The sequence below is a fragment of the Canis lupus genome, chromosome 4 (assembly GCF_048164855.1).
Source record: "Canis lupus baileyi chromosome 4, mCanLup2.hap1, whole genome shotgun sequence".
NCBI lineage: Eukaryota > Metazoa > Chordata > Mammalia > Carnivora > Canidae > Canis > Canis lupus.
In genome coordinates this window covers 75776036-75910937 of record NC_132841.1, presented here as the reverse complement: position 1 = coordinate 75910937, position 134902 = coordinate 75776036, and the positions used below count along the sequence as shown (strand labels likewise).

At 39.1% G+C, this 134902-nt stretch overlaps 1 protein-coding gene across 5 annotated transcripts; it reads right to left on the bottom strand.

Annotated features, from left to right (window-relative positions):
• Positions 1 to 17599: 17599 nt before the first annotated feature.
• Positions 17600 to 115859, bottom strand: ZFR (zinc finger RNA binding protein). Of its 5 annotated transcripts, none has more exons than XM_072824989.1 (21): positions 115649 to 115859; positions 112153 to 112308; positions 85419 to 85442; positions 83656 to 83938; positions 80934 to 81078; positions 78727 to 78945; positions 70932 to 71179; positions 68023 to 68214; positions 67045 to 67336; positions 64552 to 64745; positions 62996 to 63115; positions 61213 to 61358; positions 55048 to 55210; positions 53787 to 53992; positions 52692 to 52842; positions 49062 to 49203; positions 44107 to 44204; positions 43144 to 43239; positions 24240 to 24351; positions 23816 to 23913; positions 17600 to 19133 (listed from the first exon to the last, which is right to left on the bottom strand). In XM_072824989.1, exons 2-21 carry the CDS (start codon positions 112182 to 112184, stop codon positions 18954 to 18956), a joined length of 3141 nt encoding a protein of 1046 aa, XP_072681090.1. In that variant the 5' UTR covers positions 112185 to 112308; positions 115649 to 115859; the 3' UTR covers positions 17600 to 18953. The 5 variants fall into 5 exon arrangements, 4 of the variants coding, with proteins under 4 accessions (XP_072681090.1, XP_072681088.1, XP_072681089.1 ...); XM_072824987.1 differs by lacking the exons at positions 112153 to 112308; positions 115649 to 115859 and adding exons at positions 103757 to 103856; positions 104159 to 104315; XM_072824988.1 differs by lacking the exons at positions 85419 to 85442; positions 112153 to 112308; positions 115649 to 115859 and adding exons at positions 103757 to 103856; positions 104159 to 104315.
• Positions 115860 to 134902: the final 19043 nt, after the last annotated feature.

The following is a 134902-nucleotide window of genomic DNA, read 5'->3' as shown; positions in this document are numbered from 1 at the left end:
TGAGACACAGAGAGAGAGAGAGAGGCAGAGACACAGGCAGAGGGAGAAGCAGGCTCCGTGCAGGGAGCTGATGTGGGATCCCGGGACTCCAGGATCACACCTGGGCCGAAGGCAGAGGCTCAACCGCTGAGCCACCCAGGTGACCCGCATGCCCATGTTATTTAATGACCACTTGCCAAACTTCACTTTTAGCAAATGGTCTGGATCTGAAGACTTACTCTTCTTTCACTGAAAATAGAGCGTTCCTTAGCCTCTTGCTGCTGCCAGGGCTCTTTCAACCTTTTTCTTAGGATGGTGAGAAACAGGTCTTGATTAAGAAGCATTTGGAGGGGGATCCCTGGGTGGCGCAGTGGTTTAGCACCTGCCTTTGGCCCAGGGCGCGATCCTGGAGACCCAGGATCAAGTCCCATGTCGGGCTCCCGGTGCATGGAGCCTGCTTCTCCCTCTGCCTATGTGTCTCTGCCCCTCTCTCTCTCTCTCTGTGACTATCATTAAAAAAAAAAAAAATTAAATTAAAACTTAAAAAAAAAAAAAGAAGCATTTGGAGGGATGCCTGAGTGGCTCAGCGGTTGAGCATCTGTCTTTGGCAGATGGTGTGATCCTGGAGAACCGGGATCAAGTCCCACATCAGGTTCCCTGCATGGAGCCTGCTTCTCCCTCTGCCTGTGTCTCTGCCTCTCTCTTTCTCTGTGTCTCTCATGAATAAATAAATAAAATCTTTAAAAAGAAAAAAAAGAATTTGGATTGTTCTCAATCTTGTGGCCCTCTAATATGAAGGCCTGCTGGGGAGACTCCGAAATTGTAAACACTTTCTGGTAACTTTTTCACCCACAAAACATGCAACTTAAGATGGTCCCATGGTAGGGGGGATCTTGATGAGCCTACTCTATGATCTGTATTCTATCTTCTTCAAAACACAAGTTAAGGGCGGAGGCCCGGGGCGTGATCCTGGAGACCCGGGATAGAGTCCCACGTCGGGCTCCCTGCATGGAGCCAGCTTCTCCCTCTGCCTGTGTCTCTGCCTATCTCTCTCTCTCTCTCTCTCTCTCTCTCTCTCTCTCTAGTAAATAAATAAAAAATCTTATAAAAAAAGAAGGAAAAAAACCCACAAGTTAATGGCCCGATTGATTTTTCATTTAATAAAGATTTACTAATGGGTCACTCGGACTTGTCTCTCAGCCTTTCCCAATAAGACTGGAAGTTAAAAAAAAAAAAAAAAAAAAAGATGTGGTGCCTGGGTGGCTCACTCCCAGCATTGGATTCCACACCCCAGGTGGAACCTACTAAAAAAATAAATAAGACTGGAAGTTCCCTAGAGGAGGGATAGTTTCCTTTATAACTAGCACCTAACCATGAATTAGATGCTACAATATTAAGTGAGCCTTTAGTGAGGATTGGAGAAACAAAGATTCTCATCTGTTAATGGCAGGATGGGGAGGCGGAAGATGGCAGTAAATTGATGGGGCAAGACGGAGGGCAACTTTGCAATATCCATCAAAAACTGTATCATGGGATCCCTGGGTGGCGCAGCGGTTTGGCGCCTGCCTTTGGCCCAGGGCGCGATCCTGGAGACCCAGGATCGAGTCCCACATCGGGCTCCCGGTGCATGGAGCCTGCTTCTCCCTCTGCCTGTGTCTCTGCCTCTCTCTCTCTCTCTCTGTGACTATCATAAATAAATAAAAATTAAAAAAAAAAAAAAAAAAAAAAACTGTATCAACAGGGCAGCCCAGGTGGCTCAGCGGTTAAGCGTCCCCTTCAGCCCAGGGCCTGATCCTAGAGACCTGGGATCGAGTCCCAAGTGGAGCTCCCTGCATGGAGCCTGCTTCTCCTTCTGCCTGCAACTCTGCCTCTCTCTCTCGGTGTGTGTCTCTCATGAATAAATAAATAAAACCTTTAAAAAAAAAACAACTGTATCAACAGGGACGCCTGGGTGGCTCAGCGGTTGAGTATCTGCCTTTGGCTCAGGCCGTGATCCTGGGATCCTGGGATCCTGGGATCGAGTCCCACATCAGGCTCCCGGCGAGGTGCCTGCTTCCCCCTCTGTCTCTGCCTTTCTCTGTGTGTCTCTTATGAATAAATAAATAAAAACTTTTTAAAAACAATTTCACTTCTGAAACCTATATAGTTTCATACATACATATCTATTTGTATCCTATAGATAAACACATACATGAGTGATATGCCATGTGTCTAAGCCTACTCATCGTAGCAACTTTGTAACAGCAGAAGTTTAGAAAAGTCTAAATGTTCATCAATAGGGATAGGTTGAATAAATTATGGTACAGCCATACAGTGTGATACTATGCAACTGTAAAAAAGAATGAGAAAGTTTTGAGGTAGAGGCTGTAAAGTTTAGGGGTTAGAAGCAAATATTCTGGAGTCAGGTACTTGGTTTCCAATTATTAGGTGTGTGACCTTTAATTAGGCATTTATCAAAAAAAATAATTAGGCATTTATCTTCTTAGGTCTCAATTTTCTTGCCTACAAAATGAGGGTCATAGGGGAACCTGGCTGGCTCAGTGAGGGGAGGAGCATGTGACTGTTGATCTTGGGGTCATGAGTCTGAGTCCCACATTGGGTGTAGAGATTGCTAAATAAATAAACTTTAAAAATATTTAAACCAAGTTATGAGAATTACAACGGCATCTACCTCATAGGATTGTTGTGAGGATTAAATAAGTTAATGAATATATAGTGTTTAGAGTGTTGGTACCTAAGGTGTGAAAAACACGATATATTCAATGATCAAAGCAAGGGGTATGGGGATCCCTGGGGGGCTCAGCGGTTTAGTGCAGCTTTCAGCCCAGGGCCTGATCCTGGAGACCCGAGATCGAGTCCTGCGTCTGGCTCCCTGTATGGAGCCTGCTTCTCCCTCTGCCTGTGTCTCTGCCTCTCTCTCTGTGTTTCTCATGAATTTTTTTTTAAACTCTTGGCCTTTTTTTTTTTTTTAAGATTTTATTTATTTATTCATGAGAGACACAAAGGCAGAGACACAGGCAGAGGGAGAAGCAGGCTCCATGCAGGGAGCCTGACGTGGAACTCGGTCCCAGGTCTCCAGGATCATGCCCTGGGCTGAAGGCAGTGCTAAACCACTGAGCCACCCAGGCTGTCCGTTTACCATGAATAAAAAAATAAATAAATAAAAAATCTTAAAAAACAAAGCCAGGGGCAGAACAGTAGACAGAGTAGGCTACCATTTGCGTAAAAAAGAGTGGCAATAAAGGCTGCCTATACCTAGGTCTTTATATTTGCATAGAACACCTTTGGATAGATACAGAGGGAATTGTGACATTAGTTGCTTTTAGAGGGGGAACTTGGTGTTTGGAAGAAAGATAGAAAGAACAGTTTTCACTGTATACTCTTTTAAAAAAAGATTTATTTATTTTAGAGAGAGAGAGAAAGCATGAGTCGGGGTGGGGGTAGTGGGAGAGAGAAAGGGAGCATCCTCCAGCAGACCATGTAAGCCTGGAGCCCCACACGGAGCCCGATCCCAGGACCCTGAGATCATGACCTGAGCCAAAATCAAGTCTGCCACTTACCAGACTTAAGGCACCAAGGTGCCCCCTCAGTGTATTCTCTTTTATACCTCTGGATTTTAAAGCATCAGAATTATTACCTCTCTCAACAACAAATTAAAATTACACACAAATTCACACACAGAGTTATCTCCTATAGTTTTTGTTTTAATTGAGATGAAAGTCATATAACATAAAATTAGCCATTTCACAGCGAACAATTAAAATATATTTGATTTTAATTAAAAAGCAAGAGCTTATGCTGAGTGAAATAAGTCAATCAGAGAAGGACATACATTATATGGTCTCATTCATTTGGGGAATATAAAAAATAGTGAAAGAGAATAAAGGGGAAAGGAGAAAAAATGAGTGGGAAATATCAGAAAGGGAGACAGAACATGAGAGACTCCTAACTGGGAAACGAACTAGGGGTGGCAGAAGGGGAGGTGGGTGGGGGGTGGGGGTGACTGGGTGACGGGCACTGAGGTGGGCACTTGACAGGATGAGCACTGGGTGTTATTCTATATGTTGGCAAATTGAACACCAATAAAAAATAAATTTATAAAAACAAAATAAAAAATTAAATTAAACTTAAAAAAAAAAGCAAGAGTCTTTTACAAGACATTACCATTTTCTGGGACGCCTGGGTGGCTCAGCGGTTGAGCATCTGCCTTTGGCTCAGGTTGCGATCCCAGGTCTCGGGATCAAGTCCCCCATGGGGCTCCCTGCGTGGAGCCTGCTTCTCCCTCTGCCTGTGTCTCTGCCTCTGCCTCTGTGTGTCTCTCATGAATAGATGAATAAAATCTTTTTTTTTTTTTAATTTTTATTTATTTATGATAGTCACACACAGAGAGAGAGAGGCAGAGACACAGGCAGAGGGAGAAGCAGGCTCCATGCACCGGGAGCCCGACGTGGGATTCGATCCCGGGTCTCCAGGATCACGCCCCGGGCCAAAGGCAGGCGCCAAACCGCTGCGCCACCCGGGGATCCCAGATGAATAAAATCTTAAGAAAAAATTACCATTTTCTGTCTCTCTTACCTTGGCATCGGTTCCCCAATCAATCCATCCATCAAGGTCTAACCCCAGTGTCCCCACCTCTTTGACATCTTCCTTAGAAACTGTTGGAGCCAGTCGAGGGCTCTTCTGAATCTACCCAGAATCTACACTGCGTTGGCCTAGGAACTTGACCCTGTCTTGGAACCCTGCAAAAGGCCTGGCCGCGCAGCTGCCCCGGAGCTCCTCGCAGTGAGCGCAGGCCCTCCTGGCCCCTGGCTCCTGGGCTCCCCCTGGCCGGTCGGAAAGCCTTCCTTCCTGCCCGAGCACCTGAGCCTCCGGACCCTGGAAGCCTCTGGAAAGGAACCTGTGCCCTCTACAGGACCTCCTAGGAAGTGCTGAGCCAGGAAGTCTCAGGCCTCCCCCCACTCTCCGCTTTACCGAAGACTCACATCAGTACCTGCTTTTGCTAATGAAAAAAAAAATCTGAAGACAATTTTTGCTTTTACGAAATGGGAATTGCTTATTTGCTTACGCCATTTCGGCTTACGACAGGCTTCATAGGAATGCTGACTTGCCCATAGCTGGAGAAACGTGTATTCACAGCACAGGCTGGGTGTTCCCTCAGCTCGGCACCGGATCCAGGAAGGTGATGAAGGAGGAGGAGGCTGGGCTCCTTCCTCCTCTGTCCTCCTAACCAGCTCTCTGCTGGGCGCACTGGCTCCACACACTCAGGCCTCATGCCCTAGGAACTCGGCCTGCGCCAGCTGGGCCACCCCTACCTAAAGGTGGTGGGGGTGTCACAAGCCCAGAGAAGGGAAACCACTTGCCTGAGATCACACTGATCAGTGCCACCCTGGGATTTAGTTCTGTGACACAGTCTTCTTTCTGAGCATGAATTCTCAGCCAGAGGGGTCTAATGCAGGCAACTTAATCTGGTTATTTCTGAGCTTTATCTTTGTCACTTTAAGTCTTCTAAGCCAGTCACAATCGGTTTCAGAGCTCCCTTCTGTGGTTTTTTCTCCTACTTTCTGGGCTAAATTAAAGGCCCCAGGGTGTACAAAGCCCCAGCCAGGCCTGGGGGCAGGGGTGGGGTGGGATGGGCAGGGCAGGTTGCCTATCTCCCAGACTCAGTCCCATTGCATGTCCTGTGTGTTCATGGGCAGGGAAGGTGTCTGCTTCAGAGGGTGCAGACTTGGGCCTGCAATCAGTCTGGCCTGCCCCTGTGCAGCTGGCTGATGTGGCGATTCCTTAGAGATGCAGCTCAGTCCTCATCCCTGGGGTGGTTTGTGCTGTATCTGTAAATGGGCATTTCCCCTGTGAGGCAGCCTCCCAGTGGCACCTTGGCTCTCTTTCTTCTTTCTTTCTTTCTTTCTTTCTTTCTTTCTTTCTTTCTTTCTTTCTTTCTTTCTTTTATTTATTTATTCATGAGAGACACAGAGAGAGGCAGAGACACAGGCAGAGGGAGAAGCAAGCTCCCCATGGGTAGCCTGAGACTCAGTCCCAGGACCCTGGGATCATGCCCTGAGCCAAAGGCATATGCTCAACTGCTGAGGCACTCAGGCATCCCTCTTTTTTTTTTTTTTTTTTTTTGTTTCCTAAGATTTTATTTGTTTATTTGAAAGAGAGAGAGAGAGAGAGAGAGAGCACAAGAAGGGAGAGGGCCAGAGGGAGAAACAAACTCCTTGCTGAGCAGGGAGCCTGATGTGGGCTTGATCCCAGGGCCCGGATATCATGACCTGAGCCAAAGGCAGACGCTTAACTGCCTGAGCCACCCAGGCTCCTCATTAGCTGTTTCCTAATTACTTTCTGGGTCTCATTTGGGGGCCACCGAATACTCTGGATCATTTCCAAAACCACTGGGAGACACAGAAGAGTCAAGAGGGGCTCTTGCAAGGTCTCTAGCATCTGGAAAGTCCAAGCCACAATTTCAACTACTCTATGCCTAGAGGCAGTGGAGGGAGCTTGTCATCAGGGCCACCACACTCTGAAAGTCCCCTATGGGATGCCAGAGTCAGGCTAGCTCTTCCCTTCTCTTGGTTTCCCTGAGCGATGGGGTAACTGTGGGGCAGGGTCCTTGCAGGGATGCTATCTGCTTCTCACTCTGCTCTTTCTCTCCCAGGCTAGCTCTCTCCCCAGCTCAGAGCCCAGCACATGGTGTGTGTGTGTGTGTGTGTGTGTGTGTGTGTGTGTGTGTGTGTAGAGGAGGCAGGAGGAAGCAGCAGGCAGAAAAACCTGTTATTTTGTTTGGCTCCTCCATTTCGGATTTCTCTTGACTCATTCCAGGATGATAGAAGTCAAGAGCTGGCATCTGACTCAAAGATGATCTCCAGGAAAGAGGAATGAAAAAAGCTTGTTGATATCTCAAAGTGTCAAGATGGACATGACTCCATGCTTTCCGTGCTGTCCGATCATGCGGAGGCTGCATATATCACAACATAAAAATAATGTATTATTCCTCCTTCAATTTTAACTGAGACCAGGGCATTATATTTAGATCTTAAAATTTCTGGTACTCTAGCGCTGGTTGGAAAAAATCAAGGGACCTGACAATCCAGGCTGTTATGCTCTAATTTGAAGGAAGACAGCATTGAGAGAACCTTCTCCTCCTTCCCAGTTTTGTTCAGGGCTGCTTCTGGTCTGAAACTGCAAGAAGGGTGGGAGAGCACCTCCTTTCCCACAGAGGAGGGTTACTGGTGCACGGAGCCTAATCATCTTAGAGGGAAGAAGGAAGCTGGTGCTGTCAGAGGGGCCAGGAGAACCTTCTTAAATGCAAACAGGCTGTGCATGCCTCCCTGCTGGGATATTTGATCTCTGTTGAAAGTGCAGTCAAGCCAGTTTTGAGCTTGGCTGACCCATTCCCACTCACTGGGAACCTGAAAGGCTCATTGTTCAGGTGGTTGTAAAAGAACACAGAGGTCGTGAAAGGCCTCACTGTTTTATGTCTGAACTGGTTATCTGTCCCAAGGTGAAAATGTAATCAAAATTGTTTTTTAAAAATCCTTTTTGAAAAAAAAAATCCTTTTTGCCCCCCCCAAAAAAAATCCCCCCCCCCTTTTTTTTTAAATCCTTTTTGTCCAAAGGCAAAAAGAGAATGCAAGGAATAGAAACGTTGAGCTGAAAAGAAACATCTCTGTATTTTTTACAGAGTAACTTTGCCGCTGGAGCCCTGTTAATGGTTGGCCATTTCCCTGTTTCCCTCCCGAACACTGGGGTCTATTCACCATTCATTCACCTGGTCCCTGGAACAGATTCCAGGGGCAGCCAAGTAAAGCAGCAAGCAAGGCAATCTCAGATGTTGCAAATATCTTACGCAGGTTTAAGAAATCTGAAAAGAAGTTTTGTGGCTCAGCTGAAACGGGGATGGGGGGTCCGAAGGAGGGAGGGGAATCCATTTCTTCTCCCACCTCCTGTGAGACAACATGGACTGAAGAGAAAATACTAAGAGAAACTTAATCTGAAGCTACACAAGGTTAGAGAAGCAACTGATTCATTCCCCCCCCCCTTTTATTTCTTTTTTCTTTTTTAAAGCAATCTCTACACCCAACATGGGGCTCAAGCTCATGACCCTGAGATCAAGAGCTACATGCTCCACCAGCTGAGCCAGTCAGGCACCCCCCCTTCACCCCCCTGATTTTTAAAAAGAAGTTTCTTTGCTCTACTTTCCCCGCAGTCTCCTCATGTGCCAGGGCAACACCTTACCCATCCCCAAAGGAAAGGCTCTGTCCCCCTTGATCAGAAGAGGGGCACCCCACATAGGCCTGTGAGGATGACCTCAGAGGGAGCAGGATGTGCAACCAGCAAGAGCCAGGGCTTTGCCCTGGGGTGACACTGCTGGTTCTAGCACAAGCAAGGGTGGGAGATGAGGCTGGCAGGACAGACTGGAGCTAGTTTATGGGCTCCTGGGTGCCAGGCTGAGGACTTTGAAATTTACCCTTAGGTATGTGAAGCTATTGAAGACTTTTTACATCATTTTTTCTTTTTCTTTCTTTTTTTTTTTTCTTTTTCTTTTTTAAAATATTTTATTTATTCATTCACAAGAGACACACACAGAGAGGGAGGCAGACACAGGCAGAAGGAGAAGCAGGCTCCACGCAGGGAGCCTGACGTGGGACTCGATCCCAGGTCTCCAGGATCAGGCCCTGGGCTGAAGGCGGCGCTAAACCGCTGAGCCACCCGGGCTGCCCCCCCCCCTTTTTTTTTTTTTTTTTAAAGATTTTATTTATTTGAGAGAGAGCTTGAGAGAGCACACAAGCAGGGGGAGGGGCAGAGGGAGAAGGAGGCACCCCACTGAGCAGGGAGCCTGGTGCAGCTCCATCTCAGGACCGGGATTATGACCTGAGCCGAAGGCAGCCACTTAACTGACTGAGCCACCCAGGTGCCCTCATTTTTTTCTTTCTTGTTTTAAATTGCTTTTTTTTTTTTTTAAGATTTTTTTTTAAAGATTTTATTTATTCATGAGAGACACAGAGAGGGAGGCAGAGGGACATGAATAAATTAAAAAATAAATACATAAATAATAAATTTTAAAAAAGAGACATTGAAATGTCAACTGAGTGAGTGACCCTTGCCTTTGCTATTTTTGGTATTACTAGCTCAGACTTTATTCTCTCTCTCTTTTTTTTAAGATTTTATTTATTTATTCATGAGAGACAGAGACACAAGCAGAGGGAGAAGCAGGCTCCATGCAGGGAGCCCGATGTGGGACTCGATCCCGTGACTCCAGGATCACACCCTGGGCGGAAGGCGGTGCTAAACCGCTGAGCCACCTGGGCTGCCCTCCACTTTCCTAAATCTATTACCTTTTTAAACATTTGTACTTACTTTATTACTAGTAAGGTTGATATTTTGTTTTCAGGGACTCCTGGGTGGCTCAGCAGTTGAGCATCTGCCTTCGGCTCAGGGCGTGATCCCGGGATCCTGAATCGAGTCCCACATCGGGAGCCTGCTTCTCCCACTGCCTATGTCTCTGCCTCTCTCTGTGTGTGTCTCTCATGAATAAATAAGTAAATCTTTAATAAAAAAATTTTTTTTTGTTTTCATATGGCTATCAGCCATTTATATTTTTTGAGACTTGTCCACTCATGTACATTGCTCATTTACACTTTCAAAGAAATTTATCGGGATCCCTGGGTGGCGCAGCGGCTTGGCGCCTGCCTTTGGCCCAGGGCACGATCCTGGAGACCCGGGATCGAGTCCCACGTCGGGCTCTCGGTGCATGGAGCCTGCTTCTCCCTCTGCCTGTGTCTCTGCCTCTCTCTCTCTCTGTGTGTGTGACTATCATAAATAAATAAAAATTAAAAAAAAAGAAATTTATCTTATTATTTATTACCAAAGTATTCCATGTTCATTGTCAAATCATCTGCATCTGTCAAAAGTCACCGACATCTTATAACAGAGATAACCAATGCTAATAGTTGAGTTAGAACATCGTCTGTATGTGTGGACATATGTAGATGCATGTTTTGCAAAAGTGGACCCTTAACACAGATACTGGTTTTACACAGATTATTTGTGAACATCTCAGCATGCCAGTAAATACCTAACTACGTCATTATATGTAATGATCCACAACATTTGTTCGATTCTTGATCATTTAGGTAATAAATCTTTATGCCTGTGTCCAATTCTTTCCTTAGTGGGATCAGCCCACTTATTTGTCTTTAAATTTTATTCTGGGATATAGTAGTTTTATATTTTTAGTAGTAAAATTTATATGCTGATTTTCATATATTGAACCAGCCTTGCATTCCCAAGATAAACTCCACTTAGTTGTGGAATATTATTCTTACTTTCTTTCTTTCTTTTTTTTTTTATTTATTTATGATAGTCACACAGAGACAGAGAGAGAGAGAGAGAGAGGCAGAGACACAGGCAGAGGGAGAAGCAGGCTCCATGCACCAGGAGCCCGATGTGGGATTCGATCCCAGGTCTCTAGGATCGCGCCCTGGGCCAAAGGCAGGCGCTAAACTGCTGCGCCACCCAGGGATCCCTCTTTTTTTTTTTTTTTTTTAAGTAGGCTCCATACCCAGCATGGACCCCAACATGGGGCTTGAACTCACGACTCTGAGATCAAGACCTGAGCTGAGATCAAAGGTCAGGTGTTTAACCAACTGAGCCACCCAGGTGTCCTTATACCATATATATATATATATATATATATATTGCTGGGTATGATTTGATAAATGTCTTGTTAAGGGTTCTTCACTCTAACTTCATCAGGTATATTGGCTTGAACTTTCTTTTTCTTTCTTCTTTCTTTCTTTCCCTTTCTTTCTTTCTTTCTTTCTTTCTTTCTTTCTTTCTTTCTTTCTTTCTTTCTTCTTTCTCTTTCTTTTTTTTCTTTTTTTTAAAATAAATTCTACATCCAATGTGGAGCTTGAATTCATGACCCTGAGATCAGGAGTCATAGCTCTACTAACTGAGCCAGCCAAAGAGCCAGCCCTGTGTTTTCTTTGAACTATTTTTATTTGATTTTGATATCTTAATGTTGGCCTCCCTCATAAGGTAAGTTGAGGTTGAGACCCAGAAAAAATTATTATAAAGTTATTCATAAATAACTTTATGGGGTTACTACACTAGCTCCTCCGACTCCCCAATCTGCCCAGTATGTTCATTACCCGGGACTCCTCTTTTCAGTCCTTGAGCCAGAAATGTGGGGTTTAGTTACCATTACCTGCTACACACTTCTATGGCTGTACTCGCATCTGTGGCTAAGCAGGGAGTTTACCTCTCGGAGGCAGAAATAGAGCAAATTGTGAAGGGAGAAGCAGACTCCCTGCTGAGCAGAGAGCCCAACATGGGACTCAATCCCAGCGCCCTAGGATCATGACCTGAGCCCAAGGCAGATGCTTAACTGACTGAGCCATTCAGGTGCCCCAAATTCCCTCTTTTTCTACTTTTCTTTAACCACTGACCTTTGAAAAAGATGTAGCTTTGGAAGTTCCTTAGACTGAAGAGGGGACGAGGAGCTGCTGGGTAGGCCTTTGGAATACAGCAAAATTGAGATACTTAAAATCTATTTGTACACCATGTCTTAAGCATTAAAATTCAACAGAAAGAGTCTTAGCTGCAGGACACATCTATGGGATGTACATGGCATAAAGGTTGAATGCTTGGCTTTGAAGTCAACAGAACTCTACAAGTATGTAGCTTTTTTGATGATCTGACCCAATTCAAGAGATTTTATCATTCAAATGATCTTTTATTACAGAAAGAACAAATTACTTAACCTCAAACCCTAGTTTATTCACGTGTAATACTGGACACATAGCAATGTTGTGAGGATGAAATAATGTATGTTCAGCAGTTATGTGGAGTTGTTTGAAGGCGTTTTGAGTAGCAGTGACATAAATAGATGCGTTAGGAGATATAATCAGGGGGCTGTCAGGTGAATAGTGCAGAGACTGGAGGCAAAAAGAAAAAAAGCAAGACTGGAGTTTGGATAAAGGCAGGATTTGGAAATAATTTTGACAAAGGGAGTATCTAAAACTTGGAAGATGGATGAGATCATCAACAGCATGTATATATACAGAACATGCTGATGACAGAACCACGGATGCTACTTAGAAGCAGCAGTACAGGAGTATTTGAAGAGGTAGGAGAAAAAAAACCCCCAAACCACCTAAAAGCAACCAAAATTTCAGTGCCATGGAAAACAAGGGAAACGTTAACGCGTTATATAGCAAAACCAGCATCCCTTTTGCCAAAATCTTATTTATGCCTGCATTTTGGCTGCCATGAAGTAATTATCAACTTTGAGGCAATTGGCTATGTGAATTCTATTCAAAGCATCTTTACTACTAGGTCCATGGGCTAACAACATAAAGGCATAACTCTAATTTTTATTGTACTTTGCTTTATTGCCCTACAGATACTGCATTTATAAATTGGTTTGTGGCAACTCTGCATCAAGCAAATCTATCAGTACCATTTTTCTGACAGCACTTGCTCACTTAGTGTCTCTGTATCACATTTTGGTAATTCTCAAAATATTTAAGATTTCATTTATTTTTTATTTATTCATGAGAGACACAGAGAGAGGCAAAGACACAAGCAGAGGGAGAAGCAGGCTCCATGCAGTGAGCCCGATGTGGGACTCGATCCTGGGACTCCAGGATCACACCCTGGGCCGAAGGCAGATGCTCAGCAGCTGAGCCACCCAGATGTCCCTAATTCTCAAAATTTTTTATTATTAGTTATGGCAATCTGTCATCAGTGATTGTGGCTCTCTGAAAGCTCAGATGTTGGTTAGCATTTTTTAGCTTTAAAAATTTTTACATTTTAAAATTTATTTTAAAAATCTTTTTTTAAAGAGGTATGTACATCATTTTTAAAAGACATAATGGTATTGCACACTTAATAGATGAACGCAACTTTTGTATATGTGGGGAAACCACTTTCTTGTGACACTGTACTGTGGTGCTCTGGAACTGCAACTCCAAGTACCTCTGAGGTATGATGACACCTTAAACTTGGGAAAGATCTGATTATCTTATATATTTTCATATGGAATGCCAGGACCTTTAACCAAAATCTTAAACAGGTGTTCTAATTTTGAACATGGCCAACAACTTCTTTACAAAGGGCTTTTAGTTTACTGTTGCAATTAACATTTTCAAAAAGCTATTTCGATTGTTTTTCTATAGCTATTAATATTTTAAGATACTTATAATCCTTTCTCTCTCCCACATCATCTCTAGTCCCTCCTGCTCTATGGTTGCAATTACACAGCTTAGTTTCAAATTCACTACTTTGGTCACTCCAAGGATCACCTGAAAAATGCCCAAAGGGGCACCTAGCTGGCTTGGTGGATACAGCATGTGACTCTTGATCTCAGGATTGAGTTCAAGCCCTACAATGGGCATAAAGCTTACTAAAAAAAAAAAAAAAAAAAAAAAAAAAGCCTAGAACTGAACACCATAGCTCTAGAGATGGTGTTACCAATGCCAAGGATATGTATCTCTCATTTTGGGTATCAGATAAAGGAGAGAGGGAACTCCCTCTGGGTTACGTTTCAATTCCAGCTCACTAAAATTAGTTGTAATTGGTAATGTAGGTTTGAACTCCCCTCCAAACCCCTACCCTATGCATTAACTTTTTAACTTTTTTAAAAAACTTTTTAATACATTATAAAGCACACTAAATTGCACTGAAATGCAGTGCACTCATTTTAATCAGTTCATAGCAAAGCTGGATGTAAATGACAACACCCCAGAATTTTTCTCATCAGGAACCTGTCGTACTGTATTATCCTCTATTTCTTTAATATAACATTGATCCAAGCCCTAGGTATGTGCTCTTTTCTCTATTTCTGAACTCGTAACAGTGATTAAGATAACGGAGATCAACTTTTCATATATATATTTTTAAAGATTTTATTTATTCATGAGAAAGAGAGAGGCAGAGACACAGGCAGAGGGAGAAGCAGGCTCCATGCAGGGAGCCTGACGTGGGTGGGACTCGATCCCAGGTCTCCAGGATCACGGCCTGGGCTGAAGATGGTGCTAAACCTCTGAGCCACCCGGGCTGCCTGACTTTTCATACTTTGATACAACAGATTGCTTTTTAAGGAAGCATTCACATTGTTACTCAACTAATTAAATAGTCCTTTCCAAACTGAAGACCCTATTTCTCTAGTACCAGGTATTACTTGGGACTATATTAAGAGGTGAATATAGTAGTTTGTATTTAATATACCAGCTTCAGTATTTCTCAAAAATATTATTCAAGTTTTAAGTTGGTGACTGTTTTCTACTTCCACATTTTATTTTACATGTATTATTACACTAAAGATAAAGGAAGACTAAAATTAACAAGACTACAGTTAAGTAAAATTGCTTAGGGAGGGAGGGTGCCTGGGTGGCTCAGGCGACTAAACATCCAGCATCAGGGTGCCTGCTCAGTGGGGAGCCTGCTTCTCCTCCTCCCTGTTCCTGCTGTCTCTCAAAATCTTTAAAAAATAAAATTAATTAGGGAATGAGGATATTATGATTTGCTAAATACCCCATATAACTTACTGGTATGTATATTGTGTGACTGATAATACAGTTATGCAGGGTGCCTGGCTGGCTCAGCCAGTAGAGAATGAGACTCTTGATCTCAGGGTCATGAGTTCAAAGCTGCATGCTGGGCACAGAGCTTACTTTAAAAAAGAAATATATGTAAAAATAATAGTTTTTGGATTCTAGAGGACGTTATGGTCACTGCTATAAAGCATGTTTATTCAACGTACCACTCACATCAGAACCACCTATATTTAAAGAAAAAAAAAATCTAATTGGAATGACCTATAGTACTTGTTAAGATTGCAACTTCCCAAGGCACCTGGGTGGCTCAGTCAGTTGGTGTCCAACTCTTGGTTTTGGCTCAGGTTGAAATCTCAGGGTCATGGTTTCGAGTCCCATGTTGGGCTCTGCGTTTGGTGGAGTCTACTAGAGATTCTCTCTCTCCCTCCCTTCTACCTGCACACTCTTATTTTTTTTTTTTAAATTTTTATTTACTTATGATAGTCACACAGAGAGAGAGAGAGGCAGAGACACAGGCAGAAAGAGAAACAGGCTCCATGCACCGGGAGCCCGATGTGGGATTCGATCCTGGGTCTCCAGGATCGCGCCCTGGGCCAAAGGCAGGCGCCAAACCGCTGCGCCACCCAGGGATCCCCTACCTGCACACTCTTAATAAATAAAATCTAAAAAAACCCAGCCACCCCCCCCCAAAAAAATTTTCCTATGTGCACTGATATGGAACAATCTCCCGAACTCCATGATATTAAATGAAAGAAAGGCAGGTACAAAATATACACAGTACACAGCCTTTTGCAAAAGAGCAACACGGTGTGCACTTTCATGCTATGTGGAAGGACATACAATGGATTAACACTGACTCCTGGGAAGGGGCAGTGTAAGAGGCAGAATACATTTTATGCCATATACTTTTTTTTTTAAAAGATTTTATTTATTTATTCATGAGAGATACAGAGAAAGGTAGACATAGGTAGAAGGCTCCCTCCTGGGAGCCCAATGTGGGGACTCAACCCCAGGACCCTGGGATCACCCCCTGAGCTGAAGGCAGATCCACTGAGCCACCCAGACATCCCTACCATATACTTCTTTACACCTTTAAAATTTTAAACGTGTACAAACCACCTATTCAGATATTCTTAGGCTTATTCTGGCCCTTCTCAATCTTTGGAATTAGGTTTTAAAAATCTTAACTTTTATAATGTTGCCCAGACAACTTTCATGGAACTAATTTGAGACCAATGCTATGAACATTATCTATGATACTTTAAAACTTGCCCTTTATTTGAAAAATCTTTTTTTTAAAGATTTTTATTTATTTATTAATGAGAGACACAGAGAGAGAGAGAGGCAGAGACACAGGCAGAGGGAGAAGCAGGCTCCATTCAAGGCGCCCGACATGGGACTCAATCCGGGGCCTCCAGGACCACACCCTGGGCTGAAGGCGGCGCTGAACCGCTGAGCCACCCAGGCTGCCGTTATTTGAAAAATCTTAAAAATTAAATAGCTCTGTCAGATTCAGTATAAAAAGTAGTGGAGCCATTAACACAACTGTTTATAACTACAATTCATAACATATATTGACAACATAACCACACAAGACAAATTGAGCTTTTTTTTTAAAGCAGGAAAAAATTTGAAATTCTCTTGACTTTAAAAAACCAGAATTCCTTTGCCGTACTGTTCATGCAATTCTGCATTTTTAATTTTAACTGAAGAAAATAGTGGTGAAGAAAAAGAAAATACTAATTTGAAGTGTATTATATAATTGGGAGTGGATGAGAGGAATCAATTTGCTTTATTTGGGCATTATCATTAAATTACTATACCTTAAGAACAGGGAAAGCCAGCCTGAGATGCAGATAATAACTGATAATTAGTTGCCAAAATAACTGGTTCAAGAATATATTGGTAGGACGATGCTGAATACTTCTCTTAACTAGAGTTTATAGTTTTCTTAAAAAAAAAAAAAAAAAAAAAAAAATCAAATAAGGGCTCCCTGGTGGCGCAGTTGGTTAAGCATCTACTGGTTTTGGCTCAGGTTGTGATCTCCGGATTGCGGGACCAAGCCCCCCACACTCAGTGCAGAGTCCGCTAGTAATTCTCTCAGCCCTTCACCCTCTCATGAGCTCATTCTTTCTCAAATAAATCTTTAAAAAAAAAAAAAATAAAGTCAAAGCAGAAGATACTAATGAATACAAGTTATTTCACATAAAATGGTTAATGTGGGTCTAGCCACAACTATGAAAATAATTAAATCATGCAAAAAACTAGTATGGAAACAATTATTTTCATAAAAAATATAAATAGCATCAACTGTGTATCTATATGAAGACACCCAAAACAAATGTAAAAATTTTAAACCAGGCTGAAAACATGTTTAGAACATAACTGTAAGATGAAGGGAGCAGCCTGGAAAGTGATGAACATGAATTTTGAAACTTGACTCAATTTCAATCCTGTCACATAAGTTGATTTGTGATCTTGTTAGTTAGCCACTCTGGGCTTCAATTTTCTCTTCTGAAAAATAAGAAATATAGTAACTATCACTTATTGCTTAAATGGGAAAACATGAAATAACCTAGCATGGTATGCCATTGGTGCACGTTAGTTCTTGCCTTCTCTAAGACAACAGTGAGAAACAAAATCAGAAAATTTTACTGGGCAAAACTAATTTTTCAAGAGAGTAAAATGAGACCTAGAAATATTAAACAAAAACCAGGGGGTGTGGGTGCGAGTGAAGAAGGCTTGGCCGTGTTACATAGCTAGCTAGTATAGGACAAGATTGGGAGAAAAGCCCGTCTCCTGTTCTAGTTCTCCAGTGGTACAGTTACCTGGTCTAGTTGTAAGGGTATAGGGAGAGATTCTAACTTCAGAAAGACACTGAGCCAACATACTACTAAATTATAAATTCTTCTGGAAAATTATGTGCTCAGGCAATAACTATTTGTCAGGAATGACAAGATATAAGTACCCAATAAATTTGAATATGGTTTTACCAAAGCATAAGTCATTTCAAAGCAAAAGTAGTTTATGAATTAATTCTAACATATAATACATTTAAGTCATTATGTGAATTTAAGTTTTTATTTGTGTATTTCACTGTAGTGCTGTGACAACAAAATGACATCTGTGTACCAGAGCATACATACATCAACAGTAAGATGTAACTTTTCATTACACCACTGCTAGAATATTTAGCTTTTCGTAGGACACATAAGCATGTAAGATGGCCACACCAAATAATTTTCTGTTTTTTTTTCCCTTAGATAACCTTAATTTTTTTTATCAGTAATACTTTATCAACCTCACTGTTAAGAGAACTGTAAATTATCTGGGTGATGGGGTGTGAGGGAAGGGGGGAGGAATCATTCAACTGTGTTATACTGTAATAGTTTGCTACAGTAATCTCACACACACCAATAAGGAACTGTCATCATAATTAAGGGCTAGTTACTGTTGTTAGTTGCACAATGATAAAGTTCTTTTGAAAATATTGGTTAGCCCACTTATATATGAAAAATGCCCTTTCCACTTATGCAGAAGAAAAAAATATTCAGAAAGTTATTTTTGGCCTTGCTATGTCAAAAAGTCAACTGTACAAAGATCTACGTGTCAAACCTAAAATTATAATTTTAAAAGTCTATTAAAAACAAAAATGTCATGCATTTTTATTATCAATTATGCAGAGGCTTTAAAACTGTTGCAAGACCATATAGTATATATTAGCTTTTATACTGCTAATGCACAACTAACAGCAAACTTGATTAGATTAACAGAAATCTGTCTTAATTACACCTTTATATATCACACTAGAGACAAATGCCACAAGATCTGCAGAAACATTCAGTTCTGAGCACTTAAATGGCAGGATAACTTTTTGTGTTGTAATCCATCACATACAGAGTAACAAAACAAAAGGAAAAAATTCTGCAGTTTCACGTTACAAAAAAACGTACTGCTGTAAAATATTAAGAAGGGGAGTAAAGGATATCATCTATAACACAAAGTAACAACTAGTGTCAAAGAGCAAACAAAACTCCTAAATAAAAATATCAAAATACACATAGCAACTGAAGCACAAATACTGCATTAAATACAGTAAAGATTTAATAAGACTAGTTAATAAAAGACACAAAAATAGGAGGAGCTAGGGCAACCAGTAAATAAAACCAAAATAATGGGGAAAACATGTGAAGCATTGTTTTTCCCCTAGTTGGAGCACAATTTTTTTGGGTGTCTTTCCATTCATATAATACCTAACACTGTACATTAAGATATTAATGTCACAGAAAAACTTGGTTCTTCCATGAAATTCTTTAAATTCTTGATAAATTTTTCAAAGTAGACATTATTATGAATGAAAAACAACCAACAAATGGGCACCTGTTGTTTTTAACACTGCAGATTTACAGGAACTTTTTAAAAGTTATCATAATCTTTTTTGTCTTTTTTCCCCTCAGCTTCAAATCCATCAACTCCATCGCTATCCCTTCTTCGTTTCCTGTTGTTGTGGATGTTAAAACGTTGGCTCATTTGGGGTAATGGATCCATGCCTAGAACTTTGTGTATCTGGCGGAATGCAAGGAGTCTCAATGCAAACTGCAACAAAAAGGACCAGAATTCAGAGTTAATTTTAAAAACCAAAATATTATTAACTAGGTTTATATTTCCATATAACAATATAAAAAAGCATGTTTAGTGAAATAAACACCTCGAATAATATTAAGTTTCACAACTGAAATATTCTGTATGTTCTAATATTTATACTTTCGGGCTTTTCTGTATGTATGCTGTTTTTCTTTTTAAACAGAAGTTAAGGGGTTCCTGGGTGGCTCAGTCAGTTAAGTGTCTGACCCTACCTAGGTTTTGGCTCAGGTCATGATCTCAGGGTCATGAGACTGAATCAAAAGTTGGGCTTGGTGCTGGGAGTGGAGCCTGAACATTCTCTCCCACTCCTTCTGCCCCTCCCTAACCCGCTCATATGCACTTGCATTCTCTCTCTCTCAAAAAAATTAATGAAGAAAAAAAAGATGTAAGTTAAAAAATAAATCTCTAAAAAATGTAATTTTTACTACACGGTCATGTATGCGCAGGAATGTATTAGGCATCAATATTAGAAAATTTCAAGACATAATCTATCTTCAAATTTCTGGGAATATATACCCCTTAAATTAATTCAAAATATAGTCATTTAATTATATGGCAAATTTCACAATATGGTTATAATTTTCAATGTAAATGTTTAGATTATTTTTTGAGATAATATAATTAACATATCCTAGGAGTCACCTCTTAAAGTGTACAATTCAGTGTTTTTTAGTATACTTACAAAGTTGTTCAACCATAACTATCTCTAATTTCAGAACATTTTCATATCCCCCCGACCCCAAAACCCCATGACCCAATGTTAGTTATTCCTCAACCCCTCCAGCCTTAGTGACAACACTAATCTACTTTTCTATTTCTATGAGATTTGCACACTGTGGACATTTCATATAATATATGGCTTTCTGTGCTGGCTTCTTTTACTTAATGTAAGATTTTTAAGGTTGATCCATGTTGTAGCATGTATCAGTACTTCATTCCTTTCGATGGCCAAATAATATTCCACTGTGCAGATTATTCCCTATTTGTTTATTCATTCATTCATTCACCAATTGATGGGCACTTGGGATGTCTCCACTTTTTAGCAGTTATGCATAATGCTGCTACAAACATTCCTGTACAAGTTTTTTTATGGACACATTTTCAGTTCTTTTGGGCATTTAGCTAAGAATCAAACTGTTATCCAAAGTGGGTGCTATTGAGACAATTTTTAAAAATTTTATCTATTTATTTGAGAGAGAGAGAGAGCGAGCACAGGTGGGGAAGAGAGGGAGAAGCAGGCTCCTCACTGAGCAGGGAGCCAGATATAGGGCTTGATCCCAGGACCCTGAGATCATGACCTGAGCCTAAGGCAGAGAGGCTTAATAGACTGAGCCACCCAGGCACCTCAATTATTGTTTTTTGAAAGCGAGCAAGCAAGAGCAAGAGCACATGTGGGGCATGGGGAGGTAAGGTGGGGAAGCAGGAGGGACAGAGGGCGAGGGAGAGAGCGAATCTTAAACAGCTCCATGCTCAGTGCAGAGCGCAAATGCAGGGCTCAATCTCATACCATGAATCCATGACCTGAGCAGAAATCAAGAGTGAGATGCTTAACTGACTGAGCCACCTGGGTGCCCCAAGACTATTTTTAATACCTATTTATTTTCTTCAGTGGAGATTCAGTTGTTGGTTATAATTATCTGTGTGAGAATTTACTATTCTAGAACTTTCCCTGATTATATAATTCCAATTCCTTAGGACTTTGCCTCATATATTGCCTTTTGAAATCCTGAAAGTCCCCAAATCATCTATGTTAAGGACTGATATAATATACTATTTAGTCTGTAATTCTGGATTTTTGCCAGTACTGGGTGCTTTTCTACCTCATTTAAGCTATAAGGCTGTTAACTTTCTGAAGAACTAGGAATATTTATCATAATAGAATACTAATTCTTTATTGAGAGACTATAAAAGATAAACAGAATGTTTTCTTCTGTATTCACAGAAAATACCCAAAGATATCTGGCATACAATAATGAATATTAGTAGGTTTCTACTGCAGGGATACTACTGCTAATCATCAGCCTATTCAAATACTAGGAGCTTCTAAATACAGGAATACTCCAGTAAGTAAAATTAAGCATCTGAGATTAGAGTGAGCATCCTATAGCCTCTTGTTATGCATGTGGCTTGTATGTATTTCTGACATTAACGAGAGAATTCTGCCACATAGTTGGCAATTATTAGCAGCAAACAAAATTTGAGGATACTGGAATTATTCCCAAAGACATCTTGGAATTTTAAAATAACATTGAGGAAGATTTAAGGTTCACTTTACAATTTCTTTTGAGGGGTGAGGGTTAATACCTCTGGCAAGGGATCTGAATAAATGACCAAGGCTGTATCTCGCAGAAGCAACTTGAAAAGATCACTGAAGAGTAAGACTACAGAAACATTCAAAAATAAAGATAAGCATGGGGGAGGGGGATAGACTTAGAAACAAAAGAAGGAAGAAAATTATTAACATGGGTGCTACAGGTCACCAAGAAATAAACTGAAACCAAAACGGGTACAATTCCTAGAGCTTACTCAGATTTTACCAGTTACATATGCACTCCTGTGTGTTTAGCTCTAATGCAATCTTACCATATGTGTAGCCTTGCACAGCCACATCACAATTAAGATATTAAACTGTACCATCACCACAGGATTCCCTTTATAGCCACTATCAACTATCCTTACTCCCATCCCTAACTCCTAGGAACTACTGCTGTTCTCCATCTCCGTAATTATGTTATTTCGTGAATATTACATAAATGGAATAATGCAGTTAACTCCTTCACTTTCTTTTTTTAACTTCTTCACTTGTATTTCTTATTTATTTAGGAAGACTTTATTCATGGAAGACACAGAGAGAGGCAGAGACATAGGCAGAGTTCTGGAGAAGCAGGCTCCCCGAGGGGAACCTGATTCCTTCACTTTTAATCACTTTTTTTTTTTTATTAAAAGATTTTATCTATTTATTCATGAGAGACACAGACAGAGGCAGAGGCACAGGCAGAGGGAGAAGTAGGCTCCTTGCAGGGAGACCGATGTGGGACCCATCACAGGACCCCGGGATCTCACCCTGAGCCAAAGGCAGACGCTCAAAAATCACTTTTAACAAAGACATTTGTTACTACCTCCTAAACCCAGACCACTTTCTTCACAGTCACATTAAAAAACAAAAAACTGGGCAGCCCGGGTGGGTAAGTGGTTTAGCGCAGCCTTCAGCCCAGGGTGTGATCCTGGAGACCCTGGATAGAGTCCCACGTCAGGCTTCCTGTATGGAGTCTGCTTCTCCCTCTGCCTGTGTCTCTGCCCCTCTCTCTATGAATAAATAAAATCTTAAAAAAAATATTTTTTTTTTACTTTAATCTTGACATCTCCCAAATTCCAAATTATTGCTGCCAGATGAGGTAACAAATCAAGAACTTAAATCCAAAAATTAATGTCTTAGAATGAAATTACTACTGTTCATAACTAGCTGCCTTTTCTCCCCTTAGTACATTTTTGGAATAAAAAAGGAAAGCTATAGTAATTTTAGACTTTTTTTCCTTCCTTCATTAGATTCACGTATTTTTTCTTTTCTATAAATCTTTTCTCAATAAAATTATTAACTGATAGTGATAATAGCTAACATTTATTAGTAAGATCCTTCCCATATATCAGATATTGTTAATACACTTATATACATTAACTCATTTAATTCTCCCAATAATCCTGCCTGACAGGATATACTACTTTTATCCCTGTTTTATGTATCAGATGGCACAGTTAGTATTTAAACCCAGGGAGTCTTCACTCTAGAGCTCACACTCCCTCACACACAAAGATTTATTTAATTGAGAGAGAAAACTTACATGTAAGTAGGCATGGGGTGGAGGGGGTGGGGGGACACACAGGATGCAGAGGGAGAGAAATCAAACACACTCCACGATGAGTGCAAGAGCCCAACATGGGGCTGGATCCCACAACCCATGAGATCATGATCTGAGCCAAAACCATTAGTTGGACACTTAACTCACTGAGCCACTAAGCCACTCCAACCCCACACTTTTAATTAACTACACTAGACAGCCTTTACAGTGGCAAGAGAGGCTAAATTAACAATAATTACCATAAACCACACAGCATTTCATTTACGACCAGAGTCTATGTAAACAGTTCCTATACTGATCATGATACACCCAGATTTAAGAAGACACTGAAAATTCAACTGTATTTTTATATAATACACTTAAACATAAGCATTACAGTTAGAGTAATACAATTTAACTTTTTTTTTTTTTTTTTAAAGATTTTATTCATTTATTCATGATAGTCACACAGAGAGAGAGAGAGGCAGAGACACAGGCAGAGGGAGAAGCAGGCTCCATGAAGGGAGCCCGACATGGGATTTGATCCCAGGTCTCCAGGATCACGCCCTGGGCCAAAGGCAGGCGCCAAACCGCTGAGCCACCCAGGGATCCCTACAATTTAACTTTATATTAGTGATTTAATTTAACTTTAAATTATATCACCTCCAAGGGCTAACTTACTAAAGAACAGAAATAAATATTACACAGCGACTTCTTCTAAAGGACAATTATAAAACACCAAAACCTTAAGGGCAATGACCCAACAACAAAGCTTTGGGATTAGGAACACACTGCTACCTGTGCACTGGATGTGATGTCTTCACGCTGTTGGTCAGTCATTGTTGCCAAGGTATCAAATGGATCCTTCTCACAAGGATCCAGAAGTCCAGGACTACCTATAAGCAATCAACATAGGGAGAAAAACACATTAGCAATATCCATTTGATTCTTTTTTTTTTTTATTTTTATTTTTTTAATTTATGATAGTCACACACAGAGAGAGAGAGAGGCAGAGACACAGGCAGAGGGAGAAGCAGGCTCCATGCACCGGGAGCCCGATGTGGGACTCGATCCCGGGTCTCCAGGATCACACCCTGGGCCAAAGGCAGGCGCCAAGCCAAACCGCTGCGCCACCCAGGGATCCCAGCAATATCCATTTGAAAAGAAAGAGTTCTTATTCAACTATTAAACACACAAACATTACAAATGAAGCAAAACTTACCTTTAAGAATAATCCCTGAAGAAATGCACTCAAAAACTCTTCTCAGTGCATCTCCAGGGCTCTGAGGACTAGAAGCACTACTGATTGCTTTCTCTACTAGTAACTCCATAGCCTACAAACAAAAATATAAAAAAATGTGTTTAACAGCTTATAGACTAAAAAAAAAAAAAAACCAAAAAAAAAACCCACTCATTTTCAAATACCAGAATGACAAATTATTTAAAAGTTGTCATTAAAATTTTTATTTTATTTCTTAAAGATTATTTGACAGAGAGAGAGAACACATGTGCGAGCGCACACAAGCAGGAGTGGCCAAGGGAGAGGGAGAAGTAGGTTTCCCACTGGGCAAGGAATCTGATGTGGGGCTCAATCAGGACCCTGGGATCATGACCCAAATTAAAGACAGATGCTTAACTGACCGGGCCACCCAGGTGCTCTGCCATTAAACCAGAAAATAAATCACATACAAAACAATCAAAATGAAAAAATAAAACAAGTAATGAAAACAAAACTCATGAGGCAATATATATATATATATTTAAAGATTTAATTTATTTATTCATCAGAGAGAGAGAGAGAGAGAGAGAGAGGCAGAGACACAGGCAGGAGAAGGAGGCTCCATGCAGGGAGCCCGATGTGGGACTCGATCCTGGGACTCCAGGATTAGGCAGGCCCTGGGCCGAAGGCAGATGCTCACTGCTGAGCCACCCAGGCGTCCTACTTTCATTTAGATAGATAGATAGATAAATAGATTGATTTATAATATTTTATTTATTTATTTATTCATGAGAGAGAGAGAGAGAGAGAGAGAGAGAGAGAGAGAGAGAGACACGCAGAGAGGCAGCGAGGCAGAGGGAGAAGCAGGCTCCATGCAGGGAGCCCGATATGAGACAATCCCGGGTCTCCAGGATCAGCCCTGGGCCGAAGGCAGGTGCTAAACTGCTGAGCCACCTGAGCCACCCGGGCAGCCCTCATTTAGATTTTAAAACTTGAGTTATAATTCACATAATTACCATCACATAAGATCCATCTTTTAGTGTACAATACAGTGGTTTTTAGTATACTTACAAAGTTGTTCAACCATAATCACTATCTAATTACATAATATTCTCATCACCCCCAAAGAAATTCCATATCCCTAGCAATAATAATTCATCCTCCTTTTCCTCCAACCCCTGGCAACCACTAAACCACTTTCTATTTCTACAGATTTGCCTATTCGGGACATTTCATACAAATAAAACCATATAAAAAGTGGCTTTTGCATTTGGTTTCCTACACCTAGCATAATGTTTAGGTTCACCCACGTCGTAGCTTTAACTGAAATTTTAAATATGACCATCAATATAACACTCAAAGAAACTGAATAGATTGGAACTGTAATAAAACCCTTAAAAAGATAATGAAGCTGAAAATACCTTAGTAAGAATCCATTTTTAGTTGTGTACCTATGAAGCTTATGGATATAATCTGAGGTAAAAACCATATCCACCTATTTGCCCCAAGGCCATCACACAAATCTGTTAAATAGGAATGACTCTAAAAGGTTTAGACATGTAGAGACTGCAGTTCCAAACAAATTAGGAATAAATTATAAGTGACATAAATTTAAAGAGACAGTACACATTAACAACTACAAAACATGACAGCTAGGGGCACGTGGGTGGCTCAGTGGTTGATCGTTTGCCTTTGGCTCAGGCTGTGATCCTGGAGTCCTGGGATCAAGCCCTGAATCAGGTTCCCCGCAGGGGGCCTGCTTCTCTCTCTGCCTATGTCTCTGCCTCTCTCTCGCTCATGAATAAATAAATAAGATCTTAAAAAAACAAAACAACAAAAAAGCAGACAGCTAGCAGCATGAGATTGAAAACAAAAAATGAAAGTGAATGTATAATGATAAATGCAAATCACAACGAAAAAAATTAAGATAGTTCAGTTTACTCAGTAGAAGGATGCAGGGAAATGTTCAAGACTTTTTTTAAAAAAGGGTTTTCACTTAAGAAACTTTTAGTATTTTAAGGAATCAGCTTCAGTTACTCAGACAACTCTATGACTGTATAATGAATATTTCTCCCTTTATAGACAAACCAAGTATTATTTTAAGATGTCAGACTGTGAAATCCTTACGAATAAGATCAGGGTCATTTATTTTGAACTCTTGTGCCTAGCATAAGGGGCCAATATATAGGAAAGACTAATATGTCTAGGAAACAAAATACTTTTGAAAATAATACTGCTCACAAGGGAAGTTAAGGATAATAATTATCAAAATTAATGCTGTGCTTAAAATACAAAATACAGGGCAGCCCGGATGGCTTAGCGGTTTAGTGCCGCCTTCAGCCCAGGGTGTGATCCTGGAGACCTGGGATCAAGTCCTACATCAGGCTCCCTGCATGGAGCCTGCTTCTCCCTCTGCCTGTGTCTCTGCCTGTCTCTGTTGTCTCTCATGAATAAATAAAATCTTAAAAAAAAAATACAATTTTTTAAAAAAAAATTTATTTATGATAGTCACACACACGGGATCGCGCCCTGGGCCAAAGGCAGGCGCCAAACCGCTGTGCCACCCAGGGATCCCCATAAATACAAATTGAGCCATAAAATATGCAACTTTCATAAATAGAGTTGACCCTTGCTTGAATAACATGGGTTTGACCTGTATGGGTCCACTTACATGTGGATTTTTTTCAATAAGTGTTACCAGAGAATTTTTTGGATGCCTATGACAACTTGAAAAGACAGATGAGGGCAGCCTGGGTGGCTCAGCAGTTTAGCGCCGCCTTCAACCCAGGGTCTGATCCTGGAGACCCGGGACTGAGTCCCACGTCAGGCTTCCGGCATGGAGCCTGCTTCTCCCCCTGCCTGTGTCTCTACCCCCACCCCTGTGTCTCTCATGAATGAATAAATAAAATCTTAAAAAAAAAAACAAAAAACAGATGAACCATGTAGCCTTGAAATATCAAAAGAATTTAAGAAAAAGGTATTACTATAATACAGGATACAGAGGTACCTGGGTAGCTCAGTTGGCTAAGCATCCAAATCCTGATTTTGGTTCAGGAAATATCTCAGGGTTGTGAGATAGAGCCACATGTTGATTGGGCTCTGTGGTGGGCAAGGAAACTACTTAAAATTCTCTCTCCCTCTGCCTACCCCTCCCCGTCTTTTAGGAGGAAAAAAAGAATACAGGATATAATACATATTAACATACAAATGTGTTAATTGTGTAATTGTTGGCAAGGCTTCCAGTAAGAGTGGGCTATTAAGTAGTTAACTTTTGGGGGGAGTCAAAAGTTATTCATGAATTTTGAACTGTGTGGGGGTTGGTGCTCCTAACCCCTGCATTATTCAAGGGTCAACTGAATCTCAAACTTTTAATAAGTACTTTTAGAGAATGTTAAGAGGAAAATAAGTATTATAGCTGATTGTTTAATGATATGTGAAGATATGTTCCAAGTAATTCAAAGCTTTATCAAAATCTGCTAACTGATCTTATAAAAAAAAAAAGAAATGAGAATTCATGATTTATACTTGCATATAAAGGTAGAAACTAAAAACCAAGGAAGAAATAAATTATTGAAAACCAAAAGTCAGTATGTATACACCCACAATAAAACTAAGTCCACTATCTGCCTTCTGAGAAGATCATTTGCTATGAAGTGAGCATTAAAAAAAATTTTTTTTAAAAGATTTTATTTATTTATTTATTCACGATAGACAGACACAGAGAGAGAGAGAGGCAGAGACACACCAGAGGAAGAAGCAGGCTCCAAGCAGGATCGACTTGGGACTCGATCCTGGGTCTCCAGGATCAGGCCCTGGGCTGAAGGCGGCCCTAAACCGCTGAGCCACTCGGGCTGCCCCAAAATATTAATTTTCTACAGAATACAGTTGTTTGCTAAGTAAGCAGATTATCTACAGTTAGGAAAGCAACCCAAGTAGAGTACACGTGGCTTATAAACTGAAATATATGTATTCAAGTAAAAGGACAACATCAAAGATGAACACAATTGAATTAGAGAAATAATATTTAGACTATAAGGATCTTGGTACCTTAAGTTATTTAGAGAGAAAAGCTCTCCATATTAAATTTTTTGAAATCTAGGGTTTTAATATTTACTTTATTTATTTTTAAAGATTTTATTTATTCATTCATGAGAGACACAGAGAGAGAGAGAGACAGAGACACAGGCAGAGGAAGAAGCAGGCTCCATCAGGGAGCCTGATGTGGGACTCGATCCTGGGACTCCAGGATCACGCCCCAGGCCGAAGGCAGGTGCTAAACCACTGAGCCACCGAAGGATCCCCTAATATTTACTTTAAAAACCACTCATGGGTTCCTTTCTGGCACTTAGGATTTTTTTTCTCTTTAAGATTTTATTTATTTATTCATGAGACACAGAGAGACCAAGACAGAGACATAGGCAGAGGGAGTGAGAAGCAGGTTCCATGCAAGGAGTCTGATGTGGGACTCGACCCCAGGACTCTGCGATCATGCCCTAATCCAGAGGCAGATGCTCAACCACTGAGCCACATAGGTGTCCCTGGCAATTAGGATGTTGATGTGAGGACATGGTGGGCCCTCTGGTGTAAAATTCCAGATTTCCCTGGGTCTTCTGATAGGAGCCATCGTCAACTGCTGGTAACACACAACCAAAAATTTATATTATCCTCTCTATGAAGGGGACCAAGGGATGACCGAACAGACTTCCTGCCATTGGTTTGAGTGCCATGGTGATGGCTACAGTGAAGAAAGACAAGCCAGAGCTCAGAAAAGAAGATATAGGGCAGCCCCCGTGGCACAGCGGTTTGGCGCTGCCTGCAGCCTGGAGACCCAGGATCAAGTCCCACGTCCTGGAGACCCAGGATCAACTCCCACGTCGGGCTCCCTGTATGGAGCCTGCTTCTCCCTCTGCCTGTGTCTCTGCCCCCCTCTCTCTGTCTGTCTCTATAAATAAATAAATAAAATCTTTAAAAAAAAAAAAAAAAAAAAGAAGATACATCCAGCAGTGGTAATTCAATAATTAGTCATACAGGAGAGGGGCACCTGGGTGGTTCAGTGGTTGAGCATCTGCCTTTGGTTCAGGTTGTGATCCCATGTCCCAGGACAGAGTCTCACATGAGGCTCCCCACAGGATGCCTGCTTCTCCCTCTGCCTATGTCTCTGCCTCTCTGTGTCTCTCATGAATAAATAAAATCCTAAATATAAAAAGTCATACAGGAGAAAAGATGGTGAGTTTCTCTATTCTGAAGATAATGCAAGGGTCATAGTACACAATAAAGGCAAAATGAAAGGTTCTGGTATCACAGGAGCAGCTGCAAAAGAGTGTGCATACTTGTGGCCCAGAATTTCATTCAGTGCTGGCAGGATTGCATAATTCTTTGGTGTATTTGTTTTAAAAAATTGTTCTTAAATATTTGCACCCTCCCTACCTCACTACTTATGAATTCTATTTTCCTTCCCACCTCTAGTAGCAGTAGTAATGCTTACTATGTAGCAAGTACCATGCTAAACACTTTAAATGCACGACTTCATTTAATTCTGGTAACAAGATGCTATTACACCCCAATTTTTAAAAAAACATTTTATTTATTCATGAGACACACACACAGAGAGAGAGAGAGGCAGAGACACAGGCAGAGGTTGAAGCAGGCTCCATGCAGGGAGCCCAATGTGGGACTCAATCCTGGGACTCCAGATCACGCCCTGGGCTGAAGGCAGGCGCTAAACCACTGAATCACCCAGGGATCCCTATACCCCAATCTTAAAGATTGGAGGGGAGGTGGACAACTTAAAAGAGGTCAAGTAACTTGTCCAAGGTTACCAACTAAAATGTCAAGAAATCAGGCTGGGGTTTGAACTCAGGTCTGATTTTTAAAACGTTTTATTTATTTATTTTTTAAAGATTTATTATTTATTAATGAGAGCCACAGAAAGAGGCAGAGACACAGGCAGAGGGAGAATCCTGGGGTCCTGGGACTGAGCCCTGTGTCAGGCTCTCTGCTCCGAAGGGTCTGCTTCTCCCTCTCCCTCTGCCCCAGCTTGTGATAATAGATAAAAACTTAAAAAAAATAAAAAGCACAAAAAATATTTAACACTAGGAAGTTTTTTTAAAGATTTTTTAAAAAAGATTTATTTATTTATTTATTCAGAGAGAGCGAAAGAGTGGCAGAGACACAGGCAGAGAGAGCAGAGACACAGGCAGAGAGAGAAGCAGGCTCCATGCAGGGAGCCCGACGTGGGACTCGATCCCGGGTCCGCAGGATCACACCCCGGGCTGCAGGCGGTGCCAAACCGCTGCGCCACCGGGGCTGCCCCAACACTAGGAAGTTTGATTAAATAATAGAAATAATAGTACTTATTCTCTTCATTATAGCTAATACTAAGTACTTATTATATAACACTTAGCACTGGTCTAAGTTCTCACATTAACCAATCACCTTTTGGGGATAAACAGGACTATTATTCTTTTTTTTTTTTTTTAAAGATTTTATTTATTTATTTATGAGAGATACAGAGAGAGAGGCAGAGACATAGGCAGAGAGAAAAGCAGGCTCCCTGTGGGGAGCCCCATGCGGGACTCGATCCCAGGACCCTGGGATCACAACCTGAGCCAAAGGCAGAGACACTCAACCACCGAGCCACCCAGGTGCACATTATTCTCATTTTACAGATGAAGATGTTTGTATTAATAATATTTTATGAATACCATTACAACAAGCAACTGTATACACAAAAACCATTTCTATATTCCTGTTGACATAGGTTAATATTGGTACATGCATGACATACTTCCATTCCTAAATCCATGTGTAGGATGTTCTATTTTTGTATTATATTTATATATAAATATTTATGCATAGCACCTTATTTCATACTCAACAATTCTTGGTAAAAAGTGTCACCATCGGGATCCCTGGGTGGCGCAGCGGTTTGGCGCCTGCCTTTGGCCCAGGGCGCGATCCTGGAGACCCAGGATCGAATCCCACATCGGGCTCCCGGTGCATGGAGCCTGCTTCTCCCTCTGCCTGTGTCTCTGCCTCTCTCTCTCTCTCTCTGTGACTATCATAAATAAATTAAAAAAAAAAAAAAAAAGTGTCACCATCTTGTGGGAAAAAGATTCAGAGGTACATGTACTTTGAAGCAGACGTTTTCTGTTGGGGGTAGCTCAGTGTTACACTATTGTTTTTAAGCTAAAGTGAGTGAAATGATATACTTCAGGTATAATTTGTGGATTCTTTTCAAGGTAAGACAATAGTTGTTAGTTCTGAATGCCAGTGTCTAATCATTTAAAAACTCTTCACTGGTACTAAAAGCAACAGACAGGGCACCCCTGGCTGGCTCAGTCAGTAGAGCACACAACCCTTCATTCTCAGCATCTTGAGTTTGAGCCCCATGTTGGGGTACACAGATTATTACCACCAACAAAAAAAAGTGACAGATGGGAACTCCTTTACTACAAGCCACCATTAAAATCCAAAATACTTATATTCTTGAAAACAAAAAACCCCAACAAAATACACAGGAATACTGAATCACATTATTTCAACAGCTATTTGAGCACAGGGTAGAATTATGGCAGTTCTCTCAGATACTTCTTTAAAAACTGCCCTTTTACATTTGACAGATCATTCTTTTTTTAAAAAGTGAGGTAAAATTCACATAACATAAAATTAAGTACTTTAAGGTGAATAATTCAGTGGCATTCACTATATTCATTATGTTGTGCAACGACCACCTCTATCTAATTCAAAACACTGCCCTAATTCCAGAGTAAAACCCCTTAACTCATTAGGTAATTTCTCCCATTCCCTCTTTCCCCCAAGCCTCTGGCAATCCACCAATTTGCATTCTGTATGTACGAATTTGTTTATTCTGGATATTTCACACAAGTGTAATCCTATAATGACCTTTTGTGCCTAGCTTTCTTTACTTAATTAAGGTTTTGGAGGTTCATCCATGTTGTGACAGATCATTCTTCTTTGTAAAATATTCCTCACCCTCATCTATACTGTTCAGAAATAAAACATAATAGGGCAGCCCCAGTGGCGCAGTGGTTTAGCGCCGCCTGCAGCCCGGGGTGTGATCCTGGAGACCCGGGATTGAGTCCCGCGTTGGGCTCCTTGCATGGTGCCTGCTTCTCCCTCTCTGCCTGTGTCTCTGCCTCTCTCTGTAGCTGTGTCTCTATGAATAAATAAAAAATCTTTAAAAGAAAAAAAAAAGAAATAAAACAATAAACATTAAAGAAATTAAGTATATGCCCTTTGTAAATTATAGCAGGCATACCATTCCAAAGGAGGTTTAGATACTACATAGCAATTCTGGTGTCAGACCAATCTGACAAGAAATCTACCTGCATTTTTTTACTCAAAGGAAATAATCTGAATGCTAAATAAAACTGAAGATAATAAAGTTCATAAGACTCTCACATTTCTTTTATGAAAATCAAGAAACATTACTTTCTGCTTAATGTGACAGTATAAAGCCAAATTTCATGGTCTCTTGTCCCAACACAGGATCAAGAAAGATGTTACAACACACCTAAAGCAAAAATGTAACCGTTTCAACCAACTGGAGGAAATGGTCAGTGAAAGAACCTTTCCAAGGAATTGAGTGCCTTGAGCAACTCTCCATGCACCTCCTAACCTGGTTCTCCAGAGAGAGATGGGGGTAGAGTTGGCAGCTGAGTGAAACAAATCCAAAAATTTTTAGCAATAACCTCCCAACTAAGAGAGGTAGATAGAATAACTTATATTGAAGGCAGTCCCAGAAATTTTCCTAAATGTAAAAACCCCTTCTACATTCCCTTCCATTTTACCAGAGAAACGAAAAGAACAGAATTCACCATCCTAATAAAGATTTGTAGAAGAGAGAAAGAAAGAACAAAAGAGTCCTAATTATTCACATCTAATTATCTCTAAATAGACATCTGGCTAACATGTAGGTAAAAGAAAAATAAGTAAGGTAAAATATGCCAAAGGAGGAAGTGGTAGGGAAAATATATTATCACGGAGGACTGTGAACTCTCCACACAACTGTCCCAAAGTGGCTTCACAAATTCAAACACTGTTGGCTCAGGAAAACAGAAGTTGTTCCTAAAAGTGGATGGTGAATAGGAAAAAAGGTAGCAGATTCTGCATAGGCAAAGGCTCTAGGTGGCCACTCTGGGTTTGAAAACCAAAGCCTGAAGGTATGCCAATGGAATCTACCGCACAGAGTAGCATAGCACATTCAATCAAGATGTAGGGAGCACAGCCTATAGCTGCAACAAGGCTAGATACAGCAAATCCATACATTTTTTCTAATAAACAATACTCAAAGCAGAGCTCACAAAGGAAGAAAAAGGAGAGGAATTTAAAAAGGCATGGATTGGGCAGCCCGGGTGGCTCAGCGGTTTAGCGCCACCTTCAGCCTAGGGCCTGATCCTGGAGACCCAGGATTGAGTCCTGTATGGAGCCTGCTTCTCCCTCTGCCTATGTCTCTGTCCCCCCACCCCTGTGTCTCTCATGAATAAATAAACTCTTAGAAAAAAAAAAAAAGAGATGAAAAATCTAGAATTCTCTATGGACTTTGAGTGATAATGATATGTGATCTAGGTTCACTGCTTGTAACAAATGTACCTCTCTAGTGAGGAATGTTGATGGGAGGGTGTGCATGTGAGAGAGCAGAAGATCCAAAAATTTCTCTAAAAAATAATGTCTATTAAAAAAATAAATTAAAAAATCTGTTCTGGGGATGCCTGGGTGGCTCAGGAGTTGAGCATCTGCCTTCAGCTCAGGGAGTGATCCTGAAGTCCCAGGGTCGAGTCCCACATCGAGCTCTTTGCATGGAGCCTGATTCTCCCTCTGCCTATGTCTCTCATGAATCAATAAATAAAATCTTTAAAAATAAATAAAAAATAAAATGAAAAAAAAAACTGTTCTGGAAGGATTTATTTTTTTTAGATTTGTATTTATTTATTCATGAGAGACACAAAGAGAGAGAAGCAGAGACACAGGCAGAGGGAGAAGCAGGCTCCATGGAGGGAGCTTGATGTGGGATTCGATCGATCTCGGGTCTCCAGGATCACACCCCGGGCCCAAGGCGGCGCTAAACTGCTCAGCCACCCGGGCTGCCCTGGAAGGATCTTAATTTAAGCTAATAAAGATATAATCAAACTGCTAATATTCTGAGATATAAGAGAACTTGAAAAAAAAAAAACAACAAAAATTAAAAACTCAGAGCAGAGATGAAAAGGAAGATTACAGAGCTAATAAAGCCCAACGAAATGTAAAATAACATTAGTAGAGAATAAATGAATTATAAATAGCAAAGACAACTAGGACATAGCTGAAAACCAAATTACTGCCAAAGAGACACACAGGGGACATGAGAGAAAGGGAACAGGATTTAAAACAATTGCAGGGGTGCCAGGGTGGTACAGTCAGTTAAGTGGCCAACTCTTGGTTTTGATCTTTAGGGTCTGAGATAAAGCCCCGTGTTGGGCTCCACACTCGGTGGGGAAACTGCTTAAAAGTCTCTCTCCCTCTCCCCTTTCTCCTACCCTGTACCTTCTTTCTAAAATCAATGAATAAATCTTAAAAATAAATCAATAAATCAATACAATTACAAAGATAAAAAAATTTGCAGGACAAAGGGAATCCAACATAAGGATAACTGGTGTCCCTAAAATAGAGAATCCTATTAATCAGACATAACGGAAGACTGTTTTTTCCCCTAACTGAAAGAAAAATCAGATCTGCAGGACAAAAGGACACAGTGTTTCAGTAAAATGCTGCTACTGAACAAGATTCCAAGACATATTTTGGTTAAAGTTAATGATATGCAAAAATAAAGACTTCTTTCAATGGCCTGTTAAAAAAAAAGGCAGGGACATAAAACTAGGCTGAACTTAAACTTACCAGTACAAAATGCTGTAAGATAGTGGAGTGAAACTAAACATGGAGAGGGGAAAAAACTGTGATCTAACAATGTATTTCTTATGAAAGCAATGACAGTTGGCAGAGCTTCTCAAACATGACAGAAATTCAAAAAACTTAAGCACTGATAAAAACTATTCAACGATAAAAAACAATCAGGAAATGAAAAGGGAAAGCCCCAGTGGTTGGCTCTGAACCATTTAAATATAGAACATTAAACAATCTTAGAGAATATGAATATAGAAGGTAAATATAGTTATTTTTACACTTTTAAGGTTTAAAAAGCATAAATGGCCCTGTTTTCTAAGAGGAATCAGCATATATTAAGATAAGCTAATCAAGAAGCAGGTTTAAATATATTAAAAGAGGGACGCCTGGGTGGCTCAGTGGTTGAGAGCGTCTGCCTTTGGCCCAGGGCGTGATCCTGAGTCATGGGATCGAGTCCCACATCAGGTTCCCTGCATGGAGCCTGCTTCTCCCTCTGCCTATGTCTCTGCCTCTCTCTCTCTCTGTCTCTTTAAAAAATCTTTAAAAAAAATCTTTAAAAAAATTTAAAAAAATATATATTGAAAGAAATAAATGGCACAAAAGAAAGAGTTAAACAAGAAATCCAAAGGATGGGGAAAAGGAAGAAGTAATCGTTTTCTCAGCTTTTATGGGTGAGACGTTGATAGATATTATCTAAAACTAAAACTGTTAATTGATGAATGAGAACATCATATGAAACTATAAAGGCAACAATTAATTGTCACAAGGAAAAAATATTCACACATAAAATGAACAAGAAAAGGAAAGAGTAAGAATTAAGGTTAAGCACAGAAGAAAACAAAGGAAACACGAATATACTCATATAAGACAACTGCTCATGAAAAGAAAGCTAGAGTTTCAATATTAATCAATGGACAAAGCTTATTAACTCATGTCAGAAAAATGAGGGACCCTTTATAATGGTAAAGCATTCAAATTCACAATGATGACCTGACTGTATTAAGTGTTTTATGTCCAAAATTATCACTGCAACAAAACAAAGAACAAATTATAGGAAACAGAACAGAAATGGAAACAACAGAATTAGTAGATTTTAATGCATTTTCCTTAATCCATGGGTCAATGAAGTAGACAAAAAATATGTGAGGAAAAAATATGGAAGATATGAACAAAATGATTAAGCTGAACTAAGAGGTGTATGTTGTGTGTTATACCTTGAGAACACCTCTTTAAGGTGCCCACAGGAAAAAAATAAAATGCCCAAAGATTATAAAAACTGTACAGATCAGACTACAAAGAGAAACTTTAATTGTATTATAAACAGAATACATTTATCAGATTACAGTGTGTTAAAAACTAGAAATTATTTACAAAAACAAGAGCAACTCTGCTTTGATTCACAAAGAATTTAAAAATTCCCTCAAGGGGGCCTGGGTGGCTCAGTCAGTTAAGCTTCTGACTCTGGATCTTGGCTCAGGTCATGTTCTCAAGGTCATGGGATCTAGCCCTGCCTTGGGCTCTGTGCTCAGCAGGGAGGTCTGTTTGAGATTCTCTCTCCCTCTCCCTCCACATCCAGTTCTGCGCACGTGTGCTTTCTTTCTTTCTCTCTCTAAAATTAATTAATTAATTTAACCCCCTCCCTGCCCCAAACCAAAAAACAAGACTGTACTTGTCTTGATGAGCACTGAGTGAGGTATGGAATTGTTATATCACTATATTGGAATTAAAATAAAGAACAAAAAAAAAAAAAAAAGAACGAATGAAACAAGTATCCAACTCAAAAATTTTGTGAAAGAATAAACTTCAAGGAAAACAGAAAATTAGAGATGAAATTAGAATTAAATAGGAAAATGGTAGATCTGGCAGATAAATCCAAGGAGTTGATTCTTTGGGGAAAGGAAAAAATAATATGAAAAGGAAACCAAACCTACTGCCTAAGATAATACTGGGAGCATTTTAAAATGTCAAAATACTGACATTCTGGTGTGTTTTAAACAATCAAAAACAAACAAACAAACAAACAAAAACCAAAACCAAAACCAAAAAACAGTGTTAAACTATGTACATGATTTCAAAGATCAGCCACCAGCTTAATTTTCCCTCCTCAACTTACTTATCATTACCCCACCATGGTTCTATGCTCCTCTAATTCCTTCACCTTTCCCTCTCTTTTCCACTCAATTAATAAAGCTTTGCACCCTCAAAGGGGTGTCTGAAGTTCATGGTCTTCCTCTGATAAAGAAGAAAAATGAAGTTGTAGGGCAAGGGCTCTGTAGCAATGAACCTCCAGATTCCAAGAATGGCTTAGAAAGAATGGCATGAGAATCCATTCTCTTAAGTATTGTCTTGGACTTAGTATAATAGAAACAGCCTCAAGGGCACGTAGGTGTAGAGAACTAAAGCTGAAGGAAGCAGAAAGTAGAATGATGATATACAATGCATATATTTTTATACATTAAAAAAATCTGAAGTTAGATAATGCTTGATACATTTTTTATATTAAAATATATTAAAATTTTAGTGAATTCTGACCACATATAAATAATGAAACACCTTTTTATCATTCTTCTCCTATATGGCAACTCCTACTACTGTTGGCTAGTATAATCCATCAAACTAAGAATTAAAAACAAACAAAAATAATAAAGATGCTGCAAGTACTAAAAAAAACCCTGAGAGGACACCTCGATGGCTCAGCTGGTTAAACGTTGGTTCAGGTCATCTCAGGGTCACGGGATCAAGCCTCGTCCTGGGAAAAGGGGGAAGTCTGCTTCAGATTCTCCCTCTTCCTCTACCCTTCCCCTAGCTCATGTGCTCTCTATAAATAAATCTTAACCACCTACCCAAAATAAAACAAGCAAAATTCAAAACAACCTAAAACTCTGAGAGAGCAAAATTCTATCATATAAAATTCTGAAAATTGGTCAATTTTCTTAGGATAATAGAAGCTGCTGAAATTAAAGAGAAATAAAAATTAGACTACTTAATCACAACAGAAAAAAATGAGAAAATGCTACTCCTTTTATTAATAAAGATTGGGAAATAATGTCATCAAATGACAATAGTACTCTGATCCTACTAAAAGTATTTCAGGGGATCCCTGGGTGGCGCAGCGGTTTGGCGCCTGCCTTTGGCCTAGGGCGCGATCCTGGAGACCTGGGATCGAATCCCACATCAGGCTCCCGGTGCATGGAGCCTGCTTCTCCCTCTGCCTGTGTCTCTGCCTCTTTCTCTCTCTCTCTCTGTGTGACTATCATAAATAAATTAAAAAAAAAAAAAAAAAGAAGAAATCTAAAAAAAAAAAGTATTTCAGAATTTAGATAAAGAACAAAAGCTTTCACACTGTTTTTAGAGCTAGTGAATTATTGATCTAAATATCTGAAATAGAGGACAAAAATAAACTACAATATTTTATGCCACCAAGAAAATTCCTAAATAGACCATCAGTAAACAGAACTTAGTGTTCATTAGTATTATTCTCATATGTATGAGAATCACCTTTGGAATGCAAAGGTAGCTTAAGATGAGGAAATCTATTTGTATAATAAACAATATCAAACAGATTGAAAGGAAAAAAACTATATATTCAGGTCAATAAATCTTGAAAGATTACCTGATAAAGTTCAATTTCCATTCCTGATTCATATTTTTTTAGCCTTAAAAAAAATTTTTTTAAAGATTTTCTTTGACAGAGAGCATAAACAAGTGCAAGCTGGAGGAGTGGCAGAGTGAGAGGGAGAAGCAGGCTCCCTCCTGAGCTGGGAGTCTGATGTGGGACTTGATTCCAGGACCCTGGGATCATGACCTGAGAAGGTAGCAAATGCCTAACCAACTGAGCCACCCAAGCACCATCCCCCCAATTTCTTTTTTAATGTAAGCTCTACACCCATTTGAGGCTTGACTCAATACCCTGAGATCAAGAGTTGCATGCTCTACTGACTGAGCCAGCCAGGTACCTCTCTATTCCTTTTTTATTTTTATTTTTAAAGATTTTATTTATTCATGAGAGACACAGAGAGAGAGAGATGAAGACAAAGGCAGAGGGAGAAATAGTCTCCCCGCAGGGAGCCTGATGTGGGACTCGATCCCTGGACTTCAGGATCACAACCTGAGCCAAAGGCAGATGCTTAACCACTGAGCCACGCAGGCCTATTAAAAATACTTCTAGGAAAGGACGCCTGGGTGGCTCAGTGTTTATGCGTTGGTCTTTGGCTCAGGGCGTGATCCCAGAGTTCCGGAACCGAATCCCACATTGGGCTCCCTGTGAGGCACCTGCTTCTCCCTCTCCCTATGTCTCTCATGAATAATAAAATCTAAAAAAAAAAAAAAAAAAAAAAAGACTATAGCATGCATGTAAAGTATTATTTCTTTTATTTCCTATTTATTCTAGAAGCATCAGTTAAATTAGAAAAAAGAAAGAAGGCAAGTATAATTTATAGGTATGATTCTAAGTTTAGAAAGCCCAAGAGAATCATATGAAAAACATTACTACAAATAAAGGAATGCAGTCAGGTAGTAGACTGCAAAATTAATACTCAAAATTAATAGTTTTTATATATGCAAACAATAACCAGAAAATAGATGTGAAGGGGAAAAATAGGCTCTAGAATATAAAATATCTAGGTACAAACAACCAAAACCAAAACTTAACATGCACAGAATATATTCATACCTAGGCAGGTACATTATATTAACTTCAGTAAGCAGGACATCCTGGTCTCTGCTAAGAAGAGTCAATATTACAAAAGTGATAATAATTCCCCAAATGAATCTATTAATTCAGTGTAGTACTATTTAAAAGCCAAAATATTCTTTGTGCAAGATGGTGCTTAAAGAGAGGCAAAGAATAGAGAGGGATGAATGTGATGACTAGGACAATCAGAAACTTAAAACTGAAGCTTCGTGGGCAGCCCCGGTGGTGCAGCGGTTTAGTGCCACCTGTAGCCCAGGGCATGATCCTGAAGACCCGGGATCGAGTCCCACGTCAGGCTCCCCCCGCATGGTGCCTGCTTCTCCCTTAGCCTGTCTCTGCTTCTCTTTCTGTGTCTCTCATGAATAAATAAAATCTTTTAAAAAAGATTATACAAGTAATGTATAGATATTTTGTCCTTATAAAAACTAAACATTACAGATCTCTAATCATAATCCTTTCTTCTACTCCTCAGAGAAATGCTATTATAAGTTGGAATATAGCCTTCTCAAAGCTTTTGTTATGCAGAGAAAAATTTATATATATGCACTTGTGGAAAATATAATTTGATGGGGGGAAAAAAGCTTTAGAAGAAACCTGAAATACAAGGGAATTTTTTTTTTAATTTTTTTAAGATTTCATTTATTTATTCATGAAAGACACAGAGAGAAAGAGGCAGAGACACAGGCAGAGGGAGAAGCAAGCTCCATGCAGGGAGCCCGACATGGGACTCAATCCAAGGGCTCCAGGATCACACCCTAAGCCGAAGGCGGCGCTAAACCGCTGAGCCACCCAGGGATCCCCGAGAATTTTTTTTAAGTAGAATAGAAAACCCAGAAGTCATAAAAGATTAATAGATTAGAATTTACAAAAATATTAAAACTCTGATATAGCGAAAATCATCATATAGCTAAAAAGCAGATGAAAAACTGGAAAACATTTTTGTTACAGGTAAAGACTAATTTCTTATACAAAGTGTTAATATAATTAAGAAAATGTTGAGTAACAAAGGAACTGGTAGTTAAGAGAAAAATAATTCTAAATGCCAACAATTACTCAATTAAAGAAATGGAAATTAAAAAGAGACATTTTTATATTTACTATATTGGTAAGGAGTGTGATGATATTCCAGAGTTAGCGAGGATGTGAAGGAAATGATCAATAGTTTTTGGACGTTTTTCAATGATCCAATTTTCTGATAAATAATTAGCACATGGTTTTTGATCTTGGAATTGCAGCCCTACCAATTTATTATTATTATTATTATTATTTTTTCCTACCAATTTATTACATGAATTATAATACTCACAAAAGGCTGACAGTAGTATAATGAAGATTTAATGGAAAAATAACTGCAAACCAAAATGTCCATCAAATGGATACCAGTAAGATAAATTATGGCCCATCCACACAAAGGGAATGCTATGTAGTCAATGCAAATAGGGTAGATTTGACTATGCCCTTCTCTAAGAACTCCAAGATGTATTTTGTTAAGGAAAATGCAAATAATCTAAATAGCTTGAACATCCCTGTGTTCAGAAAAAAATTAAAGAATTAAAGTAACCTGGCTATTCAATTCTCACTAACCCAACTCTGAAATCAATAGGCTCAATTATATTTTCATTTTATTTTTTAAATTTTAAAGATTCCATTTATTTAATTCATGAGAGAGAGGGAGAGAGGGAGAGGGGGAGAGAGAGAGAGAGAGAGAGAGAGAGAGAGAGAGAGGCAGAGACACAGGCAGAGGGAGAAGCAGGCTCCATGAAGGGAAGCTGATGCGGGACTCGATCCTGGAACTCTAGGATCACGCTCTGAGCCGAAGGCAGATGCTTAACCACTGAGCCACCCAGGCATCCTTCATTTATATTTATATATTTTTTAAAGATTTTATTTATTTTATTTAATTTATTTATTCATGAGAGACAGAGAGAGAGCGAGAAAGTGGGGGGGGGGGGGAGGAGGGCAGAGACACAGGCAGGAGAAGCAGGCTCCATGCAGGAGGCCTGATGTAGGACTCAATCCCGGGACTCCAGGATTACGCCCTGGGCCGAAGGCAGGCACTGAACTGCTGAGCCACCCAGGGATTTTTTTTCTTTTTTTTTAGATTGTATTTATTTATTCATAAGAGACAGAGAGAGAGAGAGAGAGAGAGAGAGAGAGGCAGAGACATAGGCAGAGGGAGAAGCAGGCTCCATGCAGGGAGCCCGATGTGGGACTTGATCCTAGGACTCCAGGATCATGCTCCGAGCCTAAGGCAGATGCTCAACCACTGAGCCACCCAGGAATCCCCTCACCTATATTTTTAAATAAACTCCTGCTCTATCTGAATTCTTGCTATTCAGGAAACAAAAGTGCTCAAATATGAAAGAGATACTAGCACATATATGCAAATAAGAACATATATGGTGTATATGAATGCACTTTTATCCTGGAAGTAATCACAACAAACTGTTAAAGATAATTTGCAATTAAATAATGAGAAGACTTTCACTTTTTGGTGCCTTTCTGCATTATTTGAAATTCCTAACTTTGCACATTTTTTCTTCATATTTTTTTAAAATATATATTTTTTAATTTATTTATGATAGTCATATATATATATAGAGAGAGGCAGAGACACAGGCAGAGGGAGAAGCAGGCTCCATGCACCTGGAGCCTGACGTGGGATTCGATCCCGGGTCTCCAGGATCACGCCGTGGGCCAAAGGCAGGTGCCAAACCGCTGCGCCACCCAGGGATCCCTCTTCTTCATATTTTATTTCACAATCTATCTTTCTGAATTCTTGAAATTTTAAACTTTTATACATTATTTTTCTAAAATAAATATTTATTTATTTGAGAGGGACAAAGTGCATGCATGGGGAAAGAGAGAAAAGGACAAGCAGACTCCCTACTCAGTGGGAAGCCCAATGAGGGACTCCTTACCAGGATATTGAGATCATGACCTGAGCCTAAGTTAGATGCTTAACTGACCTACAGGCACCCCTACACATTATTTTAAAAAATTGTCAACAGAACCCTGGATAGGGAGATTAATTGCTTACTTTTAGTCTTTGTACTTTTACATAAGTAAAAGCAAACTAATGACTGCTGTTATTTTAGAAAATAAAGACAAAAAGAAACATCAGGTGCAATTCTTTAAATAGTACAATCTCAGAAAATTAGACACACTATGACCCCCACTAAATGAGGAAAGAAACCGTATTTAGAAAATGAAAATAAAATTGATAATTCAATGTAAGAGGAGATTATAAAAACTGTGCAAGTATTTCCTAAATGTTTATTTTTCACACCATAAAAATTACATACTACTTACCCAGCTTGGAAAATCAGACCATGTTGGAACTCGCTGACAGAGGTCCCGGAGAATACGTATGATAATCACACAGGACTGCAGACCATTAGCTCTAGCCTTGAGAGCAACACAAAAACCCAGGTGAATTAACCTTAGAAATATTGAAAATATCCCTTGATGAAGAAAAGTTAAAATACCACTGTTCAATGGAAGCTCAGATAAAAATAAAACAAAAATAACCACACTTAAAATTAGATTCAATGAGCTGCCATTTACAGCAGTATTTTATGCCAGGGTTAGTATTTAAAAGCTGGTATTTTAGGTCAAAGTAAACAGATTATACAAGAATAATATTTCTTGATCCCCTGTGAACCTTGACCTATGTTCATTTAAAACAGTAAACTTAAAAAAAAAATCTGCCTACATTAGAAATAAAAGAAAAAGTAAAGAGCTAAAAAGTTTGTCTAGGGACTGAAAGGTTAAGGAAATCTGTTTGGTTTCCCTTCTGTGCCTTTGCATGACTGCAAAGTCACTAAACCAAACAGCTGCTTCCTCACCTTTCACTCCCTACACTTATTAACTTAGAGAAAGAGGGGAAAAAATCTTAAAACTATACACAAAGCTTTAAACACATATTCCATTATTTAAAGCAAAAGTTAATCTGCAGCCTTATGGAATATAATATATATACACAAACATGTGATGTTCCTGAACAAGTAAACTTTAAAATAGCCACTAAAAAAAAAAAATAAAAAAACCCAAACTACAAAACAGCCCCCCAAACCTAAGGTTATTGTCAAATTAATAGTAACTGCAATATGCAGATCTTCATAGCCAGCTTTCTATATTAACATATTTTCTGAGATTTAATTTAAAATAGTATTGCTTGGGCAATCTTTTGAAATGTTTAAACACAGTTAAACATGTTGTACTGAACTACTCTCTCATAAGGCTACAAGAAAAAAGTAAAATGATGTTCCGAACCTGGAACCACTTAGCGTGGCGTAGAGCAGCCAGAGCGTCAAGGCATTTTTGCCTGTCCAAGACGTCCGGTGGGTCTTTCACCATACCCGAGGTTACATCTAAAATGGATTGAATTGGCAAAATGCAGTGAGGAATGGGTGTTTGACCAGGTGAGCAAGACACTTCCTTAAAGTAGCATCAGTGTCACATGAGCCATTTGCAAGCTTACCAGCACTTTAATGTACCCAGTATTTTCAGCAAATTTATATACTCCAATGTAAAAATCAAAAAGAGAATTTAGACTCTTAAGAAATATAATAAGTAATTTCTGCAAATAAACCCTACCCACCAAAATAAAATCAAAAGGAAGGATTACTGGACACAGCGCACCAGCACAAAGACAAGACAAGAGGGAACACAAAAATCCACCTTAATAAATAAGAGTTCATGATAAACTATTGAGTTTGTTCAGTATTCTAAATGGTCATAGGTTATTCTGGGGCTCACATAGCAAAGAACTAATAATAAGTATGGAATGATTGATACAGTAATAAATAATTAAAAAAAAAAAAAAAGAAAAAAAAAAGCCCTAAATAGGCATTTCTAAGGGTCAATGCTTTCTCTTCTACAAGGAAATTTTAGCTCTAAGGAAATATGAAATACTCTTTTAAAACGTTCCCAGAAAAAAAATAAAATAAAAAAAAAAAATAAAAAAAATAAAACGTTCCCAGATAATACTCCAAAGGATAATTGGAGAGAAACTGGGTATAGTGGAAAAGGGAAATAAGAACCAACATGGTTAAACTGGGTAAGTATAGAAAAAAGAAGAGATGCAGTAAGCAGAATGCTTCGATGATAAATTATAATACATATGCCCTAAAGTTATATGACTGATTTTAAATCAGATTACTGTATTAAAACATAAAGGAACTATCTTTTTTTTTTTTTTTTAAAGATTTTATTTATTTATGAGATAGAGAGAGAGAGGCAGAAACACAGGCAGAGGGAGAAGCAGGCTCCATGCAGGGAGCCTGACATGGGACTCCAGGATTACATCCTGGGCCAAAGGCAGATGCTCAACCGCTGAGCCACCCAGGCGTCCCTAAAGGAGCTATCTTAAACGAGAAAATCTGAACCTAAACTAGGACAAGAAGTTAACTTTACATTCATGACAGATAGATAGCCAGCTATATATTCATGTAAATGTATCTGTAAAGTATGTATAAAAGTAACAGCATACCTGCTAATCAAACTATTCGAAATAGCAACTAAGTCAATCTAATTCATAGCTCTTAATGATTGAATAGTACAAACAATTTTTAAATACAGCATAATTACATACCATGTGAGTAATCTACTGAATTTACCAGTCTTCTGGCTAAAGTGCACCAAAATTACGGGGTATTTAGGATATAATTTACTAAATCATTGAGGGTACCAAATGAATAATGCAGACAAAATAAAAAGGGAGTTAAAGACGATTTTATTTTAGAGTTATTGCCACTTTCGGCAAGATATTTAATTGAATATATTTTGCATGAGCATTCATTCAGTTATCTTAAAAGACACCTGACCTTATTTTAAGTAGATAAAACATAAGCACATTCTAAAAATGATAAATCTATCCACTGGGCTTTCTATTCTTAGTTCTTGCTCCTCAAATAATCAGATGATGCAGACTTTTCAGAAGACATGTTAGAAGGGTAATTTACAGATAATCAAAGAACATTATAAATTGACACGGAAACAAGAATCTGGGTACTAAAAAGAAACTCTCAAGGCAAAATATTAGTGATTTTTAAAAAATAGTGAACAATCTCAAAACCTGCAAGAACCATATTGAACATAAGAGATGGGGCTATTCTGATCATGATAAGAAAAAGGAATATAGGAAAGCACAGCTACTAAGGAAGTACAAAAGAAGGAAATAAAATGAAATAAAAAAACCACTCCTCAAAGTGGGGTTACAGAACTGCTGAAGGACCCTTTTTCTATGTCCCTTATTTACATTATTTGCTAAAGCTAGGATGCAAATAGGTGACAATGTGCAATCTCTTTCTAAAAAAGTTTCTGAATTTCTAATGTTATTTTCACAATGTTATAATTTCCTTCAATACATAAGAAAAATTTTCTTTTTTGCACATAAGCATTTGTAACTTTGACAATTTTAATTAATGATGCAATTTCAAAGATGCCAAGACACCTATTGCAATTTAAAAACAAATTAAGAGCTAGAAGTATAGTTTTTGTTGAATTTAGAGTGTGGATTTTTGCACCCATTTTATACTTCAAGTGGATTAACCCCTTAGGTATATTGTACTAAAAACAACAAAACAAAAATCACACTCGTTGCCTAATACCCAGTTAACAAAACAAAAATCAGTTAATTAATTTAAAAAAAAAAGCATATTCTTACCCTACATAAATCTAATTCATAAATTTTAAGGGGTTAATCACCAGTTAGAAGACATGCTGTGTCCACACTATTTTATGATTAAAAGTTAATGGGAATATATTAATTTAAATTAACATGGTTATGTAAAATATATAATCCACCCACAACCATTTAAAAACTAGTGTGAACACTGCTCAATTCTAGAATAGACAAAGACAAAACAAACAAAACAGCCACACAAAGGACAATAAATGCCAGACTCTGCATCCAAAATCCCTCCTTAATCAAATGGCAGGTGTGACACTGAGCTTTTGAAAACCTTGGTCAAAAATCCTTCCGATGTCTTGGCAGCAACCCCTGACAGGAATCAATCCCCTCTGCTAGAAGGCTTTGGACCGGGCCTCATAAGCTACAGGTGGAAAAAAACACACACATACCTTACTTGCTGCAGAAAAGACTCTGTAGCAAGGGTTAGAGCATTTCGAACATTTCAAGCTTCAAGTCAATTAACTGTTAACTTAGCATTTAACTGTCAAACACAGTACCATAAAGTAAATCTGTCATGCGTTTAACAGTTATTTGGGCAATTTCATAATTTCTTTTAAATAATTGAAAAATAAATTTTGGTATTAAACAGGACCATTAAAAAGGCTACCACAGCGCAAGTCGCAAGTCTAAAGATTTATAATTGCTCTTCCGGCAAAGCCTTCCTTACCCCCTGTACTAACTCCCCAAAGCAAGCTATAGGCTTTAAGTGGTTTTAAGACACAGAGCATTGGGAGCTGCAGTGAGAGAGAATACATACCGTTATTCTGCAGCCAAGAAAGAAGCAATCTTCATAATGAAGCTAAAGACATAGTTTACTGCAGTTATCTGCAGCAAGGAACACTATCAATGTTTCTACACTTTTTGCACATCCAACTTTTCAGCTCAGTGTCTTGAAGTAAAATCTTCCAATTTTGGACTGATCATTTCTCTCACCAGAGTATTTTATGAAATCCAGAACAGTAATTCTAACTCAAGTCTGGGTCAGACAAAAATATAATTTTGTTTCCTTTAGAGGGGATAGGTTATCAAAGACTCTACTACAAATACAAAATGAACTTTAGACTTTTGCAATGTAATAACTCAATATTGCACAAATTTAACTAAGGTTAAATATAATTGGACAAAATGTGCCCTGAAATAGTTAAAATGGTTATATGAGTATAATTTCATCCTAAGTATAACAACTTTTATTTATATCATATAAGAAGATTTATTTTTCAAATCATAAGAGTCATATGTTGCATATGAATTGACCAGATTGACTCAGGAACTGTTTTTTCCTCAGTATCCACAGCCAGACCTTGAGTGGAAATTCATGTTCATATCCTTTACACAAAACGCATTTATTTTTAAGATGCAAAGCTTATACAACATACAAGTCCTGGTATGGTATATATATGATGTATGCAAGATTAGACACGTCTCCCAAGGACCACATTTTAAATAAAATGTTATCTTGCTGGGTTGTGGAAAGCCCAGTGCCTTAAAAAAATTGCTTTGCTGTAAGAAAACAAATGTAAAGGGACAGTAACTAAGAGCCTACTGATACTGTTTTAGACAAAATAATTTTAATATTTAATATACAGTATTTTGTTCTCTATCTGTATCACAAAGAAATATTAGTGTAGACTATATAACTCCAAACTCAACAAGTTAAAGATGTACAAAAACAACATGAAAGGAAACAAAGTAAATTTTATCTGACCCATAAAACAACAGAACCAACATAAGGCAGACACTGACCATGCTTTTTGGCTTAAAAGCTTTTGAAGCTTTGAAAATGTTACAGAACAGTCCCTAAAGCAACATTGCTGGCACCAGCAGGATTTCATAATCTACAATTGTAAAGTAAGTTTAAAAGTCCTGAACTGTACTATAACTTACTAACTACATCTACAGCATTTATTTTTCAATATCTCTAGCATAATAATATTGGGATCAAATGCCCAAATCTATGCGCATTAGGATGCTCTGCATTCATGAAAACTCTCCAAACCAAAGAGCAACCTCAGAGAACTAGAAATATTTACCTCAGGACAAGCCAAATCCATGATTACACATATAACAATGCCTCTTAAAATATAAGTATTACGAGTATTTAACCAATTTTATTTCTGAAACTCTCTTGTCTTTTTTTTAAGACAAGGCAAGAACAAGAACTTCTTAATAGAAGTTAAATTTGTGGCCCCTTACTACCAACATTTCTTTAATTTTTTCATGTGTCCACTATGTCAGCAAGAATAATTTTGAACTTTTTTTTCCAGAAATCTGAGGTTAGCAAGAAAAGAAAAAAATCAAGAAAGTCAATAATACTGTGCGTGTTTTATATAAAAGTACATTATTAAAAAAGAGCATTTACTTTCTGGGAAATGATCTCAAGCAAAACTGGTTGCTGCATAAGCCAAATCTATCAAATTCATATGTAATGCCAGCATGTTGCCTTCTAGGGCTTAATGCCATCTTAAAGAGTAGGTAAATGAAAAAAAAAAAAAAAAAGTAATAGAAAAAATAGAATGTTTAATGGCTTTCCAACCTCCTTCCCTCATGTTCTCTTCTCGAATAATTGGAGATGTCAGGGTGATAGTGACTTGCATTTTGGGTTCCACACATGAATTTAAAATTATTGCCGCTTCAGACACAGCACATTTTATGTCATACTTCTCAGGACTTATGACCTATATAATGGAAGAGTACAAAAAAATTAGTTGGACCTTTCACAGTACCAGATAAAGCAGTTTCATTATGGCTCTTTCATTTTCTCACTACCTCGAGCACTGTATTTATTTATTTTTAAAAGTTTGTTTTTTTTGGAAGTAATCTTTATATTCAGCATGGGGTTCAAACTTAAAATCCCAAGATCAAGATTTGCATGCTCTACCAACTGAACCAGCCAGGTGCCCCTACCTCAACCATTTTATGTGGAGTAGATAATATACTACTCTAAGAAGTCTTGCAATAATGCAAAAATCATTAATCTCTTAACTTTCCTTTTAGAATTCTTTGCTGAGCTAATTATTTACCATTATTTGTATCAGAGGAGTTATTTCTATATATCCCTCTTAGATTACAAATTCTTGGATAGAAGAAAACACTGCTGTATTTGTTACTGTACCTACAAATAGCATCTAGGTAGTTAAGTATTCATACATTTGCAGAATTTGAACGAAACCAATAAATACTTGAATTCAATCATTCCCACTGTACATTGTGAAATCAACAGATCTATACTTTATAATCAGAGAGCAGAAAGTATTGATTAACATCCAGAAAAACCAGGATTCACTACAATTTGTTGGTATTATAAGCCCTAATTTCCATGAACGAGTGAAGAACTACAGAAATTACATTGAGTGTTTACAGTATAGCATTTAAGTTCAAATTTCAGCTGTTATTTACTAGTGCCATGAAGACAAATTATTTAACTCTTCTTATCCTGTTTTTGTAAAATGGGACAGAAATTATTGCCTAAAGAACTGTTGGAAGACTAAATGAATTAACTATATAAGCCCCTTAAAACAGTGCCTGATTAGGGTGCGTGGGTGGCTCAGTCAGTCCTTGGCTCAGGGTCCTAAGGATTAAGCCCCACATTGGTGGTGGTGGTGGGATCTGAGGTCAGCAGGGAGTCTTCTTGAGGTTCTCTCTCTCCTTCTCCCTCTGCTCCTCCCCCAGCTCATGGCTCTCTATTTTTTTTTTTTAATTTTTATTTATTTATGATAGTCACACAGAGATAGATAGAGAGAAGCAGAGACATAGGCAGAGGGAGAAGCAGGCTCCATGCACCGGGAGCCCAATGTGGGATTCGATCCCGGGTCTCCAGGATCGCGCCCTGGGCCAAAGGCAGGCGCCAAACCGCTGCGCCACCCAGGGATCCCTCATGGCTCTCTAATAAGTAAATAAAATCTTTTTTTTTCTTTTTTTTTTTTTTAATTTTTATTTATTTATGATAGTCACACACAGAGAGAGAGAGAGAGAGAGGCAGAGACACAGGCAGAGGGAGAAGCAGGCTCCATGCACCGGGAGCCCGACGTGGGACTCGATCCCAGGTCTCCAGGATCACACTCTGGGCCAAAGGCAGGCGCCAAACCCCTGCGCTACCCAGGGATCCCAGTAAATAAAATCTTAAGAAACAAACAAAAAAACCAGTGCCTGGTACATACTATTAAATAAATGAAGAATTCTTTTTTTTAACCCACTTATAGAGTTATAAGTATATTTGGAAAGAGTATTTTACTTTTAGCCTAACTGCTTGATTATTTCCTTAGGATGTATTTCCTGCCTTGTAGTTTTACTAAGCATCACAATTAAGATTGAGGTATTTCTAGCAAACTATATAATTCTCTCAAGGTCCTCAAACATTTTCCTCTCCCCCTATCTCACACTCCATTGCCCTAGCTGCCTCAAAAGAGGGATAAGAAACAGATACAACAATGCCAATTCTGCTGGCTCTTAGAACTTAAAAGACTTATCCACAATAAGAAACTTCGTATCTGGAACAAGGGTAATATAAGGTAAACAACAGTATTAGAGGTGTCAGAGCTTAAGTTCAATACTGTGCTTCACCACCCTTTGTTACCAGTTGCTCTGCTGTGGTCAAGTACTATTTATTCTGACTCATTGCTGTAAAATACATATCACATTACCAATGAAATGTCAATCCTTGGATTTAGAATACCTAATTAAACTGCAAGGTTTTATTTTACTTTATTTTTAGATTATTTATTTATTTATTCATGAGAGACACAGAGACAGAGAGGCAGAGACATAGGCAGATGGAGAAGCAGGCTCCATGCAGGTAGCCTGATAGGGGACTTGATCCCGGGACTCCAGGACCATGCCCTGGGCCGAAGGCAGGCACTAAACCGCTGAGCCACCCGGGATCCCAAACTGCAAGGTTTTAAAATAAATTATATAAATTATTCAAGGAATATTTATTTTTTGAAGATTTATATTTTTGAGGTGGGGAGAGAGAGAGCAAATATACAAGAAGTGCAGGGGGGCAGGTGCAAAAGAGAGGGAGAGAGACTTTTTTTAAAAAATAAATTTATTTTTTATTGGTGTTCAATTTGCCAACATATAGAATAACACCCAGTGCCATCCCATCAAGTGCCCCCCTCAGTGCCCGTCACCCAGTCACCCCCACCCCCCGCCCACCTCCCCTTCCACCACCCCTAGTTCATTGAGGGAGAGAGACTTAAGCAGACTCTGTGCTAAGGGCCAAGCCCAAAGTGGGGCTCGATCTCATGATGCAAGCCAAAACCAAGAGCCAGACTGTGCCACCCGGGCACTCCACAGAATATTCACTCTAAAGCCAAATCTGAGATTCTGACAAACTCACATATAAAATTTTTTAGAATTCAAACTTAAGACAAAAAAAAAAAAGTTTGCTTTTGGGGAACCCTGGGTGGCGCAGCGGTTTAGTGCCTGCCTTTGGCCCAGGGCGCGATCCTGGAGACCCAGGATCGAATCCCACGTCGGGCTCCTGGTGCATGGAGCCTGCTTCTCCCTCTGCCTATGTCTCTGCCTCTCTCTCTCTCTGTGTGACTATCATAAATAAAAAAAAAAAAAAAAAAAAAAAAAGGTTTGCTTTTGTATGACCAAAATGGGATATTCTACTAATTGTCCATTGCTATGATTTGCTAGATGGAAACAGGAGAATTCCTATCATAAACATAGAACAAAAACAAAATAAAAAAATCACAATAAAACTAGGGAAATTCAAAATGGAAAGACTATTTCTTACTATATTTTATTAAAAACATGTATTCTAATGGGCAAGAGGTTCACAGATTTTAAAATTTTATGTTTGCTATACAGGGCCTTTATTTTTAACAACAAAAAAAAGAAAGACCATTTTCTGTCCTCAGTACCTTCTTTCTTATGCGTCAAATCTTGGGGAAAAAAACAGGATGAGACATGTGCTACAATTTTACATTTTAAAATAAATTAGCAAGATGGCTTCATGTCAAATACAAGCACTATAAAACCTAAAAAGACAAAGTAGAAAATAGTTCTACCAATTTGCACAACGAAACAAAAAACTCAATATGGAAAGTCAAGCCAAAAATTTAAAGGCTGGCTTAGGTTTAGGCTGAAGCACAGTTAGTCCTGCCAAAAACTTCTGAACCAGACAAGGGGTAAAAATGAACATTTCCATAATACTTACAGCAAGCTGTTTGGGTAGGTTTTCTGCAATACGGCTTAATAATGTCTTTGAAGGTTTCTCAGAGCACAGCAAAACAAGGTTGACATTTCTATCTCCTCGGAGAAGTAATCCTTTTGCCAATACTCCCACTCGCAAAACTCCTTTTAAAGCTCTGCAGTGAAATCAAATTATATTATGACATTTCTCTCCTCAACCAGAGCCATGATAATCCCTAAATATACAATAATAAATTAAATAATTTTTATACTATTAAAAGTTTCACCAACTACAGTTTAAAAATACTTAATATTTTTAAGAAGTATCCTTCATTTAGATAAGAAATATGGATAAATAAAGAGCTAAGTTCTCACAGGGACAGTTTCAAAGAACATTAACATTTCTGTGTTTCATTTTACAAATCAGAGTAAGAGTCATGGCGGTGGTTCTTTTTTTTTTTTCCTAACTCATGACCCTGAGATTGAGACCTGAGGTGAGATCAAAAGTTGGATGCTTAACTGAGCCACCCACATGCCCCAAAAGTTATTTTTAATATAAAAATATTTCCAAATGATAAAAGGAAAATGAGAACTTGTAGATCACAATGCAAAACTTGTTATGAAAGATGTTTTTAGGGGTGCCTGCCTGAGTGGCTCAGTTGGTTAAGTGTCTAACTCTTGATCTCAGGGTCATGAGTTCAAGCCCCATCTTGGGGTCCCTCCCCCAAAAAAGGTGCTTCAAAGCTTAAGTTTTTTCATGCCTATGGTTAACGCATTAAGGAAACAAGTTGCTAAAACAAAAACTGAACATAGGACAGATGCAATGCAACAAAAACTGAAGAGCAGCTGAATGCAATTACAAAAGCTGCTTTGAAAAAAGACTCAAAATAGTTTTATATAAATCAAAATAAAAGGAGTAAAATCAAGATTGGCGATTGTAAGGAACGGTGTATTTCTCATTTTAGCAAAAAACACCTAAATACATTAAATATCTACTCAAACAAGACAAGACGTACACTCACACCAGAGTTTTTAGTCCTTGTACCTTTTTATTTCAAGTGTAAGAAGTCCATGGAAGGAAAAACAAAAATATGCAAAGTAAGTAACTCTGAAAACACACCTGTCTTTACCTCCCTCTTTCTTATCATCTCCCTCTTTGCTCTTGCTCTTCTCATGTTCAGACAAACTGTCTGAAACAAGTTTTAAAGCGCGTTCAGTGATAGAAACAATTTTCTGAACTGCCTGTAATTCCTCTTCAGTTGGATAAATGGTTGCATGTTTTGTCATTACATAACGGTCATCAGAAGAGTCAGGACGACGTAAGGGCTAGAGAAAAAAAGTTACTTCATTTAAAAACAATGTTTCCTGAGCAAAAGTAAACTACTATTTTTCAGCTATACATATGCTTGTCATAGCTTTTTGATAAGAAAGTCAACTATGCAAAATGTCCATTTAAAACTATGTTTCTCTTTTCTATTTCAGTAAAAATAAAACCGCAAACTTTGAAGTTATATACTATCAAGAGTCAGATGATTATATATGCATGCATATCTCTGTATATACACATGCTTTGCCCAACACCATTATCTAAGGTTCTGATATACTTTTTTACTCAACTTTAAAGACCAGTGATTGTGAAACTTTTTTTGGCTTTGATAAAAATAAAACAGTGCTTACAAATGCTTGTTCTGTGTAAAGACAAATGAGAAAGAGTAAGTTAAAGAGAAGGAATTTGCTGATTTCTGCTAAATGTTCTCTGGAAAACAGAAAAAAAAAAAAATCCTCTTATTGTTTTATAGTCTGAACCTCTATGAAATGTTCCTCATCACCCGGTGTCTCTTCTTTTACACAGCTTCTATGCAACACATACTCTCAAGATACATCTTTTCTATAGTTTTCCTAGTATATCAACTGTGATACTCATGTGGAACCATTTACCTACTCCTTATCCTGCGCTCAATTCAGAAGCAGTAGTAGGTTTTAGATGGTCAGGATTTGAAGCAAAAAGATTCTCATCAACTGTAATGGGGAGATAATTCTGAAGGCAAAGCAGCTGACTTCAAAATTGGTGGTTCTTGCTAATCTCAAGAAGAAAAAAGGAAAGAAAATCTCTAATGTTAAAGAACACTCAACAAAACAAGCTCTGTTCCTGTTTGGCTTATGCTGAAAGTAAGAAAGGTTCAAGAAACTCTGTGAAGTCCTTACATATAAAGACATGAATTGGGAAATTATAATAAAAGGAGGGAAAATTCTGAATCAGATAAAAAAATTACACTGAGAATGAGATTAAATCTAAGAATTAGCTCCCCCAAACTGTTATCTTCTAATGCTGAACCAATTTTACACTTTCACCCCCTTATATAAACTACATGGACACTCACTGCAGGCCCCTGTGGCTGAGGAGGCATGCCTGGTCGGACTCCTAGAAGGCCTAATGGGCCTGGAGGACCATGAGGATATCCTCCATCAGGCATTCGGCGGCGATCATCCCAATGGTGTTGTTCTTCCTCCATTCTTCTCCAGTACATGTCCTCTTCATAACGCCTGAAAATGGAGAATGATATTACAAGCCTTTAAGAAAAATACAACCCAAGAACTTACGTCAATAATGACAAAAAATGTAATTAAAAAAAAAAAAAAACTGCCCCAGGCATCCCTGGGTGGCGCAGCGGTTTAGCGCCTGCCTTTGGCCCGGGGTGTGATCCTGGAGACCTGGGATCGGATCCCACGTCGGGCTCCTGCATGGAGCCTGCTTCTCCCTCTGCCCGTGTCTCTGCTTCTCTCTCTCTCTCTCTCTGTGTGATTATCATGAATAAATAAATAAAATCTTAAAAAAAAAAAAAAAAACCTGACCCAAATCAGCTTAGCTAACATGTTTCTTTTCCCCTACTGTATTTAAAATCCTTTATTTGCTTTCATCTGTAAGTAAATGGAAGTATATACGAGTGAAAAGAGGCGAGAAAACTAAGAGAAAAGCAACATAAAACTTCAGAGCCGAATGCCAAAGTCAAAGGAACGAATATCAGAAACCTCAGAGTTCCTTCCTTCTAACCTTGCCCTCTTTAAGAGAAAGACTGTAAACTTAAATGCCTACTTAGAGTGGCCAGACCAGTAATGTGTGTTGAATGAAAGACCTGAAACACACATTCAGGAATTTTCTGTCTCCGAAGAAATGGGCTCTCTCCTATTTTCTCCTTAGAGACAATCTCTTAAGCCTTCATTCATTCATTTCGATTTTATTTATTTATTCTGAGAGATACACAGGGAGAGGCAGAGACATAGGCAGAGGGAGAAACAGGTTCCTCACTGGGAGCCCAATGCAGAACTCGATTCCTGGACCTTGGGATTACACCCTGAGACAAAGGCAGATGCTCCAACTCCTGAGCCACCCGAGCATCCCTAAAGCCTACTTTTAAAGTCCTCATTTATGATACAAGCGTACACAAAGACATTTGTCTACTATGAAGAAAAATAACAGTGCAAGACAATGATAAATGGCAACTCATATTCTGTCTCATTTTGGGGGACATATTATTATTATTTTTTAAATATTTATTTATTTATTTATGATAGTCACAGAGAAAGAGAGAGAGAGAGGCAGAGACACAGAGAGACACAGGCAGAGGGAGAAGCAGGCTCCATGCACCGGGAGTCCGATGTGGGATTCGATCCCGGGTCTCCAGGATCGTGCCCTGGGCCAAAGGCAGGTGCCAAACCACTGCGCCACCCAGGGATTCCTGGGGGACATATTAAAGGTGGAAAGGAAAAGAAAAAAAAAAAAAAAAAAAAAAGGTGGAAAGGACTATGGTCAAGGAGAAAGCATATGTTCATTAAAGAACTAGAATTTAAATAAAAATTTTAAGGGAAAAAAAAGAAAGTATATGTTCTGGCTAGAGAGAACAGCGAACAGCTGCTACTTAGTCCCTATTAATTACTGCCATAAGGGAATACAGGTTTGCAATCCCAAGATCATCAGGATTAGAAATACCACATAGAGGTGGCTGGGTGGCTTAGTTAGTTAAGCGTCTGCCTTTGGCTCAGGGCATGATCCCAGGGCATCAGGTTCCCTGTTTGGTGGGGAATCTGCTCCACACCCCCTCCCCCCGCCCGCTCCCCTTGTGCTGTCTCAAATAAATAAAATCTTTAAAAACACAAAAATAAAAATAAGTGCCATGTATATCAAATGAAACACCCACAGGCTGAACTTGGACTGTGGGTAGCTATTGTATGACCTCTGCTTTAATAGTCATTTTCAGAATCTAATTTTTAACTAGCTCACTCACTCTCACTTCTGTCTTCACTTTTAGCTTCAAACTAGGATACTGATAACTTGTCCCAAGGGAAATCCTGTCTCTAAAGCAAATTGATAGCATTAAGCATTAAGGTTTTATAGACAAAAAAAAAAAAAAAAGGTTTTATAGACAAATTTGTTTAATATACAACAGAAGGATGCTCCTCCCTTCCCACCCCACTCACCCCCCCTCCCCAAAAAAAAAGAGAGAGAGAAGTATGCTTCTCAAGTAGCTTTTTGCAGAAACTACCAATTTCCTCGGGTTGGGAATAAGCAGTGTTTTTTAGGTCATTCTATACTACTCAAAAGTAGTATAGAAACATACTTCTGTTATTTAGGCCTTGAGAGAAAATGAATAAAAACAGGTTGAAGGTTCTGGAAAACCACATTCATTCCAGTTTTGAATGGTTTACTGTTATTACTGAACACAAACATTTAAGTTACATGAAGGCACAGATTTTTATCCATTGCTTACCAATTCATACTCAGTGCCTAACACAGTATGTACAATTTTCTAGCATACCATTAGATGCTTAATATTTGATACATCAGCAAAAGAGGAAAAGCTCCATAATCTAAGTACAGAGAATTTAAAATGGATTACAAAGGCAGATTATCATAAAAATGAGACTGATATATTATATATAAACATATTAAAAAATAAAGTATCTGAAGATAACACATTAATAATAGGTTTATAACTACAATACAGTGTCTGTACAAATCAACTGGTAAGTAAAAAAATAAAAAAATGAATAGGCAATTTACCAAGAAATGTAAGTGGTCAAACATGAAATAAAGTTCAACTTATGAAATAAACAAGAGGTTGACAGGATGTGGGGGGAAAAGGAACCCTCGTACACTGCTGATGGGAATGTAAATTGGTGCAACCACTATAGAAAACAAAAATACCTTATGATCCAATAATTCCACTACTATGTACCTACCCAAAGAAAATAAAAACACTAATTTGAAAAGATATGTGCACTCCTATGTTTACTGCAGCATTTACAATAGCCAAGATATGGAAGCAACCAAAGTGTTCACTGATACACAAATAGATAAGGAATATGTGAACAGGAAAACACAGACATATATAGGAATATTATGCAGCCATAAGAAAGGATAAGATTGCCCATTTGGAACAACATGGATAGACATAGAAGGTATTATGCTAAGTGAAATAAGTCAGACTAAGAAAGACAAACATATGATTTCATTCACTTGTGGAATCTAAAAAAAAAACCCAAGTGAATAAACAAACAAAAGGCAACATTAGATCTATAAATAGAATTGATGTTTGCCACAGGGGAAGGTTGTGAAAGGATGGGCAAAATGGGTGAAGAGGAAATACAGGCTTCTAGTTATGAAATGAGTAAATCACAGGAATAAAAGGCACAGAATAACAAATACAGAATAACTCAGTGATATTGTTAACAATGTCGTCTGAGAACAGATGGTAGCTACACTTGTGGTAAGCATAGCATGAAGTATAAACTTACTGAATCACTATGTTGTACACCTAAAACTAATGTAGTATTGTATGTCAACTATGCTCAAAATTTTTGAAAATTTGCCAGTAATATAATTACAATTCAAACTGAACAGAAACAAGTATGAAAAGATTTCCCCCTCTTCCCCCAAATTTCTATTTGAAAACAAAAAAACTAAAAGGATTTCATATTTCACTCTCTCGTTGGCAGAAGCTTTAATGTTATAACAGTCATTTTCAAAGTGTGGTCTAAGAACTTCAGATGGTCCCTGATGGCAGGTCAGAGGATCCATGTCTTGGTAACATAAGACAAAATTTACCTTTTCCATTCTTATTCTCTTTTGAATTTTACAATGGAGTTATCCAGAGGCAAAATGTGCTATCACAACAAACTGAAAACAGAAGCACATGAGAATCATGCTGCTTTCTCTTAAGCAAGACATTAAATTGCAAAAATGTAAAAGCTGTCATTTTCATTATTTTGGTGAAGAAATAGTTATTTTATGGTTTTCGCCATTTTATATTTATTAAATACATTTAATGTAATGTAATTAGTTGATATGTTTATATAGTTAAAATGTCATTTTAAACTTCAGTTTTAATTTTAATATGGTGAAATCATGACAGCTAAAACCTACATAAGCAAAAGCTCTTTGGAGTCTTCAATAATTACTGAGTAAAAAGATATTTCAAAAAGTCTGAAAACCACCGAAATTACAGTATTCAGTACAGGTCTCTTTCAAACAAGTACTTCCATTTCTGGAAATATTATTATTAGCAACTAATTATGATGTATGTAATAATACAGCCTCAAGGATGGTTAATGTAATAATTATGTTAGAGAAACTCTGGAAAGAACCTAAATATCTAACAAGATGGGACAAGTTAGAAAGAAAATTACATGGCTACATAAGAGAATACTATGCTGTCATGAAAAATAATCTTACCTTTATTTTTAAGTTGACATAAATGAAAAAAGTGAGTTATGAAATGTGTACATTACGCTTGTTCTTATTTTTTGAAATTGTATTTTAAAACTTCTACACAAATACTCTTAGCAGCAGTATTCATGATAGCCCAAAAGTGGAAACACCACCAATGTCTATCCACTGATAAATGGACAATGTTACACATTCATACAATGGACTATTACCCAGCCATGAAATGAAAAAAGTACTGATACATGCTGTAACACGCATGAAGCTTGAAAACATTGTAAGTGAAAGTAGGCAGACAAAAACCCCCACACAGTATGATTCCATTTATTTTTATTTATTTATTTTTTGTATGACTCCATTTTAATGAAATCTCCAGAATAAGTCTACAGACAGAAAGTATATTGTGGTTGCCTATGGGTAGAGGTAGGGGTTGCAAGGAAAATAGAGAGGGACTGCTAATGGTTCAAAAATTGATGGTGGTGATGGCTGTACAACTCCATGAATAATACTTAAAACCATTAATTGTGCCATTTAATTTTTTCAAGTAAGCTCTATAACCCAATATGGGGCTTGATCTCATAACCCTGAAATCAAGCGTCACATGCTCTACTGTCTGAGCAAGCTGGGTTCCCCCGAACTGTATCATTTAAGGATATGTTGGGGTACCTGGGTGGCTCAGCCAGTTACGTGCCTGACTCTTGATTTCAGCTCAGGTCATGATCTCGGGGTTGTGAGACTGAGTCTTGAGTGAGGCTCTACACTGGGCATGGAGCCTACTTCAGATTCTCTCTCCTTTCCCTCTATACCCCCTTACTGGCTTGCTCTCTCTCAAAAAATATGTCAGTTGTATCAATAAAACTGAATATTTATGTATCTTTAGAAGATGTTTTTTCCTGCCCTATAGCTTCTAAAGCTTCCATAAGCTTCTTTTAAAAATAAGACACCTTGGCGTGCCTGGGTAAGCTCTCAGTTGGTTAATCAACTGTCTTCCCAGGGTTCTGGGATCAAGCTGCATGTTGGGCTCCTTGCTCAGCAGGGAGCCTGCTTTTCCCTCTCTTTTCCGCTTGTGCTATTTTGGTCACTATCTTTGTCTCAAAATCTTAAAAAAATAAAATTAAATTTAAAAAACCACATTATTAATGTCTATCTATGAAATCTTACACTCAGGATATTTTTTTAAAAGATTTTATTTATTCCTAAGAGACACACAGAGAGAGAGGCAGAAACATAGGCAGAGGGAGAAGCAGGCTCCCTGCAGGGAGCTGATTGTGGGACTCGATCCCAGGGCTAAAATCACACCCTGAGCCAAAGGCAGCAGCTCAACCGCTGAGCCATTCAGGCATCCCAGGATATTTTTATCATATAACCAAATGTTCTATTTTGTTTTAAACTGGGGCATTTAATTTGTAATATTATTCTGGGGCACCTGGCTAGCTCAGTCAGTAAAGCATGTGACTCCTGATCTTGGGATCGTGAGTTCAAGCCCCACACTAAGTGTAGTCGAGTTTGCTTTAAAAAAAACAAAAATCTATATATAAATAAACTATTTCTTGATATATATTATATACATATATATATATATATATAAGATACCACTTACCACATAATTCCTAATACCAAGGCCACGGTCAAATACTAGAATAGCCAATAACTTAATTTTAATGCATGTCTTTCCTAGACCTAGGATCTTCCTGAAAAGCGAAAATTAAAAGTACATTAAATAAATCTGGATTGCTCTGAATGGAAGTCACATACTCAGAATAGCTAAGTTTTTTAGAAAGGCTGAACCACTTTCTATCATGCTACTAAAAGTTAAAGATACTACCTCATTTCCATTCTCCAGCGTTCTTCTTCTTCTCGTCTTCGCCAATACTCTTCTTTCTGCATCTGCTTCCTCATTTTCTCTTCTTGAATCTTTCTGGCTCGAATACTGGGCTTTACTTCTACTTGCAAATCTGGATTTACTTTTTTCTGTTAATACAGACACTTAAAAAGTCAGCAGGCCCTCCAACAATTCTACATATATTATTAAATCACACAATCCTCCAGTCTTTCATCTTTCAGTTGCAAATTTATTATAAGAGTAAAATCAGTAAAATGAAATTTGTACAAGAGGGAAGATTCAAAATACATTAATAAACTTATTTATTTTCCCTTCCCACTCCCCAAATTGTCCAAGTTTATGACAACATACTTCATATGAAAAAGTACATAACTTAGTGTTAACCAATAGAAGAATTCCTTAGGGGACTAATGGATATTTAACCTTCCTTTACTTCTTTGTAAGTAATGATTCTAAATGTCTGAGTGTAGGGTTAAAAAAAAAAAATTCTTTTAATTTTCACCACCTCTGTATTTAGAAGGGAAAACACGAATCCAGTACATTAGCCTAATAAAAAACTTTATTTATGATTTTATTTATTTATTTATGTTTAAGATTTTATTTATTTATTCCCGATAGTCACAGAGAGAGAGAGAGAGAGAGAGAGAGAGAGAGAGAGGCAGAGACACAGGCAGAGGGAGAAGCAGGCTCCATGCAGGGAGCCCGATGTGGGATTTGATCCCAGATCTCCAGGATCGCGCCCTGGGCCAAAGGCAGGCACTAAACCGCTGCGCCACCCAGGGATCCCCTAAAAAACTTTAAATAAATGTTCTGCATTTAATTTAACATTTGAAGTGTTTTCTTTTTTTTTTTTTTTTTTTTTAAAGATTTTATTTATTTATTCACAGAGACAGAGAGAGAGGCAGAGACACAGGCAGAGAGAGAAGCAGGCATCATACAGAGAGCCTGATGTGGGACTCGATCCAGAGTCTCCAGGATCACACCCTGGGCTGCAGGCGGCGCCAAACCGCTGCACCACTGGGGCTGCCCTTGAAGTGTTTTCAATGAAGAATTCCTCATCATAAAATTCATTTTAGCTGGAATTCTACCAAGACAGAGCAGGTAAATAAATGGAGACCTAATACTTCTTTCAAAACAGCTTATGTGAAGCAATTATCTATAATTACATGATTACCTGATCCAAGCAATGTTATAGTAACTAAAAATGATAAAATATGGTTATACTGTTAACTAATCAATAAAAACCAAACAGGGGATCCCTGGGTGGCGCAGCGGTTTGGCGCCTGCCTTTGGCCCAGGGCGCGATCCTGGAGACCCGGGATCGAATCCCACATCGGGCTCCCGGTGCATGGAGCCTGCTTCTCCCTCTGCCTGTGTCTCTGCCTCTCTCTCTCTCACTGTGTGCCTATCATAAATAAATTAAAAAAAAAAAATTAAAAAAATAAAAATAAAATAAAAATAAAAACCAAACATCTGAATCCAAGGGAGACAGGACATGCTAATGTTAGAATGGAGTTCATGAACTGAGTTATGTTTAGATGTTTTGTTTTCTATGGACAATGTTCCAAGCTCTGTTAAAAGAAAAAGACAGCTGAAATATTTTTAAGAGGGGGAGGGGTAGAGGGAAAGAGATTCTTAGGCAGGCTCCACGCCTGATGTGATGTGGGGCTTGATCTCACAACCCTGAGATCATGACCTAAGCCAAATTAAGAGTTGGTCACTTAAATGACTAGTCCCCCCCCCCCCCAGTTAAAATTTTACTCACTTTATATTGAAGTCTGTGTCTTCGCCCTTTCAAGTGCATCTCCTTAGCATTGGGATCATTAAAACTGCATTCGCATAATTTACAATGGAATCGAATTACTTTCCCCTCATCATTTCGTACCTTGACATGGGAAAAGAAATGTAAGAATCATAACAGGAATAGTATAGTTGAAGACTTCATTCACAAACCCTCACAAATTCTGTGATGAATAAATGTAAACAATTAAGAGTTTCAAGTTGGGGGGAAAATAGACGATATCTATTTTTTATTTTCTTTTTAAAAATTTTTTCGATGTCTGTTTTTTAAAAGGATAATCTTCAAAAACAGGCTAAATGTTAAAATTCTTAATTGCAGCATGCAATATGTGTATTTGCATGTATTTGCTTTTGATATTAATTTTAATTTCAAAACTTGTAACTATGTATAGACATATAGGCTTAAATGCGATTAGATAACAGTTCCCTAATAAATTCTCTAATAAAGAGTGAATGCCTACTAGTGGCTAGGTAACTGCTCTTAGAGATAGAAATAAAGACGATTAAAGACATTATTTTGGTATACAAGTTTCTACAAAGTTCAAGATTTTAAACATGTAACTTTATGGAAAATCAATGTCAAGTTTTTCTAAATGTACAGTCAGGAAAAGAAGTACAGGTTAATAAAATGTCTATAATAGATACTAGGTTCAAATTATTTGTGACAGCTTTAAAGACTGGCTCCGAATGCAATTCTCTAATAGTTTAGGATTACTTAATTAACCAATATCATTAAAGATTAAGGTGTCCTGGCCATGTACATTTCTACAGATAATCAAACTTTACTCTCTTAAGATCTATAATTTTTAAATTGTGAATTACTTATAAACTACACAATCTAGTTAGTTTTCTATCTGATAAAGACAACATAATATGTAATTTTTCTTGATGGGAGAAAATGAAATATTTACCAAAAATCTACTATATGCTAGGCACTGTCCTAGGTACTTTATAATCTAATCTTCGCAACTTTGGAAATATCCAAGTTTTACAGATGTGGACACTTTTTAAAAAAATTATTTATCTGAGGTGGGGAGGAGCAGAGGGAGTGAATCTTCAGGTGGATTCCCTGATGAATGTGGAGCCCACTGTAAGATCACGACCTGAGCCAAAACCAACTGATTGAGCCATACAAGTGCCCCAAGGGCATGCTTTGTAAAAGCCTTTAACAAAGACACCTATGATATTCCTTTTTTTTTTTTTGATTTTTTTTTATTTTTTTTGATTTTTTTTTTTGATATTCCTTTATAAGTAATCTAAATCTAATTTCATGAACAAAGCATTGCTACAACAAAATGACAGAGTTGGGGGGGGGCAGGTGAGGGAGGTGGTGGTACAGAAGAGAGAGTTTTAAGCAGCCTCCACGCCCAGCACGGAGCTCAATCTCACAACCCTGAGTTCATGACCTGAGATGAAATCAAGAGTGGAACATTTAACCAACTGAGCATGAGCACCCAGGCGCCCCCGAAGTGACATATTTCCTTTCTATATCTCATAGTGACGGTATTCTCAAATCAATACCTCCTCCACATAATCATGGCCCACTGGCTGCACGTCACTCTGCAAAGCAGCAAGAGATGCAGGTGTGACTGGTTCTGACACGGTGTCTGGCTTTACTTCTGGAATCTGTACAGAGGTGACAGGAGTGCTTTTAACGCATTCAGTTCCTTTTAAGTCTTCTGTTTTATTTCCTGTTGATTGCAGCTTATTCCCACCTAGAAGAGCATAAAAGAATTACAGTAATTTTAATTTTCTTTTTGTAAATATATTATCTGATGCAACAGATATTTCCGATAAAGTTCTTATTTTTTCACCATTAATTAGTCCAACTCCTGCTTGACATCCATCTGAATTTTGAAAAACACATCAACCATTTGGCCTTTTTATCCGTTAATGAAATACGTATCTAGATTTTTCCATTTTCCAATACCTAATGATCCTTTCCGTCCCCACCATGACTCTTGTAACAGCGAATACCTAAAAATGAACATCAAATACCAAAAAAGGTAGGGTCTAAGCCTAATTCATGTCTGTATGCCTCCCTCCCTCCCAAGGTACTGGGTAGTGTCCTAAGTCCTGGTACTGTAAGAATAAGACAATGTAGCTGCCTTTAAGATGCTAACAATTTAAGAGGAGATACAAATAATTATAATACAGTGTGGTAAGTGCTATATATAGTAAGTAGGAACACAGTGTGGTGGGAATGTAAAAAAAGAAAAAAAAAAAAAAAAAAAAGGAGCCACCACTCTCTAACATGATCCAGTTAGCAAAGGCTTCACTAAGGGTGTGTCACTTGAACTGGGCTTCCAAAAAATCATTAACAAGTATGAACCTGGCCCAGCAGAAAGATGAGAATCATGTCTAAATAGAGTATTATACACAACAACATGAAGTTTAAAAGACTATAGTAAATTCAAGGAAGACATCAGCATCAAGTACTACATAGGCAGACGTCATTACACATGGGGCAGGGGTCAGACTATGAAGGCCTTGGATAGCATAATTAAGGAATATAGTTTTTTTTCCCCTACAAGCAAGGAGAAGACCACTGCAATTTTTAAGCAGGAGACTAACAATTTGGCATGTATTTTAACAAAATGACTTTGATAAGCATTGGAGAAACTGGACGTGGTCAGAGACGAAACTCTAAGGAAGATACTTTGAAGGCCTAAAATCAAGACAGTAACTATTTAGAAAAATAATTTTTTTAGGGGGTAGAAATAGTGTAGTGGCAGAAACAAGAGAACGATGTATACAACTGAAGGAGGCAATAAACAAGCAGAAAGAATAACAGTGAAGTTTTCCATGTGAAAAAAGCTGCAATTTGACAAGATTATTGCATGACACTCTTGTGATAGAATGAGACAAGGGTCGACCATAGAGAACCATAGAGAAAATGACCAAGTAATTCCTACAACATAGCTCTAAAAGGTGGGAGTTTTAAGTCTGTACAAAAGATTTTAAAGTTACTGCACACTGGAATGAATGAGACTACTTGTGAACACTGGGTGAGAAGAGTGAGAGAAGAACCAGAATCAGAATCTCATGAGCACTATTTAATGAACATGAAGCAAAAAGAATCAATATGACACCTGCAAAAGGGGTTGGTAGACATATAAAAGAGACTTGAAGCTTTAAGCAGTCAACTATGTCAGATGTTAAAGAGGTCAACAGGGTCAACAGGGTGAGACTGAAAACTGGTCACTGGATTTGGCAATTAAGTCTTTGGCTACTCCTGAAAGCAGTTTCAGAACCGTAGAGTGGAAACACTGTAACAGGCAGAGGACTGGATAAGAAATATAAAAGTAGAGAAAGCAGGAATTAAACTGCAGCTTGAGAGGATTATAGTAATAAGAAAATGACTGGTTTTTAACTTTTTGTTCTTTTAATTATTTTTAAAGATTTTGTTTAAGAGAGAGTGAGCGAGAGAGGGAAGGCATAGGGGGAAAGGCATGTGGAAAGGGAGAAGCAGATTCCCTGCTGAGCAGGGAGCTCAATATGAGGCTCAATCCCAGGATCTCAGGATCATGACCCCAGCTGAAGGCAGACACTTAACCGACTGAGCCACCCAGGTGCCCCTATCTGTTTTTTTTTTTTTTTTTAAAGATTTTATTTATTTATTCATGAAAGACACACACACACAGAGGCAGAGATACAGGCAGAGGGCTCCCCACAGGGAGCCTGATGCAGGACTTAATCCTTGATTCCAGGATCATGACCTGAGCCAAAGGTAGGCACTCAACCACTGAGCCACCCAGGCGTCCCCCTGGTTATTTTTTAAAGACTACAGAAGACACATGTAAACCTGTAGGACCAAAAGGAAGAAGGTCCTTCTGAAGGACCTTCATCAGAAGACAAAGGACTGAGGAAGAAAAAAAAAAAGGTATGTGACCAAATAAGGTACCAGAGAAGAGAGATGGGTACAAGAGCATAAAACAGAGGGGTAAGTCCTGGAATGGAGGAGAAACATCACTTTGACAGAGTTAGGAGGAACACAGAATCTTAAGTACTTGCCAACAAAGTTTATTTTGGGTGTAGATGTTTTCTTGGCAGCCATATTTGTAGGCACTGCTGATACTTTAGTGTTGGATGTGCTATTAAGAGACGAGTTTCCTGTAGTTGTAAGACCTTTCACTGAAGAAGTTGCAATTGATGAAGTATTCACAGTACAATTGCTTGCTGCAATGCTTGAGGGAGAGGCAGTCGGTTTTGAAGCAGACACAGCTGTTGAAGAAGTAGCTTGGCTAACAACATTTGGTTCTGTTGAAGGAATGGGTTTACCAAGTTTTGTGTGTAATTTAACCACCTACAAAATAAAAGCACATTTGTTAAGAAACTCAAAAAGTATAGATTTTTTACTTCGTCTGAAAGAGTATATTTTTAGAAAACAAGGAAATGGATATTTATTTTTTCATCATTTTAAATAAAAACCTTAAAGTATATATACATTCTCTGCTTTAAACATACACTAAACAAAATCAGCCCTTTTTTGATAACTCTGGGAATACTCTTAGTTGTTCCAAGCTGGCAATAAAAGACTTTATAAAATAAAAATCTGAATTATGTTTTTCTTTGTTGTGTTTTCATTTGTATACATAAAACTCATTGCTTTCAAAACTATCTCTGTGAAGTAGATTTTGACACATATTCCATTTACCACAGGATGAGGAAACCAAGGCAGAAAAAGATGAAATCAACTTGGCTACATAAATACCTAACCAGGACTTAAGCATGACAAGAAGAAAATTAATAATCATACAACAAATTTCTAATTGGCAGAATAAATGATCTCCTTTAATTTAAAGAAAAAATTCTCCAGTCTTTCCTTTAAACAATGAGTATTTGATGCTACCTTTATGTATATTAGCATATAAACAAGGCTTATAATCCACTCAGTGTTCAAGTTTTAAAGTCACCTATATTTAAACCCTCCATTGAAAAAGTGAAAGAAAACAGAGTAAGACATAAGGGTGTGTGGGAAAGAACACCTACTTTCTGATGCTTAGCACCACGAATGTGGGCAGCATATGCATCTGCTCCTGTACAAGACACATCGCAGAGCTCACAACGTAGCTGATTTTGAGTCCCACGAGTAGAATTGTTGCTGCTGCTGGTATTTTGTGAAGCTTTCAATGCGGCTTCTTTTTTTTTATGTTTTTGTCCTTCTAAATGTTCTTTATAAGTCTGTTTCAAACAAAAAGGATAAATTTTGCTTTGCTTATTTTCTATCTGTATCATTTGAAATTTCAATTCTCAAATCTCTGATACTCACTTAAAAATGAGCACTGAACGACTGAAAAAGCAACTGAACAAGAGCACGTAGGATTCCCTATAAATGTGATATACCTGTTGTTCTCTGTACTTTATCAAGAATACATTTACCTAACACGCTGATTTACAAAGAACCTTCATATATAGCCATATTATCAATATAAGCTAACCACTTCCAGTTTTAAGAATTTGAATCCTTTTATTACTTATGTATGATGGTTATGTATAATGATGGACAGAGTGATCACTGAACAAATTATTTAATTGTAGAATTAAGATGAGGGAGGCAATGTATCTATATCATGAAAAAAAAAGTGGTAACAAGATATTTTATAGGAGCAGGTATATTTATTTATATAACTTTTCTAACTCAGAATGCTTTTTCATATAGAACCCATACTATCCTGAATAAAGCTTATTTAAAATATGCAATAGCCAAAATTATATATATTTTCTAGGAAAAACAGTATTATTGTAATATGAGTCAACAAAATAATGAAATTATATATTAAAAATTGTCTGGAATCAGATAATTAAAGAAGGCAGATTTATTAAAATGAGGAGGTTAATAAGGATTGCTATTTCTTTTTTCTTGAATGGGGCCAAATAGTTCCATTTTCATGTTTTATTTTTATGATTGTTTTTAAGACAGACGTATCATTAGCATAAAATTGTACATTCATCACAGAATTTCAGAGCTTGATGGAACTTTACAGAGATTACCTAAAAACAATGATTTTCTAATTTTTAAAAAAGAGAATGCTCTCTCCAAGTGAAATCTTATGCAGAAGCAGGGAAAGTTGCTCTGTTTTTGAAACAAAAGAGGGAGACCTAAGACCCAGTCATCTGATTCTCATGATCTGCAGTGGCCTAAAGTGGCTCCATGGAGCAGTGTGAGCCTCAATTATTTAGGGCAAGTCCTTAATAAGTGAGGAAACAAAAGCCCAAAGAAGTGAAGATCTTCAACTTGTCCAAAGCCATACAGTAATACGACTGGAACCATGGCCCCTAAGTCTGAACCTTACTCTCCCTCCTCATGTCCACAACTACCTAGATTCTAACGCACAATGTCAATGATGCTTTTCTCTGAGCTCATTAGCCCCTTAAGACACTGCCTTTCACTTGCAGAATTATCGCTGGCCTGTTCTTTTGTAAAAATCTAGACACTCCAAATCAACAGTGAGCCTCATTCTAAATGCTACTTCTCACCTATGCTCCTAGACATGTTCTATCTATATGGGTACCAGATATTCAACACATCTCTTAGGTATACATTTGCCACTAATAGCATCATCCGCTCTCAATAGCTACCACAGAGTAGGATGTACTCCCTTCCATGTTTAATCCTGTGTCCCTGCCACCATTCCTTACCTGCTCCCTCTACCCTGGCCACATACTTACAATGAAACTGTTTCCTATCACACTCAAAATAGGGAGAAAGAAGGTTTTATTTAACTAGTCCCATATTAAATAGTCCACAGTTATTCCCTAATTTGTATAACTCAGGGAATGCTGTTCATTGAAAATAATCTAAAACAAGCAGTATTAAAAAGTAGATAAAACTAATCTGGTAAATTAAAAAGAATGTACACAGGTGGGGCAAAGACAATATAACTGAAAGAAACTACTACAAAGACTGTTCCTTTCTAATAACATGCCTTTGCCAAATTGCTGGTCAATTCTTCTATAAGACATTTTTAAGGAAATTAACAAATAACATTGGGATAAGGGTTAAATACATTAGACTTTATAAAACACTCATGCCTAAATTACAGATTTTACGTGTAGCAACCAGGAGAAAAACCGGGGGGGGGATAGAAATTTTACATGTTTCATTAGTTGATATTTTTGAAAAAGACACTTCCCACATCTTTCTTGTCCCAAAGTTTCTATTATCTCACAGAGATTATACAGAAATAAGTAATATTCTATAAAGCATGAACAAAAAAATCAGTCTTATTAGAAATGCTATCCTGCAAACTTGATTGTTAAAAGGGCTTATTTTAAGGATTTTTAATATTCCAGAAAGATAATTTTCTTCTGCCATTTATATGCTCTAAAAAATAATACATTTGACAAACTTATCTTTAATTCAAGTATGTAAGACTAAATTCTCTCTATGGTCATCCTTTTTCAGCTGTAAAATTCTATTCATATACTCAAAATGGACCTCGCAGAAAAGCCTTGAAGGAAATCAAGAGTCAACTATGTTAAGTTGAAGAATTTTGTATAAAGGCTTTATAAAGCAAGGTGTAGATGCTAAAAGAGAAATAAAAATTCAATCTTATCCCCAACTCCAATTAATTTGAATATTAAACTTTTAAGTTAAATTTAAGTTTTATTTAAAGAGCAAAGTTATCTTTCATGAAAAAAAGGTATAATTTGCCCATTTTTCATTTTCGTTCATAATCACTTTATAAGTTTTTTCTTAATAGAATTCCTGTACCTCAACACAAATACTTCTTAAAAAAGAAAAGACTGTTTATTGAAATATGTGTTAGCTAAAAGCTAACAGGAAAGAAAATGTAAACCTTCTCCATGAGTGTAAGAATTAGAATATCAACCATACTTAACTACCAACAATAACCACTGAAGACTCGTGGTAAAACTAAAACATACAACGTAAGTACCTGTGGTCCAGCACAGCTGATCTTACAAACATCACAATAGTGAATCTGGGGTGGTTTGGGAGGCTGTTTTGGTTTCAGTTGTTTATTTTGGAATGGTGCTTTTTTAGTAAAGGTGGTCCCTGTCCAGGCAGCTGTTGCAGCAGCAGCTGCTGCTGCCGCTGCCGCCTGCTTCTGTTGCTGCTGCTGCTGTTGGTAGTAGGAGGATGCAGCTGAATACACTGCTGCTTCATAACCTGAATAAGATGTACCTTACAAATAAAATCAAACAAAGATTATGTTACATAATTACAAAAGGCCAAGTTAAATGCTATAAATTTAAATTCAGTAAATTCTGTGAATAAAGGCAGATTTACACGTGCATATTTACAAATAATGAATATCTTACAAAACCTGGAAAAATCTTATTTACTTTCCTTTAAAAAAAAAAAAAGGTTTTATTTATTCATGAGAGACAGAGAGGCACAGACATAGACAGAGGGAGAAGCAGGCTCCTCACAGGGAGCCCGAGGTGGGACTCAATCCCGGGACTTGCGAGCACACCCTGAGCCAAAGGCAGAAGGCAGACGCTCAACCACTGAGCCACCCAGGAGTCCTCACTTTCTTTTTATGTAAGTCAATCAACAAGTTTTTAACTCAGCACCTGCCAGATGCTATAAAGGCATAAAACAGTGTAAGATTTGCTCCCTAACTTTGTGAAACTTATAGTTCAGTTGGTAGGATACCAGAGATACAAATTTACGTAGTTGCAAAATCTGTTAATATTTTCCCCAAAAGAATTCTTCTGCATACAATTTGGGAAGGGTTGAATTTTGAGAGTCTGAACTAGGATACTAGACAGAAGAAAAGAAATTCATGAAAGTAAAATTTTTATCTGCTTGGTGGCTAAGAGGATAGAATATATAAAAGAATAGAAAAACACGCCAGGATTTTGAATCCCAGTGACTGACTGATGGGTTGTGCAACTGATTAAAGCAAGTCACTGAAAGAAGCTGGTTTGGAGAAGCAAGGTGAAGAAACCTTAGCAGAAATCTGTGATACAGAGTTCGAGTTCAGATGAATATATAGGACAACAGATAAAACATTTCGGAATTAAGGACCAAATACATTAGTTTTCATCCTCCAAAAGAAAAAGAGCACTGTGTTTTCTGGTTTAATGTATGGATTCTATCCATTTCCACTGCTCAAAGTCTTTAATGAATAAGCAAACCTAGTTACTGACAGACGTAACATATACATGTTGTGTACATTCATTGATTTATAGACTTAAATCTATATAAGTTTTAAAAGTGACAAAGCAAAAAATAAATAAATAAAAAAATAAAAGTGACAAAGCTGCTGATCTTACTTATAAGCCTATCTCAAAATTGGAAAACTACCCCTTTTCTAAACTAAGATCTCTGGAAATTTGGTGGACTCCCTATTTATCACATTCTAGTAAGACTTCTTTTTATTCTCAAGTGGAATTGAGCGGGCAAAGAGTCACGTAAGGCTTAAGAGAAATATTCCTAGTTGCCGCATGGCACAGAAAAATTACTTAAGGAAAAATGAGCTTTTTGGTCTCTCAAATGCAGACTGCTATGTTGAAAAGACTTATGACCCACTAGCTCGGAGGCATCTACACAGATAAGAAAACAAGAATTGGAAAGGTGAGGATTTAAGATGCGTGGTTAAGTCAGAATCACAGGTATCTGAAACTAGAAATATCTAGAAAGGTAGAGAGTATGGTAAGAGAAGAAAACATCTAAAAGTAAAAGTAGAGGGATCCCTGGGTGGCTCAGCGGTTTGGCGCCTGCCTTAGGCCCAGCACGTGATCCTGCAGACCCGGGATCGAGTCCCATGTCGGACTCCCTGCATGGAGCCTGCTTCTCCCTCTGCCTGTGTCTCTGCCTCTCTCTCTCCCTCTCTCTGTGTATCTCATGAATAAATAAATAAAATCTTTAAAAAAAAAGAAAAAAGTAGGAAGAAGTAGGTAAGCTGTTTTTTATGCTTACTAAGAAGCAGATAATCAGATTAAAAAAATTAGAAAACAACTGATGTAATTGGTCTAAGGGAAAACTCTATAGATCAATATACCCCTCTGGTCAGTCTTACCAATGTCCTATGTTACTTAAAAATGTTACAGAAGAATAATTAAATTCACACTCAGTTATAGGCAGAAATATGTACAGTTTAAACTCCGCTCTTAAAACAGCATAAATTGTCTAGTTAAAACTAACAAAGCTATTCTTGAATTATAACTGGCTAGGACCATGATTTTTATGACATTTTAAAAATTTTATTATTTTTTTTTTTAAAAGATTTTCTTTATTCATGAGAGACAGAGAGAGAGAGAGAGAGGCAGAGACACAGGCAGAGGGAGAAGCAGGCTCCATGCAGGGAGCCTGACATGAGACTCATCCCAGGTCTCGAGGATAACACCCTGGACTGAAGGCGGCGCTAAACCGATAAGCCACTAGGGCTGCTCTTATGACATTTTTTAAACAGACATTTTCCAAATGACTAGCTGTTGTGTACAGAAACTGCAAAAATGCCACTTGAATGTAACCTCATGAATTAATATAATAAGAAAACAAAAAGTAGCATTAAGGGCAATAACATCCTACAATGCTAGATGACCAGGACTTCCAGGATCTTTGTTTTTGTTTTAATTTATTTATTTTTAAAGACTTTATTCATTTATTCATGAGAGACACACAGAGAGGCAGAGACATAGGCAGAAGGAGAAGCAGACTTCCCCGTGAGGAGCCCAATGCAGGACTTGATCCCAGGACTCTGGGATCACCACCTGAGCCAAAGGCAGATGCTCATCCGCTGAGCCACCCAGGCATCCCTGTTTTTTTTTTTTTTTTTTAAATTGAGGATTGACAGTATGACAGTGAAGTCTCAGATCAATAAGGCTTTATTATTCTTATTTGACAGATGAGAAAATAGGCTAAGAGATTGTGAGGTGCTTTAAACACTGAGTTATTTAGATCACAAAAATCACCAGGCTAAGTGTAATATTTACAAAATAATCTCCATTTGCACACATGTATTTATAACTAATAAAAGGTAAGCTTAAGTATAGTTTACTACTTAATCTCCTATAAGTACTAGCAAACAAATGTACATTTCTTGTAAAAGTATTATGGGAAAACAAATATAAGGCTGCATCTCTAAGTAAAAGCTCAATTTTTGAGGGCTAAAACAGTTTCACTTAAAAAGTACTTTTATTAGGGGTGCCTGGGTAACTTGATCGGTTAAGTATCTAATTCCTGATTTAGGCTCAGGTCACAATCTTGAGTTTTGAGATAAAGCCCTGTGTTGGGCTACAAGCTGGGTGTGGAGCCTGCTGGGATTCTCTCTCACCCTCTCCCTCCTCCTCTAGGAAAAAAAAAATACTTTGGGACACCTGGGTGGCTCAGTGGTTGAGCGTCTACCTTTGGCTCAGGGCCTGATCCTAGATTCCCAGGAACAAGTCCCACATCAGGCTCCTTCCATGGGGCCTGCTTCTCCTTCCTCTGTGTCTCTCATGAATAAATAAAATCTTTATTAAAAAAAAAAATGAAAGAAAAAACACTTTTATTAAAAATGCTGATCAGTTAATAAGTTACACATTAAGTTGAAATATAATTTTTAAATGTACAATATCAGAAACAAAACATACCATTTCAATAGTAAATTTAGCATGTTACAAGCCACCATTTAGCAGGTACCAATATTCTAGAACTCATTTTAATAAGATGAAAAAAAGAGCAGACATAGAACTGCACATATAGAACTCATAAGCCCTAACAATGATCTTTCTGGGATGGCAATCTCACACTGTGTATAGCACTTTTTTTTTTAAAGTGCATACCCTTTGATGTAACAGGAATTGCTAGAAATTTATCATACAGCAACAACTGGCAAATACAGGACTCTTTCCATAGAAAGATTATTTTATCCAATGTTATTTCTAGTTTTTCCATAATATGAAACCTAGCATCCCAAGACAGAAACTTTAAAATCTACATCCAGGAAGAGTACATCCATATAACAAAATATTATGGAGCCATTAAAAACTATTTCTAAGCATAAATTCTGATTTCTAAATACCTTATTAGAAACCACAGCTCCTTTGTGAAATGGTTGATTGTGAGACTTGGGCATGAAATGCTTGAAGTGTATCAGTAATATCTTACTGTGCCAAAAAGAAAAAAGTGCTCAGAGAATAATGATGCCAAGTCCAGAAGACTCTGGAGCTAGTCTGAAAAGGAGGATCTCATTGGCCAAATCTAGGAAAATATGCACCTCAAAAAGAAAAATGAGTAATGGTTTATACTACGCTGAATGACAACCTCAAAAATGAGTCCATAGTAATACTAGAAAAGGAAGGATGGGAGCTCTTCCTTAGAGAAGAGTGCTAAGAATCAATGTAGAAAGATTTTTACATACATCACTGTACAACTTGATTCAGGTTAAGAGATTTTCAAAGATCTACCACCACAGAGTGAAAAGTTGTTGGGTAACAGGCCCATAGATTACTTGGTTAATTACAAAGGGGAAAAAAAGGTATCCTTAAAATGAAGAGATCTGGTAGTTACCACTTTAAGCAGTGAGTATACTTGGCATCATCAATAAGGAATTTATAACATTACTTTTGTGCTCTTGAGGTTATGAAATGCAGAAGTTCACTCAGGTAGTTTTACTGACTAAAAAGCTGCCAAAATCTAAGCATAAAGAAAGCAGATAAATCCACTTGTGGGATAGTCTACAGGACAAACTGTTCTGATCTCTTAAAAAATGTCAAGGTCATGAGAGTCAAGATAAAAATGGAGTATTCTACATTAAAGGAAAGTGAAACTAACAAAGATATGACAACCAAGTACAATACATGATCTTTGATTAGACCCTGAATTTAAAACATAGCACAAAGACACCAAACACATAGAAAGCTCAGCCATAAAAAACACTTGTGGACAACTAAACAAATTTGATAACAACCATGTTCAATTCCTTTTTATGATTTGCATGTGGTAATGTAAAAGAATGCCCTTATTAGGAAATACTGGCTGAAGAATTCCAGGAAAAGCATCAGGTCATCTGTAACTTATAATGCTGACCCATTTGAAAATAGGTTTTAAGAGATAAAGCAAATATGGTAAAATACTAATAATTGGTAAATCTAGGTAAATGGTATACAGACATTTATACTATGTTTTCAAATTTTTTGCAGACTTAAAATTTTCTAAAATAAAAGGCTGGGAAAAATATAAATCAAAAGAATCATGTATCATGCACTCAGTGACATAAGAACATTTACAATGAGAAAAAAGCAATTAATAGTATGCATTAGACAAATTCATTTTTATAAAAAACATATATATACTGCATATGTATATTCCCATGAAGAAAACTAAAGACATGCACCAAAATGTTAATGGTAATTAGTATCTAGGGGTACATGTCTAGGGATTTAATTTTTTTAATCTATAGTTTTTAATTTTATTTAAAAAATTTTTATAGTTTATAATTTTATTTATTTTTATTTATTTATGATAGAGAGAGAGAGAGAGAGAGAAAGAGAGAGAGAGGCAGGCAGAGACACAGGCAGAGGGAGAGGGAGAAGCAGGCTCCATGCCGGGAGCCCGATGCAGGACTCGATCCCGGGACTCCAGGATCGTACCCTGGGCCAAAGGCAGACGCGAAACCGCTGAGCCACCCAGGGATCCCCCGAGTTTATAATTTTAAATGATGTATTGCTCATGTAATATAGCAGTAAATAAAAATAATTAACTTCATTCTAAGTAAGATATATTCAAGTAATTGAGACAATGGAAGAGAGCTAGAAAAGAGGAAGAGGAGAACATATATAACAGAAGCAATAATAGGAAAGGAAAATTCGTACTCCTTATTTTGTTGAATGTACATTAAAAAAAAAAGTGTGTCCAGTCAGATTTCACCGAAATAATTCCATTTACAGTTATAAATGATTAATCAGAGATAAAGAGGGGCAGAAAAGTTGTATGGGTGCAAATCTGAATGACAGATCCTAAGAATAACAACTTCTCCTCACTCTCAATTCATTTCTGCATGGTTGTCACAGTTAACTTAAAATCTGTTTCCACTGCTCCTTTTCTGAAGATCTCCTTTTTGGCACCCTTTGGCCCACAAGATAAAGACAGACACCATAACAGAGCATTATGTGGCTTTTCACACTGACATTTCCAGCTGTATCTCCTGATATTTACCCCATATATCCTGTATTCTAGCCACAACAAACTGTTCCTAAATATTCCATGTCTGCCTAATTCACCACTGTATCCCCAGCATCTAGCATAAGCCTTTAGCAAAGGGTAAGAAATAAAAAAAAAAATCTCTGAAAAACAGGGCGCCTGGGTGGCTCAGTCCATTAAACATCTGACCCTTGATGTTGGCTCAGGTTGCAATCTTGGGATCATGGGAAAGAGCCCTACATTGGGCAGGGTGTGAGGCCTGCTTGAGATTCTCTCTTCCCCTCTGTCCCTCCTCCCCTACTTATGCAGTGCCCACTCTCTCTTTCTAAACAAATTTTGAAAAACAACAACAAACCAATTTTAATTCAGTAGTTTGGCTCTTAACACCAAGATGCAACAAAGAATCAAGAAGTAAGAACTAAAATTGCCCATATTGCCTTAAATCCTTCATAGAAAGAGAGGAGGACAAGGTATTGAGAAATAAGATGGAGACCAAGGAAACCAACTACGAGGTTACTGTCTATAAAAAAGCAACATGTGATTTTAATTACTGAAATAATGCAAAGTACCTCAGCTAGAAATTAGCAAAAGCAGTGGACATAGTAAGAAGGTTTTAGCGATTATACCATTCTTAATATAATGATTATTTTATTAAGGAAATAATTTCCTTAAGATAATAAACATGTCATTTTTTAAAAAAGATTTTATTTGTTTATTCATGAGAAACAGAGACACAGGCAGAGGGAGAAGCAGGCTCCATGCAGGGAGCCTGACGTGGGACTTGATCCCGGGTGTCCAGGATCACTCCTGGGGCTGAAGGCGGCGCTAAACCGCTGAGCCACTGGGGCTGCCCAACATGTGATTTTTTTTTAAAGGAAAATAAAGCTACTCTGTCCTTCCAAAAGACATGTGTTATATAACAATCTTATAGATATTTACAAAGGCTACCCAATATTTTCACCATTACTTATTCCTGATAATAAATATAAAGAAGTAGTTCCCTGTCGGCTGAAATAAACAATACAAAACAATTTGTCAGTGGTAGTCCCTGAACATTAACCTTAAGTTTTCAAATTCATTTGGAAAAGTCAGGAAAAAAATGACTCTGTAAATACTAGGTGTTATTTTTCTCTAATTGCAATGTTAGGCCCAGAACTGATACTGCTTTCAAACTCTCAAAGAGCATTTTACATTGTTATTATCTCCTGGTTTAAACAAAACAACAGGGAAACCTGGGTGGCTCAGTGGTTGAGCTTCTGCCTTGAGCTCAGGTCATGATCCTAGGGTCCTGGGATCAAATCCCACATCAGGATCCCCATAGGGAACCTGCTTCTCCCTCTGCCTCTGTCTCTGGGTCTCTCATGATTAAATAAAAAAATCTTAAAAAAAATAAAAATAAAAAAAAATAAACAAAACAACAACATACAACATGCCAAAACACAACTTGAGTATGGTCCATTTGTCACATTTTATACATGTATCAACATCTATCAATGAATTCAATTCTTGCTATTAGAGTGACACCATTCCACAGAACATCAAGATAGTTTCTAAGAAGTTTCTAACTTATTTACTCATTTAAACACAGTTTGTCTTACCAGAATAAGTAACTGCCGTGGTACTATAAGTAGCACTCTGGGTATAGGATGGCACCACAGTAGCTGCAGCTGCTACTGGCTGTACGGTGGAAGATACGGGATAAATGGAGAAAGTAGTGGTAGCTGGACTTGGTGTGGCTGGTTTTATGGCTGTCACTTGTCGAGTTTGCTGGGCTTGTGTATACTGAGTTGCACCTTGGCTATAACCCGCTTTGGGGGCTAAAATAGGAAAGAGTTATCAGAAAATTAGGTGAACTTCAATAGTTGTACCAATATCCTTGAGAATTAGAAAAAGTAAGTGTAAACATCAACTGTAAATTTAATGCTAGCAATTTCTTGGTAAAAGGGTTGAAATTCTTATCACCAACTGAATAAAATCTATAACATCTACATAACATCTAAAATATAACATCTACATAAATTCTTTTACTGTCCCTTCCCAGATGCTTTATGTATTTCCCAAATAGGATTTTGTCCAAATTTACAACTAACTGAAATAGCAATAGTACCTAAAACAGGTGTAATAAAGTCTTTAGAACAGTGTGTGTGTGTGTGTGTGTGTGTGTGTGTGTTTGGGCTAGTCAGTCTAACTCGAGGGTTATACTTAACATTGTAAACAAAATAAAGAGCCTCAAATATGATTTTAAATCACAGTAAAATTTCACTGTTTAACTATACTGAACTTGTTCACATGTCATTCATCACATTTTTTATAATGAACTTCAGTCTAATACCAACTCATAAGGTGCCATGGACTTAATCCTTCAAACAGTTTAAATGACTACATGTTTCTGCTAAACTTTCTGCTGCCCTTGACTATATTCAAAATAAATGAATGCTTTAAGAATCTTATGAACCTTATTATCAAGCTCTAAATTAATTAATCATTTATTAATGATCACTAAAGCATACAAATATAATTCCTGATAAAGGCCCAAATATCAGGGGGTTTAGTTTAGTTTAGTTAAGGCATCTTAAATAAATAGCACTTAAGAATTTATAAAACTGTTACCTACATGTAGTATAAAACTTGATCCACATAACACACAGATGAGGACATTTTACAAAAGGAAACTAATGTCCAAGAGCTAAATGACTTGCAAGTCAGATAGTCCATGTCAGAGCTAAGACTAAAAGTTCTTCTGACTCTGAAACACAATCTACCTTTGTTAATTAATCAGGAAGTTCACTACAGCTCAGTGTACCCACAAATCATTAGAGAAGAAACTATAAGAAAAGTCGGTCATTATAATTCAAAATATTTTTATATCACTTTTAAGGGACTCATAGAAATCTTAGAATTAAAAGTACCCTAGAGAGATCTGGGTCAACTACCTCATTAACAAATAAGAGAATATTGATGAAAAGAGGTAAAAATCACTCACCGACATTAGTGGTAAAGCCAGTACCAGAAGCCAGTCCTACTCCTTCCTAATCCAAGACTCACCCACACTCTCATGATCCTTCAAAAATAACTAAAAAAGGAACTGTCTACTTTTCTGAACTCAACTTTAAATTTTCAACTGAATCTCTATCAAAAATTTCATCTCTTAAAGACTACTTGGGGTGCCTGCGTGGCTCAGCATCTGACTCCTGACTGAGATTCTTTCCCTCTGCCCCTCCCCTTGCTCCCACATTCTCTCTCTCCAAAATAAATACATCTTTAAAAAAGAAAAAGAGAAAAGGAAGACTACAAATATGTAGGCTTCTTTGAAAACAAAGTATTTCCCGTATTTAAGCCATTATATTTACTGTAATATCAGAAGCTAGAAACAGGACCAACTGTCATTACAGATCAGAGAAAGAGGAATTAAAAATATGGGCCCACAAAAGGTCTCCACTGGTTACACAAAGGCAGTCAGCAGTATGTTCTGGGTACTTCTGGGGAAGATAAGGATGTGGCCAGAAGTTATCACAACTCTTTTTGTACAACTTATTTCATAGCAGCAAGAGAACTATAAGGCAGAGACCAGAAATAAAATACATTTCTGGGAGAAAAGGACATGATTATGATTTGCCCCTATAGCTCTCTCCCTCTTGGGCACTCAAAGGCATGTAGAAGAAGAGAAGCACACAGCTAGAACCTGCTTCTTTAGATAACGTAATACAATGAGCTTAGGTGGACTCAAAAGGGTACCTTCATTAAATACACCAAACAATATATTTCAGTAGTTTTCAATGAAACTGTGTATGCTAATAAAACCCACCTGTCTGATAGTAGGTTTCAGCAACAGAAGGCTGAGGCTGGGCAGCAGCTGCTACAGCAGCAGCAGTTGCTGTGGGCTGTTGGTAGTACTGCTTACTATCATATGCTACAGCAGGAGCAGTGGATCTTACATAGGAGTAGGAGTCCTAAAGAAAGGGAATAAAAGAAAATCTTGCTATATAAGTGAAGCGGCAGGAAAAAACTCTAACTCTACTATGTAAAAGTGTAATAAAGGAAAATGAAAAACTAACTTACAGACCTAGGTATAAAAGTCAGACTCAAAACAAAGGGCACTCAACTCTGAACTTTGAAAATAAGGTCAAACCATTTCAAGCAGCATGTTTAATTTTATTTTTTTATTTTTTTTAAATTTTTTTTTATTTATTTACGATAGTCACAGAGAGAGAGAGAGGCAGAGACACAGGCAGAGGGAGAAGCAGGCTCCATGCACCAGGGAGCCCGACGTGGGATTCGATCCCGGGTCTCGAGGATCGCGCCCTGGGCCAAAGGCAGGCGCCAAACCGCTGCGCCACCCAGGGATCCCAGCATGTTTAATTTTCACATCAGAAAAAAAAAATCACTAAAACACTTTAAAAAATAATGCGTATCTTTAAAATTCTATTAAGAAAGGGACACCTGGGTGGCTCTGTCAGTTAAGCAGCAGAATCTTGATTTAGGCTCAGGTTATGAACTCAGGGTCCTGGGATCTAGCCCTGTGGGGCCCTCTGTGCTCAGTGGGGAGTCGGCTTGAAGATTCATTCTGCCTCTCTCTCTCACTCAAATCTTTTTTTTTAAGATTATTTATTTATTCATGAGAAACAGAGAGAGAGAGAGAGAGAGAGAGGCAGAGACACAGGCAGAGAGAGAAGCAGGCTCCATGTAAGGAGCCTGATGTGGGACTCGATCCCCAGTCTACAGGATCACACCCTGGGCTGCAAGCGGCGCTAAACCGCTGTGCCACCGGGGCTGCCCTCTCTCACTCAAATCTTTAAAAAAAAAAAAAAAATTCTATTAAGAAATTCATAGCAGTTTTGCTTTAAAAATGGATTTCGTAGTAAAGACCACCTGTAAGTCTGAAGCTTTTTTACTCCAGCTTTCTTTTCATTCTTCTTTATTTACCACTATTATTTTTATTAACTTACTTTTTAAAAGTTGGCTCCATCCCCAGCACAGAGCCCAAAGAAGACCTGAGCTGAGATCAAAAGTTGGATGCTTAACCGACTGAGCCACCCAAGCACCCCTATTTACTACTATCATTAACATAATGAATAGGAGCTTCTGGGTGGAAGAGAGGAAAGGAGAATACAGGTTCCAGGGACAAGGAACACTATATATAAACCTCCAAGGCAGTGAAGATCAAGATGAGCTGGGTGAATTCTGACACTGTACAAAGTAAGGAGGGATGAGGAGGTATGCAGGCAGGTGGAAAGGCTGAAGAAGTAGGCAGAGCCCAGAAAATGATGGGCTTCATTCACCCTATTAAAAACAATGTAATTTATTACATTCTGTTTCTGTACATAATGAAAACAATCCTAAAAGGAATTCTGAGTTTAGTAACTTGCCTAATATATAAAGATTTACTTATTTTAGGGAGACAGCTCAAGGGGAAGGGAAGAAGGAGAGAAAGAATCTCAAGCAGACTCCCCACTGAGCATGGAGCCTGATGTGGGGCTCAATCCCACAACCCCAAGGATCACAACCTGAGCTGAAATCAAGAGTCGGAGACTTAACCAACTGAGCCACCCAGGCACCTCATAACTTGCCAGTTATTAATAGAAAATACTAATATTATAATTCACATGTTGATTCATTACTTAACAAAATCAATTAATATATTTTAGAAGGAATATAGAAAAACTAGGCAAAGTTCAGAAGATCCTAAAGCAAACAAACAGAAAGTGGGTTATTAAAGGATTAGAACCAGGGGTGCCTGGGTAGCTCAGTTAGTTAAGTGTCTGACTCTTGATTTCGGCTCAGATCATGATCTCAGGGTCATGAGACTGAGCCCTGCATCAGGTTCCTCCCTCAGTGGGGAGTATGCTTGACATTCTCTCCCTCTCCTCCAGCTCCTGCACATTCTCTCAGATAAATAAATAAATTAAAAAAAAAAAAAAAAGGATTAGAACCAAATTTAAGTAATTCAGTACAATAATCATAGTACTATAAAGGGGAATTGAATTAGATCTTCATATCCCCAGTAAAACTGAACCAAAAGCAACTACAGGAATAAGAGCAGCAGCGATTTGTAAAACAAATTTACATACTAAAAAAGAATACTTTGAGGGAAAGAATGTACAGGCAACAGAACTTCTGCCCTTGTTAAGTTCCAAGAGAACACTATGAATTTGGCCCATACAGTTTCGGCTCTTGGTTCTCAAAACAGGAGACAGAATAATGCCAGAGTACAAACAAGAAGCATCTTCCCTATGTCATTTTTATGAAAACCTTGGCTAAAGATTTAACCAGTAATATAAAATACTTTTAATTAAAGTAAACATAGATATAAAAAGGACCCAGGAGAATTATTAATAAAAAACTCACTACAAGGGTACTTAATGCTTGGACTGTGCCCCTAAATTACCTTAGAATACACATTCATTTCTATCATCAGAGGTATATTTTTGAAGATCCAAGTCTGATAAGCACTGGCTTGGATATTACATCATACACTAGGGCTGCTGAAGCCTATGTGTTAAGACTACTGAAACTAGGAGTTTTCGTACCTGGTAGTTCTGTGTAGTAGCTGGGGGTGGTGGTGGTGGTGCTTCTTGTTGTCTCTGGGTATAACCATAGTCAGTTGCTGTATGTGCAGTGGGGTAGCCTCCATAAGCAGCAGCTGTTGCAGCAGCTGCAACAGCTACTGGAGCAGGCCTGGCAACTGCAACTGTGGCGGCTGCTGGTGCATAGGCAGCAGTAACTGTGTGAGCAGCTACTGGAGCCTGATGGACAGTGTAGCTAGCAACTGTAGTTGGATGAGAGTAGGCTACACCGGAAGCTGGCTGCTGGCTATATTGTGGAGTAGAAGAATAAACATAATACAATTTAATTTTAAAATCTAAGAATTTAATAAAATAAAAAGCACATTTTCAAGAAATTTAATCACAGACTACAAAACACCAAGTATCTGAACTCAGTAAGCCTAGTCAATACCATATTTATTACTGTTGTATGATTTTTAATCTTTAATCTTAATACATTAAACAGTCACACATACTATGCTTAATTAAGATTATGGACCATATCACAAAGCAGGGATGACAAACTGGGATAAAAAGCAGTATTAGGAAGAAAACTTGATGAAACTAGGAACTTAAAAAACTATTTGTTGCTCGTAAGGTTCTTTATATCTTCTACAGTTTAAAAAACATCTCTACAAAGAAATAATTCTAAAAATACTGAGCTCTAACTCCAATTATAGAAAACATTTAAAGTAAAAACTATTACCCAGTTGACTTAAATACTTCTGATACTCTAGGGCAGTAGTTCTCAACTGGGGAAGATTTTGCCCTCCAGGAACATTTGGCCATGTCTAGAGATATTTTTGATGGTCAAACTGCAGAGGAGGTGTTAGTGATATGTGCTACTGGCATCTAGTGGGTAGAAGCCAGTGATGCTGTTACATATCCTACAGTGCACAGGACAGCTACCCACAACAAAGAATTATCCAAAGAATGTCAATGGTGCTGAGGTTGAGAAATCTTGCTCTAGGGCACAAAACCTACAATGAACTATCTATTATTTTAGATAATTACCCAAGCAAGTTACAGGCAGCATTTCATTATACACATTTTTTTTCTTAAAAATGTAGTACATGTTGCAAAAGGAGACCTAAGTGAGATGCTTTGCAATCATTAACCATTTACAACTCAAAGAGCCAAAAACATTTTCCAAAACTGTAAATCAAATTTCCAGCTAAAGTTCTCAGAGTAATGTTTAACTTTTTAAATTTTAACTGTAAAATTGAGAGTCTATGTCACATAAAACCAAGGCTTACAGATGTTAAGCACATTCAAGTGTATTTGTTGTAGGTTCCCTAAAACATTCACAATTACACTTGCTAAAGCTTTATTACTAAGGCAGAAATGCCTTCTAAAAAAAGGAGAGCCCCAACCGTTATTTAGCTGACAGGTTTTAGATGACCTTAAGTCTTAATATGAGCCAACAGTTAAGAATAGCTAAGAAAAAAATACCTGACATAAGCTGAAGCTGCTCTAGTAGGGTCTGATTCATGGGTTATAGTACAGGATATTCTTCATTGCTGTGCACAACACCATACAATTATGGCATAAAATTAAAATTTGGGGCCATCACATTTTAACTCTATTAGGGAAAACACTGATAATTATAATGTATTCAAAGGGAATCAATATGAAGCTTATAAGTATGAGTAGTATCTCACATAAAAAGTGGAGGACCTGGGAACATTCAGTCTAGAAGAGGTGATTGGGGAAGATATGAGAGCTGCCTTCTAATAGAAGAGACTTACTCCATGCTGCTCCAGAGAACAGAACTAGAACCAATGGATGGAAGGGTGGCAGATTTCAGCCCAATATGAAAAAGAAAAAAAAACAAAAACTTAGAACAAAGTCCAAAGAAACTCTTATAATTTATATTTGGATGAGGTTTTCCACATTTTGATATTAAAAGTAGCTAATATTTTCTATATATATGACAATTAAAAGATAGGGAAAGGGAAATTTAAATCGTTAATAGTGGAAAAATTGGTTTGGGATTGACATATTCTATGGATAATTCCATATCCTTAAGAAAAAAATGCTAATAACATATTGTATTTCTTCAAAACTCCTAGGACTGAAAGAATTATATTTAATATATAAATACACCAGTTCTGTGAAACTTGTATTTAACATTTACTGATAAAATTTCACACATTCAGACTACACTGCATAAAAGGAGTTTGGTTATATAAAAATTTAGATAATCTTGGATTCCTATACAGTTTCCATTCATCCCATTGTTCTTTATTATTTGTTCACACATCTTGGTCTCCAAAATTTGTCCTACAGGACAAAAAGCAGAGTAGAAACAAGATAGGGAACAGAATAGGAATGTCAAGTCAACTAGGCAAGCAATTTGACTTATACTGTCTCTGATCCTTAAAAGCCCATGTGACTAAAAAGGGATGACAATATGCTCTGGTTTAAGCCTAATGCCTCCCCATATTTTTTTTTTTTTTTTTTTTTTTTTTTTTTATGATAGTCACAGAGAGAGAGAGAGGCAGAGACATAGGCAGAGGGAGAAGCAGGCTCCATGCACCGGGAGCCCGACATGGGATTCGATCCTGGGTCTCCAGGATCGCGCCCTGGGCCAAAGGCAGGCACTAAACCGCTGCGCCACCCAGGGATCCCCTTCCCCATAATTATTAACAGTACACTCTCACACCTATGTGTCTCAGTTTGAACGATGAATCTTATTATTATCTCCCTTCCCAGGAACCATATAACACCATGCCAGTACCCTTAGCCATTACCATATGCCTAGGGCTGCCTAACCTAACTCTGCTCTGTATAGCCAGATTACAGCTAGAACCATATCCTCTACCAAAAGCATCATGAAGAATAATGATCTAGGGGCGCCTGGGTGGCTCAGCTGGTTTATGCATCTGCTTTTGGCTTAGGTTCTGATTTGGGGTCCTGGGATCCGGTATGTTTCTCTCTCTCCCTCTGCACCCCCCCCCCCCAAACCTGCTCTCTCCCTCAAATAATGGATGGAATCTTAAACAAAAGAATAATGATTTAGTTCCAATTCCATGGGGTTAAGTGGTAGGGTAGTGGTCTGCTGTTCAGAATATAGATTCTCTGGTCTGTTATCTTAAACCCATCTGGGAAATTCTCTTTCAATCTGAAATATCCTTAGAAAAATTACTGCCTTTTATGTGATGTATATGACCAGCCTGGACTACACCAATTCAATAAATATCTAGTGGCTAAATCTAAAAAGTTAAGTAAATTTTTAAAAATACAGGTCACATCAAGTTCAATTAATTCAAGCAAAATGAGTCTTGGGTTGAAATTTTTAAACCATGGTTTTTGCCTAGTTTGTAGTGTTAGAATAAAAGGTATTAAATTATATCCCTACATAAAATTTAAAACTTAAAGGTCATTAATGATTTTTAAAATAAGACAGGGTAAGTAAATAAAAGCCCAAATCTTGTGCCATAAAAACATATTTGTGAAATATGTAAAGTCTTTCATTTTCATCCAGTAGAAAACAAGCTTCTATTTAAATAATATCTTTTGTGAATAAGTTAAATTTAATAAACTTCAGTTTTAAGCCAGGAAAAATAAAATAATAAATCACAAAACATAAAAATATGAATGAGCAAGGTTAAGAAATACTTCAAGAATCATACATAAAATGGAAGGGCATTTCTCTTGGAGGGAGAAAAAGGAAAAGAAAGTATTTATGGAGTTATTAATATTAAAAAGTAGTAACACTTATATTTTTGGACTTAACCTGGAGGTTAATGGCCAGCTCTTTCCTTGCTTACCAGAAAGTGAAACAAGCCAGAATCCTTACCAAAATAGACACCTGACCCAAATCACCAGACAGTCGAAGAAAGCCTACTATAAACTGCAAAAGAAACAGGAATGATCCTGCAGAAAATGGATATCAAGGCAACAAATAAGAATTTTCACAAACTCTAATTTGTATCCATAAAATAAGAACTTAACACTAGTTAGAAAATAAAGCTAAGGGATATAGACAAGATCAGGATATGGAGACTATAAGAGAAAATAAATCTAGGAAGTCCAATATCCAACTAGAAAGAGTTCTGGAAAAAAAAAAGGAAAGAAAAAGAAAAAGAAAAAGAAAAAGAAAAAGAAAAAGAAAAAGAAAAGAAAAAGAAAAAGAAAAAGAAAAAGAAAAAGAAAAAGAAAAAGAAAAAGAAAGGGAAAGAAAGAGAGAAAAAGAAAGAAAGAAAGAAAGAAAGAAAGAAGCAAATAAAAGAAAAAAAATATTTCCCACTCTGGAAGGGAGGCACATATTTTCAAATTTAAAGGGCCTATAGAGCACAAAACAGAATGAAAGAACACCAGGAGACATAGCATTTCATTAACATCTCAAGGTTAAAAAATATATACATCCTTCAAGTCTCCGGAGAAGAAAAATAAGTCACCTGCATACAAACTAAACAAAACTCAGGCTTTTACTAATAACACGAGTGGCTAGGAAACAGTAGTTTATCTTAAAAATTCAAGAGAAAATGAATATTAATAGAGTTCTCTATCTAGCTAAACCATTAAGACAGAATAAAGTTTTTTTTTTCTTTTGACATTCAAGAACCGAAAAGAGTTTACCTTCTATATACCTTTTCTTTGGAAGTGATATGAAGATGTACTTTAACAAAAAATAAACCAAGAAAGAAATCATGGGATCCTATAAATAGTGGATCCAAACCCAGGAGGGAGAAGAGCCCAGGTCAGCAGCTGTGCAGCAGGCCAAAAGAGGCAATGAGCTTGGATTAGAAGTAGTAAAAAAAAAAAAAAAGGACAGAAGCCTCCAGGAGAGCCATGTCCAGGAAAATAAAGGACTGGACAATAGACAGTAGACCAGGAACCTGGAAATATATTAAGATACAATCAAGGCACCAAAAAAATTTTGGGGCAAAAAGAGAACGAAAGACTTTAGCAAATATGACATTGCTGAAGAAACGCATGATCCTGGTAAAAGACACCACAGTCGAGCAATTAGTAGGGCATAAAAAAAAGCAAACATCCATTTGAACTTGAACCAAGGAAGATTCTTTTATTGAGTGGCACAAGGTTATAAAAATGACATACGTTAGGAATGATAATCACAAACCACCACCACCACTTGGCTCCACAGTACTATTACAGTCACAATAATAAAAGTTTCTGCTTTAAAGTTTTAGTATCAACCTAAATTACAGAAGATAAACTATGATTACAGAATATAACGTAAATGTTAATCACAAGTACAACGATAGCTAATTTGGGTGATGAAGTGGGGAAAGAGGGAAGGTAAAGCACCAGAGTTTGAAGATTCTTTTCCTAAAATATACTGAGAAACTGACTACCTATACTGGAAATGGAGTGTGTAAAAGTAAGAGAAATAGCCATATCACTGAATTTTAAGGAGAAATGAGAAGCATGAGAGGGTATGTACTAAATCTTAACTGTGATTGTAGGAAATCAAAATCTAATGCATAAAAAGTCAATAAATTAAGACACAGAAAAGCATTATTTAATGATACAGAGTTAGAAATAAAACCAGAATGTATTAAAGGTGGGGGTCTCTACAAGGTGGAATTGGGGAGAAGGGATTAGGAAAACAAGGGAACGTTGTTTTCATTAAAAGACCTTCTATGAGTGCCTGAATGGTTAAGTGTCTGACTCTTCTTGGTTTTGGCTCAGTTCATGATCTCATAAGGGTGGTGAGACTGAGCCCCACATCAGGCTTCACACTCAGTGCAGAGTTGGCTTGAGATACTCTTCCTTTCCTCCCCAACTTTGCTTGCACACGCACACTTGCTTGCTAAAATAAATAAATAATTAAAATCTTAAAAAAAAAAAAAGGCTATTCTATACTATTTTTAATTACATTATGTAATTAATATCTCCCTTACCCTGGGGGGTGGGGGGAGGAGCATAAAAGTATTGGAACAAAATTTTCAAACTGGCAAGCTGAATGACCAATCACAAATTTAGAATACTCCTTTCTAATTAATACAAGTCAATTCTAATTTCTACATTATTGGTCTCTAGCCTAACTTCTACTCAACTCTAAGCCCATTTTTAATGCTTTCAAATTCCCTTAATATGACCTGGCTTTACATTACACAATCGGGCATTAAAACAACTACGTGGGGATGCCTGGGTGGCTCAGCAGTTAAGCATCTACCTTCGGCCCAAGGCATGATCCTGGAGTCCCGGGATTGAGTTCCACATCGGGCTCCCTGCATGGAACCTACTTCTCTCTCTATGTCTCTTCCTTTCTCTCTGTGTCTCTCATGAATAAATAAATTAAAATCTTAAAAAAGAAAAAAAAAAATCTTAAAAAAGAAAACAAAAAAACCCCAACAACTATGTGTACCAATGGCTTGTCCATATAAGTGGCATCTGATAACAAGGGAAAAAACATTTGTGTTTTTCAAAATGTGTTTTTGTGTGTGTGCGTGTGTGATTTTCAAAATGTGATCCAACTGCTAGGCTCCAGGAGGCTATCCCTTTTTCAATTACAGATTGCCTTCATATAATTTAATCCCAACAATTTATTGCAACAGACTGAATGCAGAAGCAGATCAAGAACCACTTTGAGATATTATATTAAAAAGATTTACAAAAATCTTTGTAAAGATGTAAAACAATGCTTCTTGTCTCATTACTTTTGGAAGATAGGAATATAGTTATTTTTTAGAGTTACAAAAAGAAATTTAGGCTTAACATATAGTAATCTTATTTTTAAATGATTTAATACATATTTTTAAAAATTTGAAGACAGTAAATATTAATATAACCCACATAAACAAAAGCTCTGGGGGGTCTTCAGTAGTCCCCAAACCATAAGCTTCCAGAACTACCGTTTTATGATATAGAGCATTACTTTTGAGTCTATAATAATATTCATCATTCATTTTCCTGCTCTTTAAATTGTACCTTTAAACAAAAAATTTCCTTCTATTCTGTAACAGGGTAACAGTTCTCAGGAAAAATGAGTAGTGCACATGGTCGGAGCCCCAGATCTGATGCCTACAACTGTAATACACTTATCCAGGGCTCCAAATCTCCCCCTTTATCTAGTGTGCTGGTCAATACATATTTTTCTGTGTTAGCAGACATGAAAGACATTGGGAAGCAATGGCCTAGAACTCTGAAACTCCCACAAGAAACTAACACAGAAGGTGAATTAGAAAAAAGGCCATTTCCCTCTTTAAGGAAAAACTGTAAAAGAAACTTTCCTAGCTTAGCCTTAGCTAGGAGTAAAGGGGAAAGACGTTTCCCCTAATAATTCTTTCTTTTTCTTTTCTTTTTTTTTTGAGCAAGAGAGCACGTGTGCAGGCATGGGTGGGGGAGATGGAGAGAGAAAATCCTAAGTGGGCTCTACACCTAGTGTGGAGCCCAACAGGGGGTTCCATCTCATGACCCTGAGAGAGGACTTGATCCAAAATCAAGAATTGGATGCTTAACCTACTGAGCCACTGAGGTGCCCCGCACAATTCTTTACAACAAAAGTCAGCCTACCCTTAGGTTTGGGCTCTAGAATTCACCTTATCTGACTAGGAAAATTCCAAGTTAAGAAGTTAGTTTAATATCTCTGAGCTGATAATGCTTTCAGATGCCGCAAAACACATTTTCCTTAAAATGCTACAATGTTCTAAGAAACAAGATGATCCCAATAAAAACATCACAACAAATCCCATAAGGAAACAAGTTACTAGAAGCCAGAGTTTGCAGGAAAAAAAATTTGAAAAGAATGTATTAGAATTATTGGACAAAAAATATAAAATAAGTACACTTAAAAAAGTAAATAGGGGCAGGGCGCCTGGATGGCTCAGAACATTAAACGTCTGACTCTTTTTTTTTTTTTAATTTTTATTTATTTATGATAGTCACAGAGAGAGAGAGAGAGAGGCAGAGGGAGAAGCAGGCTCCATGCACCGGGAGCCCGACGTGGGATTCGATCCCGGGTCTCCAGGATCACGCCCTGGGCCAAAGGCAGGCGCCAAACCGCTGGGTCACCCAGGGATCCCTAAACGTCTGACTCTTGATCTCAGTTCAGGTCTTTTTTTTTTTTTAAGAATTGATTGATTGATTGATTGGGGGGGAGGGGGAGAAAAGTAGGAAGGAAAGGAGGGATGAAGGGCAGAGGAAAAGGATCTCAAGCAGGACTCCTCAGCACGGAACCCATGTTGGGCTCAATCTCAGAACCCTGAGATAATGACCTGAGCTGAAACTAGGAGTCAGATGCTTAACTGAGTCACTCAGGTAGGTGCTCCTTAGCTCAGGTCTTGATCTCAGGGTTTTGAGTTTAACCTCGCATTGGGCTCTAAGCTGGGCGTGGAACCTACTTAAACAAACAAACAAACAGGATCCCTGGGTGGCGCAGTGGTTTAGCCCCTGCCTTTGGCCCAGGGCGCGGTCCTGGAGACCCGGATCGAGTCCCACGTCAGGCTCCCAGTGCATGGAGCCTGCTTCTCCCTCTGCCTCTCTCTCTCTCTGTGCGACTATCATAAAAAAATAAAATAAAATAAAATTAAAACAAAACAAAACAAAACAAACAAAAAACGGGTAAAGGGACTATCAAAACTGAGACAGCGACTAAGAGGTTGATCAAAAACAACCAGATGAAGTCTTAAAAGATCACAACTTTCAGAAATGAAATACCGTATATAAAAATAATCAGAAACTTATAAAGGCCATTACATAACTGATTAGACATGGCTGACAAAAAATTAGTGAACTAGAGAAGGATCTCCACAATTAGAATGTACACAAAGAGATGAAAAATATTAGAGGTTAAAAGATTAGGAAGGGAGAATAAAAAGTGGTAAGTTACATCTAAGTAGAATTATAAATGGAGAAATACAAACATCTAAAACAATGTCTGAGATTTCCCCAAATTAATGAAAGACAGCAACTCTCAGACTTGAGAGCCCCAAAGAAGACAAAGATGCACTGAAGGAAAAAAAAAAAGTCTCTATACTAAGTGTGACTTCTCAAGAATCAGGACGGTAAGATTAAAACAAAAACCAGAACTGTTACCAGTAGACCCATATTAAAAGACATTTTTAAAGATTTCCTTTAGGAAGGATGAAAATGACTCAGGATGAATAAATGTTATATTTAAAAAGTGGTAAATAGGGCAGCCGGGTGGCTCAGTGGTTTAGCACCGCCTTCAGCGCAGGGTGTGATCCTGGAGACCTGGGATGGAGTCCCACATCGGGCTCCCTGCATGGAGCCTGCTTCTCCCTCTGCCTGTGTCTCTGCCTTTCTTTCTCTCTGCGTCTCTCATGAATAAATAAATAAAAATCTTTAGTAAAAAAAAGTAGATAAAATAAAAAGTGGTAAATATGAAGGTAAATTTAAGTAATTGCTGACGGGACACCTGTGTGGCTCAGCGACTGAACGTCTGTCTTTGGCTCAGGGTGTGATACCAGAGTTCCAGGATTGAGTCCCGCATCAGACTCCCAATGGAGAGCCTGCTTCTCCCTCTGCCTATGTCTCTGCCTCTCTGTCTCTCATGAATAAATAAATCTTTAAAAAGAAAATAAGTAATCACTGACTATATATAAAATAACGGTGTTATTTAACCAACAATGACTGGTTGTGGGGTTAAGAAAATTCTAAATATTGTATAATAGCACAAAAATCAGAATTAAGATTGATCAAGGTTAAAGTATGTTAAGTGTTTGTATTATTTAGGAAGGAAAAGATAATGGATTAACTTTAGACTGATATACTCATGCTAAGTTTCTAGAGGAACTACTATAAAACAAACAATGTTTAACTTCGGACCTATAGAAGGAATGAGAAAAAGTCACCATCAAGAAAATGTAGATGACTTCTGTCACCCACATTACTGAATGTTTCTTCTCTCCTGGGAAACATTCTGTGTGTGTGCATCATTTCCAATTTTGGATAAAATGGCAAAGTAATTTATAGACAAGAGACTTTCCTTTTTCATGGCATACAAAATACAATGTGATCTTTTCATTAGTTCAACTGAATGTTCAAATTGTTAGACTTTTCTGTTTTCCAGGTCAAATTGTGGAATTTTATGTGTCTACCAAATTACTGACAGATTTTTATCTTTTTTAAAAAATATTTTGTTTATTTATTTGAGAGCAGGAGAGCAAGAGTGGGGTGAGGGGTAGAGGGAGTAGCAGACTCCCCAACGAGCAGGGAGCCCAACTCAGGGCTCAATCTTGGGACTCTGGGATCATGACCTGACCCCAAGGCAGATGCTTAAACGACTGAGCCACCCAGGCGATCTCTGAAATATTTTTCTTTAAATTACATTTAATATTTTATTATGCTGAAAACAATGCAAAATTAAACTTCCTAATAGAATCACCCCAAAGACAAACCATCTTTATTCTGTACACTTGCTATTATATGCCATGCTCCCATTAACCTTTACAATGCTATCAAAATAGTAACTATCATAGAATTTTAGTAGAAACTTAACTTTCTTCTAAAAACTGAACAGGGATCCCTGGGTGCTCAGTGGTTGAGCATCTGCCTTTGGCTCAGGGCGTGGTCCTGGAGTTCTGGGATTGAGTCTCACATCAGGCTCCCTGCATGGAGCCTGTTTCTCCCTCTGCCTGTGTCTTCTCTCTTTCTCTCATGAATGAATAAATAAATAAATCTTTAAAAAAATAAAAATAAAAATAAATAAATTTGGAATGATCAATCTTTTCCTTTCTATACCATCTATTTCTTCCCAAATTATCTTTGAATACATACATGCCTTCAGCATCTGTCTACTAACGAATTGTATGAAGTAAATTTTGGTGCATAAACATCGCAAAAGATGAAAGAATGCTGCTACACACACTTTTAGCAAATTGAGATGTTTGAGATCTTGTCACAGAATATTACATAATAAAGTCATTCTTGTTGGCTGGATAAAAATACCATATTTACTTTATCATTAGAAAAACTTTATCTTTCACTCACTGATTCCTGAGTTAAAAAAAAAAAAATTCACAGAGGACACTGTACCTGAAGATTTTTAGTCTGAGATTTTGCTTTTATAATCAATTTCACAGGCAGGCTAGTGGTTCAGCGGTTTAGCGCCGCCTTCAGCCCAGGGCGTGATCCTGGAGACCTGGGATTAAGTCTCAAATCAGGCTCCCTGCATGGAGCCTGCTTCTCCCTCTGCCTGTGTCTCTGCCTCTCTCTCTGTGTCTCATGAATAAATAAATAAATAAAAACAAAAACAAAAAAACTCTACATTAGTCTAGAGTGATGCTGTTTTTTGCGTTCATGTTACTTACTAATTGTCAAACATCTTCCTGTGTTTTCTTTTTTGCCAACACGGACAGAGTATGAACAACTTGGAATCAAGTGTGTTGAAGGAAAAAGCTAAAAGCTAACTATAAAGGTAGTGTGTGCCTCTTCTTTCTTTCATACTATCTTTAAAGATGCAAAAATTTGGGCAATGCAATGTCTTCCAATTATTTCACTATTGTATCATCCTTCTGATTCCAACATTCCTCCATTTTTCTATCGTATTAGTCTTTTTCAGGGTGGTTGGCAATAAGTTACAAGAGGACATAATTCCTAAGATAATGAAATAGCAAAATGTTTCAAGACTGGGAAAAATAAAACCCATTTTCCAATTATCATATGGTAAATCTTAGACTTATAAAAAGGATCCAATGGATCCATACAGTAACTGGAGGAAAAAATGAATTTTATTAACACTTTTGAAAATAAGGTTTTCTTTGGAAGACCTCTAAGAAAGAGGTTATGAAATGTCAATCCTTTTAACTGTTTTGTAAATAAAACTGCTCAAAAAAGAAATTCACCAACTACAGGGTACAATAAAAGCTAATAGATACCATAAGGTAATTAAACCAAAGTGCCCCATAATTTTCTAAACTCAAGAAAAAATTTTCCAGCTAAAGATATGATACCCACACACTAAAGGAGATGAAAAACAAAACAAAACTAAAAATAGCCTCCAGGCACTTAAGGTCAGTTTTTATTGTCAAATGTTTTACAAACTTTCCGGGAATATTTTCAGAAGTTTTTTGATTTTATAAATGTGAATAAGGAATTATAAATGTGTAAAATAAGGTTCTGAATTCCTTAAAGTTAGGATAACCAGATATTCTGAAAGTAATGGATAGCCAATGAAGATTTTAAGCACAAGAGTGCTGAGCTGAATTCACATTTTATGAAGAGCAGTCTGTTTATAGCAAAAAATGGTTTGGGATGGGTAGGACTTGGGAGAGTGAGAGAAGCTATAAAGCCATCTTCATAAATCACAGCATTCTTTGCCCTCATCTATATGGTTATTGTTTAAAAGGCTTTTGTATTGTTTTTCCTATCAAAAGTATTAGAGTTCTTCAAATTTCTTTTCGAAAACATTCCCATTTAAAGCTACCATATCAATGTATTTTATAGTATTTTCCCAGAAATAAAAAAAAGAATATATATATATATTTTTAAAAGATTTTATTTATTCATGAGACACACACACACACAGAGGCAGAGACACAGGCAGAGGGAGAAGCAGGGAGCCTGACGTGGGACTCGATCCCAGGACTCCAGGATCACACTCTAGGCTGAAGGCAGGCGCCAAACCACTGAGCCACCCATGGATCCCCAAGAATTAATATTTTATTTTCATTTAATTGATCTTCAAAAACAGTACTTCCCAATACGTTAAGCCCCTTTGATCTCTAGGGCCCTCAAGAATTTATTTGAATACGAAATTAGATCACAAAAAATTTTTTTTGAGCCCCCAGTACCAAGGTATGTGGGCAGAAAAGCAGGTTTCTAGCAAGGATCTATCTATGACACAGGGAGTGAAGTTAACCCTATCTACCCCACAGTGAGGCTGGAGAAGTGAGAAGGCCTTTCCCTATATGGATGCTGTGCATGCCCTACTGGAGACCACAAAACTTATTTTAAGCAAAATTTCATGCTAGTCTTTCTGTAGTTCCTAATAATTAGATTTTTCGTTTTCCTAGAATGGCCACCCATTAAAATTACATCAATAATTTGGTAACTATCGAGTCCTTAATCTAGCCTCTCCAAAGCCCTAACATTGATTACTACCTCTCTTCCTGTGGTTTTTATGACATTACATCTCACAGCTCTCCACCTACCCTGTATTTCTTACCTGACCCTACCTGAAACACAGATGTTCCCCAAGTTTGCAACCATGGCTCTATTTTTTTTTCTTTCATTCATTCAAAGATGTTTACTAAATGACGTATGCCAGACACTGTACTTTTTTCTGGTTTCGTCCATACTCAACAGCTATAATTGGTGGGGGAGGATCACTACCATATGAATTGATACCTAGATTTATACTACCAATGCTGATTTCCCCCCTCCTTTTTCAAAGATTGTATTTATTTATTCATGAGAGACACAAGGAGAGAGAGGCAGAGACATAGGCAGGGGGAGAAAGCAGGCTCCATGCAAGGAGCCCTATGAGGGACTCAATCCCCGGACTCCAGGACCACGTCCTGGGCCGAAGGGAGGTGCCAAACCACTAAGCCACCTAGGGATCCCTATGCAGTTCTTTTTATATATATTACATTTCAACATAAAAAAATTAAAAACCTTAATCCTTTGAAGGTACAGTATTATCTTCAGATTAAAGATGAAGAAACTTAAGTATCCAGAGACTGTTTGCCTACTGACAAATGGCAAGTAGTATAGGGAACCAGGATTTGGCTCAGATAGTCTGATTTCAAAGCCCATCCACTCTCAGTCATGTCAAGGATCATAAATTTCTGTCCTGGCTCAACACATTCATTTCCTTTGCCTAAAATGATCTTCTCTCAGGGCGCCTGGGTGGTTCAGTTAAGCGTCTGCCTTTGGCTTAGGTCATGATCCCAGGGTTCTGGGATCAAGCCCCATCAATGGGCTCCCTACTCAGTGGGAAGCCTGCTTCTCTCCCGCTCTCCCTGCTTGTGCTCTCTCATCCTCTCAAATAAATGAAATCTTAAAAAAAAACACACTCAATTTTCAGAAAGAAAGACCATGAAGTGTACCTCAAACTCCATAGTCAGAATCCTCCAATTCCCCATTTCATTATCTCATTAAAACTCAGGTATGATCATTATCATGGCATGGTTGGTTATTTTTGGGTCTCTCTCTCCTCACGCTCATCCCACAGAAATGCAAACTCCTAAGTGCAGGGACTACACATATTGTAGATGTTCATTAAATACTTCGTGTTACTCCCTAAAAAGGTATTTTAACATACATATATACGAGAAGACTACAGACTATTTAATAGAAGACTATTAAAACAACAAAAAAGCCCAATGTAATCTTTCACAAATTTGTCCTCTACAAGCATGAATTAAAGAGCTGTACTGCACACAGCTTTCATACAACACTAAGAAATGCTATACTCTGAACAGTTACCCTAATTCTGATATAGGAGTGCCAAGGACAATTTATGACAGAGCACAGGTGTATTCCACACCTTTAATCATGTTTTTTTTTTTTTTTTTAAGATTTTATTTATTTTTTCATGAGAGACACACACACACACAGAGAGGCAGAGACACAGGCAGAGGGAGAAGCAGGCTCCATGCAGAGAGCCCGATGTGGGACTCGACCCAGGAACTCCAGGATCATGCCCTGGGAGGAAGGCAGGCGTTAAACCGCTGAGCCACCCAGGCGTCCCTTTAATCATGTATCTAATTCTAGCATACTTTGTCAATTATTACACTTACAAGATGAAGGTATGTCTTTTGTTTAACCTGACGGAGTTCCTCTAAAAAATAATTTGGCTGGTTTTACAAACAGGTCTATTTAAATGGCTATATATTATAATCCAACTGTTCATAAGCATAATTCTATCTCTGGGATCTCTATTTTAATCCAGTGATCTATTTGTCTATCCCTGTACCAATTAACACCACATTCTCCTATTGAATAAAGTTTGGGTATGTGATAACACAAGATCTTCCTTGTCATATGTTATGACTACTTTTGGACAAAAACTACCTTCATTACCAACATTAGAATCTCTTTGTTACCCCCCAAAAACTTGTGATTTTTACTGGAATTACATTAAATATATAGATTACTTCAGAGAAAACTGGTAACTTGACGGTATTTTTTTCACTCCACGAACCCAGCTCATCTTCTTACTTATGTCGTCTTTCATGGCCTTTATATCCTAATGTATTTTTTCCTTAAGTGTTCTGCATATCTCATTAGTTTATTCTACTATTAAGTGGAAGGCTTTGTAACTGTATAAAAAAAGATTTAATTTGAAATTTTTATTAACCCAATATTGCTGAAACAGTAATGTTACCAATTTCTGCCTGATCTTAGATCCAGAAAATTTGCTGAATGCTTATTATTTCTTGTATTTTTGTCTGTAGCTCGCAAATAAAATACTCATGTTGCTTGCAAATAAATTTCCTTCCTTCCCCATTAAACTGACATGGAAATTGAGAGCCATCAATTGCTATTCAAGTACCTACTTTTAAAACATTTTACTTAAAAAAAAAAAAAACATTCTACTTTGAGGTTATGAAGCTCGCTATAAAAGTGTATGAAGACATCAACTAAGAAGTTCCTTTAGAATCTTTAGAGTATTACTCAAATACCTATACTTTATAGAAAACTGACATTGGTAAAATGCCTACTGAAAATGAGGCACTAGGGCAGAAAGTTTATATAATCTTCACCTGAAGGAAAGTTAACTGAGGGGACAGTCTCAGAAACATGAAGTGATTTGGCCCAGTGACTGATGGGATAGAGCCAGAATTAAAATCCGAAGCCCCACAAGCTCCAAATTCATGTTCTTCTCATTAGAGTATACTGTAAAGCCATTTATGAAGCACAAACATACACCGTAAATACTCTATACAGGAGTATTTTGGCTCATACTACTTTTAAGGCTATTAATAACACAGACAGGAAATATCAATATAACAGCTGCAATTCTTTTAGAAAATTTTCATTATCTTAAACTCATTCATGCAATATGAATCCTAAGATCTCTGATTCAACAATGAAAGAGCTGATATAATTAGCAGTTGCAGAATTTTTTTCCGTAGAGCCAGTAAATTTCCATCACCATGATTGGTTTCAAAAACCTGTTCACCTGGTTTTTCACCTTCCTTTTCTACCTTACTAGTATTACTCTTCTTTCAAGACATTCTTAACACTACATTCAAAGTAAAAAAGGAAGAGAAGGGAAAAAAAGAAAAACTCACCAGCTAATCAGCCTACCCAAGTTACCTTAGTGATGTGAAGAAATAATTATCCTTTAGGAATGGAGGTACTAAAGATACCTTAAGAATCATGGGATGAGATGCCTTCTTTTCAACTAGCTGATGCTTAAAGTACTGTCCAGAAAACAGTAAAGATCCACTTAAACATGTACCATTTAACAATACTTTAAGGCTAAGACTCTAACAATATGGTGTAATTATTTTGCATCTTTATACAATCTCTACCCTAAAGCCTTTGAATTCAATAAATACTAGATATAAAAAGATTTTTAAAAAGTTGCCAAATGTTTTTTTTCAAGTGGCTAACTTTATTGAAGTTATTCAATGACACTAAGAGTTATATAGAGGACAAAGAAAATTAGTTTAATTAAGCATAAACTAAAGATTTAGGTTACCTAGGTAACATACAAGTAGCTTGATTAGATAGAAAGATGACAAGGAATTGCTATGTCCAAGGCTTTTCTAAGGAACACTTAAAGGGAAACTGCTTAAAATTCTCAAATGTTATTAATAGTGGAATATAATGGGGTTACTTTACATTTATATATGTATATACATACATACATACACACACACACACACACACACATATATATACACATATATATTTGTATATGCCACAAATCCCTCTCTAAAAGTTAAGATAAATGCCTAGGAGAACTTCTGTATCACCGCCAATGAAAGAGTTAAAAAAAAAAGATTTTGAGCTTCTGAAACTATCAGAAAGCTTTTTTTCTGGATTATCTTTGAGGCTTACCTTTCCCCACATTCTTTGCTACCCTAAGTCCTCCTAACTGTTGAAATACTTTTCCCCAAGATTACAAAATTAGATTTATCTGAAAGTCTATCTTCTCAAACAAAAAAGGTAACTCCACAAAAGTAGGTTACCTACCCAACCAAGTCCCCTTTCTGCCATGAAGCCATCCTATTTTTTCATCATACTTGAGATCTGCTTTGTCCTGTGCCCTACAATTTAATTCTACCAGAAACACATACAAATTAATACTTTAAAATAAATATTTTGATTTATTTCTAAGGAGAAAATGCACATGAAAGGTCAGAAAATGAAAAGATTGCATTTGCAAGAATGGCAAATGGGCATAATAGATTTACTTAAAAAGTACAAAAAGAAAAATATTCAGTAGCTGATGAAACATGCAGCACAAAGACTAAATAAATGCTAATCACAAAAATATTTAATGTGCATTATACAAATTAAAAACTTGGGTTTTCTAGAAGTTAGCAGTTAGAAGTAGCAGAATTTATAGCCTTACATAGCTATGACCAAGAAAACTAAGAACCAGAAAGCAATGTGGACTTAGGTTACTTTCAGTTATCTGTATTCAATGACACATGTAGCAACCACTCACATCATCCACATGTAAATGCTTAAAATTTCTCCAAGTTTGCATCCTTTAAAACAAACAACAACAATAAAACTTGCAAACTAAGCTTTGGCTTCTGTCTAAAAGTTACATTATAGCGATTTCTAGTCGGTAAGAAAAATAAGCATCATCACTGCATTTTTTGCATACCCTTTTAATTAATGCTACTTCTCTTCCTTGAGCCAAACTATTAGCATTATTGGGCCTGATTTCTTTCCATTGAAACCAGACAACTTTCCATGTACTATACCCAAGGACAGAGCATATTAAGGATTAGTTTTGCTGACATATGTATACATAAATTAGTCAAAAGATTAGTCCCTCCCTCAGAGGTATACAAAGCAAGATATTTAGTAATTTGGATGGTTGTTACAGTTTACAGAAACTTGATGAGATTCAAAGCCAAAGAAAAAATTAAACACAGAAATTCTGTACTAGTTTTCTATGCTGGGATAAAAGACATGTAACTGTTTTATCAAAATAATGATTAAGTATCTTTAAAAGTTGGCATTTCCTGCCCCATATCTATCTTTAGGTTTGGACTAGAAAAAAATACTTCAAGACTGCAGAACCCACTAGATTTTCAGTAAATACTCCCAAAATCTATCACTCTGCCCATAGTAACAACAAAAAATACTGTGTAAAACAAGTCACATTTTTTAATGGTTAAATACAGCTTTGTCTAGAACACACAGTACTTGGTAGCACAGGATTTATGGCACAGATGCTGATTAGCTATCTTGTTTCCCAGAAAAAGAAAATGGCTTGATTTTTTTTCTCTCCCCACAAACATTAGCTCTAAAAGGTTTTATTAAAGTAACTGACACTATTAGTTTATCACCACTTATAAGCAAAGAATTTGTTAATGTCTGAAAAGCCCCGAGATTTTGCCCCAATTATTTGTCATCTCAGTTCTTTTTCTGGAGTAGGTCTCAAGATAAAACAGATTTGTAAAAAAATGCCACATGCGTTCAAAATAATTATAAAAATTTAATACCAATTTTGTAAACATAACACACATTTACACATTTTAACAGCTCTTAAAATCAATATGGTCTTAAGCATTGTATCATACTGGCAGCAATTTTTTTAATGATACATAAAATAAAGTGACAAATAAATGGCATCTTAGAAGTCCACGAAATATGGCAACTTTCTTAGAATTACAAGCTTTTACCCAAGAAGGTAGCCCAATATCTCATTCTACCGATGAGGATGATGAAAGCCCAAATAAGTATGCCCCAACGTCATACAATCAAGAGCAAAAAGGACACGGAAGCCGGGTCTTCTGATGCCCAGTGATGCCCTCCCTTTCCATTACACAACCTAACACTTGAAGCTAATGAGATGAAAAAATTACCTGGGTTTAACCAAATAGCTAACACACAGATATCTAATATGATCTCTCTATAAAAAGCTTGGTACTCAGGGACCCTGTAGATTTATGGCCTGAATCTGAAGGTCTCAGACTGACTCAAAAAGGACAACGATCACAAAAACAAAACAAAACCAAAACCAAAAAACTAGCATCTTTTTTCTCTTTTGATAAGATGCATAATGAGCTTCAGAAATTAGAGCTCCCCTGAAGGTAGAGATTTCATCGGATGCATCACAGTTAAGTCAGTATAATCTCACTTGCACACACCTCCACACCCCCACCCCCGGAAAACCTCACGAGAAAGACCCGCCAAGGGGAATTATTACCGCACTCCCCCCTCCAGGCCCCCCCGCCCCCCAGCCTAAACTCAATAGTCAGAACAAGGCCATGGATTCATTTATCTGCACTGGAAACTTCGCACATCTTTTCCGGTCTACCAACTACAAATTCACAGGTGGTTGGTATGTTTACATCTCTCCCTGGAGGAAAAACTAAAGGAAGCCCATGAACGTGGTGACACCCGCGGTTTGTCTGCAGGCTCCGAGTGGAGGGACGGGAGGCGGCGGCGGCGGCGAAGGCACCCGAGAAAAACGACACGTTCTCTGGGCTCTGGGGGCCGCAGCACCGGGCGAGGACCGGCGTAGAGGCCGGCGGGCAGCGCGCCTCGGCACTCCCCTTCGCCCACCCGCCCCGCTCCGCCAGCGGGAGGGGCTCGGGGGTGGGGGCCGGCCGGGCGGGGCGGAGACCGGGGGCGCGGGGGGGGCATCCGAGCCGCGGCCTCCGTCCCTCCCTCGCCGGCCGGGCGGGGGTGGCGGCCGGGCTGCGAGGCCGCGCGGGAGGCCATTTTAGCTGCGGGGCCGCCGAAAGCCGCGGCGGCCTCCACGTCCCACACCTCGGGGCTCGCCGGCTCCCGCGCCCAGCGGGGGCCGCTCCCCGCCGCGGGGCCGGGCGGGCCGGGGCGGGCCGGGCCGGGCCGGGGCGCGCGGGGCGGCGAGGCCGCGCGGGGCCGGGCCTGCGTGGGGCCGGGGGCTCGGGGCCGCCGGGCGGGGGCCGGCGCGGGGGCGTCGTGTGGCCGGGATCCGGGCGGAAGGGCGAGCAGGGGGGAGAGGGAGAGGGCGGGGAGCCGTTACCTATACTGGGCCGCAGCCGCCGCCGCCGCCGCCCCGCTGTGGGTGAATCCAAAGTAGTTGCCGGTCGCCATTTTGGCATCTTCCCCCAGCCGGCTGGGCACTGCGGCGGGCACGGAGAGTCGGGTCCCATGGCGGGAGGAGAGGCGCGGTGGGGCACAGACGCCGAGCGAGGGAAAGGGAGAGAGAGAGGCGCCGTGAGAAGCCGCCCTCGCCGGGCCGGGCCGGGCCGGGGCCGCGGCCGCGCCGCCTCCCCCTCCCGCCTCGCACTCCCTCACTCACTCGCACGCCCCGGTGGCGGCCGCCGCCTCCTCCCCGGAGCCAGCCCCAACCCCCGCGCCTCCCCGCGGCCCCGGGGCGGGGAAGGGGCCGGGCAGGGCCCTCGGCGGGACACATTATACTCACCATAGGTGAAAGAAACTACAGGGCATATGGGAATCATGGGCTCGGGCTGCTGCTGCTGAACTCTGAACTCTCACCCACTGCCTCCCTCCTCTGCCCCGCTCCTCCTCAGCGGAGAACAGACCGCCGCCTCCCGCCGCACTGCGCACGCGCCCCCCCGCGCGCGGCACCCTGGGAGATGTAGTCCCGGCCGCCTTCGCGGCTCGGGCGGGCGCGTGCCGGGCCTTGGCCGAGGCGGGTCCCGGGGACCGGCGGGCGAAGGCCGGCTCGCGCTCCTCCGAGGTGGGGGCGTCGGGGAAGCCGCAGGCGGGGCGACAGAGGAGCGTGCGAGGAGCGCCTCGCCCTGCGGTGGGGGGCGGGGGAATCGGGGAGAACGACCAGGAGTGACGTGTGTCAGCCTTCCCTTCTTACTTGTCACTCTTTCACTTTTGCGTGTGCAAATGTTCTCTACCTTGCAGTCCTCGCTTGGTCGCTTCTCGTTAGAGTTTGAGCTGGACTAATGTGGATGCTTCCTCCTTGGCCTCCTCCCTTCTCGTTCCTAGCCTCAAAATTGGGGAGGGAAAGACGGGGGAGGAGAGAAAAAGAATGCTAGGGGGGCAGCCCGGGTGGCTCAGCGGTTTAGCACTGCCTTCGGCCCAGGGTGTGGTCCTGGAGACCCGGGATCGAGTCCCACGTCGGGCTCCCTGCGTGGAGCCTGCTTCTCCCTCTGCCTGTGTCTCTGCCTCTCTCTCTCTCTCTCTGTGTCTCTCATGAATAAATAAATAAAATCTTAAAAAAAAAAAAAAAAAAAAGAATGCTAGGGGATCCCTGGGTGGCTCGGTGGTTTGGTGCCTGCCTTTGGCCCAGGGCCTGATCCTGGAGTCCCGGGATCGAGTCCCGCATCGGGCTCCCGGTGCATGGAGCCTGCTTCTCCCTCTGCCTGTGTCTCTGCCTCTCTCTGTGTATCTCATAGATAAATAAATAAATAATCTAAAAAAAAAAATGCTAGCTAGTCTGTTGGGTGGGAGGCTCACCCCCCAAACACCCTCTCCCCCACCTGCACCCACTCCTTTGAGCCCCCAACAGAGTATCAGGCTAGGTCCTGGAGATGTATCAGTGAAGAAAATGAAGTCCCGTGCACGCAGGGAATTTACCTTCTGGGGAGGAAGGAAGAGGATGTCAGACAGGTATTGACCAAATGGTAGAGCTGATGGTGATTGCAGCTTTAAGAATGAAGCCCGGCAAAGACAGAGAGGAGGGAGGTGTTAATTTTATATAGGGTGGGTGTAGAGCAATCACCTGAGCAGAGCCTTGAAGGGAGAGAGGAAGCGCCCGGTAGATACCTGGAGGAAGGATAGCAAATGGAAGGTCCCAAAGCCGGAGTGCTCAGGTGCTGCAAGGAAGTTAGGGTGGCTGGAGTTGAGTGATAAGGAGACGAGATCTGCAGAAAGGTCCCTGGTAAGAATGCCAGATCTTTCATAGTAAGGACAGGAGAATACTTTTCCCCGTGAAAGCATTTCTTTCTTCCCTTTTTAAAAATTGTTTTAAAAGATTTTATTTACTTATGAGAGACTCAGAGAGAGAGAGGCAGAGACACAGGCAGAGGGAGAAGCAGGCTCCATGCAGGGAGCCCGATGGGTAATTCCATCTGGGGACCCTGGGATCACAACGGAGCCACCCAGGTGCCACTCTTCCCTCTTTCTTTCTCATTGTTTTCTCTTTACTATCCCAGTTCATTTCCAACCATTCTCTTTTCTCTTACAGTCCTTCTGATTGACTGTTTCCTTCCACCTTCCCTCCTCCCATCAATGCTTAAGTGCTCCATTTCATCTCTTCCTCATCTTCCCCATGCCCATGCCCCAGACCCTCTGCTACTGGCCTCTCCTCAATGTTTATTTATTAAAAAAAAAAAAACAAAAAAAACCTGATCATTTTTTTTTTAAAGTTTATTTAAGTAAGCCCTACATCCAATGTGGGGCTTGAACTCAACACCAAGATCAAGAGTCACATGCTCCTCCAACCAAGCCAGCCACGTGCCCCTCCTCAATGTTTAATATGAGCATTAAAAAGAAACTCAAGGGGTGAATCAGAGCTCACTCATGAAGTTTAGGGCTTTATCCCACCTTCTTATGCTACAGTAGAAACAATACCTCAATTCTCATTTGCGCCAACCTGGCTCCCCCACACCTCCTACAAAGGTACGAGTTCTAAGAACCTGTCTGATTTATCCTCTTACTCATTTGAAAAAGAGAAAATGTAGAACATTGGGGGGAAAAATCAATGTCATTGTTTTTGACAATACTGACGTTTCTCTAGGCAAAAGTTATTTGCAGTCCAAGTGTGTTGCTAGGAAAAAATATCTCCTAAGTAGGGTATTAGAACTGCATTTTAAAGGTAATTTGTCTTGAACTTCATGGAGCACTAAAGCTTTTAAGGCATCAACTGTAACTGTTTTGATAAACTTGTACTATTAGTTACTAGGCTACTTGAATAAAACTGGAGGAGAAAAGACAGGTGTTAATCACCTGCCTAGAAAGATTATTTTTAGGCCAATTTTATGCTTGGCTGCTTGGCAGGCCTTTAGAGGATGGAAGAGGCCTGCTGGCACACCCCAGTGAGCAAGCAGGTAACTAGAAAGAGGAAGGTGTGCCTTTCTCTTTGGTAACTGTTCCTAGAGTTCAGGGTAGGTGTGGTAGTAGTGAAAATTGCTTACAACAGTGTACTCTTTAAGGAAGGAATCTGTAGGTAGGGCTCAACTTGCCATTGGCATGGGTTTATTTAAGGAAGGAGTTTGGGGGTGGACTTGGAAACCAGAAGCCTTGAGTCCTTTTCCTGGGCATTTGGTAGTGGAATTACCTGAACACGTTATTTAATGTTTCTCAACCTGTATGACAGGAATAATAATAACATTTCCCTCCCAGGACTGTGGTGAGGGTTAAATGAGGCAGCATTTTTATAAAACAACACCAAGCATAGTATATTTATGTAAAAAGAACTAGGCAGGATGATTGTGAATCTTTTCAAAATCTACCTTCTAGTAAGTGACTGTGCAACTCACTCACCCAAAACCAAAAAGTAGGTGGCTCTGGCCTAGAAAGCTTCCTGTCCCAGATGTATCCAGTCTAGCCAACATGGCAATATGCAATCCTCTAGACCAAAAACAGAAGGTGGGAGACCAATTACAACATCTGTCATCCTTCATGTCCAGAAATGGTTGGCATTGAAACAGAAAAAAATTACTCTTAGCAGTTCTTCTCCACACTTCAGCTAGAGTGAGGGGTTTATTTATTTATTTATTTTATTTTTTTATTTATTCATTCATGAGACACACACACACACACAGACCCTGATTGACTGTTTCCTTCATAAGCAGGAGACATAAGCAGAGGGAGAGCAGGCTCCATGCAGGGAACCTGATGTGGGACTCCCCAGGACTCCAGGATCACTCCCTGGGCCGAAGGCAGGGGCTAAACCACTGAGCCACCCAGGGATCCCCTCGAGTGAGGGGTTTAAAATGTAAATCTGATCAAACCCTTCTGTGCTTCCCCTCAGTCTTAAGATAAAGCAAAACTTTTACAGGGCTTCCAGAGTCCTGTGTAGTCAGGCCTACCAGCCTTTTCTAGTGTCTTCCTTCTCCTCTTTATTCCAGTTACACTGGCCTCCTATTTGCCATGCTCCCCCTGCCCCCCACCCCCCCACCATAGGAGGGCTTTGTGTGTTCTCCCCAGCCAGAATGTTCTTCCTTCTCTTCAACTAGTTAATCCTCCTGCTTCAAGATCTCCACTCAGTCAATTCCTCCTCAGGCTTTCCTGACTCCCTGATCCATCAGACCCTTATTATGCTCTCAGAGCACCAGGCATCCCTCCTGAAGTTGCCTTTGTGACAGCTGCAATCTCCTGCTTACTGCATGGTTGTTTGATTAACATTATTTCTCCCATCAAACTACAGCTTGATGAAGGCAGGGTGCCAATATTGGGTGCCTGGTGATAGGCACCCAGTAAGTACTTGTTGAATAAATGAACCAGGCAGGGCACAGCTTCATCTTTGATGATTCACAAGGCAGTTTCAGGAACCTGTAATGCCTCAGGGTCATCATTAAGAACTTCAATTAGCATCTGAGGGCAATGAGAAAATGTTAATTGGCAGACCCATTAACCACAAGGTGGAGCTAGCCTGAGAGGGCCTGTCCCTAAACTCACTCCAACAAATCTAGTCACCTTTAGTCACATGTTTGAGTGGAGACCTGGTATCCTGAAAGGCCTCATTAGAATACAAACTTGTCAGCCAGGGAGGATACCCTAGGAGCAAGGCTTGGGAGGATGAGGGCTTGGTCTCTGAAGCTGTACCCATATGGCTTCAAATCTCAGCTCTCATTACCTGCTCTGTAACCTCAGCCACAACCTGTCTGTGCTTCATTTTCTCCTCAGTAAATAGAGATGATACAGTGGTGTCTACAGCAAGGGATTGTTGGTAGGGCTTTAACAGCTTCCTAAAGATTCTAGATCAATGTTGGGTTCATTGCAAGTACTGTGAGTGTTGGCTGGTTATTCTAACCATGACCCATTCTTGTCACCGCCAGAGAATAAGCCAAAGGGTAGGATGGGTTTTTTTTGGGAGGGGAAGGGGAAGGTCCAGTCCACGGTGGCATAGAATGGGCAGGACCAGGTTAGGGAAGAGGGCACAGAGGATCATAGGGAGGCATGCAAGAGGAGGCAAGGGACAAACTGCTGCTGTGTTGTTTCCCTGAGAACCCAGGGAGGGAGCAAGAAGGCAGGAAACTCTCTTGGAACCTGTGATGGTTTCCCAGGATAATTACACTCATTGCATTTGGGGCTAATAAAGAAAGGACAGGAAATGAGGCCCAAACTCTGGGCCTGACTTGGACAACCTGAGATTCCAGGCATTCTGGGGCCTTACCAACTCAGGCAGGTGGTGCTGGGAGGGGACAGCACATGGAGAACAACAGAGTCAGGCTAGGAAGCTGACCCACTGTCAGACTGGCTCTTAAGGGCCAATTGGGATAGAACAATGTTCATAATTCAAAGGGAAAGTTCTGATATTCATCAAGAAAACCTTAACTGAGGATGCACTCCAGGTGGTGGGCGTGACAGTGAAAGACCAGGAAACCTTCCCCTCTAAATTCTTCCATCCCCACCTGTCCTCTCCCTCCTTCCTCCTTCTCTCCCTTCCCCTCTACTCTCTCCTCTCTTCCCTTGGAGGAGTAGCCGTGTGGTCTGGGAGATGTGCTGTATTAAGAATATTCTTCCGAATCCAATTGCAGTTCTTGAGTTTTTGGCCAAAGGATGGGAATGGTGGATAAATGGATGGAGGCATGAAGGACTTTGAAAGAATTAAGGAAAACTGAGAACCATGGTCCCAGGTCAGACACTAGGGCCATCCACAGAGATAAAATGCATCATCCTTGATCAACACAGTGACACCTACTGGTGCAAATGGGGGGTTAGAGCAAAGATTAGGTATTTCATCTCAATAAGAGAGTTTATAATATAGTGGTTTCTTATAGGGCTAGATTTTGTGGATTCAAATCCTACACCACATACTAGTTGTGTAGACCAAGGACAAGTTATATAACCTCTCTGAGAGATCCCTGGGTGGCGCAGTGGTTTAGCGCCTTCCTTTGGCCCAGGGTGCGATCCTGGAGACCCGGAATCGAGTCCGACTTTGGGCTCCCGGTGCATGGAGCCTGCTTCTCCCTCTGCCTATGTCTCTGCCTCTCTCTCTCTCTCTCTCTCTCTCTCTCTCTGTGTGACTATCATAAACAAATAAAACATTAAAAAAAATTCTATTTAAAAAAATAAAAAATAACCTCTCTGAGATCCAGTTCCTTCAGGAACTAATAACACTAGTTCATATGGTTGTTGTGGACATTAAATGAATTAATACATATTAAGTTCTTAGAACATTGCTTGACACATAGCAAGTGCTCAATACAATCCTTTTCATTACCGTAAAGACTAAATAGATATTACCAATGTCTTTAGAAATAAGGATCTCTTGGCACAGATAGTCTCTTATCTCTGTCACCCTGTTATACTAATTTTTTTCTATTTAATTTTTAAATTGAAATATAATTCACCTGCCGTAAGACTCACCCTTTCAAAGCATTCAATTCAGGTTTTTTTTTAGTATATTCATAAAATTGTGCACCTCTCACTACTAATTTCAGAACATTTTCCTGACTCCATTACCAAATCCTGAACCTATTAGTAGTCATTCCCCATGCCCTATTCCTCCAAGTCTCTGGTAACAGCACTAACCTATTTTTTGTCTTTATGGATTTGTCTATACTGGACATTTAATATATATTTTTTAAATATTTTATTTATTTTTTCATGAGAGACACAGAGAGAGAGAGGAAGAGACACAGGCAGAGAAAGAAGCAGGCTCCATGCAGGAAGCCCAATGTGAAACTCGATCCTGGGACTCCAGGATCATGTCCTGGGCTGAAGGCAGCCACTTAACCGCTGAGCCACCCAGGTGTCCCATGGACATTTAATGTAAATGGAATCATATGACTTAAAGCTTTTTGCATCTGGCTCCTTTCACTTAGTTTAATGTTTTCATGTTTCCTTTATGTTACAGCATATATTGGTACTTCATCCCTTTTTTATGACTGAATAATATTCCATAGTTTGGATATACCTCATCTCATTTATCATTCATAAGTTGATGGACATTTGGGTTGTTCCTAATATTTGTCTATTAAGAATAATGCTACTATTAACATTTGTGATGATAAACTTTATGTGTCAACTTGACTGAGATAAGGATAACTGGTAAAACATTATTTCTGGGTGTGTCTGTGAGGGTGTCTTTGGAAGAGATTAGCATTTTTTTTTTTTGAGATTAGCATTTGAATCAGTAGACTGAATAAAGATGCCCTCACTTATAGGAGTGGGCATCACCCAATCTGTCAAGGCCCTGAATAGAACAAAAGGGCAGAGGCCTGGAGAATTTGCTCTTTCTGCCTGAGCTGAGACATTCGTCCTCCCTTGCCCTCGGACTTGGAGCTCCTGGTTCTTGGGCCTTTCAGCTCCAACAGGGGCTTACATTTTGGTTCTGATTCTCAGGCCTTCAGACTTGGACTAAATTTTGTTACCAGCTTTCCTGGTTGTCTAGCTTGCAGATAGGTGACTGAGAGACTTCTTGGCCTCTATAACGATGTGAGCCAATTCTTATAATAAATATCCTCTTATATATATTACTGTACATCCTATTGGTTCTGTTATTCTGGAGAACCCTGACTAATACGAAATTTTGCATAGACATGCTTTCAGTTCTCTCGAGTGCAATTTCTGGTACACACTTAAACTCCAACTTTCTAAATACTTCTAACTTTCTTTCTCTGCACAGCCACTGCCCTAGTTTGTCTCTTGCCAAGGCCACTTCAAAAGCCTACTAGTTGATCTTTCTAAGGATCTAATCCTCTCAATCCCATTTTCTACATAATTATCAAAGGATCTAATAAATAATAATAGTAAGAACAACTATTTACATTATAATAATTCATTCTTTTAAAAAACCTGAGGTAGGGGGATCCCTGAGTGGCGCAGCGGTTTGGCACCTGCCTTTGGCCCAGGGCGCGATCCTGGAAACCGGGCATCGAGTCCCGCGTCAGGCTCCTGGGTGCATGGAGCCTGCTTCTCCCTCTGCCTATGTCTCTGCCTCTCTCTCTCTCTCTCTCTGTATGACTATCATAAAAAAAAAACCCTGAGGTAGAGACTACTATACTTATTCCAATTAGAGATGATAAAACTGAGTTCACAAAGCTAGTAAGTGGCAGAGGCAGGATTTAAATCTAATATCACCCTGACTCCAAAATGCCTAACCTCTAAGATGTACCACCTTCTTGAAACACCTCTGGCCAACATGTCACCACCCTACTGAAGACCTTACAAAGACTACCACTTACCTAAAGTAAAAACATGACCTATTATTTATTGTACATGGCTATATCTCATTCATAAATTCCTGGAACATTTATATTATCAACTCACTATTTTATTCTGAAGCATCCCATACTTTGCATTTCCTCACATATATCAGACTTGTCATTTCTTGCTTGATGTCTTTCTTTATCCCAGGAAAGAATGTAGTAAATTCCACAGAGTCAGGAACCATGTCTGTTTTATCCACTGTTAAATTCCCAATGCCTAGGACAATGGCAAGAACATAGTAGTCACTTGATAACTATTTGTGGGATGAATGAAGTAGTTCTGTGTTTTCATCTCTTGAGGACAATGGTTTATGATATGTATCTTTGGTATCTCCCTCCACCCTCCTCCGACTACCACCTGCCACAGTACTAAGCACATAAGACATGCCAACCTGTTTTAGTCCTCCCAGCTCCTTGATACTTGGCACAGGTTATCAGCTCCCAAGTCTCAACATCAGTGTTGTAAGGGTTTCTTTGTGTGTCAGTAACACATTCTGAGGAATCGGAAGAACATGCAGAACTCAAAGCAGCCATAAAGAATAGCTATTTAGGGGCTTGGAGAAGAGTCTAAGCCATGCTGTGATCTCATTTAGAGATTGACATGAAATTAGCGAGTGATTTTGGAAGGGCATATTGGTGACAGAAACTAAATTGTTAATGTTTAACTTATTTTTTTTTTTTTTTTTTTTTTTTTTTTTTTTACTTATGATAGTCACAGAGAGAGAGAGAGAGGCAGAGACACAGGCAGAGGGAGAAGCAGGCTCCATGCACCGGGAGCCCGACGTGGGATTCGATCCCGGGTCTCCAGGATCGCGCCCTGGGCCAAAGGCAGGCGCCAAACCGCTGCGCCACCCAGGGATCCCTGTTTAACTTATTTTTAATTTTTTTAATTTATTCATTCATGAGAGACACAGAGAGAGAGGCAGAGACATAGGCAGAGAGAGACGCAGGCTCCTCACAGGGAGCCCGATGCGGGACGCGATCCCTGACCCCGGGATCATGCCCTGGGCCAAAGGCAGACGTTCAACCGCTGAGCCACCCAGGCGTCCCATAGTTGTTGAACTTAAATGACCATACATGGCCAGTGACTACCATATTGGATAGTACAATACTAGGATCAGATGACCTGGTTCAAATCCTGGTTCTACTATATGACTGACCAATTTGCTTAACCTCCTTGTACCTGCTCTCTTCACCTATAAAATAGGGAAAATAATAGTAGTACTGTTATCATAAATGTGGTGTGAGAATTAAGTAACTACATATACACATCAAACTAGCATGGGGGTGGCTAGAGAAAGAGGCTGACTGACATACCAAAAAATGGGTCATCTAGTCCACCTGATTAATAGAGCGCCTCCTCTGCTGGAAACACCCTGTCATGGGCATTTGCACAGTATAGTAGTTTCCTATTGCTGCCATAACAAATACTACAAACTTCTTGACCTGTAACCGCACATGTCATCTTACAATTCTGTAGATAACCCAATCCATTTTTCCATTGTAAACATAAGGAAATAGGTCTAGGGAAGTAAGTGACTTGCCCAAGATCACAGAACTCCTTAGCCACAGGGGCACATCCAGACACATCTGACTTCTACTCAAAAGCCAGTTTCATTTCAACATAGAGATTTATTACTTATGATTAGTATGGATAATAGCAACCCCAACTTTGCAACATAAACTTACATTAAGTACCCTTATTCTCTTTTACACAGAAATACCAGGAAGAGGGCAGTCCGGGTGGCTCAGTGGTTTAGCACTGCCTTCAGCCCAGGGCGTGATCCTGGAGACCTGGAATCGAGTCCCACGTCGGGCTCCCTGCATGGAGCCTGCTTCTCCCTCTGCCTGTGTCTCTGCCTCTCTCTCTCTCTCTCTCTCTGTGTTTCTCTTGAATAAGTAAAATCTTATCAAAACAAAACAAAAAAAAGTAGTACCAGGAAGAGTAGAGGCTGGGTCTTTTGGGACTGTGCCTCACCCTTCCCTCTGCGTTTATGCTTGCGTAATCAGGCTACTTCTAGAGGACTTGTCTTCTTTGGGGAAGAGGCCTGGAGGGCCAGAATTTCTAAGAGGTGAAACAGACTTTATTTCCGCTTTTGTGGTGGTTTAAAAGAAGTTTTGCCTGTATAATGAATTAATTTTTAAATTAAAAACCTAGTTCTAAGTACATCTGATTTGCACCCATCTTAGAAATACAGTCATTTGTACCCTGGCTCCCCCACTCCCACCTACCTTGAATCTGCTTTCTAGCTGTCACATTGCCCCTTCATCTCCCCTTCCTCTGTCCACTCCACACTCCACCTGTGCGGTCAGCACCCCCGTCCCCTTGCTGCTGCAACCCAGCTAGGCTGGAGGCCAGGAGCATTTGAGAGACCCCTTCTCTGCCTGGAAGGCCTTGGAGTTGTCATCCTCCTGCAGAGATCCAGTCAGAGCCCCAGAGCCCCTGGGCTTGGCTGTAACTCCACAAAGGCCTCTCTCCTGCCCTTACCAGCAAGGACCTGAAGTAGCAGTCAGCCTCCAGTACTTTCAGAAAGGACTCCAAGCCGAGGTAGCCTCACCCTCACCTTCCTGGTTTCTCCTAGCCACATCTCAGAGCCCAACAGGCAAGGTTCTGTGTAAGTGGGGTAGGAACTGTACATTTAAATGTCTAAACATGTGAGTGTGGAGCAAGTGGAGCTGTCTTAACTGCAGTGGGAGTGCCAATTGTTTCAACCACTTGGGGAAATTGTCAGACAGTATCTGTTCAAGCTCAACAAGTGCAGACTTACTGCCTAGCCATACTTCTCCTGGATATACCTACAGAAATGTGTATTTACATATTTACTAAAAGATCTGTTCAAGAATATTCATGGGAACAGCTATTTATATCATTGAAAGTTGGACGCTCTCCAAGTATTCATCAACAGTCAAATGGGTAAAATAAATTCTACTCTATTCATATAAGAGAACATTATTAGCAAAGAGAATGAATGAATGATCAATATATGCAGCAGCATAGATGGTACTCACAAAGATATGATTGAGAAAAAAAAGACATAAATAAGTACAGGTTATATGTTATTTTCATGAAATTTGTCTTCCCTTCCCCCCCAGTTTTATTGAGATATGATTGACATATTATGTAAGTTGACGATATACAATGGGATGATTTGACACACATATATATTGTGAAATGGTGACCATAATAAAGTTAGTTAACACATCCATTACCTCACATGATTATAATTTTTTACATGAAGTTCTGACTAAAAACAGGCAAAATTAATCTCTAGTGTTGTAAGTCAGGATAGGATTTGAACCGAGGCATCTTATTCCAAATCTAGGTCTCTTAGTCATTATGGCATTTTGCCCCCAAGGAAGAAGAGCACCTTTTTTGCCAAGAACCTGTACTATAGGCATAGAGACATGATGTGGTCTTGTATTGGCAAAATGGCCTCCAGAATTCAGCTTGCCTGCAGACAAGTCTCGTGGCCTCCAGTATTAGTGAGATTATATTCAGCTTCAAATAATTGAAAGCTGACTAGTAAATATGAACAATAAGTACATTTATTGCTTACTTAGCATGAAGTCCTAGGACTGGTTAAATGGCTCAGCATCACTAAGCACTCTTGGCTTCGCCATTACCAGGGTATTAGCTATTCTTCCTCTCGTATGTTATCTCCTGGTCACAAGATGGCTGCTGATGCTCCAACTACACAAGAGGAAGGGGCAAAGGAAAAAGGATTTTTTTAATGGCCAACATTCTTTTCCATCTCATTGGCCATAACTGATCGATGTGCCCACCCCTAAGCCCATTATTGAAAAAGGGGAATAGTAGTTCAATGATTGTCTTACACAAATCATTATTCACCCCCTGGGGTTCTGTTGCCGAGGTTCCCACCCATTACAAAATAAGGGTTCTGTTAGGAAAGAGAGGGAATGGCTGCTGTGTTAGTCTGTTAGGGCTCTAGCCAACTAGAGGCTGTAGAGTCCAATGTCAGGGTCCAGCAGGGGTCAGTTTCTGTTAAATATTCTCTTCCTCTTTGGAAACAGGTGTGCTGTGCTCTCATGTGCTCTACCTTTCTCGGAATGTGTGTTAGGAGTGGGAGAGAGTGAGAGAGAGAAAGAGCAAGTTCTCTGATATCTCTTCTTATAAAGGCCCTAATTCCATCATGAGAGCCCCACCCTCATGACCTCAATTAACCCTAACTGCTCCCAAAGGCCTCATCTTCAAATATTATCACAGTGGGCATAAGGACTTCAATATATGAATGGGGGGGAGGGGGACACAAACATTCTGTTCATAACAGCTGCCAAGTAGGCAATAAATAGCATCTGCCATTCCTTCTCTGTAGGATGATTAGGTGGTCCCAGCTGATATCAACCTGGGGAATACGTTGGTTGCAGGCAACATCAAAGATGCAATCATGGTACTCTCAGCAATAGTGAAATCATGTTTCTCTAGCCACTCAGGCCTAACGCATTCTCTCACATTCTCCTTCACGGACCTCCAGAGCTTGGGACGCCTAGTGAACGGGCTCTATACACAATGTCCTTGATGATCTTAGTCATCACAGGGCAGGCTGAGTGTGGGTGGGTATTGCTTCTGTCATAAGATCTGGTTTATCCCAAAGAGCCTAGAACCTGTGATGATGTACAGTAGCCTATTGGCAATTTCCTGAGGTCCCTGTCCATGTACTCTTTGTCTGCCTATGCCCTCTGTCTCCGCCACAACTTCATGGTTATCCACGTTGCTCAATTTTGAGGCAAGGCCTGGGGATGGGTATGTCTAGTCTCCTGGATGGAGGAAGTCAATATAACAGATTAATATTTCACCAACAGTAATCTACATACTTCCTCGCTTGATATCTTCAGATGCCTTCCTTTCTACCACCTTCACTCCAGAAAGCTGGACCTGAGTCATTCACTTCTCTGTGGGTATGAAAATTAGGGATCTTTGATTACAGGCAATAGAAACCAACTCTGGCTGATGAAATCCATAGGGGACTTTTGAAGAGATTATAGAAAGCTCACCTGCTTAGCAAGAAGGCCAGAGGATCAGGCTGGGAATTGGATAGGAACAAAGTCATCTCTGGAACGTAAAGAAGCAGGAGCTGCAGAAATAGTCTGGATGAACACCACTGTCTAATGAATGAAAGCTAACCATTTTCAATTCCATTCTCTGCAGAACATTTGAACTAAAGGCAGGGTCAATTTCAGATGGATTGCACATTTAAATGTGAAAGGAAAAGTCAATAAAGCCTTTAGAGGAAAACAGAGAAGAGCCTTTTTCGGCCAGAGACAGCAGGGCAGGGTATCACATACAAGCCAGGCTTGTCTAGGGGAGGACTCCTAATCTAGACCAGGCATGGGAGGTGGAGGCAGCACCCCGGGTTTGGAGGGGGTGTGCCTGTGGCCTACGGGTTTGAGAAGCTTAAGCACAGCAGATACTAGGCCTGTGGCAGCCTGGTTCCAGGTCCCTTCCGTGGTGGCTTGGGTATTCCCAATACCCCTCCATTCTTAGGGTCAGCTCAGCCTGCTGGAAAAAGGCCTCAAGGCCCACACTTGAGCAGGGACAGATATCATGCATGTCCTCTCCCAGCAAAGGTGCTCAATTAGCTGGAGGCGAAAGATAGGAAACCAGCTTAGCAAGTGCAGAAATCCATCATTCCCAGGGAAGCTCTCTGAGACAGTGAGGCACACAGCTCTGAGATCAGAGAGGTTGAAATTCAGGCCCACAGGTTACTTCAGCAGAGGAATAGAGCAGTGGGAGCAGAGACCACATGTTTTGCCTATGTTTTAATGAAAAACAACTATGGCTCTTGTGCCAGACCTGTTCTAAGCACTTCACATGCACCATCTTTTCAATCCTCCTGATAACTGTCGTGTAGGTTGCTATTCCTCTCCTCATTTTACAGATGAGGAAACTGAGGCTCAGAAAGTTTAAGGCACTTGCCTCAGATCACACTTCGTGTCAACTTGACTGGGCCATGGGGTGCCCAGATGTTTGGTCGAATCTTATTCTGAGCAGACTGTGAGGGTGTTTTTGGATGAAGTTAACATTTGAATCAGTAGACTGAGTAAAAGTCTGTAGACTGAGGGAAAAGGCAGAGCTGGGATTTAAATGTTAGCAACATGGCTCCAGAGATCCTTCACCACTGTACCCTGTATTGCCTCTCGTGTAAGCCAGGCAGATAAACATAGACCCCAAAGCAGACTATTTGAGTAAGGACTGGCAACCAGAATGCATCAGCGGTCAAGGAGACACAGACACAGATGCATTCCAAGGTTGAGAACTAGAGAGCCAGAGGGGGTGGAGAGCAGGAGGGAGTGTCACAGAGCTAGGGTGTGAGAGTGTGGCCATGCTGAGGCACGATTCCGTGCAGCTCTCGTTCACCTTGTACCTCTCCTTGGAGGGCTCCCAAATGTGCTTCTTGATTTTTTAAAAAAGATTTTATGTATTTGAGAGAGAGAGATACAGAATGGGAGCAGGGGGGAGTGGGGAGGGGCAGAGGAGAGAGAGAGAGAGAGAATCTCAAGTAGACTCCATGCTGAGCCCAGAGCCTGGTGTGGGGCTTGATCTCACAACCCTGAGGTCATCACCTGAGTTGGAATCGAGAGTCAAATTAACTGACTTAACTATCCAGGCACCCCTTCCTTCTTTTCTTTTCTTTTCCTTCCTTCCTTCCTTCCTTCCTTCCTTCCTTCCTTCCTTCCTTCCTTCCTTCCTTCCTTCTCTTCTTTCTTTCTTTCTTTCTTTCTTTCTTTCTTTCTTTCTTTCTTTCTCTTTCTTTCTTTCTTTCTTTCTTTCTTTCTTTCTTTCTTTCTTTCTTTCTCTCTCTTTCTTTCTTCTTTCTTTCTTTCTTTCTTTCTTTCTTTCTTTCTTTCTTTCTTTCTTTCTTTCCTTCCTTCTTCTTTCTTTCTTTCTTTCTTGATTTTATTTTTGAAGTAATCTCTACACTCAACGTGAGGTTCAAACTGACACCCCAAGATCAAGAATTCAGTGTTCTACTGACTGAACCAGCCAGGTGCCCCTGTCCTCCAAATATGTTTCTCTTAACATCTCTGTGAGACTTCTAACGCTAAGTTGATAATGAGAATCTTGGGTTCCCTCATAATTCCACGGTGGAACTTGCCCAGCAAATCCTACTGCTTTGAGGATTTTTGCATACATCGGACTTCTTCAATACCTTCATATATATATATATCATACATGGATAATATGTGGTATACATGTTTATTGCAAGGAATTGGCTCATGCGGTTATGGAGAGTGAGAAGTCTCAAGATGTGCAGTTGGCAAGTAGGAGGGCCAGGAGAGTTTATATGTAATTTCAGACCAAGTCCAAAGGCCTGGGAACAAGGAGAGTGATGGTGTAAGTTTCAGTAAAAAAAAAAAAAACACAGGCTCAAGAGTCAATGTTCTAGTTTGAGTCCAAAGGCTGAAAAAGACCAATGTCCCAGCTCAAGCTGTTAGGCAAGAAGAGCTCCTTTTTACTTGAAGGAGGGTCAGTTTATTTTGTTCTATTGTTGATTAGATGAAGGCCATCTATGTGAAGGAGGGCAATCTGCTTCAACCAGTCTCCTGATTCGAATGTGAATCTCATCCAAAACCACACAGCAGACCCAGAATAAGGTTTGATCAAATGTCTGGGCACTCCAAGGTCCAGTCAAGTTGATGCATAAAATTAACCATCAAGGGGTGCCTGGATGGCTCAGTTGGTTGAACCTCTGCCTCTTCTTGGTTTTGGCTCAGGTCATGATCTCATGGGTTGTGGGATCAAGCGGTGCATAGGGCTCCACACTCAGCAGGGAGTCTTGCTTAAGGATTCTCTCCCTCTTCCCTTCCCCCTCACTCTCTCCTCCAAATGAACAAATAACTAAATCTTTAAAAAAAATTTTAACCTTCATTGGGATGCCAGGGTGGCTCAACGGTTGAGTGTCTGCCTTTGGCTCAGGGCGTGATCCCTGGGTACTGGGATCGAGTCCTGTATCAGGTTCCCCAAGGGGAGCCTGCTTCTCCCTCTGCCTGTGTCTCTGCCTCTCTCTGTGTGTCTCTCATGCATAAATAAATAAAATCTTAAGAAAAAAAATTTAACCATAACACTGTCCTTCATTTTTTAATTGGAATTAAATGCTCCAAGTCCCAAACTGTTATCCTGGTTACTTTTAAAGGGTGTGATTCCAGGAGGGGAAGAAGAACTTTAGTGTTTAAAAAGAGGATTAAGAGCAGCCCGGGTGGCTCAGGGGTTTAGTGCTGCCTTCAGCCCAGGGTGAGATCCTGGAGACCCGGGATTGAGTCCCGTGTTGGGCTCCCTGCATGGAGCCTGCTTCTCCCTCTGCCTGTGTCTCTGCCTCTCTCTCTCTGTCTCTCTGTGTGTCTCTCATGAATAAATAAGTCTTTAAAAAAAATAAAAATAAACAGAGTATTAAAAATAAATAGTGGAACTTTGAGTAAATGGTGCTTTTGGGGGGTACTTTTCTATATTTTTTGGTGCATTTCCAAATTAAAAAATGTTACATTAAAAATAATGATCCAACTGCCAGTTATAGAAAATGCAGAGGGCAAAGGAATATGTTTAATAAACCATGTGATACAATAAGCAAAATCCATGACTATTGGAAGTTATTCAGGATAAACAACCTAGTTTCTTCAATAGATAAATTGCAAGTGTTATAAAAAGAAGTAAAAGGAAAATCTATGATTAAATGAGATTTTAAAAACAGGAATCATTTGCAAGATGTGGACATTATTTGGAATCTCAGTTTTTAAAAACCCCAAAAAAATTAAAACAAAAATTCATAGCATTTATGAGACAATTGGAAATTTAAACAGTGACAGGACATTTGACACTAGCAAGTCTTTTTTTAAAAAAGTGTGATGATTGTATTGTGGCTATGTTTTAAAAACTTATCTTTTAAAGAAACATACATTTTTTTAAAAAGATTTTTAAAATTTATTTATGAGAGACCCAGAAAGAGAGGCAGAGACACAGGCAGAGGGAGGAGAAGCAGGCTCCATGCAAAGAGCCTGATGTGGGATTTGATCCCGGGTCTCTGGGATCACGCCCGGAGCCAAAGGCAGACACACTCAACCACTGAGCCACCCAGGCATCCCAGCATACTCAAAATTTTAAGGATAAAAGAATATTATGTCTGAGATTTGCTTCAAAATAATTTGGACTCTACATGTTGGCAAATTGAACACCAATAAAAAATAAAAATAAAAATAAATAATTTGGACAGGGGCAGCCCGGGTGGCTCAGCGGTTTAGCGCTGCCTTCAGCCCAGAGCCTGATCCTGGAGACCCGGGATCGAGTCCCACATCGGGCTCCCTCCACGGAGCCTGCTTCTCCCTCTGCCTGTGTCTCTCTGCCTCTCTCTGTGTGTCTTATGAATAAATAAATAAAATCTTTAAAAACAAAACAAAACAAAAAACCCTAAGAGGGAGGAGGAAAACTTAAAAAAATTTTTGGACAAGGGTGTGGATAGGGCAGGGTTGTCACAGGTTGATAGTTGAGGGGATTAAGTGATATATAGAGGGTTCATAATACTATTTGGTCTATTTTTGTGTAAGTTGGATATTCTTCATAGATAGATTTAGGGACGCCTGGGTGGCTCAGTGGTTGAGCGTCTGCCTTCCGTTCAGGGCATGATCCTGGAGTCCCGCATTGGGCTCCCTGCACGGAGCTTCTCTCTCTGCCTATGTCTCTGCCTCTCTCTGTATCTCTCATGAATAAATAAATAAAATCTAAAAAAAAAAATTAAAGAAATTTATATGTCCAGCACAATTTAATTGTCGGTAATTATTTCTGCCCCTGCAACTGCAAAAGACTTATTTAAAAACTTACAGGTTCACTCAAAAGTTGAAAGTTTCAGATGCTAAGAAAATTTCATCTCCATCTTCCTCCTCCTACACAACATAATTGTCATTCTGGCTGCAGAACCAAACTCATGTGAAACCACATACAACACAAAGTAAATTGTCAGCTCACTTCTGGTTTCTGGCTGCAACTCAGCCTGGAGTTGGCTGTGTTCCTTCAGGTTCCCAGGCGAAGCCTTTGTTGAGACTCTTCCTGCTACAGAGATGGCACCAGACACCAGGGCTTATGCAAAACCCAGAGGGGTCACCAAAATGATTAAGACAGGGGCCCTGCTCTCAAGAATGTGAATCCACCATTCCACCCAAATGGAGAACCATCCCCATTTCCCAGAGCATCTTCAAGAGTGTGAGATTCCAGATACATTGGACTCTCCTCAGCTCCTTTCTCTCACTACACCTCCTAGAGTTCATCCTGTTTCACAGCTTTATACTCATCTAAAAGGTGATAATTCCTAGGTTCACATCTCCAGCCCTGCCTTCTCTCCTGATTGCCACTCAGATGTTCACCTGTTTTCAAGACATTCCCATCTCAATGACGAAGAGGATTCTAGAACTACTAAGTATCAGGGTTCCTGTTGCTGACTCAAGGTGCTCTCCCACCCCTCTCTGCCCCTACCAGGAAGTCATTTTGATGCTTCTCTTTTCTTCATTTTCCATATCCAGCTGTTTACTAAATTCTCTGGACTCTACCTTCAAACTATTCCCCAAATCTGTCTCCTGCTCACCACTTTACCACTGCCATTTTGGTCCAAATCACTAGTATCTCTCATTTGGGTTACTGTAGTAACCTTCCAACTAGTTTTGCTGCTTCTTGACTTATCACTGGTATCAATGAAGAGTAGGCTTTATTTATTTATTTTTTTTTTAAGAGTAGGCTTTAAAGATACTAATCAGATTGCAAGTCACCCTCCTACTTCCCTCTGAAGTCTCTCTAGTGGCTTCCTTTCCTACTTAAAATGAAATTCAAATTCCTTGCTTGGCTGACAGGCTCCTTGGTGATCTGAACCCTGCCCACCCACTGTTTCCCACTCCCCTTGGCTCATTCTCCCGTAGCCACTGGACTTTATGATGCTCTTTGAATGTTTGCTCCAGCCTCAGGTCCTGATATCTGCTCTTCCTATTCTAGTTTATTCTTCCTTAAAACTTCTAATGGCTTGTTCTGTCCCTTGGTTCAAGTGCCAACTTAGATGTTAGGTTCTAAAATGCCTTCTCAAGAAAAAAAAAATGCCTTTTCTCTGCCCTATACCAAAGAGCCTTACCTCTGCTTCGCATTTACCCTTCTATTTACCTTATTTTTTTGTATAGCACTTATCACCACTTAAAATGATATGTTTATGTTTATTTTTTTATTTTCTGTTTCCTTCCCTTCCTCTTCCTAGGAATATAGGCTTCATGAAGTCAAGGAAGGGATTGTGTGTTTCACTGTTGTATCTCTAGGGCCTTAACTCAGTGATTGAATAAATATTTGTTGAGTGAATTGAATGAGTGAATCTTCCAGGACTAGCCTGATATGAATTTATCTCTTCTAGAGAATGGGAAAATGAAAATGCCAGTTTGTTATCCTACTTAGAATCTCAAAGATGCAGGCATGAGCTATGAGGTTCATGTGAATTTCCCCACAGGCTACCAGGGATTCTTTCCTCAAAAGAGCCTGGTGCCTGGTACATTGGGACTGACATGTGACCCCTAAAGCTGTACCCACATTCAACTAGAGATCACTAACTTTACCTTAACCTTCCTGGTGGTGTTCTAGAAGCAAAGCAACTCACCAACAGGAACACTCATACTTGGCCCATGAGCCCTGTTTAGGTTGCTGAGGAGAGAGGGTTTGAATGCAGCCTTGATAAGAGTCTCAAATGATCTTTAGGCTCAGCTGTCTTGTAACTATCTCCTGGGGAGAAAAGTCTTGGGCTAAAATGAAAACATTACTTTAGCTTCAGAGCTGTGGAGAACAGTACAGGGTGGCTCTGTTTTGTGGCTTATGTAGTGTAACCCAGGTTGGAAGAAAGGGTTTCACTTCAGCAGGAACTGAGAGGAGTTGTACCTCACCTGTGACTCCAGAGACATGAGAGGTTTTCTAGGGGCTGGTGGGGGCACCAGCCATAGGGGGGAGGGTAAAGACTTGTGTAGCCAGTCACGGCATGTGTCTGGTGAGTAGTGACTATTGGAATGATAGGCAAGGTACATGGTAAACACTGGGGATGTGACCAACGGGGGCTGGATTAAATTATGTTTAGAGCCCTTTGATTTTTTTTTTAAAGATTTTATTTATTTATTTTTTTGTTGAGAGAGAGAGAGAGAAAGCATGAGCAGAGGGGAGAGGCAGAGGGAGAGGGAAAAGCAGACTCTGCTGAGCAGGGAGCCCAACACAGGGCTTGATCCCAGGACCCTGAGATCATGACCTGAGCTGAAGGCAGGCGCTTAATCAACTGAGCCACCCAGGGACCCCTATGGCCCTTTGATTTTTTAAAATTAATTAATTAATTAATTGCCCTTTGATTTTTAAAAGATTTATTTATTTTAGAGAGAGAAAGAGAGTTGTGCAAGTGGGGGGAGGGGCAGAGAGAGAGAATCTTAAGCAGACTCCTCACTGAGCGGGGAGCCTGTTGCAGGGCTTGATCCCCCAACCCTGAGGGCCAAAATCAGGAGTTGGATGCTCAACTGACCAAGCCAGCCAGGTGCCCCTATGGCCTTTTGATTTTTAAAACAGGTAATTATATATTTTAGAACAATTTCTATTTTTAAAAAGTGGGAGCTGGATCAGTTAGGTTTTACTGCAATGGTTTTGTGTAAAACAAACTGAAATTTCAGAGGCTTCTATCAATATCAACACCACATTTTTGTTTCTCACTCTAGGTTACTGGAGTGGTTCTGCTTCAGGCTATGAGTCTGGTTCAGGTCAACTCCCCGTGTCTCTCATGCTGGGACCAGCAGCTTCTCATGGTAGATGGCTGGGCTCCAAGAAACCAAGCCAGATCTTGCAAGCACGTTTAAAGCCTCTGCTTAGGTGACGTTCACTAATATTCCATTGACAAACCGACCACAGGGTCAAGCTCGACATCAATGGGGCATGAAAAGGTACTGCCCTAGGAGACCCTACAAAGCCACACCGCAAAGGCTGTGGATGTTTCTTTTTTTGCTGAGAAGTGAAGGAGCAGTAACCCAATATCCTACAGGGCCCATCAAGGCTGTTTAGAGGCACAAGTGAGTTACCATGGAAACATCTTGAGTGAGAAGAGTAAAATCTCAACGATTGGGGCATGCAGCCAAGATTGTTCCTTTGTTCCTGTGACTTTGATATATATTCCTTGATTTTTACCCTCCAGGCGAAAATTTGAGCCTTCTTGATTTTTACCTCCAGGCAAAAATATGAGCCTGTGGAAGTTTGGATTACAGGGCCATGAATTTCTGTCTCTGGCAGGAAGTAGCAAAGCTGGAAGCTTGAGCACATAGAGTTTGCAATTTGTAATCTCAAGGGCTGTATGCTTAGGTGGTGAAATGCAGCAACCAGGCCTGGCATGGAAAAATAAAGCTCTTGGGTCTTTTTTCAAGTTTGCCTAAAATTACAGGTAAGATCTTCCTTGCTCTGCATTTATGAGCTTCGTTCAGCCATGACTTCTTTTCACATCTAAGAACTATAGCAACACTCAGTGTATTGACATCGTGAGAGAATCAAGGTCTCATGCAACTGATGTTTCCCTGTAATGGAAACTTGTCTCTTCAAGTGCCAAAATGGTGTTTATTTTAACCATTAAAGTAGAAATTGTCTTAAAATTTGTAATTTGTTAACTGTCTTAAAAATTGAAGGGGCTTAAACATAATTCATTCTTAAAGACTCAAGATATTTGGGGTGCTTGGGTGGCTCAGTGGGTTAAGCGTCTGGCTCTTGATTTTGGCTTAGGTCATGATCTCAGGATCCTGGGATTGAGCCCCATGTCAGGCTCCCCACTCAGCAGGGAGTCTGCTTGTCTTCTCACTGGGCCCTTTCCCCTACTCTCTCTCTCTCTCTCTCTCTTTTTTTTTTTTTTTAAGATTGTATTTATTTATTCATGAGAGAGAGAGAGAGAGAGAGAGGCAGAGACACAGGCAGAGGGAAAAGTAGGCTCCATGCAGGGAGTCCAACATGGGACTCGATCCCAGGACTCCAGGTTCACGCCCTGGGCCGAAGGCAGGTGCTTAACCACTGAACCACCCAGGGATCCCCCTTTCCCCTATTCTTACACTTTCTGTCTCACACACAAAAAAGTAAATTACGGGGGTACCTGGCTGGCTCAGTTGGAGGAACATGTGAGTCCTGATTTGGGGGTTGGGGTTGTGAGTTCAAGCCCCCATTGGGTGTAGGCATTACTTCAAATAAATAAAATTTAAAAAAAGTAAATTATAACAACCTGATAAAAATAAAATTTCTGTACTACCAAAGATACATACTCAACTTACAAAGCATGCAAAAGACTAGAAAGAATAACAATCACAAATATAAAAGGCAAAACATTAGCATTCCAAATGTAGAAAGAATGACTACAAATTAATAAGGAAAAGATAACCTAGGGATACCTGGATGGCACAGTTGGTTAAGTGTCTGCCTTTGGCTCGGGTTATGATCTCAGGGCCCTAGGATTGAGGCCCATGTACATTGGGCTCCCTGCTCAGCAGTGAGTCTGCTTCTCCCTCTCCCTCTACCCCTCCTCCCCATTCACACTCTGTCTCTCTCAGAAATTAATAAACAAAATCTTTTTTTTTTTTTAAAGGAAAAGATAATAGAAGTATGGGCAAAGTAAATGAACAGACAATTCTGTGAAGAAATACAAATGGCCAAAAACAAAAAAAGATGTTCAGTCTCCCCAGTGATAGAATAATATATAGTAAGCCATAACAAAGATATCCTTTTTACCTATCATATTGGCAAAAATTTTAAAGATCACTTCTAGAAAAAATGAGTGGGAAATATCAGAAAGGGAGACAGAACATGAAAGACTCCTAACTCTGGGAAACGAACTAGGGGTGGTGGAAGGGTAGGTGGGCGGGGGGTGGGGGTGACTGGGTGACGGGCACTGAGGGGGGCACTTGACAGGATGAGCACTGGGTGTTATTCTATATGTTGGCAAATTGAACACCAATAAAAAATAAATTTATAATAAAAAAATCACTTCTAAAAAAATCACTTCTAACCAACATTGATGAAGATGTGGGGAGACAGTTATCTGCACATATCCTTAAATGCAAATCATGACTAGCCCTTTTGGAAAGCAAATTATCAGTATTTATTAAAATTTTAAATGTTTATACATTCAACCTAGATATTCACTTCCAGATGGCTTGCCTAAGGAAACATGCATGTGTGCACTGTGAAACATATAGGATTTTCCCTGACACATGTTCATGAAACCATCTAAATATCCATCAATGGGGGAAGTGTTAAATAAACTGGTAAGCCCATCCTATATGTTGGGGGAACATCCATTTCTTTTCTGGTTTCCTATTTCCAATGAGAGGAAATTAACTTAGAGTGACATCTCTGTCCCCTTATTCACACCTCTCTATGGGAAGAGGGTACATCTGTGGTTAGTGAATTTGGAAGAAAGAAGTAGATATGCTCAGCCAAGTTCTTTCCTTTTTCTCTTTTTTGATGACCATCAGGAACACTGCATTTTGACCTGTTTTCCACTGCATGACACAGTAGTAAATAAATGAGGAGCCTATTTCCACTTCATCTACCTAATTATAGGCTGAGCTACTTGTAGCCAAAGATTTGAATCCATGTTCTATCCAATGTTTAGCAGTAAAAAAGCAGACACTGTGGGCTACTATCTATTTTTCAGTTGCTTCTGTTTGGGGATGGGAATAAAGAACTGCAAATAGTAGCTTCCTAAAAACCCAACAACTCAGAACCTTGAGCAGGAGACAAAGACTGGCCCTAAGAAAAGAAAAAAACACACAGAGAGATCATGCTCCTGACACACCCAGGGCTGCTGGCATTATACTTTGTTACTGTTGTAGGAAGGACAGAGCCAGGGTTTCTTTTGCCCTTGACTATCTGAAATATGGTTTGAACTGTGACTACTTTTTATATCAGCTTTTAGAGTCAAGCAGGAAACTAACCTCTTAGATTCATTTGGCTTATCTACAGGTTAGAGTCATATCCACCATGCTGACCAATTACATAACCTCTGACCATGACTTCAGAATTTAGAGGCTCAAAAAATTCAGCTCCATCATGAGAATGGATGTGTGCATGCATATGTATTTAATAAACTTAAAAAAAATTAAAGTATAACATACATGCAAAAAAGTGCTCAAATCCCTTCAACGAATGATTACAAAGTGAGCACTACTGATATCCACTACTCAGATCAAAAAACAGAAAATTATCTTATTAGTAAGCAACTATGCCAACCTCTTGGGATGAAACAACTCATTAGAATTGCTGTAAAGGCAAAGGCTAAAAAAGTGACTAAAAGACCTGTATCTAGGAGTCAGAGTCAAGGAAGAACTAACTGGATGATGGGCATTAGGAGGGCACGTGATGTGATGAGCACGGCAGGTTATACGCAACTGATACATTATTGAACACAACATCTGAGACTAATGATGTACTATATATTGGCTAACAGAATTTTAAATAAAGGAACTGGGGTACCTGGGTGGCTCAGTGGTTGAGCATCTGCCTTTGGCTCAGAGCCTGATCCCAGGGTCCTGGGATTGAGTTCTGCGTCAGGCTCCCTGGAGGGAGCCTGCTTCTCCCTCTGCCTATGTCTCTGCCTCTTAAAAATCTTAAAAAAAAAGAACTAATTTTTTTCTAACTGGGTTTGAAAAATCTGCATTAAGGGGCACCTGGGTGGCTCTGTGGTTTAAGTGTCTGACTCTTGACCTCAGCTCAGGTCTTGAGTTCTAGTTCTGTGTTGGGCTCCATGCTGGGCATAGAGCCTACTTTTAAAAAAATCTACTTTAGGATAGAACAGTGGAAGAATGCAAGCCAAATAAAGAGAGAGATTCCCTTCAGAAAAGATTGAGATCTGAGAGCCTTGACATCAATATGTGGTCCCCAGGGTAGCAGCATGAACATCACGAGGACCTTGATAGAAATGCAAATACTCTGGCCCTTCCCCAGACCTATTTCATGAAAGTTCCCCAGGTAGGGCTCAGTAGCAAAACTTCTAGGAGATTCTAATGCCTGCTAGAAGATTGAGAACCATCTCAGAGCATAGGCTAGGTGGAATTGAAAGAGAAAATGATGAATTTTATCATGAACTATCATATCTCTTGCATCTGTTCTCCTAAGGGCCCATTCATCTTTCCCCACAATCATTAACTCTCCCAGGGAGGCCTACATCCCTGCCCCTTTCTCTTTAAGATAGCATTTAATCTTGAGTTCTAAAGCTGCTTCTGGGAGTTCCTCGTTTTTTTTCCTGGGCATTTCCCATGTACACATAAGGTATACATGTTAATAAACTTCTGTTTGTCTTTCTCTTGTTATTCTGTCTTTTATTACAGAGGTCTCAGCTAAGAACTTAGAAAGGGTAGAGGGAATTTTTTTCAATACCTACCCCCCAGAATGGAATTGTCTGAGTCAGGAAAATGATATTAGAATTTGTTTGCTGTTGTCATTTGTTTGTTTGTTTGAAAACAAATGCTTTCAGGAAACCCAGAACTCACTGATTTAATCTCTCTCTTTCTCAGAGACCCCATAAGATGAGTTGCAGATAATTATGTTAGAAAAGCATTATCTGGGCCAGAAAGCAAAAGGCTGGTGGGGATGAAGGCACTCAGGCCTAGGGAGCAATATCAGCCATGCAGGAGTTAGAGAGTCAATGAACAAAAATAGCTGGCTAAACTGCTTAGAATCTTCCTGAAGGAGGATGGGATATGGAACCCCAGGTTCCATATTACTACATTACTTACTACATTACTTATCCCATTACTACAGGAAAAACCTGACAGAAGAAAAGTAATTCAAGACCTGAAATTCAAATACAGGACCTCAGAAATATGAAAAGCTAAAGAAAGCCTGGCATTTGAGGAAGAACAGATGGCAGATGTGTGGGCCCTCTGCAGGCCTCCAGGAGAATCTACTCCAGGTGACTCCAGCTGAAACAAAAGTGAGGACTCTGGAAATTAGGCCCTGGAATCCCAAGGAGTGCTGGTGCTGAACAATGGCAACAACTTTCCTGGACCACCTCTGCTGAATCTCAGCTGTGCATAGATCTGAATATTCACAGTAAGAGGAGCACAGGACCAAAATGTTTGTTCAGGAGAGAGTGTGAAGGCTTTGTCACAGAGTACTGAGTGGCCAGGAACACAGGGGAGATATGAACGAAGAGGTTTGAAATCAGCTGGGTGGCTAAGAAAAGAACCTTAGGTAAAACCTGGTGCCTTTGCAAGAAGACAAGAATGTCTCAAATGCTATCCCCCAAAGAAGGAGTCATTTTTCTTCTATGTCTATTAAATGTATGGTTCTCTAATTCACCTCTTGTCTTTTTTTTAATATCGTTTGTTTTCAGGCTATGGTCTCCAGATAGCTGACATGGATGATTTGCTTTCTGGGAGGGCTGGAAACAAAGGTTTCTCCAGCTAGTCTCCTTTTCTTAGATTCCATGGCCTTGGTCTTTGGTAATCATAAGTTTCTAGATCAAGCTTTGTATACTTAAGAGCTATCATGAGGGATTGGGAGTTGTTTGAGTTCCCAAGATACGATAGCTTTGTGGCAGTGCCAAGACAGTTTTGTGAATCCTATTTACTCTTTGGACTCATTAAAAGGGAGGTACATTAGAGTCTTACCATTGAATGGATTCAATGTATGAGGGCTTAAAAGAACTATTCCCATTCCAGTGGACATCAATGGGAAGGTATTTTGCTGAAGCAAACTTCACTCTACTGGGCATTAGTGTGAGAAACTTCAGGCAGAAACTGAGCATAATAAGAAGTCAATCAGAGAGGAAAAGTTTTGGATTTTAACCTCTTCAAACCTTAACTTACAAGGTTAAGGGAATTCCATCTTTGGACTTTAATTTTTCTATGAGATAGCCATAGTAGGAGGGAGAATGTATTCAAATCTCTATGTTACAGATATTATGCTTGTGGTTTTTGTGGCAAAATATACAGAACATAAAAGAAAATTTACTATTTTAACTATTTGTAAGGACAGGGCATCCAAAAGAACTCCCTTATCATTAATCCCTTCCCCTGGAGTTTCAACAACCAGGGAGGACAGACTCTTATCACAGGAGAGCAGATTAGAAGTTGACATCACCCCCAGACAAACTCTGTTACGAACGATCATATTTACTATCTATTCTTCTAAAGAAAAGCCCATTCATCTTTCCTAAAAATCATTTACTCTCCCCTAAGAGGCCTGCATCTTCCTTCCTCTTTCCCTAGTAAGATGGTATTTAATCTTGAATTCTAATGCCACCTTGGAGAGTTATTCATTTTTCCTTATTTCCTGTATACATATGAAGTATACTTTTTAACAAACTTGTTTGGTTTTCTTGTGCTAAACTGTCATTTATTACAGGAGTCTCAGCAAAGAACTCAGAAGAGTAGACGGAAAATTATTTTTTCTCTTCTACAACATAATGTCTTCAAGTGTCAGTCATGTGGTAGCATGTGTAAGAATTTATTTGCTTTTGAAAGCTGAATAATACTCTATTGTATGTTTATGCATGCGTTCTGTTCATCCATTAGCGGACATTAGGGTTTTTTCTACCTTTTGGCTCTTATAAATCGTGCTGCTGTGAATTTGGGTGTACAAATCTGAGTTCCTGCTTTCAGTTCTTTTGGACATATACCCGGAAGTGAAATTGCTAGAATATCTGATAATTTTATTTTTAATAGGAGCCCCACACTGTTTTCCACATTGGCCACACTATTTTATATTCCCATCAGCAATGTGAACGAGTTCCATGTTTTTCCCCATACTCACCAATATTTATTTTCTGGTTTTTTGATAATAGCTATCTTAATGTTATAATGGTAACTCATTGTGGCTTTTGATCTGTAGTTCCCTAATGATTAGTAGTGCTGAACATCTTTTCATTTGTTTATTGCCCTTTTATATATCTTTGGAGAAATATCTATTCAAGTCTGTATATTATTTCATTTACCATAATGCCTTCAAAGTCCATCCATGTTGTCACAGATGACAGGATTTCCTTCTTTCTCATGACCAAATAACATTTTATATATATAATTATAAATATATAATGTATATATATGTATCTGTATATGTATATGTGTGTGTGTAGATAGGTGATAGATTGTTTGATCCGCATTCATCCATTGACAGATACTTTAGCTGTTTCCACATCTGGCTATTATGAATAATTCTGCAATGAACTTAAGAGAGCAGCTATCTCTTAAATATTCTGTTTTCATTTCCTTTGCATATATACCAAAAGTGGCATTGCTGGATCAAATGATAGTTCTATTTTTTAAAGATTTTATTTATTTATTTGACAGAGAGCACAAGAAGGGGGAGTGGCAGGCAGAGAAAGAGGGAGAAGCAGGTTCCCTGCTGAGCAAGGAGCCCAAAGTGGGGCTTGATTCCAGGACCCTGGGACCATGACCTGAGCCAAAGGCAGATGCTTAACTGTCTGAGTCACCTAAGCACCCCTTGTAGTTTTATTTTTAATTTTTGAGGAACTTTCACACTATTTTCCATGGTGGCTGTACCAATTTACATTCCCACCAAAGGTGCACAAGGAATCCTTTTTCTCCACATCCTTTTCAACACTTGTTATTTCTTGTCTTTTTGATAATAGCTCTTCTGACTGGTATGAGGTGATATCTCATTTCAATTTGCATTTTCCTGATGATTATGAGGCTGAGGGTCTTTTCATGTATCTGTTGGCCATTTGTATGTCTTTAGAAAAATGTCTATTCAGTTTCTCTGCCCATTTTTTAAATTGGATTTGTTGTTGTTATAGAATTGTATGAGTTCTTTATATATTTGGGTATTACTTTCTTATTAATATATAAGTTGCAAATATTTTCTCCCATCAGGTAAGAGTTGCCTTGGTTTCATTTGCTGTGCAGAAGATTTTTAGTTTGACATAGTTCCGCTTGTTTATTTTTGCTTTTGTTGCCTTTGATTTCTGTGTCAAATCCAAAATATCTCTGCCAAGAAGGATCAAAGATCTTACTGCATGCTGTTTTCTTCTAGGTCTTACATTCAAGTCTTTAATCCATTTTGAACAGCTTTCTGTGTACGATGTGAGATAGTGGTCCAGTTTCATTCTTTCTTATTTGGCAGTCCCATTTTCCCAACACCATTTACTGAAGAGACTGTCCTTTCCCCAGTGTATATTCTTGGTTCCTTTGTTGTAAATTAATTGACCATATATATGTGGGGGTTTTTTTCTGAGCTTTTTATTCTGTTCAATTGATCTATGTGTCTGTTTTTGTGCCATTATCATACCGTTTTGATTACTATGGCTTTTTAATACTATAGGTTTGTAATATAGTTTGAAAACAGGAAGTGTGATGTCTCCAGCTCTGTTCTTCTTTCTCAAGATTGTTTTGGCTGTTTGGGGTCTTTTGTGATTGCATACAAACTTTAGATTGTTGTATTTCTGTGAAAAATGCCACTGGAATTTTCATAGGGATCGCATTGAATCTGAAGATCACATTGGTAGTATGGGCTTTTTTTTTTTTTTTTTAATGGATTTTGCAAAGCCTTGCAATTACATGCTTGAACTAGAACGCCAGGCTCCCCAGGGTTCAAAGATTTTATTTATTTATTCATGAGAGACACAGAGAGAGAGAGGCAGAGACACAGGCAGAGGGAGAAGCAGGCTCCATGCAGGGAGCCCGACATGGGATTCAATCCTGGGTCTCCGGAATCAGACCCTGGGCCGAAGGCAGCGCTAAACCACTGAGCCACCTGGGCTGCCCAGTATGGGCATTTTCATAGTATTAATTATTTCAATCCATGAACATGGAATATCGATTTATTCATGTGTTCTTCAGTTTCTTTAATCAATATCTTCTATTTTTCAATGTACAGGGTTATCACGTTTTTGGTTAAAATTTTCTGAGGTATTTTATTCTTTTTGCTACAACTGTAAATGGGATTGTTTTCTTAATTTCTCTTTCTGATAATTCATTATTAGTATATAGAAATGCAACATATTTTTATATATCGATTTTATATACTGCTACTTTACTGAATTTGCTTATTAGTTCAAACAGTTTTTTGGTGGCGTCTTTAGCCTTTAAGACTATTATATATAATATATATAATATCATGTGATCTGAAAATAGTGGCAATTGTACTTCTTCGTCTCCCATTTGGATGCCTTTTATTTCTTTTGCTTGCCTAATTACTCTGTCTAGGACTTTAAATACTATGTTGAACAGAAGTGGTGAAAGCACATGTATCCTCATCTTGTTCTTGATCTTCCAGAAAAATTTTCAGTCTTTCACTGTTCAGTATGATGTTAGCTGTATGTTTCTAATATATGACCTTAATTGTGTTAGATATTACACTTTTGAAAAGATACCTTTTTTGTTGTATAACCTTTGGTGAGTTATGGACAATATGATTGGGCATGTTTATGATGGGAAACAAAACATGGAGCACGTTTTTGTTTAGATAACATCAAGGTCTAGGAGTAGGTTTAATAAATGCACTCTCCTAACCCATATTAGAGTCTTCTGAGGTTAAAATGCAAACTTAACAATGTAAAATGCAATGTTCACAAGATAGATCTATAAAGGAATAATTATTGCTATTGAGGGAATGGATTCATGAAGGCAGAAGCCAGGAAAATTCTGATAAATGTTTGTTCTCTTCTCCAGGGAGGAAGTGGGCATCAACCATGCCTCTGCATTTTGGTCTAAAAGAGTTACAGGAACAAAAAGCTGGAAAATGATCAGGGCAGTCTCCATTTCCCTGGCCTCAGTTAGATTCTAGATTATATTCCTGTCCTCCTTCCTTTCCCTCATCCACTCAC

Excerpts from the sequence above, each read along its gene's own strand:
- ZFR (XM_072824987.1), bottom strand. The coding sequence starts at position 104,195 with ATGATTCCCATATGCCCTGTAGTTTCTTTCACCTATG. Across the intron at positions 44,205-49,061 it reads AGAGAACATGAGGGAAGGAG|ATGTAACCTCGGGTATGGTG; the intron begins GTTGGAAAGCCA and ends AATCCATTTTAG. Across the intron at positions 23,914-24,239 it reads TTCAGGGATTATTCTTAAAG|GTAGTCCTGGACTTCTGGAT; the intron begins GTAAGTTTTGCT and ends GATTGCTTATAG.